Source organism: Hirundo rustica, chromosome 15 (genome assembly GCF_015227805.2).
Source record: "Hirundo rustica isolate bHirRus1 chromosome 15, bHirRus1.pri.v3, whole genome shotgun sequence".
Lineage (NCBI taxonomy): Eukaryota > Metazoa > Chordata > Aves > Passeriformes > Hirundinidae > Hirundo > Hirundo rustica.
This window is the reverse complement of record NC_053464.1, coordinates 12,250,463-12,384,629: the sequence shown is the minus strand read 5'-3', so window position 1 is coordinate 12,384,629 and position 134,167 is coordinate 12,250,463. Positions and strand designations below refer to the sequence as shown.

Genomic DNA, 134,167 nt, shown 5'->3' with positions numbered 1-134,167 from the left:
CCGATGGTTTTCTAAGCAGCTCTCAGCCTTCATGACAGCCTGCTGTCGATGTGTTAAATCTCTTAAGACCCAAACCACAGTCTTGTTCAAACACTTGACTTTTCCCCTGGGAAGCTTGCATGGCCAGAAATGGATTGCTGACCATTCCTGAAGGAAATGTCCTGTCTTGTTCATTAAGTGGATGATGCTAAAAAACCTTGAATCACTTATTAGCGAGCACTTAAACAGAGAGGGAGCAAATACACTCCATGCACGCTTTCATTCCTCGTGCTCAGAAAAATACAACAACCTGAGGCACAAGGCAGGCATGACCCGCTCAGGAGAAAGGCAGGCCCTAACAACAGGGAGGTAATTAGCCAAAGGCTGGTGGTGTATTTCAAGAAAGAATTCTTTTGTTGTGGATAAATTTTCAGGATTAGTGTGAGTAGATGTTAAATTCCTCAGCTGTATTGGTGTAGAGAGAGATCTCAATAGATCCATGATAGGATAGAGAATTTAGTTTGTTTCATGGTGGAAGGATAGGAATTGGATACAGTATTTGCAAGGGGAATATATCATTCCCTAAATCCTGATATAAAATGGTAGTTCCCTCTTTCTGTCAATACCGTGAAGATTATTGCTTCTTTGTCTCACTGAAAGTCCAATTTAGGAGTCACTGGGGTTTCTTAAAATTTACAGGTTTCACTCACTGGAATTTTAAGCCTACAGCTTTATAAGCAGTTTTTCATATTTTGGTGAGCCAAAAGAGGATAAATGTATAATTTCATATCTTTTCAGAAATAGACAATATAGTTTCTTTCTTCTCTCCAAAACTTTTTAGACTCTTAAATAAGTCTAAAGCACTATGCAGTGCTGTAAATTTTAGACAGTATTTTTCAGTTTTATATGAAAGGATTGTGCCCATCTCTCTGTCCTTTCCTTTATACAAAATATAATGTAGGCATATTTCTATAAATGAATGGGGGTCAGTAAACTCAGCAGTGGTCTGGTATTCTTTACACAAGAATCAGTGATTAACACATCAAACCAGGTAATTAGTGCAATGTCTCATAAAATCAGGCTTCAGTTTTATTAGATATCATTATCTATGAATGTAATAAATTTAAGAAGTTATTAAAATCGTGGCAATTTAGATCTATAGATAAAAACCTAGACCTATGTGTGCTTGAATTGATTTCGTTTCCATTACTTATTTTGAGATGGGTTATCTGCATTCTGTTACATCAGGTGCATCAGAAGTAACTCCACGAATGATGAGTGAATTAATGTTTGTTACAGATTTCATAGCCTGTAATGAGTGTGGGTATGTGGGCATTGGAATGAAGTGAAAGTCCTATCAGTGTAAAGGTGTTAAATATTCTAACACAGAGTTGTCATGCAGTGAGAAAGCACAGCTTGCAGAAAACTACACTATTGTTTCAAAGAGAAATATTAAAAATTCCAACCCAGATATTCATTTATGGATCAATAAATAGCAGTCATATAGTTTTATGGCTATGTTTAATCTCACACATGTAAAATGTGCAGTGAGATATGACCACTGTTTATATGCATCCTACAGGAACGCTCAGAGCCCTTCCCTTGGGAACTACACAGTTAAAAAGAAAATTAACACAAGAGCTTGGGAGAGCCAATACATACAAAGATGAAAAAATGAATTATAAGGAGCAAGTCATGGAGAATTTCCACCTACTGATCAAGTGGGACATGAAGATTTCTGTCAGCTCAGTCACAGGGGTCAGTTCAGTCTCACAGGCTGTTAAAAACCTCTCAAGGGCTCTCCACTACCTGCTGCTTCTGCCCTCTTTCCCTTGCTTGGAAAACATTTCATGTTCCTAGCCTGCCTCAGAATTCTCTGCTCTCAGAAATGATTATTGCTGTTTTGGCAGAATAACTCTGAATGTGATGCTGGCTAAAGCTTGTTCTATTTAAGGGAAACAATAAGGAGAAATAAGGCATAACATGGTAATATCTCAGTCTGACCTCTGGGATCTGATAACTTTTCCATCAAATTACTAACTTAGCCCAAGTTGCTTTTGGCAAATTCCTGTTTCATAAGCTTATCTCTGTTCTCCTCTGTAATGAACCAGCTCCTGTTCCTGCAGTGGAGCTGCACTTATGTAAGGGTGGCTTCAGCTTCCAGCTTTGAAAACATGCAGTTGCTGTTGTCTGGCAGAGATGGATCTTTGGTGTGACTCAGTACAGGAATTCTTGCTTTTCTAAGGTGTACTGATGATATGCTCACGTGGAGTTTCATGCTCTGGTTTTGACACATTTCTGTAACAGTTTCAAGTTCAAAGGTGCCCCGGTTCTCTTTACAGAGGAGAGAGGAGCACCGGTGGATTCTGTGAATCATGGAAGATGCAGAAGACCTGTAATGAAAGGTAGAACTCCTCAACTTCCAGGTCTGTGTCACATTCCCTGGATATTTAAACTGTGGAAAGTGTCCCCTTGCCATTCAAATGATGTGGATTAATATATAACTCTTGGTTTAGAAATTACATCGTCCATATTATTAATTAACCCTAACACTGCTATTTCTCTGTGGTATCTTTGTGCTCTCAGCACAAGTTTTCCTCCTCCTGACCTTTTGAAGAATCTGTGTAGATTCAAATAGATAAAATGTTGAAGAATGTGAGCCATTAAAACTGAGCAGTTGTTTTCAATTTGTCTCTATTAAAATATGCATACTTTTAATTGGAATAAATGCTGACCTATAAAGAAGACAAGAAACATTTCCAATTTGAAACAAACAATCAAAAAGAAGTAATTCACCTCTTCTGGCATCTACTAAATTTCAAGTTTGATAGATTATCCTTCAGATTCCAGATATGTTAAATCCTTCAGTAGAATATTCAGAATAGATATTGACAGTGCTACTATCACGTAAATGGGGAAAGATGATTTTGTGTTTTAAGCAAAAGGTGAGATATGAGACTGATTAATTTATTTAAAAAAATAATAGAAGTTGTTGAACTAAAATAAAATTTTCCCATATTTTTCTGGTGACAATGATCTGAATTCTATCAATGCTATTTTTTTTCAATAACAGTCATTGGATTTCTTCCTGTCTCTCTTTATTTTAAGAAAAAAATATATTGTTTTAGAAGTGTCTGCCTTGATCTCTTAACTCTTTCCAGTTGTTGTGGTGGTGTTTTTTATTTTTTAAATAGACCAAAATATTGAACTATTTTTACCACTTATAATGGAGAGGAAATATTCCTCTTTTTTACCTCTCCAATACTTTGTCTCATCATCCATTGGGGATAGAGATGAATATATAACTCATTGGTTGCTGTGAAACTAATCATTGGGAAGATTTAAAGATCCTTGGATTTTAATCCCTATGGATGTGTAATTAAGAACGTACGGAAGAGCATAAGCACCTGAACTATGGCTCATGCCCAATTTTGATGAATCATGTAAGATTAAGGGAAAGAGAATAGCTGGAATAACAACTAAATTATCTCTGACTCTTCTGGAGAGAGCATCACAGCGTCTGGAGCTTCCCTCCCTTTGGCAGAACTGGTCATGGAATCGCAGAACTGTAGAAACCCAGACTGCTTGGGGTTGGGAAGACCTTAAAGCCCATCTTGTTCCACGCCCTGCCGTGGGCAGAGGCACCTCCCACTATCTCAGGTTGCTCCAAGCCCCACCCAACATGGTCTGGAACAATTCTAGGGATGGGGCAGCCACAGCTTCTCTGGACAACCTGTACCAGGGCCTCCCTCACAGAGAGGGATTTCTTCCCAATATCCCATCTAAATCTACCTCCTTTCAGCTTAAAGCTATTCCCATTTTTCCTATCAAAAACCCAGGTCTGTGTTCTTTGCTTCAGTGGAGGACTGGTCTTTTGTGCCATGGATTGTGAACCCAGATCCCAGAATGGATTTGAACCCTATTTTTCCACAATGGGTGAACGTGCTAACAGGTGACTGGGATAAATCCCATAATACTGTCAAACTTGACAGAGACTGTACATTTTGTGCAAAACCACGTAAGCCCCACCACTGTCAAATGAAAGAGGGAATTTTATGCTCTCTGTTCCCCTCTGATATATGTTTGGCTGTCATCTTATTTCATAGTTGAGGCAATTGAAACACTGTTTAAATGTGTATCATAAACCTATAGATGAGAACATTTCCCTGCTGGATTTAAACCATTACCTCCAAAGGTGTTAAAGGAACCACGCTGTGTGTCACTTTTTAAGATCAAGGGGCATTTTTGATGTTAATGCCTAGAAAAGGCAGATGAACACTAACAGCTGCTTATGCACAGGCTGGTGAATTGAATAGGGAAATACTTCTGTTCTGGAAGTCAGATCTCCAGAGAAAAATGATAAATTGTGAGCATCCTTAAGTAAGAGTGATAGTCTCTAAGGATAGTTGAGCAAGGCTGATAATATAAAATATGTAAAACGGGGAAAATATTTAATACTTCTGTTTCTCTGCTCTAAGGAGTTGGAAGGGTTGTGTTAACAATATATACGGTGCTGCTGTGCTCAGGCATGCAGGAGAAATGCAATATATTAGTTCTCAAATCAGTAGTTTGTGAAATGCGTTTCTGGTATCCAGGGATTTTCAGGACTGTTACACTGATAAGGAGTCAAGGGCAGTCTCCTCATGGGCTGGGATGGCTCTCTTGAGAGAAGAAGGGAACAGAAGAAAAAGAGTAGCAGATTAAGGGCTGGACATTTTAGTGTTTCTTTAGTTCCAAATGCTGATTTTTTTTAAACTCTTCAATTTGCAGATATTTAAAGCTCTGCAGCAGCTTCAATTCTGACTTAGAGCTGATGAATCACCTCTCTAAAAAGGGCTTTTGTAGGAAGTTGTGGTTTACAAGGAGAACCTTATACCGAGGGATGTTTACACCCATAGGAATTATATGTGATTCCTGTGGGACAGGCAAAAGGAGAAAGGAGAGAAACTTTCCCTGTAGACCCCAATAACGATTTTCTGATATGAAAGTCACCTATGGGCAAAATGCGTAGGAGGCCAGCAAAAATGAGGAGGAATAATTAAAATTCCAAATCTTCTCCACTGGCTGGTAATAGAATAACCTTGAAATTTTGCCGGCTTGTTTATGCAAGGAACCCAGAGTAAAAGCCTGGAGGAAAGGAAGGCACAGCACCACCAAAGGATTTAAAATGCAGCCTCATTCAGGTTGAACCACCAGGGCTCAGATCCTGCAGAATTAGACCAGTTGGAAGGAACTAAATATACCTTTTTTTTTTTTTTTCTGAAGTCTTTGGGAAAGAGGGAGACAGTAAACATTCCAGGTGTGTCTTACCAGGGGACTCTTCAGGTGAAAGGAGTTTCTTTGAAAGCAGAGGTGCAATGTATTGTTTCCTGCACCAAGTTTAATGAAAGAAATCTGAGAAGCCGTAACCAACATCAATAACAAAAAACTCCATATTGTTTATTGTTACCCCTCAACTGAACAGCTTATTAAACTGAAAGGTCCAGTGGAATTTTTTAAATTATCATTATTAAAAAGAAGAAACAGAGGAGAGACACAGGTATCTTTTTGAGACAATTCAGTTTTCTCACCCCAAAAAAATAAAAATAAGAAAGGAATATTTCTTGCTTAGAACTCTACCAGCCAGGCTGCTAGACCCTGCATTTGGGCCAGGAAAGCCCCTGGTTCAAACTCTGCAGCTTTTTACTGTATTTTAGGTGATGCATCTGAAATTTTTTCATGTTTTCTCATTGCCTAATAAAACATAATTATTTTCTACATTTACATTGTGTGAAACACATAACTTCAGTCTGCCAGCCTCAAGGGACTGCAGCCTCACCATAACACATTTTTTATAGCTTGAGGGAATTTTTTACACCTGAAAACTGGGATTTAGATTGTAAATTCTTTTAAAAGAGAGTTGATACTCAGTTACATGTGGCTTTGTGATTGATGACTGTATCCTGCTCAGCTAATCTCGGTTTGCCAGTAAACCCTTTATGACTATAAGAATTTTAGGTTCTTTGATTTCTGCAATAGATTCCTTAAAGCTGCTCAGACTTTTCTAGGTAGTTGCTTCATCTTTAGGGCATCACTTTAAACCCAGGGAAATGTGGCATCTTCTTTAAAACAGTTATTGAAGTTTTTGCTCTGTTTGTTATCTACAGCATTAAAGAAAACAAAAGCAGGAACGGGAACAAATGATACCTAACCCCTTGCTCAGCTCTGTAGGGCAGTTTCAGACTGTGCTGGCTGATACCCTGCTTGCTGATGAAATCAAGGACAGAAGGAGAAAGCTGTAATGAGACTTGGTGAGTTTTGATTTGAATTTTTAGCATGTTTTTCCTTTCAGGTTAGGAACCGTGTGTGGAAGATCTGTGATTTTAAAATTGAAGTGAAGCCGCAAAGCCTCCTGCCAGCAGAGTTAGTTTCTCTGGTTGTGCTTAAAATGGTTCCTCAGTTGCATGCACAAATCAGCTTCCTCTGTGAAAGCAGCAGAAAGCTCAACTCAAAAGTGACTTTGTATTGGTTTTGATGGAAGAATTGTAGGGCAAGATTCTTTTCCCTCGCAGTTTCACTGACTTTCCCCTGGTCAGAAACTGCAGAACTTCACCTGTGCAGTTGTCGCATGGAGAGAATTTTGGCTGCTCAAAGCAGGAGGTTTTCTTGCACCTTGTTACATCCAGCTCCAAGTTTGTTCAGCAGTGAATTTTGGTAAAGTTACACAAGAAAATAAGCACCAGCTCACTGGAAAAAGAAATGGTAAAAAAACTGGGGCGTAGCAAGTCCTGCTATTGCTCAGTGGGAGACAGAAATTCCTGCCTTCCCTAATCTTTGAGCTCTTGATGGAGAGAAATGGAATTGCTTCCAGAATGCCTTTCAGAATAATCCTTATAGATAAACTTAGACCCTCACCAATCCAGATACAGTTACAAACATGTAAAATTAGAGAAAATATGAGGGAGGATTGGAGCAGAGCTGCCCACCACATTTTGCTGCCTGGAATGTGTTCTGCACCCTTGCAATTTCTGCAGGCTTCAGATTTTTGGTTTGGTAAGAGCACTTGATGTGTTGTTGTAGCAAGACTTTGAGCCACATGTTTTCTCTATTTTCTTTACATTGCTTCTTTTCAGTGTATCACCTCACTTCCTCTATTCTGCTCTTTGATGCCACTCTATCCTTTGATAGTTTTTCCACTGTTCTTTTGTACTTACTTTCCATTTGTTGTGTTTTGCTTTATTCTCTATCAAATACTTTTTCCTTTCTTATTCTCTCCCTCTGCTAGTGTCATCATGCTTCCCCCCCCCATTCCTCAGTTATCTATCTTAGGTCTCTTATGCTTATTTTTCTAGTGTTTCTGATTATATTTCTGATATTTTCTCTCAGGAAATAAGCACATGCCCATGCCCATATTTACAGAGTTGTTTTTTTTCTAGCCACCCTCAAAGAAAAACTCAACCTTGCAAAAATCAGGAGGGAGCAGGAGGTATTCCAGGCAGCAAAACCTGTGCGTGACTCTGCTCAAATTCCCCTTTAACTGTTCCTGTAATTTGATGTGTTTGCACTTGTAGCTGGACTGGTGACCTTTGCAGTCACCTTTACACACTGGCATCCCTATTACACTCATTCTTTCTTTAAGGGTTCTGCTCTCAGTTCCTCACACATCCAGGACCTGACTCCAGTGAGGCTTCACCTGTTCCCAACTGCCCAGTGTAGAGGTAAAACCTCGGAGAGGCTGTGAGTCGAGCTATACCTGTGCCTTGTACAAGAACCAGCACACCACGCCGGGGGTTCAGGCTCAGGATCCCTCAGCAGGGTGGCAGCAGCACTCAAGGAGGTTTCTAGACGTGATGGGTCCTGCAGGACCCAGAGAGCAGCAAGGGCAGGGACTGAGGACTTTGCTCTGGTGGGTTTGGCTGTAGGGAGGCTCCTGGTTGCAGCCTAGAGGTAAATGTCCTCTGTGAGATCCACCAGGGGCTGGGTTTGCATGTTGGCCTTGGAATCCAGCATTGAACGAAAGGAGATACTGCAGCTTCTTTGCATCAGTAAAGACTCCCTTTGGAAAACATTGTTTAAAGCATCCTTCAACTGTAAAATAATCTGATGCATAAAGCAAACCTTGTTGACTACCTTTTTAGCAAAAGAAGCTATTAATAAAATGGATGCTTTCATGAAAAACCTTTGAAACCTTGGGAAAACCCAGAACTCCTTCTGCCTGGAACTACTGTTCTTAAAACTCTGTTCTCTTCAGTTCCTTCATTCTTTTTTCTCTCCCAGCTGCTTTCTACCAGCAAGTGCCCAGCAGTGAGACACCAGGGCTGCTGCCCTGTGCTGGAGAGGCACAGCACGAGCCAGGCTGGCATTAAGCACTTCCCCTTGTGCCCGAGGGAAACATGCCCTGGAAGTGTGTGGAGCTGGAAGTGAGGCAGTGGAGACAGGCTGCTTTTTGTGCTGCCTCCACCTCTGCCCTTCCTCCTGGGGAAGGGGCAGCGGTGCCTCCTGATTTGCCTGCCTGGTGCGACAGGGCTCTGCTGTCACCTGCCTGCAGAGTCATTTGCAAACAGGCCCCGTCGCTGGGGAGCAGAAATGTGTTTTTTTCAACCCGAAGCAGATTTATAGTCTGGTTTCCTGTCAGATCTTTGCATTTTCCTTCTCTGCCCCTCCCAGTCTCTGACACACTTTTTCTTACTTTCTGTGTAGCACTTTGCTCGTTCTGCTACCAGTGCCCCAGCCTCCTTCCTTCTTGATTCTCCCGAAACTTTTGCACCTTAGGCGCCAGGGGATGTTTTACTCCTTGTGTTTCCTTTACTTTTCAACAGCTGCAAAGCACAAATAACCTCTCCAAGACTCCTGGAGAGACACTGACAAGTGCATGGAAGCGACGTAGAGAGCGCAGCCTGCAGCCGCTGCAGCGAGACAGCCGGTCACTCATGAGCACCCAAGGTAAGGACAGCAGCTGCCAGAGCAGCTCCACCTCCCTGCTGGCTACCACAGCACTTGGCTCTGATCACTGGAAGTTCCACTTTCACCTTTTTTTTTGCGTTGATATTCAAAAGTTTCTTTGAAAATTGTTCCGTTCGTGCTTTCCTTGCCCTCGACAGGTCTGGTACTTTGCACGCATCGATCCTTGGAGCCCAGGGTTGAGGGAGGCAGAGGCTGTAGCTCAGAGTGCAAATGTGCACTGGGAAAGAGAGTTGATGTGGAGGTCTAGAGAGGGGAGATGAAGGGCTGATCATCAGCACTGGTCTCCAGGGAATTTCCGGTTCTACCCATAGTGTATTGTGCTCTAGCCTTTTCTTTAAATCTCTTTACTGAGATTTGTGCTTTCTGTTAACAAGTAAAATCTTTCTTATTTGGTTTTCTTCCTCTTTTTATTTGTTCTTCTCACTTCCTTTTTTCTATTCTCAACCTTCTCTATTTCTTATCTTTTTCACCATCTTTTTATGCCTTTTTATGCCATCAAGATTATTTTCTGTGTGACAAATATTTCCCTTCTTCATTCCTTTCCTTTCACTCTGCCTTCTTTTGTGCTTGTGCAATAGACTGTACATCCTCCCTCAAGTTCTTAATCTCTCCCTCCTTCCCCTCTGTCAGTTCCTTCTTGCTCTTGTGTTCCCCTTTCCCGTTGTTCCTCCAAGCTTCACACATGCACTCCTACTTCCTGCTCCATCCCCTCTCTCCTGTGTTTGCTGCCCTGGCAAGATCCTTTTGTGAGAGCTGTTGTCTCTGCATTGGGCTGTCTTTGCACACACACACACGTCCCTTTCCTGTCATTCCCTTCCATGGACATGTCCAGGATTTGCGTGTTTACAGTTTTTGGGAAGCATCCCAAAATAGGAGACTTTTACACTTGCGTAGCTTCCTTCCAGTGCACAGACTCATATTTAGTCATTCACAGCGAATAACCACTGTCATTCTGCTTCTCTGTTTTTTTCTGTCTCACAAACAGCATTTTCTAACACCTGTAACCCCCTTTGTCTTCCTCTCCACTCTCAAATAGAGCCTGCCCTGACCCTGTGCATTCTATCCCTTCTCTTTCTGCCGTCCCACTCCTTCCTACCTCCTTACCACAACACTCCACCAGGTTTCTCTATCTGTTTTTATCTTTGTGTTGCATTCAAACTGGGAGGAACTGCTGATGCAGCTGGGCTTGGGCTGCTGTTTTACAATCCCTGCTGCCAGCCTGCGGGGGAACCAGAGGAAGTATTGCAGTCTCTCAGCTCCTTTTTCCTCTGCAGAATATGCAGCCTGAGCAGAGAGAAAGAGCTTAGTGGTGGGACTGAAGGTAGATGAAATAATGGGAGAGCACAAAGCAAAATGCCTTTGGAAAACTGTAAAAGATACTTCTAGCTGTTCATCTTTTTATCTTTTTATTAAACTTAATAAACTACTGGAATTCCTGCCCCACAGCAGAATTTCTGATCTGACACTGGCATAGTTTTTTGTCCTTTTGATTCCTATGGGATTCCAAGTCCCAGAGGCAGAAGTTCTCAGCTCCAATGCTGTAGTGGCAGTAACTTTGCTCACAGGATCTGGAAACAGCTCATGTCTTTTACACCAGACATATTGGTGAGTCACCAAGATCAGACATGGCTAAAAACTGCATCCAAGGACAATATATGGTATTATTCCTTGCTTAAATTTGTATGCTTTGAATCTGATATGACAAATAAGTGCATTTCTTTGATGAAGCTTGTTAGCCTCACCTTCTTGAGCAGGACTATTGAGACTGAAGATTTATTTCTATGGATGTTCTGGTGTGGTCTTTTGGGAACTGAATAAAGCTCACTTATTAAACTCAGCTGAATTAATAAGAGAATTATTATGTGGGAGAATTCTCTTAGCAATCTGTCTGGCTCTCTCAAATTGTCCATCTCCTTATGAGTGAAAGGAGCTTAAATTTTTATGTTTGCAATTATAAGGTATCTTTTCTGATTCAGAACTAGAAGACTGTGGCCTTTGAGCTGTGAGCATTCTCTTCTGAATACAGAAGCAGGTACATTAAAATATCTTTGCCTTTTGGAACTTGCAAGAAGTCCACCAGCCTGGAACAATAAAATAAGAGATGCTCATTTTATACATTCAGGTCTAATATGACTCTTTCTTACTCTGTTGCAACTCATCTTGTGATGGGAACAGCATTTGTATTCCTTTGAGTCATTCTACAAAACTTTTGGATTTTGTGCCTTGTTTTGTCAGTAATTTTTTGCCCCTATTATTGGTTCTTTTTGTAAAGGCTCCCATAAATAAATTGGCTGAGACAATGTCTCTTCTCTCTCTCTCTCTCACTCCTTTTTCTTCTGCATCACATAGTTGGCTTGTGTTGAGTTAAAAATGGACATTGTCAAAGGTGTGTTGTGGCATTTGCAAGGGGACCTGGAGGCAGGAATTTTATTTTTGTGCGTGTCTGTGTCCAATTTCTTGAATCGTGTCTGGCAGAGGAGAAATTTCATCAGGAAAGAGCCTGGAAACTTTCTATCCTCCCCAGCAAACAGAGAGCCAACCCCAGAACAGAAATTCAGAATCATGTGTTCAACTCCCTGTTCTTATGCAAATAGGTACTTCCAATTAGATGTAACTCTTAATTAAGAGTTAAATAAACTTTAATAATCAACTTTCTTAATAAACTTTCAATGTGGGGGAAAAGGAAGAACCATCTGACTGCATGTATCTGTTACAATTAAAGACAACTTGGACATTCTCTAGAAGGATGAATCCCAAAGAACTGAAGCCCATAGGCTGAAGATACCAGAATGCCATATACCAGTTGACCTTCGTTTCTATGCGGTTGCTTGGTGAAAGTTTTCAGAGAGATATATGGAATGATTGCTCACAGAGGATGAAATTTATAGAGATCCTTAGTTACCTACTTGTTAGCAGATGGCTCAACTCTCTCTTTGATATTGAAATACATCTCTCATGAAATACGAATCTTTCACTTAGATATGGTCATTAAGTTCGGTAACTGATGGTGGAGTTTGACCCATGGCAGCTTTCTTTGGCAGTAGCCTCCATAGCAATCTAAACTTAAAAAGAAATATGGAAGTATGCTTTGTGATTTTCTAACTGAAGGGTAAAACCATAAACCCCACCAAGTCTGGTCAAGTTTCACCACTGATGTATGTGAAAGGAAAATTCTTTGTCTCTTGTCTGTTTTGCCACTGCTGTCTGTAGGATTTGCATTTGCAGAACTCTGTCTGCTTTGCTGCGAATCCAGCATCTGCAGTGAATCGGCAATTCCTTTTTCAGAACAAGTGATGGGGTTTTATGGGTAATAAGATTCTTCATCTCTACCCTTCCCCCAAATTTTCTCTTAAGTGCTGCCTTCACCCTCTAGTCTGGGTCACTTATTTAATGGCAATGAACATTTTCAGGAAGGTAACCTTTCTGCTTGTGATTTGTTCAAGGACTCTGGAATTATAATGGTTGCTGTCAAATGTATATAATTGGTGTCTGTGGCACACATCCAATGAGTGATAAAAGCTTCGTTGTCTCTGCTGCTTTAGTCTGTGTTCTCTCCTTATATCACCCTCCCACTTCTGCTCCTCCCAGGCAAGAGAAGAATTCAGTGCCAGGCTCCTTAAAGTGCAGTTAGACAAAACAGCAGCTCTGCCAGGCTCCCTGTCATGGAGTGTCCCAGCTCTGGGCAGTGGATTCCCCTGGCTGAGGTTTGCACACTGACTTGAGTTAAGCACGAAGGTCTCCTCTGAGCTTTGATTTCAAACATCTTCCTTCATAACCTTCTGCCAAATATTTGGGCTCTAGGAAGGGCGATAGTTTGTGAGTACTATGAACTCACAAGCTTAATGATCTACATGTAACATTTTACCAGTGGGTAAGACCTTTGTGCTTTCATATACAAAAAACAAACACACTTTACTAATAGCACCCAAAACCGGCAACATGTTGTTCACTGACTGCTCTCAGTGCTGAACATGTGGTGAGGAGAATACTCCTGGCATGTTAGTCCTGCAAAACCTATTTTATCTTCAGGGCTGGATGGGGCATTACTTTCTAATGCTGTCTACTTCAGTGAATCTGTTTAGCAGCTCAAAAGCAGAGAGAAATTTGTCAAATCCCACTGGAAATCTATCAGAAATGTCAAATGAAATGCTGTAGCATTCTGGTTTTGTCAAAAGGATAAATGTATATATAGCTGTGTGTGTGATATTATTTGTAGTAATTGTTTCCTCAGTGAATTTCTCTGTGTGAAGTAACTTGGTGTTGTATTAAGGGTTGTGTTTGTTCTTGTCCCTGAGGCCAGCTTGGCCTTACACAAAGGTACTTGGTATTTGCCCAAGTCAGCCCTGATTTTAGAGTTCAGGGGAGGAATCAGCTTCAGTGTAGCCAAGGAAAGGATTCCTGCTGGCCCTCTGAGCACTGGGTATTTGCTGGAAAATTTTCCTCAGGTTGTAACTGAGATGCTGAAGACCAAATGTAGCATAAGGTTTCTGTTTAAATTGGGGTAAGGATTTTCTTTTCCATCTGCATGCAGAAGAAGCTGTATGGTAGCAGTACATGTATGGTTGTCATTAGCAGCTGAAGAACTGTTTCCACTTCATTTTTATAGCTCCAAATGTGTAAAAGCATCTCCAATCTGGCTGTGCCCATACTTGAAATCAGTCTGAATGTACTTAATAGCTTTTTACATACATTTAATATATTCGAGCACAAAAATAAGTTCCTCCAAGATTTGAAACACTAATAGACAGCTATCAAATATTTCCCTCTGGGGATTCTGAATCCTGATGTAACTGGGAAAACAACCAAAGGGTGTTTCAAGTCTTTTTACACCAAGTACATTTCCAAACTACATTGAAAACGGTGATTGAAACTTTTCTCTTTGATCATGAACTGAAAAATTACCACATTTGTAAAATCATTTGAAGGCTTTCAGCTTTTAACAACTCAGCTCAAATACCAGGGACCTACACTACTCACTGACCAAACTGGTCCATTGCATGGAGTCTGTGTTTAAAAGAACATTTCCTCCCTGGTTGCAGTTTTGTGTGGATCCTCTCCAAAGTCTACTGGTGCATCCCAGTTTTTTTACAAGAACAAGTCACAGTGTCTATCCAGCATCTGCTTCCTGCATCTCATTGCTTGGCTTTTTCTGAATCACAGAATTATTTAGGTTGGAAAAGACCTTTAAGGTCATTGAGTCCAACTGTTAAACAAGCACTGCCAAGTCCAGCACTAAATCATGTCTCTGAGCACCATGTGAAGGTAGTTTACATTCCATATGGTTTTTGTAGTTTATAATGAGGTAGTTAGTGAGATCATCAAACTCTTTTCACTAATGATTTGCAGTGACTGAAAGTAGAAAATTCCATCAATTTTTCCCCACCTTCTTTACTATTGCTGAGCTGAATTTTTCCTGAGGGGAAACACCCAAGCTTAAGGTAAGATTCTTCCCTGCTCCTACACTGCTAGCACTGCTAGTCTTCCTTCACAGTTCCTGCCAAAGCAAGTCAGAATAAGTCTCAAAATATGATTGTTTAAGAATCCTTTGTGTGTGCTTCATCTTTGCAGTAACATATTCCTGTATTTCCAGTTATATATTTTTCAGAAAGACCCAAGACTAACATGTTTTATTTTAGAAGGTTTAATTTCTTTCTATCTTTTATTCTCTCTATTCTTTTTTTTTTTTTTTTTTTAAATTTATGCCATGAAATATACCCAATGTAGTATGAAACAAAATATGTTTTAACTTTTGTGTTAGGATTGAAAAGATTGTGTTTTCCTTTTGCTTGAGTCACTCAAAAAATTGAAGGAGTTTTACATTTCCCAGAAAGGCTGAATGTGTTGGGTTTTTTTAATCCGCAAGTCTATGGCCTGAAGGAAAAGTGATACTTGAATATTTTCATATGGAGTGTTACACTGCAGAATGGTGTTTCTGTGACTCATCTGTATCCATTCCGAGAGCAGCATCCAGGCAGTTTGGCTGGATGAAACACAATTGACAGCAGCACCTTCACTGAATCACTGCCCAGCAAAGCTGCACACCTGCGAGAGCGGGGCTGGCTCTATGCTGGCCTCAGGAGGCACGTGAGAATACAATATTCCACCTGTAAGGCACAGCTTGCAGGAGAATGTTTGGTCTGAGGCAGAAATGATCAGAATTTGAAAGCCCCTTTGAAGGCTGTGAATTCAGTGACAAGCTCCTGATGCTTTGTAGTATGTGCTGCAATGCAGAAAAATGTAAACTCATTGCAACTGCATCATTGCAACATGATAATAGTGCAGAAATCGAAAGCTGCTTGAGCAGAATAGTATTAGAAATCTTGAATGCATTTAGAAATTTTGGGTATTAAATAGCCAATGCCATCAGCACTTCGAGAAGAATCTCTGCACAAAGGGACTGAATAGTAGAAATGATCTGAACATTCAAATATTGTGAGGAAAGAACATGAGAAAAGGCAGAGGGTGGTTTGTTACTGCTCCTTTGGTCCCCACAGAACAGCCCAAGTCCTCCCTCCCTTCAGCCTGACCAGTTTGTCTGATTCCCCACACTTGTCTTATTTAATATCTCATTTCCTCCTCCTCTCTGATTCTGATTCCCTGCCCACACACGGGAGTCGCATCAAGTGAGAGAAGGCATCTGGCAAACTCCTCTCTGTCCAGCAGACTTTAGAGCTGAAAGCATCACTCACCTCCAGTTTGTGACACAGGGAGGTGAGGCTATGCACAAAGCACAGCAAATGAAAACAGAAATCTCTGAAAACAGAGATAGGCCATGGAGCTTTAGCAAACTCTAAAGTCTCTAAACAAAGGCAGATTTTCATTTGGGATATTTTTCCAGTTCTTTTCTCTTTGTGGAGAACGCTTCACACGTGCAGTTGGCTGTAGTAATCCAGGCTGTTGGGTTTGCTGTGCTGGGTTTCAGTTCAGAGCCTCAGCTTCTGTGGGCTGGGCAATGCCACATCCTGGCGTTCTGTGTCATGTTGTCTGTGTCTAGAAGTGGTTCCTGCCCACCTCTCCTCTCCCCTCACATTGAGGCAGTGAACTCTGTAACCTCAGACCAGGAATTTGGCTCTACCTTGAATTTGGCCTTACGCAAGCCCAAGAGAAACTGAACAGCTTCTGCTGCCCAAACCGGCAATCCTTATTTCCTCCAGAGAAAAACCAGCGAGTGGTTGAATGTGGATTTTGAGCCACCAGCTGGAGCATTCTGTCCTGAAAAGGAACAGCAACATTTTTGGCTAGGTGCTAAAAGTTTGCATGTAAGAATCCAAACGGAACATATGGCCATTGCTTAAAACTTGCCTCGTTCTTTAGAAATATGCTTTACCAGAATTATCCATTTCAGACCCTCTAACTGTGGAGTGAGAAAGTTTAATTCCCTCTTTTTTTCCTTGCTATAATAAGTGGCCTCATAAATACTAGAAAGAAACAGAGCTATTTCAGGGATTTGAACAGGGATAGATCTCATTTACAGAAACTTCTGAAGATACCAGGGGCTGTGCATCAGTTGTTTGAAGAAAACTGTTGGTCCTTGCTCAGTTCACCTCATGTCCACCATTCACCTCCAGCACCAGCACTGCTGATGAAATGGACAGTGCTACCCCAATCTGTCTTGGTGATAACATGTCTGGGTGTGTCTCTTTGCTACTGCCAGTGACTGATCACGTAACAGTGATATGAAACTCTCCTGATGTATATAAATGATCAGGACCCCCACTAATAAACTGCTTTTTACCCCAGAGAATGTTGGCATTGAGAGCACCCGAGGGGCTTGCTCACTCACAGAGTTACTGCTAAAGCTCTTCTAGCAATCCAGGAATTATTAATGATTAGTTGCTCTCAGGAAAGGTTCTGTAAACACTTCCTCCCACACTGATTGCTGTGAACTATTTCAGTGTGACTGGGGAGAAAGCACACAGAGCTTTGTGGTTACTGCACTTCCCCAGCCCCTGCAGAGCTGTCCCACAGCATTTGCCCACATGGCACCGAGTCCCCACTCCTGTGATGTTCTGTGTTCTGTGTTCACCTGTCCCTGCCTTCAGCTCGGGTGCCTGTGCTGCTGTGCAGGGAAAAGCTCTCGTGGAATTCCCTCCTGCCCCCTTGGGAGGGTGAAGCCAGAGCAAGAGCTCCCGACCCCTCAGGGGCTCAGGGAGAAGGTGGCAGAGGACGCTCCCAGCTGACAGAATTCCACCCAGTAATTCTGACCTCAGTGCTGATGTTAGCCTGGGACACAGCTTCTAAAATTGTTAATAATGAAAAGGTTGGACACATTCCTGTTTGAAGAGGCTTTTTAAATTCTCCATATGCTTAGCTTAAAAAAATTTCCTTTAATCTTTCTGATGTTTGCAGTACCCTGGAGAATAATGAGAGTTCTTTGCTCGTTTGATGAGTCTATTGCTTCTACAGGATTTGAAACACTTGCTGACCTGAGTAGCTTATGACAAAACAGGATTTTGAATTCAGATCCAACTTGCTCTGCCTTGCTTCTTTTTCTAATCCAGAGTGAACCTTATCTGTTGTTATTTTGTATTTTGCGTGATGGGGTGTCGTGGTGGAATAATTCCTGCCACAGAGAGGATACAAGGGTCTTGCTCTCAGAGGAGGAAACCTGTGAAAGCAGCCCATCGTTCTTTAAAAATCTGAAACATGAGTGGAGAAAAGCAGGAGTTAAACTGGCTCCTGCATAACAGTTGCTTTGTCTTACGCTTGATGTTCCATCCCTGTGCCTAATTCCTCAGTCTTGTCTTCCATGGTGACTTCGTTAGCAATGAGATGCTAATTAAATTTCATATTTACGATTAGAAAATAAAATCATTGGACCTTTTTTAAATAGATTTTTATGAGTTTTGGCTCAGTTAGCTGAGTCAGCAGCAAGGATTCTGCAAGGCTGAACTCACCGGCTTTGAAAAAAAAAGATAAATAGAACAACTAATGATGAAAGGAGAGTCTAATCTAAAACCTCATGCAGTTTCTACACTGTATTAGCTTTTGAACGTAAGAAAAATAAATTTGTTTTGGTTCCTTGTAGAAAGTCATGTAGAAAATACCCTTCTTTTATCATGTCTCAGATGGTTCAAAGCTTAAAATTTCATTTAATTCTTAAAATCTCAGTTGTGGCTCGAGACAATGTGCTGAAAAGAGATTGATGCATCAGCAGTGTTTGTCATCACCAGTTAGCTAGCAAAATATTTATTTCACAGCTTAGAATTAACACAGGTAAGCATTGGCACACAGCATCTGCCCTCTTCCCCATGGAATGTGCACTGCTGCAGAGTTTATACAACACTAGAGAACCAGAACTTCTTAAATACCGCTGCCAGCCAGATTTATAGGTGCTATAGAGAGCTGTTCTCTAGTCATGAAAAAATTAGCACCTCACAAAGCTTTAAAGGCCCGCTTTTCCAATACCTAGAATTTGAAGAATGTTCCAGTTGTGAGAAGATTTTTGAAAGCGCTCAACTTCAATTTAGGTGCGTACAGAGCCCTGATTTTAACAAGTGCTTAACGCTCAGCAGCCCTGTGATTCATAACACCACCTTGTCCCACATTCCGGGGCGAGGCTGGCAAAAATCTGGCCATTTATTTCCATGCTAAATACCACCTGTGCTCTTAGAAAATCTGACCCTAATTATGAGCTGTGCCCTGGAGCAGGACTGAGAAATAAGGGAAATCAATCCTCGCGCGTGGGAGCCGTTTGCTTGCGCTCATCTCGTGTGTAACCTCACCTCAGCCACAAATGCAACACTGCATTTAAAACAAAGGCTTTTTCTGCACATTCTGCAAACGATTTTGTTGTCAGCCTGTGCTAAGGGATTGTTGTGCTTCAAGGCATAAGTTAGAAGAATAAAACAAACTTCCCCTGATTTTGGGTTGGTTGCCACCTTTTATACTGTTAAACATACGAAAATCAGGGTTTAGGTGCAAATAGTCTGGCAAATCTTGCTTTTGTAGTAGTTTCTGTAGATGTTGTTTTGACAGCAGCTGCCCATCCTTAAAGACTGGGGTGCTCACAAATGGAATGTAATTCAGGCATCACTTTACAGTTGATATTTTCACAAATATTTATTTCCACAGTCAGCAGAGAATTCAATACAATTCTCATACTTCTTCTTACTTTGTCTCATGGTCAAGAACCGCACGAAGGGATGACAAATAATCAGATTTATTGCTATTTTAATACTTTGCTTCTTTGGTCTTTAAAACAAAAAATACACGTTAACCATGACTGAACCATCCAGAGTTTCCTGATGAGACCAGAGTTTAGTCTCTTCCCATGGTTAGTCAGTTCTTTGGGGATAAATTTTCCACATGAAAGCTTTACAGTATTTTATTCCCTATCATCAGAGCAATGGGCTTAGTTATGGAGAGAGCATCAGAAGATGCTTAATTCCTCCTTGCAATGCTTTGAACATACAAAATATAGAATTGCCAAGTATTTGGCATTATGTCTTCCCCAAGACAGCAAAACAAGGTCATGGAGACATTACCACTGCAGAAATAATGGACAGACAATGTACAAACAGACCATTTTTCCTTTAGATGGCTACAGAAGTGACTCACAGGAGCCCTTCTGCAAGACAGAGAGAGAATTGTCTGTTTTCCAGACATTGCTTTCCTGCTCTTAATTGCAGGCCTTTAGTGACGGGAGGTGGCTAAGGAAACGCAGCTGGGTTCTCTGCAGGAAAAAGGACCTGTTTGAGGTTGTCCTCAGGCCCTTGCTGCTCCATGCAGAGCCCCCAGCTCCCCGTGGCTGTGAGAGCACTTCCTCTAAGGCTTCCCTCGGCAGCGGTGTCACATTTGAAAGTTACCCACGAGCTCTGTTCAGAAGAAAAGGGAAGTAAGGCAGCCCCCAGCACCTTTCTGCCTGCTATATATAGACTGTGAGTCTGAGAGGGAGGGTGGTGGGTGGAGGTTTCCGGAGCTGCGTGTCACAACACCGGCGAAAAAAGAGAGGGCGCAGAGCAAGAAGAGGTGGTGACCAGAAAGCACAAGCAGGGAAGATCTGTTCGTAAAACAAGCACAACCACCGCCACATACAAGGAGTAAAATATCAAGCTCCTGATTCCTGGTGAGGGTTTGCCCTTCCTAGACCAGGCTGCTTGTAGGATTTCTTGTAGGCTCTTTCTCATTGAATGGCATCCAGTTGTCCTCTGTGCGTGTTGCGTGCTGCTGGCTGAGATGTTCCTGCAGCTCTGAGCAAGGGGCAAGGAACTGGCCAATGAGCAGAGCACCCAGGACTGTGGCAGACCGTGGCCAGGACTGGAGCTCACCTCTTCCAGTGAGGTGTTGGCTGTGTAAGGTATGTATGACATTGTTCCAGCTGCAGTGGAGCTACAGGAGAGCAGCCTGCTCTTTAAAATTGGAGTTGGTTTCAAAGTAATTGTTACAAAGAGGTCACAAAAAGTAATAAGGTATAGATACCTGTTCTATCTACATAATCTATGCGTTTGCATGAAATGAGCAAAATGTATGTGTGAACCATGGGAGTCATCACCTTTAGGAGACTGGCCAGTGTTTAATCCGACAGGATATGTTGCTGGAAATTAAAAGCGAAATACAAATAGGTAAGTTTTCACAGAGCTAGGTGGGAGCTATTATACCTTTGCAGAGCATATAAGATATTGAACTGAATCACATTTTCATCACAGTCGGTGCATGCTGCTCTTGTAACACAGTAAACATTTTGCATGGGGGTGGTTTTTTGTGTGTTTGGAGCAGTTTGTTAAGGATGATCTTAAAAAGAGGGTTATAAGAGTTGGCTCCTTATTTATCCTTTCTTTGTATTTTGTGTGGTTTTAGTAGCTGTGGGATTCTTTAACTGCTGGAGCTGTGGCAGGGGAGGTCTAGGCTGGAGATCAGGAAAAGATTCTTCGCCCAGATGTTGGTCAGGCACTGCCTAGGCTCCCCAGGGAATGATCCTGGCCCCGAGGCTGCCAGAGCTCCAGGAGTGTTTGGACAAAGCTCCCAGGGGTGCACAGGGTGGGATTGTCTGTGCAGGAACAGGGGCTGGACTGACTGATCCCTGTGGGTCCCTTCCAACTCAGAAGATTCCATGATTTTATGATTCTCCGTATAGGTTTATGTCTTATTTTCCTACCAAGTTATAAAGCCTGCCATATGAAATACTATTTTCAAACTTCTCTGGGCCATGGTGAATTACAGCAAGATTATCTGACAGTATTCAAGATGGGAGTGTGACCTTTTCTGTTTTAAGAATGGCCTACACATTTACTGTCAGTTGTTTCCGAATTTGGAGATTGTTTGAGCGCAGTCCTCTCCTCGAATGCATTTTGTGTTATCCTGTGACTGCCTGGAGATGAGAGTATCACCTACAGAGGGTCATTATCTGACTAGATGGAAAGTGTTCTTCTCTATTTTTTATTTTTTTAACGTCTGTAATGTAAGTGTTTGTAGAAAGTGACAATTTTTTCAAGAAACAGACTAAGTAGGAGTTTTGTTTGGCAGAGCTACAATTCTTTCTCTTTTCCTGATGTGATTCGTATTAATAGAAGTGAAATATTAACAACACTGATAAGCATCAGTGTGTCTGTGCCAGGGTTGTGTGGGTTTCGTATGTACTAGTTAATGAACCTCTGTCTACCAAGTTCTCATGTAGTTCAGTCTGTGGAGATTCCTCACAAGCACTGGCTCTCTGTACCAAAGAATGTGCTGGCTTTTGTAATTCGAGCACACATTTACTGGGAGATAACTTACTGTCATCAAACCATTTGCATCTTTGAACCACTTGAATTTTTAATTCAAGACTCCTCCTAAACACACAGGACTTGTCCCCAGCTGCGCCTCCACCTCCTCCTGAGCTGGCAAGAATCTCATTCTCAATTGTAAAAACAAAGTGAGTCAGTCTAAAGAAAAAATTAACCTGGGACCCAGTAATGACTTCAGAGGCATTTGTTGGACCAGCATTCTCATGAGCCTCGGCAGCCCGAGGAGGACAGCTTCTTTCTTAGATCTTGGCTTTTAGCACACATTAGTTGAAAGGAAATGCTTGTGTCAGGAGCTGATGCTCCAGATCAGAAGGGCAGCTATATAAACATATTTGTACTACGTTAGCACAGCGATTTCTGCTGCCCTCCTCATCACCATGTGGAACAGGACAGAGCACGTGTAGATTAAAGCATTTATTAAATGTCAGGCGCTCAACCCTCCACTGCTACTTTGCAAATCCTTTAAAATAGGTGCACTGAAGGCCTGTGGTAAATTATTTATTTTAATTACTGTGCCATTATCTTGATTTGCATGCTCAGAAATAACGATGATTCTAATGTTTCGCGATCTGTGGCAGGTCCTTCCCTATTTATTCCCACATTCCTTGCCTTTGCCTTTAGTAAGGCCTTTCTTATTCTCATCTCTGTCTCACTTTTGTTCCTCACTTTCATTATGTTGAGTTCTTCTTTCTTTTTATTTTCCTGCTCCCTATTTAATATTTCCTTTTCCCCTAACCTCACCAATTTTCAGCCTTGAATATCATCTTTCACTCCCATCTTCACTTTTTTTTCCCTGCATCTCTCATTGTTCATATCTCTCATTTCTCATTTACTTTTACACATATTAGCATTCAATAATTGCAGTATGACAGTCTCTGAAACCTGGGCATCAGATTCTCAAACAGTATATGGAAACAGAATAATACCCATCCAATCACCAATGTAGATACTGGCATCAGGAGGACAAATCTCTCTCCATGGACCCCAGAGGGAACCCCAGTGATTTGGGGTGACTGGAAACGAATCTTTGGAGAGCATTCCAAGGTGGAATGAAGAGTTCTGAACAGAGCATTTTCCATTCGCTAGAGAGGAACTGGATGCTAAATTCATGCCTAATTCAAAATGGTGGGATGAGTCCACCCCCCAAATTTGCACCTCTCTCAGTGGTGCTCAAACTGTTTGTTACAGCCGGAGCTGGAAGCAGCTTAATTGTTTGTAGGAAATAGTGACACACAGAGAAATGACAGTTGTCAAAACATCGTTTCAGCTATTTGCAGAGGAGGATTTTTCCATTGTCTTTGTTTATTATCAATAATGTGTGTCACTGCTAAAGCTGATTGGATGCTGCCTGATGCATCTTGGAGGCAGCACAACCTGCTCTCAGTTGGCCATTGAGCAAAATGAGTCATTTCCTTCCTGTGAGATCAGGTGATGGGAGCTCAGAGCCTCTAAAGCTGCCAGACTTGAGGAAGAGGTAGACACTGCCAGCAGGTGAGCTGTGGATGGGAAAGCGCCAATCTCAGCCTTTTCTGAAATCATTGCAGGATCCTAAGGAGTATTGCTGTGCTCATTGGGGTCTTTGCAACAGTATTGCACTAGGCAAAACAATGTTCTTAACGTGGAAATGGTGTTTACCTCCAGAAAGCAATAGCAATTGTATAGGATTTCATTTGCAATTTCAAAACACACAAAATCTCAATTCAGCGAGTGTGGAGTTCATTCATTGTTCAGCTCTTAGGCAATACTATCCTGCAGCACTGAAATCTTGTCTGTTCTTTGTTGCACACGGTGTTTTCTGGTTTAGGTGGTTCTAAGCAAACTGTTGGGTGTCCTGACTGACAACACCAATAATTGATCTGTGCTTTATGTGTGAGTTACCCTTCTTTTCTCAGAGATTGGGTTTTATATGGATCTGTTCTTAAGAAAGCAAATAAAGACAAAGAAAGTGATAATTAAACAGAGTTCCAAGGGTATTAATTCTTCTGCCCCCCTTCTGTTAGGACAGGAATAGTGATTAGACATAAATCTCTGAATTATTCAATTGCTTGGTTTGTTTTATTTGGTTTCTTTCAGAAGGGAGAAGTACTGAATTACAGTACTGAAGTACAGAAGGGAGAGTAACATGATAGAATTCTTCATTTCTTTTTGTCTCACTTGGGTTTTGAGCTTACAGTTACAGAAATGAAGGGAATTTTCTTCCTCTCTTCTGAAACCAGATGAAGATGCCTCCAGAGCTTTCTGAACCAGTTAGGGAGTTTGGTTTGCTTCCTTCTTGCTCTCTGCTGTTCAGAAAATGGGAGTACTGCTCATGTTAGCCACTGAAAATCTGGCTTGACCTCCCTGCAGCCTTGCAGGTCTGCTGGTGTTTGGGGTTTCTTTGCAGGCTGTGTGAAACAGAAAGATTGACTCAATTGAATTGAATAAGGCATTTTTGTGCAAAAATAATCCTATTTTGTGTTTAAAGCTTCTTGCTCTTCTATTACTTTGATATCTCTTATTCTGTTTTTTTTCTTTTATATTTTGTTGAAATAAGTAAGCTGGTTGAATCTCTTGTATAAAGAAGGGGTTCTGAGATACACAGAATGGCTCTTTTCATGTGCATCACTATGACCCAAAACAGAAATACTACCCAGCCCAGTCAGCAGAGCTGCTGCCTTCAGAAACTGTTCTGAGGTCTGCAGAGTCTGAAGTAATAAAACTGCACTAATAATAAATATTTTTTTCTGAGGGCTTTCCATCTCAGTGGTTCCATGTGCTTTGCAGTCACTAATTAACAAGTCCTGCCTTGTCACAAACATGCCCATTGCCAGCCTTCTCTTCAGGTGGGGACACTGAGGGAGAAAGAAAGGATATAAAGTGCAAATTCTTAAAGGCAGATGAAGACACTGTCTCATCTCCTTTGGGAGTCTGGATTTAGACATCTGTATCGAAAGAAATTGCAAGGAAAGGTAAGCAAATGTAGTCATCTTTATCAATGTTTAAACCTTTTAAAAGTGGTTTTCAGTACCACAGAGCATCCAGAGAGCAGCCAACATAATTGGAAACTGCTGGTATTCAGCATTTCAGAAAGCCTGGAGGGCACACAGAGCTCTCCTGTCCTTAAGCAAAGGAATATAATTTCCTTATCACACTTTAAACTGTGACTTTCCTCTAAAAGTAAAAATAGCTCTAAATCCCTTTGTGGTTTTGTGGTTCTCTGATATTGCACATCTGCACATATCCACACAAGCAGCTTTTGAGAAAATCACCCAGTTGTTACACTTTGTCATGTGAGGTGCTGTACAAACTATGGGGAGAAAAGACATTGCCCCACAGACTCTGGAGATGTGCAGAGAACGAGGATGTAGAACAACACCCTCAAAATGCTGAGGATAGTTAGATACATAGTTTAATAGTGTTGTTTTCATCTTTATTTTTGGTTTAAAGTATGATGATTTATATGTAATTCTTTCATACTCAGCATTTAACATATTAACTTATAAGATGCAAAACGTTTTGTGTGCTGTGGCTTCTTTTTAAATGCTGCCAGTCTGCGAACATCTGTGACAAATGCGGAAATCCGAAACATAACAATAGATTACCTCTTCCAAAATAAACTTTCTTCTGCTTCTCAGTACAAAGAGAAAACCCTTTTTTCATATTTCACAAAGGGAATATCAGGAAATCAGAAATCTGAGCTGAAAGCCGCATTTGCAGTCAGCTGTTCCTGAATACTGACAGGCTGGCAGGAATTGAGAGCACAGGGATGCAAATAATTAAACAGCTGAAGGGTTAATTCCTGCACCATCATCAAACAAAGCACAAAAAACAAAAATGAAGCTTTAGATGTGACCTGATGATGAGCACTTTATAGAACCCCTGGGTCTGAAGCCTGCAGGCTTTATTCCCTTGATCAGTGGAGAGTGTCACTGACATATGAGAGTGCGGAGTCTGAGTGAGAACAGAGAGCAGCTCGAACTGCAAGGTGATTTGTTCAGCTGAAAAATACACCAGGAGAAAACCAGCAAACATCCAGAACGATTCATTTGTGTGTAACAGCCAGCAGAAGGATAGTCCCTGAGAGAGAAAAGGCGACAAGGGGAGCAGAGTGTTCCTTTTAATGTAGAAAGGGATTCTCTCTTTTATTTGTCTGCATCTACAGAGACCTTTGAAATAGATGGAACTGGCTGAGATTATTACTGGATTAAGCTCTCCTGCAGTTAAAAGCTATTTTGTATACTAACTACTGAAAGGAGCTGCAGGAGAGCAATTTTTTAACTGCTGTGATGATTTCTGATTTCTTTTTGCTTAATATCTGTTGAAGTCAGTCCAAGTCTGCGACTTCACACCTGTGATTTGTAACGGATGCCACAGTATTTCAATGACATATCACAACTCTTGGATGTGTTAGTTTACAGTTCAAGAGGTGTTGGAATCACAAATTAGATAATGGTAATAAAGATCAGATTAAATAAGTGATTACACATTTGAAAACATTTTAAATCTGCCATTTTTAATTTTATAAGTGAAAACTTTTCTGCAATATCATCATAAGAAGGAAGGACAGAAAGAAGCAGGGAGCAAGGACTATTAAATGCCTAGAAAGTGCATGTACTGCTAAAACCTTCTAAAATTAAAGCCAGTAATACAAGAAGACCTTTATTGGTTTCCCACTGAGTTTCAGTTGTTACATCTGGGTTTTTGACCAGCACACCAAAATTTCCACCAATGGCAAGCATTTTGTTTCCTATTCAACACTATATTAAATACTAAATCAAAGAATTATTTGCTCAGTAGGAGAAGTTCTGCATTAATATCAGCTCTTCATTGCTATTTTCTCTGGAACAGCTCCACAGGACACTGCAGCTCCATGAGCAGCCTGGCCAAAGACTCACAACAAAGTGCTTGAAGCTCCAGGAGGGGAGGAGTGGTACCTGCTCCACATCCCTGGGAGCTGATGGGCAGCACAGAGCCAGGACACAGCTTAGCTGTGATTCTGGCAGGGCATTTCCAAGGAGAATCCCAAAGAAGGAAGCAAAAGGGAGAGTCTGGCATTCCTGCATGGCAGTGAAGGACCACTCCAGTAAATGTCATTTTCTCAGGGCTTGCTCCTTATAATAGACTGCGTTTAGCAGGAGTCTGCTACAGAAATCTTTTAAAATTCTCAGTCACTCATCCAACATACTTTTTGCTTTCCCATCAAACGCTATATCCCCAAAATAACAGTAGGAATGTATTAGGCCCATACACAAGGGACTATTTGATAAAGATTTTTTTTTAATGTCAGGTAAAAAAAAAAAAAGCATATTCATGTTGAGAATTACGCTGATGAGTGAACTCTTCTTTGAATCATTTAGTGGAGAAATCCCTTACTAATGTCCTGAGGGAACTGCTGACAGTGTGCAATAATTTCTGGTTCAGCGCAGCAGATTACAAGATATCTTGCATTTTATGAAATTCAGGCAAGTGCTTCTTTTGCACTCTGAGGTCCATCTGTGAGCTCCCTGGTACGCTCCCAGAAATTAAAGGGCCTGTGACTCCTTTTTTCAGCTGCAGTGGATGCCTGTGGCTGTGAGCTGGCTGAGGTACTGTGTGACCTTCTGCTTCACTGCCTTCTACTCCCCAAAGTCAGGCTTCTCCAATTATGTAGCATTTGTTAAATTCACCTTTGAAGTGAAATGCAGTTACTTCCAGAATAATGGTGGAGAGTAAGGTTCACGAGAATGTGTGAGGACTTCAGATGAAGCTCTCACCTTTAGCATTCCTCCCACTGCAACCTGCTTTGTAAAGATTTTCTCTTTTGTTTTACCTTTATTTTGCTCATTGCTTCAGTGTCATTTTTACCACACATAAATACTGGCATTCAGTGAGAATTTCACCCATCCAGTGTGGAGTTCATAAGATCAGGGAGGGTTTTCCCCTAACTACAGCCTTGCCCCATGATTCTACATGCCTTTGAACTGCTCTGGTTTTCTTGGCCCTCTGGGGACTGCTGTCTCTCCCAGAATATGAAATAGCAGTCACTGGAGTAATGAATCCCCATGCAAGCATCAAAGCAAATGTGGAATAAGTGGCTCCTAGGATGTGAAACTGCAAAGAAAAGAACTCTGCTGGAGTACAGGAGAAGAATAAAGCCCCTGCCAATACTCCCTTAACTTGGCCATACTGTGAAAAACCATCCAATTTTTTCTCACAGAGATATTGAAACCCAGACTAGAATTTTTGACAAATTGGGAAAGCTTTTAAAAGCATCAAGCAGAGAGCATGCATTGTTTTTGTAGGAATATTCTGTATTTCATTATTTGAGAATGCTGACAAACACATTATTTAGCAGATTAGCACTTTTGGCTTTAGTTTTCAAAATGAGGAATTAATAGCCCTTGGCTATGCACTTAGCTGGGTTTGCTCAGGGATGCTCAGTGTAACACAGGCTGCTCCCCAGCTCCTAAAGCTGGAAGCTGAGAAAAACAACATGGTGCTTTGGAGGTCTTTAGTTACTGATTATCAGCAAAGCCTCATAAAGCAGAGCTCTGGTCTCATATGATCCAAGAACTGCATATTCTTCTTCCACCAGGGTCTCTGAACTTGAAATAGAAGCTTATGTTCCACGTGCAGCCTGGATCACAAGGTCCTGCGAAAGCTAGAATGCAAAAATAGTACTAGTTGAAAGATTAGCATTTATTTAAAAAGAAAAAAGGAAAGAATTATATATATATATATATATATATATATATATATATATATATATATATTTTTTTTTTTTTTTTTTTTAATAACAAAGTTGCTTTAGTTTTAACTTCAGTAGAAGTTCTCTTGCCTGCCGTGTAACCTTCTCTAATGAGGTGGGTACAAATTAGGACCTGGCAGGAAATTGCTTCGCAAGCACTCAGAAACCGTGTGACAACATTTGCATGAGTCAAGAACATTTTCAGACTGCAGTGACACAGTGCTGTTACCTGCCCTCCCTAGGGGAAAGGCAAGGTCTGAGCTCCCAGGTACCTGCACTCCCAGCCCTCAGTGCACCCAGAGCCAGCTGCAGACACAGACCTGCCCCAGCTGTTCTTGTGTGCAGCCACTTACACTCACATCTGTGTGGGTTCACATCAGTACAGCTCCGAGGAGCAAAGGAGGGGAGGATGAAAGCCTTCATTGCCTGCAGCCAGAATTTGTCTTTGCTCTGAGCTCTGCAGGTTCATTCCCTTCTTGCCTTGCACTCTGCCCTTTGCCATTGCCTCTCTCAGAGGTGTCCTCTGACTTGTAGAGAGCTTGGTGGAGTTGGCTGAGTGCAGATTCGTCACTGGAGAGGGATGAGCCGTAGTTCATAGACAGCACTTCTGAGAACTGTCATTTCCCGGGTGAGCTGTGCACAGGCTGCACTACAAACAGCTTCAGTACTGGGCAAGCCCAGCATTAGTCAGAAGTGGTTCCGAGCTCATCCCATATGACATGGAAACACAGAAAAAGTACCAGGATTGTCCTGCTTGGTGCTCATTTGCCAGTTGTGTCCCTTGTTCAGCAGCAGAGCCAGAGATGGATGACTGCCTGGAGGCCCTGAAAGACGAGGAGGAGGCTTTGTGGGAGAATGTGGAGTGCAATCGGCACATGCTGAGCCGCTACATCAACCCAGCCAAACTGACCCCCTACTTACGGCAGTGCAAAGTCATCGATGAGCAGGATGAGGATGAGGTGCTCAACTCACTCATGCTGCCCTCCAAAATTAACAGAGCAGGTAATTATCTGGTCACTGGCTCCATCTGCATCTCTGTCTGAATAGCTTTGCTCTACTAAGTCTGGAGAGAGCCTGAATCAAGTTACAGATTGGCAGATGGAAACTTTTATCTTATTTACAGGAGGTTTAAAGTACAGGGAGATTCTGCTGCTATTTTGATAACAAAGACTCTTTCCAGTGCTGTGCAGACTGGAGCTCGTGGGGTTCAAACTCCCATCAAAGCCTTGGCAAATATTTCAGTTAACACAAGCAGCAGTCAGTGACATTCCAGGAGTCGCTTTTCAGCTGTCTTGCAGCACTTTGTGATTTGTCACTGGATGATCTGTCATCCCTGCCTGGTAAAGGCTGCGCTGAATTACTTGTCCTTTGAAATTTCTGTTCCAGAGACCAATTTGCCCACACTCCCTCAGAATAACGATCAGCACATATAGAATTGGTGGCACTACTTTATGGGTTCAGCTGAACTCAGTTAATCAGACGGATTTTGCACAGCTCGTTGCCATGGCAGAGATGAACCTTAGGAGCGTCAGGGGTGTGGTATTTGCTCGTGCTGCTCGTGGGGCTGATGTGTCACCTCTCTGCTCTCTGTGCCCAGGCCGACTGCTGGACATCCTCCACACCAAGGGCCAGAGGGGCTACGTGGTGTTCCTAGAGAGCCTGGAGTTTTACTACCCTGAACTCTACAAACTGGTGACAGGGAAAGAACCTACACGGAGATTTTCCACTATTGTTGGTGAGTAGAACCAATCACAAAGGAGCCTGTTGAAATAAGGACTCTCTGGAAGACTGGCTTGTTTTTTTTCAGGCAAAAAATGGAAATGAAAGCTAATCTTGGTGTAGAATGCTTTTCAGTCCCCTTCAAAGCAAAATGTAGTAGATAACATATAAAGCGAAGGGACAACTGACAACCATGAAGCTGAAGAGCTTCAAATGGAATGATAGGCATTGCCAGAATTCTCAAGAGAAGCTGTGTTGGAACAGTGGACTAAATTACACTGATGACCTACACATGTGCAGCACATTTGAAGCGTTAATTGTACTTGCACAGATTCATTGTGCCAATGTTGTGCTATTTCCACAGGCTCAGCTGAAACAAGACAAATGTAAAGGCCTTATCTTCTATCCAGACAAGCTGTACGTGTGTATATTGTGTATATTTGCACTGTTCCCAGTTAGACATACAGATGTGTATGAATTTGTGTAAATTCTGCACCTCTGTACATATTCTGGGCCATTTGTTTCTTACATAGTTCTGCTGATCTGATTTATTACCTCATTAATAAAGTCACTTAATTACATTGCCAAACATTGATAAGCTGCTCAAACATTTTCAGTGGAGGAGGGACATGAAGGCCTTACCCATTTCCTAATGAATGAGATCATCAAGCTCCAGCAGCAAGTGAAGACAAAAGACGTGCAGCGCTGTGAGCTCCTGGCCAAGTCCCGCCAGCTGGAGGATGAACGAAAGCAGCTAAAGCTGAACAAGATAGAGCTGCTGACTTTCCAGGAGAGATACAACAAGATGAAGGAGGAGAGGAATAACTACAACGATGAGCTGGTCAAGGTGAAAGATGAGAACTACAATCTGGCCATGAGATATGCCCAGCTGAGTGACGAGAAGAGCATGGCTGTGATGAGGAGCCGGGACCTGCAGCTGGAGGTGAGATGAATGCTCTGGGCAGTGATAGAGAGTGCCAGTGGCATCTGGGAAAATGAAAGCTCCTCTGACAGCAGAAAGATGTGGAGCTCTCATCTGCTTTGCTTCTCCAGATGATTGAAGGCATCACTGTACAGAAATGCCAAGAGCAGTGAAGTGTATTAATGGCAGATAATTAATTAACAGAATAGAATGCAAGTAAAAATAAAATTTAAAATATAACTGCTTGCTGAAAACATAATTTTAGCTTTTTTAGGCTCAGTAATATCTTGGTACAGTTATCCAGCAGCACTACTGCTGCTGGGGATTTATTCAGGAAGATATCCTGAATTCTCCTGTTCTTCTGATCCAAATAGTCCATGTGCAGAAAGCACAGTGTGCAGCAGCCTCTTGATTGTTCATTCTGTTTCATATCTCTTTATTTATTTTTTGGTGGGTTGAGAATGTCCCACTTTATTTTAGTCCAGCTATTCTAAAATTTCACCACCAGCCCATGAGTTGTAACTGGTGAGTAGCAGGTTTGTACTTGAGTCTTCTCCAGTTCTATTGTGGACATTCAGCACCTAATTATCAACTTCTCGTTAGCATTCACAGTTTGAGCTGTTTTCCCTCGTGTGTTTTCCACCTGGAAGTGAGAGTTTTTCAGAGCAGTAAATGTCAGAGCTAGGGAGGATTCCCCTCCTCTCCTCTTTCTCCTTTTCGCTGCTCCCTGGCTGCTCTAGATTGACCAGCTGAAGCATCGCTTGAACAAGGTGGAAGAGGAGTGCAAGCTGGAGAGGAACCAGTCTTTGAAGCTGAAAAATGATATTGAAAACCGACCCAAAAAGGAGCAAGTTCTGGAGCTGGAGCGGGAAAATGAGATGATGAAGACAAAAATCCAGGAGTTACAGTCCATCATTCAGGTATAAAAGCAGCTTGCTGCCTTTAAAATCCAAACTCACACTTACTCCAGTTACAGTGCAGGAAGTGTGGGCTGAAACCTCTGCCTGCAAAGCTGCAACCAACACAAGTGCAAAGTTTGGACAAACAGAAGGCTGCTTGTACAGCTCCCAGCTGCCTGGAGTGCTCCCTGTGCAGACACATGCACGAGGAGGAGTTCTACAAAAATAGCCCTCTAAAAAAATTAAGTGTTCATGAGAAATTGGCTCTTCCAAGAGTGCAGTGTTTAATTGCTGAACATTGTACCAGCCTGTCACTACAAATGTGTGTGAAACAGCCAGCACAGACATTTCTGACAGTGGCTCTGTGTGCCCCATGTTAGGCTGTTCTCATATCTTTGCCAAAAGGTTTTAATGAAGCAGGGGATGATAAAGGTTCCTGTACTTGAGTGGTCACTAAGCACCAGGGTGCCCTGCAGAACCCTGCTGTAACCTGCGCAGGAAGCTTCACCAACCTGTGCTTGGGCAGGTAGGGAAAACAGTAGGTGTGCAGCACATTTAGGACTCCTCTGTGAAGTACGTAACCAAATATTGGGATATATGTGAGTTTAGTTAGCACTTTGTTAGAAAAGGCTTGTGGCATTTTAAAATGACACTTGAAAATTATCAGTAGAAATGGCTGTAGCCTCTAGCAGTGCCTAACGATTCTTAGTTCTAACACAAATCCAATTCAAAGGTTGAAAAAGAGTGTAGGGTAGAAGATCCTGGGAGTTCTGGACAACGTAGGTCTCTTATATTAATTGAAATTGTCTTATAACACTTAAAGAAACAGAGAAATAGCTAAAAAAAGGATTTAAATTCTCCTAAGTGAAAGTAGAAATAAACTCGAACCAGTTTGGTTTAGAAATGCTTAGGTATGCTTAGAAATACTGGATAACCAAAATGTCCCTGAAATCTCCAACTCAGACTAGGTATTTCAAAAATAAACTGAAATACCTAGAAAAATAAATATGCATATTCCATGCTAGCATTTTATGCTTTTTTCATCTTCCATTTATGGTTAATTTTGGATGGCAATTATGTTGGAACCCACTTTGGTAATCTTGTTCATTTTAAATCTGAAAGAAATTATATTCCTGGATGGTGTAGAAAATGAAGCAGTGGTACAAGGTACTCCAGGCATTTAATATTCTCTGAGCAGAGCCCTGAAAAGCCTGTGCATGCCTTAAAAATTCTCCTGAATATTTTCTTAGGCTCTGCTCTTTGGAAAAGGGTGATTTTTGTGCTCAGTTAGAGCTGATTAATAGAAAAGAGTTTCGAATGCAGGGCTTGGAGTGAAGAATTGTCATTGCATCCAAACCAGATCAAATTATAGCCAGTACAATAGACCAGTAAAACAGTTCCTTCATCAGACTATTCTGACAGCAAGATAGATTTTATTCATCTTTTCTGACTCTGCTTTAAAATACGAACAAATGTCCATCTCTTCTCCTGCTTTCCCATTGCAGTACCTTGTTCATTTGCTATTCCTCTTGCTTGTTACTGTCTCTGATACTTCTCTCCCTGCAAAACTATTTTCTGTTTCCCTGGCCTGGCTCTAAAACCTGTCTTTCCTCAGGCTGACAAGAGGGGTTTGCCAGATTCAGACAAAGCCATTTTGGATATTCTGGAACACGACCGTAAGGAGGCACTGGAAGATCGTCACGAGTTGGTCAACAAGATCTTTAATCTCCAAGAGGAGATCCGTCATGTGGAGGACTTGAGAGACAAGGTGAGGAATGGAAAGGTAGAGAGATGGAATTCCTCAGGCTGGTGCCCAGAATGCCGCTGAGAGCAGTGGTTAACAGTGTGTTGTTTCCAGTATCTCGAGGAGAAAGAAGATTTGGAGTTAAAGTGCTCAACACTAGGAAAAGACTGTGAGATGTACAAGCACCGCATGAACACTGTGATGATACAGCTGGAGGAGGTGGAAAAGGAGCGGGACCAGGTATCTCACAGTTAAAGCAGGGGAAAATCAATAGCAAAAGCCTCTGTCTGTTCTGTGTCACTTTGGGGAATTGTAGGTAATTGGGCCCAAAATACCATTATAAAATAAGCAGTTAAAAGAATTACTTGTTGGGATTTGCATTATGGTAATTAAGCACAGGGTAATATTGAGTTGTTTCCACAGTGTAGCATCTGGCAGGCAGGACCAGGATCCTATCAGCAGCTCCTGCAAGGCTTTTTGTCAGTGTCAAGTCACCCCATTTTCACTCTGGGACATTTTCCTACCAACCCAGAGGGAGCTGTAAATGAACCACCCTCATCACCATAATTTTAAATGTTGCTACTGTGGCCCATCCTGGTCCTGACTGCTGTGTTAATGGGTGACTGGGCACCACTTCTGAAGGCCCCGTTGCCAACACCTTACAAACAAAAGCAGCAGGTGGAGGGTCTGGTGCCCGGGTGCCAAAGAGGTTTCCTGCCCCGCTGCAGGCGTTCCGCTCGCGCGACGAGGCTCAGACACAGTACTCCCACTGTCTGATTGAGAAGGATAAATACAGGAAGCAGATCCGGGAGCTGGAGGAGAGGAACGACGAGCTCCGAATCGAGGTGGTGCGGAAGGAAGCGTGCATCGTCAACCTGGAGTGCAAACTGCGGCGCCTCTCCAAGGACAGCAACTTCCTCGACCAGGTACGGCTCAGCAAGACAGACATCTTCTCTCTTGCTTCTGCAAATGTTTTGGTCTGGAAGGGAGAGGGGATTTTCTAATTCCCTCCATGAAATAACCTAAAAAAAATTTCTCCTCCTACTAAATGTCAGTATTGTGAATTCTTTGCTATAGTGTTTTTCAAGTTGTCTGTCATGCACATGGCTGCCCAAAGGCTGCTGTTCCACAGCTTGACTTTAAATGGAAGGGGAAAAAAAATGCAGAAAAACAATTATTTTCTACACTGGGGTAGAAACTTAAAATATTTTTTAGGAATGAGTGTGAAAAAGAATTCAGTCTGTGAACAGAAATCCCCACAAATCTCAGCCCAAATTACTGATAGGGTCTGGAGCCACATTCCACGTGAGCTTCTGAAGCACTGCAGTTGCAATAGGTTCAGCCAGATTATTCTAAAGGAAGGTCATGACTTGTACCAAACTGGACTCAGAAATAAAGTGTTCCCTTGTGATCTTTAGAGTTTGCCACGGAATCTTCCCATCACCGTTATCTCCCAGGCTTTTGGGACTTCTGGCCCAAAAGCCAATGGTCAGGAAGCCGATGACTCCTCCACTTCTGAGGATTCTCCAGAAGACAACAAGTTCTTCTTGCCTGATCAAGTTCGTCTCAAGAGAAGAGTGAATCTAAAGGGGATCCAGGTGTGTGTGAATCTGAGGGTGGAATGACACAGAGCAGGGACTTCTAGAACTATCAGACATAACACATTTTGTGGCTGTGCCTCTGAAACTGCTGTAAAGAACAGATCTATGTATGATAGTGAGCTGTCAGTTTTTGCCCTGTGGTGATTTGCATCTTGAGGAGCAGATCTAATCAGGCTTCATAGGCTGTTTTCTGTCCCTTCTCCCCATTTTCTGTTTTCTTCTTGCTTCTGCTGTTCATTCACATTCTTGGAGCGTTGTCAATAAATTGATTCTTTGCCTCCTTAACATTAGTGGGAAAAAAAAAATGACATAATGCCTGAGGTCCAACACACACTGAAGGTGAAAAACGAAGCATTGGTGGAAAAGCTTTCAGCAGCTGGAAGGAAAAATAGGAAGAAATGGACACAATCTAGAGCAAAATTAACTATCTAATTTAGAATTAAATTATGGCAATTTTCCTCACCCCGAACAGGAAGGGGTAGCATGAGTTAAGTTCATGCTTTCCCCAGCTAGCTGCATTCACATGGCTATTATCTGATGCTGGATTCATGAACTATAAAAAAAAACCACAAAAAAATCTAACACTTGGACTTTTGAGGTTCTCTTTCCTTTCATCTGTGTTTGAATTCTCCCTGCCCTTCATAACCTTTCTGAGCTCTGACTGTCATTATTACTTATGGCGATGGAGCTGCATTTTTCACATAGCACACTCCAAAAGGATGTCTGTTGTATTAACAGCTGCCTGAAACCAGTCCCAAGGCACCCACTTCACCTTTTGTCTCTTTGTTTCCTCAGCAGAATCTGGAAATTGCAATGCATTTGGGCCAGACATTCAAAAGTAGTGAAGTAGCTCACCCTCCATCACTGCTGCTGGATTTAGATACCTAAATAGCTTCTAAATTTTGTGTCCTGTTGTTTAAAAGAGAAAGAGTACATTACAACATAACAGTGGAAAAAGGTGGTGAAAGTATCTGGTTTACAGTGTGTAGTAAATATTCTGCATTTGTGCTGATTTTTGTCCCCTTTCTTTTAGATAAGTCCAAGAGCTAAATCCCCTGTCAGCATGAACAAAACATCAGAGTTTCAAGGTCAGAAAGACACCCATGTCCTTATTCCTTTTCCATTGCTTTGTCTCTTGCACTTAATCTCTTTAAGTTATTTTAACAAATATGCCAACCAGGGGAATTCTTAACTAAGTCCAGGTCAATAAAAACCCAGTTTCTCTTACAGTTACAAATTTAATGATTTAAAGTAGTCAAGTGTTCTACTTCTCTGTCCTCTCCATCCAAAGATACCTCCCCAGGCACAGGATGTGCATCCCAAAGCTTACCTAAACTTTCTGTTTACTCAGTTTTCCATTGTGTTTACAAAAGTTGTAAAGTCGTTTGTGTAACATCTGTATGAAAAATCATTATACCATTCTCTTTTTGCAGTTGGAAAAATCATTCAAGCTGAAAAGGCCCTAATCTAGTGATTGTCTGATGAGTTCTTTTGTCCTTCAGCAAAAGGGAATTAATTTTAAATCTAAAGCATTGCAGAGGGAGAGGGGGATTGACCCATGCCCCAGCCAGCTGCCAGGTTACCAAATTTGTTGCTGTACACTCATGTTTGAGCCACTCCTAATTCCTCTTGTTTCTTTAACACTACCCCTGAAACACCAGACACAGTCAGAGGCAGCTCTTCCTTCAGTAGCTGTGTGTGCCCCTGTTGGACAAAATATCCTGGGAAACACGGCTCCTGCCCCGAGGTATTCCATGTTAAACAGCAGCTTTGCTGCCAGGCAGGGTGGAACCTGCAGGTACCCATGCACATTCCCTGTGTTACTGGGGGCTGCTGAGGGATCTCAGGCTTCTTGGTCCTTGTTGTAAATTCTTTGTGGTAACAAAGCGTAATCCAATGAGCCAAACCTTGCAGATGTCCAGATTCAGGTGGGGAAATTAAAACAAATTCATTAAACAATCATTCTTTAATATGTCAAATAGCATCCAGAGATCTGTCAAAAACATCCAGGACGGAGCTGAGAGACAAAGTGGGCAGGAGTCTGTGCAGAGGGGTGGAGATTTCTGCGCTTTGTTGGGAACTGCTGGGGAAGGAACGGGAGCCAGGGCTGCAGAGCAGCAGCATGTCCGGGGCTCTGTCCATACAAGACTGGCCAAAATGGAAAGAGAACATAAGTGCAGTGGCACGTGTGTGCAAGGCTCTGTGTTGGAAGTGCTCTGACATGCTTCTCTCTGGTGTGTTTTCTCTGTGTGTTTCCCTTGTCCCCGGGAGCGCAGCAGTCAGAGCACAGGATGAGGATGGGGCCGAGGGCAGCACCGGCCGCACGGACACGAGCTCCTCTGTGTCCATCAGCAACTCCATCAGCAGCTGTGAAGTCACCAAGATCGTAAGGATGCTCCTTGCCTGTCTGCAGCCATCTCTCCTAATGTAGTTCAGAGCTTTCACAACTCAATATTAGCACTTCCCCAGCATCCCAGCTGGGATCCCATTCAAGGCCCTTGTCAGAAGCTCCCTTAATCCTTTCATCAGCATTTTGTTAGAACTATGTTATTAGCCTTTCCCAAAATCACAGAATTGGTTTATGTTTATTTAAAGATATTTCAGAGTATTTATGATATCTTGCTGTCTCCTTATGCCATTTAACATTTACTTTTAGAAGAAAGAGATTTGCTTTAAAAGCTGCTTTGTAACTTATCTGAGAAAATTTTAAGGGTTTTTTGAGTTCTGTAATGCTTTTCCTGTCTGTAACAGTGAGTGAGGAAAGGGGTGCAGATCACAGTTGGAAATTTCTGCATACCATAGTCAAGCCATTTCTTCCCTGCTTGCTGTATCCCCATAATCTTCCAAGGTAGATATTCCATTATACATATGTGAGCACTGACACAGCAGGACAGGCAGATAGAGAGAGTGCTCTTGCAGAGTGTTAATAACAAAGAACAAAACATCTTTCTAGAACACCGTGAAAAATGCTGCCCCCAGGAAATTATACTCAAGAATAGCCAGGAAAGAACTTGCTGCCGCTCGTAATAAGCTTAGCTGGGTTAGGAATATTTTTTGGAATATCTGTTGGATGTTTAGATGACTTATACTGTTTTCCCTCTAGTGCAATTCAGGGTTTAGTTTCCAGTGTACTGGAAGATTAATTATTTAATATATGGAGATCAGTATTTTTTCTTCCTCATTCCAACTATATATATTTAGATAAGTACACATACTGCTTTTCATCCCCCTCCTCCTGTCAGTTGTGCCACACACAAAACTAAAGTTACAACGGTTCAGTAAATCAGGCAGTTATGTGGTCACAGGAGGTGCAGTGGCAGCACACAAGCTGTGCCTTGTGCTAAAAACTGGGATATTTGAGTGCTCCTGGATTCTGCACAGCTAGAATCAGCTTCTCTTCTTTTTCTGTGTGTGCTTCTCAGTCAGCACAGCCAGCGCAGAGCACCATTGCTAATGCTGCTGTGAGTTAGAAGTGAGAGCACATTTCAGCCAGACAAACCTTCTGACATCTTTTGGTTTCTCGTTGAAAGCAAACCCTGCGGAATCGCAACGACAGCATCATGTCGACCACCCCTGAGCCTCCCGGGAACGATTCCATCGTGCGGCGCTGCAAAGAGGACACCCCTCACTGCAGGTGGGTCACACGTGGGGAAACCCGGCACAAGGACACGGGGAGAGGGGCTGGAGAGCTCCTCGTCTCTGCCTCTTGTTGAAGAGTCTCTGTAAGGCGCAGGATTCACTCAAACTTCTCAAGGCTCAGCCCTTCATCACGCGTTTTGTCCAAAGCACTCCGGAGTGTCTGGGATGAGTGACACCGGGATCACCCTGCAGCACTGACTGGAACACAAACAGCACTGGAATGACTCGGCACTGATGCTGTTGGAGAAAGTGCTCTCTCTGCCTTCATGCATTGATCCTACTTCAGTTTTTGCCCCTCAGCTCCATGCTGCCCTCATGTCCCTGTTCTTTCCCCTCTCTCAAAGCTCCCCCTTTGCTCTGTAAGCTGCCAAAGTAGAGCAGAGCTGCTTGCACGTCTGTGAGGAATGGAGGAGGGAGGTGGTTTTTGTGAGTCTCAGGGTCTGTTTCTCAGCAGAGAAGGGAGGGGAGAGAAAGGCTTTGCCCTTGGCTTCACCTTCTGCTGCAGCTTCCACTTCTGCCAGGTCAGGGCCCCGTGGGCTTCCCCTGGCAGTGAAATCACATCAGCTGGTGAGTGGGAAGTTGGCACCAGGAAGGAGAGAGACCTCTCCAGCCTCACAGTTCCCTAGAGGTCACTGACCCCTTTTCTAAAAGGACTTTTGCAATGTGATACTCAGACAGGCTCTGTTGGTGTGGTGTCAATGGCATCAGTGTCTGCATCAGAAATACCCAGAGACACAAATACATTCCCTAAAGGTTTCAAGCAGAAGGGGAAAAGAAAAAAACAGGGCAGAACAATTTAGAAGAAAGCAATATATGTGAAGGGTTTAGATCTTTATTAGATCTGTTTTTAGTATCTAATCTTTATTAGAACTTTATTCAGATTTTTATGGTTTTCAAAACAATCTTATCTTGGGCAGACTGCCACTTCTGCCTCTCCTCTCTGGACAGCTTTGCAAGACAGCTTTCCACTGAGGGCATCCTCAGCTGGTTCTCCCACATAATTTTCTAGGCTGCTGAGGATTTAAGCAGTGTTTATTTTAGTCTCCCTTAGCTCCTCCTTCATTGTCCTCCAAGTCCCTTTTTAAAGTGTGTTGTATCAATTGAAGATGGAGAAAAGGGGGTTTTTATTAATGATTTGAATGTTTTGTGCTTCAGGTGCTTGAGAAGCCTTTGGCATGCTGAACTTTTCAATATTTGCAGTGTATTACAGAACACAGTAGAGATTACATGGAGATTATTCATCTTGTGGATTTATTTCACTGTAACTCTGACTGTATTCTGTTCTGTGTGTTAAGGCATTGGAAGACTGAGTTGTACTGAAATCTGAATTTTTCCCTCATATTAGATATTCTTCATGTGGAAAGAAAAGATACCCCGGAACAAGATCCAAATGTGGGCTTACTTTGTTGAGCTGATAATCACTAAAGTCAAGTATCTCAAGAGCCTGCCCAAAAGTTCACTGTAGTTTATAACTTTAGCTTGATAAATTTTTGGAACTTATTTGTGAACATAATCCAGAATAATTGCTGTTTACAAGCCAAGTTGCAGGTTTCACAGTTCATCTCTTCTTAATTTGTGTGGGAAAAAAAAAAAAAAAGAAAAAGGTGAGATCATCATTTAATATAGGAAAAGGTACATTATTTCCCTGCTTATGCATGGTGTAAAAATAGCTGATTCTCTACAGCCTGGCTGCAAAAATTCACCCTTCAGCTGAAGCCAAATATGAGGAATATCAGCTCCACAGGAGACCTACAAATCATTTTGAATGGGAAAAACAACAAGCTGTTATTTAAACAGCTTTGCAACCAAAGGACATGCTTTAATGAAGCCCTTCTAGTGAAGCTGACAGATCACTCACTTGGCTGGAGAGCCCAATACCCCTGTAAGAGCAAAATTTTAGTGAATTTAGAGTGGTTTTAAGGCCAGCCAACCTAGTCACCTTTGCAGGAAAGGCTGTGTCACTGGGAGCTGGGCTGGGACCGGAGCTGTGGCAGTTCCTGTGCAAAAGCCTGGAGCACTTTGCCACTCTGTTCTGCAGGTACCTGAGTAGCCATGCAAGGTACCCTGAAGCTGCTATAAAATGCTTCAAGTACTTTAAATCAAGCAGATGAATTACTTCTCTTCTGCTGCACCTCAGTAACTTCCCTTGCATTCACTCTGTCCATCAGTGAACTTCTGGCTTTTCCCTCTGTTGTGGAAACCCCCATGGTGCAGTGCATGCACAGCAGGCATGGTGCAGCCCTGTATCTCGAGTGTGGTGTGAGTCACACACCAGACCATCAGTCAGCTGCTTCCTTGTCCTCAGCAAAATCTTCATTTCCTCACTGCTGTTGGCAGTTCTTGCTTCTGAACCTTCCTGCTGCTTCACATGCTTCCCATGCTGGCTGACACGTGTTGCCTCCTGCCCTTTTCTGTGTCTTCCCTGGACCCTCAAGGATGTTACTTGCTTATTTTTTTGCAGCCGCACCATTGCCTGATGCAACACCTCCAATGTCTTCCTTTTTCACAGAAGTTCCTCCTTCAGGATTTAATGAAATCTACTGAAGCTGGAAATCTGCTGAAAGCTTCAAAGTGTTCAGCTTTCTTTCTCTTCTATTATCTCACGGTTTGTTTTCAATTCCAGCCTGGTCGAAGAGGACAATGACAGCTTCGGATGTGATGCTTTGGAGCTGGATGGTAAGCAAGAGGATATCACGTGTAATTGAAATATGAGCTAACGTGATCAGCTCCCCAGCTACAGAGACTGTCAGATAACCAGCTCTGCTCCAATTAAATGGGACACTCAGCCTGTGAGTAAATGAAGAAAACAAAGGGTCAGCCAGTAGTGAGAAGAAGAAAGCAGTCATTCCAGAAGAACCAAGTGGGAAAAGGGTTCGTTTTGTTACCATTAGGGTGGTTAAACACTGGAACAGGGTTGTCCAGAGAGTTTTATTCAAACTCTTCATCCTTGGAGATATCAAAACCCAGCTGGACAAAGTCCTGAGCAATCTTTTTGAGCTGACCCTGCACTGACTTTTGACTAGACAGGCTCCAGAGGTCCCTTCCCACTTTCTCCTCTATGAGAGTGGTATTCCTTGTGCCACGTCTTGTGGCTATGAATCGTACCTCTGCATGAAGAATTTCCTCCTTCATCGTTGGCTGGGATCAATTAAAATTCATTTTCCCCTTTTCTACCTTTGCCACTTTATCTAGGACGTATTATCATTCTTGTTACTCTCTCCAGATGACAGTCACGACAGGCATTCACATGGAGCTCCTTCAGTGCACTCTTCCTCTTCTTCTCATCAGTCAGAAGGCCTGGATGCCTATGAGCTTGAGCATGTCAACTCCATATTTAGAAAGTTCTCTCTGGAAAGGTATTTGAGATGCTAGTTTACCTGCCTTAGAGACTGAGTGGAAAGGGTGCTGTGGTAGAAGTTCTCTATTTATTTACTAGTTGCTGAAGTTATAACAGCAGGAGTGATTATGGTGGCAGCAGTATAACATTACCTTGGAGCCCTTTCATGTCCTGTAAACCCATGAAGGTCATCCTAAAAATTCAAAAACTTTAAGGCAGACAAAAAGTTCTGAAGGCTTCAATTTCCTCTTGTGATCTTGCTATGTTGCTGCAAGAGCTTGCTGAGTGGAGAACTGTTATACACTGAGTTTTCAGAGATGCACTGGGACCAAACCAGGTGCTCTTCTCCAGAAGTTGTGCAGTAACAAGGAAGGTTTCTTTCAGAGTCCTTAGATCCTAGTGCTTGATAGTGCTAGAATTTTATTTGTCTATCTCCCATTTCTCATGCATACATTTAACTCAGAGTGAGATAAGCAGTTGTCCCTTTCTCTCATGAACACAGACCCTTCCGTCCCTCTGTCACGTCCGTGGGCCGCGTCAGGAGCTCGTGTCACACGATCCAGCGTGTGACGCTCAACGGGGACAGCCTCAACTCAGAGATCACCCTGCTTGGGGGCAATGACAAAGGCAGCTTCGTCAGCTCTGTCAAGACTGGCTCCCCTGCAGAGAAGGCTGGCCTTCGGGAGGGACACCAGATCCTGCTGGTGAGCGCGAAATCGTCACCAAACAGCGCTGGGTGTCTGCCCACCCACCTATCCCTGCCATCCCATGAGCACAAGTTCAACAGTGCTTCTGCCAAGTTTCTCTTTACTTACTTTTCCCTCTGTTGCCAATGTTCCCAAACCATTGTCCTGTTAAAATGCCTCCAAGGGGGAAAAAGCATTCCCCCCCCCACCAATTTATATTCCTGCACTTCTTACTCCCAGGGAAGGCTGGGACTGCCCAAGTGCTGCAGTTCTGTTGGCTGCTAGCATTCCTAATTTAAGAGAAAAATAATTATATAATTGGGACATAATCTACATCCTGATAACAAAGTGTCTGTGTTATTTAATAAGAAGAAGATCATGGCACTTTAAAAAAAATGGTTTAATTGACTCAGAGATTGAACCTACACTGGAGAGTAATATTTCTTTCATATCTAGTTGGAGGGCTGCATTAAAGGGGAAAATCAAAGTGTTCCTTTGGATACTTGCACAAAGGAAGAAGTTCACTGGACAATTCAGAGGTGCAGTGGTCCAGTAACACTCCAGTACAAATCAAATCATGAAGGTAAGACCAAAAGTATTTCTTATCTCAAGTAGTCTCAGGGTTTTTATAGCAACTTGTCTGGAGGAGAGTGACAGGACCATCATATCCTTTGTATTGGGATAAATCTGGAGCATGCCACTGGTATTAATTACAGCTCCTCTGTGGAACTGCTTCAGCATTTAGCCTGGTGTCTGAGAAAAAAACAAATGTGCTTTTCAGCAGGATTCTGAAAAATTTACATGGTGGCCAATAGCAACATGACTCATGAAACACTCTCAAGCTTATTTTTATGTACAGTTTTCTGCAATACAATGTCTTGAGCTGAATGATCTTTATCCAGCTGGTCGATTTAGCATTTACCTGATGGAGTTGCCCTGTTTATTATCTTTGTGGCTTTATCTTATCTTTAACAGCTGGAGTTCATGTGTGGTGAACAGAATTTGATTTTAGTGTTCGGGTTCTATAATGGTAATTTCAGGTTGTGTATCAAAAATTATATTTAAAAATCCATTCTTTACCGGTGTGTATAAATGGACATTCATGTTTTTATGCTGGTTAGAGAATTTCAGCTGCATAGATCACGCAGGAAGTGATACCTTTGATTTTCTTTGATGTTTTCAGTGGTAGGAAAGACTATTGCAATTTTTTGAGCATCATTTAACTGCAGATAAAGCATGTTATAGATTCTGGGAATGGCAATTAGAGCTAATAATAAGAGGAATAACTTGTCATTAAAATTGGCGGCAGAACTCACACGGTACTTAGAGGGCAGAGCTGTGTCTGTGTCTTTTGCTGAGTTCTCTGTTGCACAGGTCATGTGGGGAGTGCTGAGAACAGAGTTACCTAAAAGTAGCATTATAATGAGAATTTTCCCACAGAACCTACAGCAGCAGCAGCATGGGCTGTCCCTGAGTCAGTGCCCCATCTCTGAGGTGCAGGCCCAGGATCTCGCTGGAACTACTGCAGGCAGCGCTCTGGAAGTACAGACCTCTCTGAGAGGAAGCTCAGGAGTTGGTGCTGTGGCTTCTCCCAGAGGGAATGCAGCAAGAGCAGCATGTGAGATCCTGCCTCACCCCTTCCCTCCCCGCTGCAGGGTACCGCAAGCTGCTGTCGGAGCTGGAGGAAGGGCTCATCACCTCGGGGGACTCGTTTCACATCCGCCTGAACCTGAACATCTCCAGCCAGCTGGACTGCTGCTCCCTGTCAGTGAAATGTGACGAGATCGTCCACATCCTCGACACCATGTACCAGGGCAGGTGTGAGTGGCTGTGTGCCAGGGTGGATCCCTTCACTGACAGGGACCTGGAGATGGGCACCATTCCCAGCTACAGCAGGTGAGAGTGGCTGAGTGACTGAGAGCAGGGATCTAGAAACAGGGAACTTAATTACTGCTGCAAGGGAAGACATGTCTGTGTCTTAAATTTGGAGATAAGATCTGATGTTAAACTGTGGTATGAGCTATAAAACTTTAGAATGGAGATTCCAGATGTTACCTGAAAAAATAAAGTGAGTCACTCAAAAAGTATCATAAGCAAATATTCCGCGGATATTCTTTAATCCTTAACTGCACTGCAGTTCTTCGTATTGTTTTGTTCCTGCCTTTACTGCATGCTTCAGTCAGTTCTCACTGCTATTTCTATTTAATCTTCTCTGTAGGCACAGACCCATTGCAATCCAGCTTCCTTGTGAATGGTTTCAAAAATAATCTGTGTGATTTCATCCTTTCTTTCAGAGCCCAGCAACTCCTTTTGGTGAAGCTGCAGCGGTTGATGCACAGAGGAAGCAAAGATGAGACAGAAAACTCCTACAACACCCTTCGGGCACTGAGGGTAAGTATCTACAAAGTCTTTTTACATACTCCCCTGCTACTGTTTTTTCATTTTTCATTTCTCGTCATCATTTTACAGAAATTCCTGTTTACACTCTCTGTAGGTTTTGATTGTATCAGGCAATGGGCACATTCTGTTTGCTCTAAATAATATTGTCCCTCACTATTAACCCTTCCAGCTAGGAGGGACTGCACTTTCAAAGTCCAAACTCTGTCCTGTGTTTTAGTTACCCTTCTCATGCTTCTCTGTTAGTAAACATTGAATACATCTTCATGTGCATATGAGGAAAAAGCTGTGTCCTTGCAGTTAATAATCAGAATTATTTCTCTCCTATTGTGAATAAGCCTCTAAACCACAGGGTCCGTTTTCCTGCTTTAGAAACACCTGTCTCTTCCAGCCTGGATGCTGTGGAGAGAATTGGGATTATCAGGCCTTCACACACAACAGCCATTTTGATTTCTCCTTTTCCATTACTAAAAGCAATTTGATTTTTCTTTCTTTAGACCCCAAAATTCCATTTCTACATAATTAAAACTGCCTTCCTGGTGTATTAGTTACCATAAGTTATTTTTAGAGTCTGGGAGATATTCATGCTTCTAAGTTTTGCAGAGACAGGTAGACAGTGCTTGTGCTTGATTTCAGTCAAGGTTAAGTGTCACACATTCCTTCTGTGCTCGCAGCCCCACTGATCAAAGGGACAGAGATCACTGGCAGAGGTGCTCGTGAAAGTAAAAGCTGTGCATGCTCTTTCTTGGTGCAGAAATTCTCCCTTTCTTCGGTGTGGAGAACAGTCTGTGAACAAAGGGATGTAAAGAGCAGTGAAAATCAGTGTTTGTCAGCACAGGCTGTGCTATGTCCACTGTTTGTTTAGAACATTGTATTTGGGATAGGTGTCAACCACTCTCCCTTTTATGGGAAATACAAAATAGCTGGCTTGGCTTCTTTTGTTTCTCAAATGTTATGATTAAGTAAAAATACAAAAAAGAGCAGGGGGAAGAAGAACTCTTGTGTTATTTTTCACTAGAATGCATTGCAGCCAGAGGAGCCTGCCCTGCAGAACGACCCAAAAACCAGCCCTCGCCTACCCAGAGCAAGCTTTCTTTTGGGTCAGATTTTACAGGTAATAAAGTTCAACTCCCCAGTGCAATGTCTGAAACAGTGGATCTGAACAGTAGATATCCTAATTCGTCCAGAAATCCCATCTCAGGTCTAGAGGTTGTATCAGAATTTATTCCTATCAAAAAGAGATTTAATGCACGAAAGAGAAGGGTGGGTTGTGTTTTCTGTTGTGATGTGGGGTGTTTGTTTTTAAGAGCATGGCTTCCATTGCGGATGTGCCTTGAGGAATCCCACACATCTGCCACCAGAGGCTGAAATGTGCTTTGTTTGTACTGTAAGGACAAATCCAATGGGCTGGATCAAATCTCCAAGTCTCTGAGACAGGGTTCCATCAGAAAACAGTCCTTTAATTATAGACCAGTGACTCTGAGCATGACAGAGGCTGTGTGAAAGATAAAGCCTTGTGAAGGAAGGTGGTTGGGAAAGGTTAGCAAATACACAGGAGGAGGAGTTAATGTTTGGATAGAGGAATAGGTGGGTGGATGAGGAAGGAAAGCATGAAGCCTATTTCTCGTGTAAAATGACTGTAAAAAGATGCCATTTGGGAGTTTTTAAGTCTCTCAGGTAGAGAAAAGAAGAGGCAGTTTGGGTATAGCCTGTGATACATTTGTGCACATACTCTGGGTATGATGTACACATCAGCACTGGTGATAGCAGAGAGCTTTGTGAAGGGAAAACATGCCTCTTAAGAGCAGAGAACAAAACAACCAATCCCAAAGGGGATTAACACAGGCTCTGAAACAGATCTATGATATTTAAAGAGTCTTAGAGTTCAGTCCACAGATCCATGGAGTCCTGTCTTTGATAGACACAAGTGGTTCAGATCTCGTAGGTAACGAGTGTCGGCTGATGAACACATGGGAGGGTAAATAATGCAAGAAATGAGGCTCAAATTCTCTTTCTTTTGTTCACCTTTTTAGTTTGTCAGTAGGTCTGAGAACAAATACAAACGAATGAACAGCAACGAGCGGGTCCGCATTGTCACAGGCTGGCCCTCGGGCCTGGCTCTGAGCTCGTCTGAAGGGAAGAAGCAGCTGTCTGATAAACTGGAAGGTACAAATCTAAAACAGCCTTTACACACATAGCACTGACACAAAGGCCTACATAAACATCTACAGAACAGCCTGACTGCAAAATATATCACGGGTCTTGCGTTTGTGGTCCACTCTGCAAAAGTTCAACAGCAATTGTGACCAAAACTGATTTTGCTAAAAGTGCTTGGGACACTAATTCTTCACAGGGAGCTTTAGGACTCTGAAATGTCCTGTTTGATTGGCAGCTCTTCCTAGGTGCTTTCTTGCCCTTTGGTCCAAAACATTTAACTTGGAGTAAGTCAAGCTAACAAGCAGAGAGTCTCCAAGCAAATGTTGCGTTGAAGAGGTTAAGAAATAATCCCCGGAAAGCAAAAGGCAGCTGAATTATTTAGTATTAGGTTGGACATCAAAGTGCTGTGGAAATAGTGAAGAGAACCCCAACATAAGGGAAGGAGGACCAGTATGACTAACCATGTCATTTCTGGTTCACGGGGGCCTCCTTTTTTCCTCCAAATATTGATGGAGAGGAACCCAGAGGATAAATGTCTTGTTCTTTGCTCAGATTTGGATTCCGAGAGTGAAATCGATAAGAAGCTCAGTCTGATCCCTTATAGCTTGGTGAGACCCATCCACTGCGAGCGCAGGCGCCCCGTGCTGTTCACCCCCACCATGCTGGCCAAGCCCTTGGTGCAGAAGCTTCTCAACTCTGGAGGTGCCCTGGAATTCAACATATGCAAGCCAGGTAATGGGATAAGAGAGGGCCACGACTGTCAGCCCTCAGTGTCAGAAATGGGAACATATATATGCGTGCACACGTAGGGGAATGCACATGTGAGAGCTGCTTGAGGTACTTCAAGTCACATCAGAGTGATGTGTAGCTGTAAATCCTGCTTTTTGAGACTATCTGGGATATTTGAATGTTTTTGAGACAGCCAGTACACATGGTTATGAGATTCTGTGTCTATAAATATTATCCATGTGTATGCTGTGTGGTTGCTAGGCTGCCCCTCAGAGACTGAAATGCTGTGAGTGCTCTTTCTGTTTGCATACTGTTTGCATACTGCATATCTAGGCAATGTGAAATTTTGATTAATTTGTTTCTAGTATTTGCTATTATGAGGAATATCTTCCCTAGAGCAACTTTAGGTTTCTGTCTCATCCAAGCTGTGAAGATTGTGCATTTGATCTACTGGAAAGACTGATTTTCTTCCATGCTAAGTATTTACTATTAAAGCAGTACGCAGTGCCATGATGGCTGCAGGGCAGGATTGTATACAACCCAGCATTAAACAGAGCTGACGTTTCATTTTTACACTAATATTGAATACCCACAGCATAGTATGCAGCCTTACAGTCATCCAGACAGAGAAACTGAGAAGTTAAGTATTATAATAAATATCTCCTGTCTTGCAACATAAAACAAAAGCTTTGATGTAGAGCTGCAATTCACAAGGGGGCCGGTATCACACATTGCAAACCTAAGCCAAATTTTTTTGAAACTTTAAACACAAATGTTGGAACACTAAATCCTCATTTTAGGAGCCTGTGCTGAAGAGATCGCCTTTTTTTAGCAGCACCCTCCATCCCTGAACTGTTACTATATAACATTAGGTGCTGGAATTGTATTTACTGTTTTAATTTAATGCCTTCATAGTGTTGTAGTAATTGCCCAAGGACTCATTGGTGCAGGATATAGCTGAGATGCTCAGCTGTGATCAGATTAAGCTTTAATTGAATTCAATGGAAGAAATGAGGCAGCTGTTAAGACAATTCATTGCTCATCCTCCTTCCCTGAACCATCCTTACATCCCGTGTGAAGTACCACTGGATACTTTTCTACGTGTTCTGCTGCTGTAAATTTGATTCTCTCCCCATCCACATCTCTCCCTAGATATTGTAACAAAGGAAGAGTTCTTAAGGAAGCAAAGGACAGAGACTGTCATCTTCAGCAGAGAAAAGAATCTGAACACATACGAATGTATTGTACCTGCCAACATCGAGGCTGTTGCTCTCAAGGTGCTCATGGTGCTTTGTGTCCCTTCTCTGGGCTCTCTCTGAACCTCTCTTCAATGTCTTGGATAACAGACTGACCAATTTACAGTTGCACGTTCTCTCTCCCGCCCTCCTTCAATATCAGATTTTTATTTATTCCCCCAAATGGTTTTTATTTGCGCTCTTATGTTTCTTTTTCTTTCCCATCCTCAGCCATATCCTTTTATATTCTCCCTCATTCCCTGTGATGACCCACATAGATGCAGTTAAATATCCTTTCATTTTCTGTGCTCCATCCTTTATTCATTTCCTTTTCATATCATAAGTATATATGAATACACGAGAGAGTAAGAGATACAAGGACCTAGACAAAGGAAAGAGAAGCCTGAAACCCAGACACAGGGGTGTACAGAACAAAGATAACAATGCCCAAGACAGAGATCTGATGTCAAATAGAGTAGATTTGATGCACAGCATGGAAAAAAAAGGAGAATTAAAGTGATAGGTTTTTGTCTCACAAGTAGTTGCAGTAGATGTTCTTTCTGAACAAAAAGCAAGTCGGTGTGTTTGTGTCTATATGTAAAACTGGTATTTTATCATACTCTTCATCTTTAGAGCAATTCATTTCCATTTTAAACCTTTTCAGAAAGCTGTTAAGCTCAGCATCTTATTTGACTGACTAGTTTAAAACCAGTAGGAGGAGCTGGACTTCGAATGTATATTTGATTAAAAGGTTTTAAATCAGTACAATGGTAAATAGAGAGCTTTCCAAATGACCCCGTAAGGGATAGATATCATTATCTTGAGACTCCACAGCAGTGAATTTTCCTTTGTGACACTGTTATGACTTTGTTTTTAGAACAAGCATTGTCTCCTGGAAGCTGGAATAAGCTGCACGAAGGATTTAATCAAAGCCAAGATATATCCTATTGTTCTCTTTATAAGAGTCTCAGAGAAAAACATCAAGAGGTTCAGGTAACATGTCAAACCTTTTGCATATTTGATGTTCTGTCTTGTTCAGTGAATAATTCTTGAGTCCAATAATTTTCTCACTGAGAGAAATAAAGAACCTCATCCCTCTCCATCTGGTACTTCTCTGTGCACTATTACCTCCCATGACTCCTCCCTGAAATCTTACAACTGGAGAAAGCAGGAATTCCCCAAATCTGGCACTCTTTCACTGTCACTGGTGGCAATGAGCATTGTGGGAGGATGAGACTGAAGAAAATGTGGTTTTCTCCGTGCTCAGCACTCCCACAGCATTTCTTAAGGTAATGCAAGCTGGAAGAGGAGAGCTCATAAACACTTGCACTCTCCCTCCATTCAATCCTCTTAAATTGTTTCCCCATAGCAAATATTTCTCCTTGGGGGGCAGCATGGAGGTAAGGGGATGGTAGACCTGGGGTAGCTGCATTCTTCATTGTTTTTACTGCTTGTAAGTAGTTAGGAGAAAATAAATTCTTGATGAAACAGCTGGGACTACAGGATTAACTTAAAATGCAAGACATTTATTTTTGGTCTGCTCATTTGAAACAGGAAGCTGCTGCCGAAGCCGGAGACTGAGGATGAGTTTTTACGGATGTGCCGCCTGAAGGAGAAAGAGCTGGAAGCGCTGCCTTGCCTTTATGCCTCTGTGGAGGCAGAGGCATGGAGCAGCATCGAGGATCTTATCCGGACAATAAAAGACAGGATCGGGGAAGAGCAGCGGAAAACCGTCTGGATAGATGAAGATCAGCTATAAAAAGCCCCAAGTCACACGGAGCTCTTTGGTGGGAAAAGGACACATCCAGGTGGAGCAGGGGCTCACAGAATTCTCTGGTTAGGTGCCCAGAGCTGGCCTCTGTTTCACCCTTGCTGGCTGGGCACTTCCTGCTGGCAGGATGCAGGTCTGGAATGGGACTGGAGCAGTGTTGAAGAGCCAGTCTCAGATGCTGGGATCCAGGCTGTGGGGCCACCACCACGATTTCTGATCCACTGGCATTTCTTAAGGGACAGCACCTGTTTAACATATCAGGACAAAGATTTTGAGAGGGAGCTTGGGGTAATTTATTATGTTCAAAATATGGATCTCTTTTGTCTCACTGAAAACTTCTGATGAGACCAAATAAGTGGAAAGCGAAAGGGATAGTCATGGGAATTGCACTCCAGGATGTGGAATTGAGATGTGCCCCACACCCCCTGAGGTGAGATTCTGAACATACCCAGCTGAGGAAGCTGAAGGCTGGTTGGGAGCAGCAGCAACACAACTGCTGATGGCCAGAGCCCCTCTGTAGCACTGTTTCTCCACAGCCATTTCAATCAAAAGTGAAGAAAATAGCTATTCCTCCTGGCATTAAATGAAAATTTTCTCTTACTTTTGAAACCCCAGTTTTATTTAACAGTTTTGCAGGTTTCCTTTGTAGCCTTGGAGCTTGTACTTCACTGTCCCAGTGGCACATCAGATCTTTCCAGATCTGCCAACATTTCATTTAGTTTATCCCTGCATCACATTCATGTGTACATCTCTCAGGTTTAACATTTTTTACTCACGGAAAATACCATGGTGCCTTCTTCGGACAACAGGTTTCTCTGTTTCTTCACTGAAAAATTTCTCTACAATATCACTGCCTGCCAACATGCCTGCTCTCGACAGGAAGAACTATTCTGAGAAGAAGAAAAGGAGAATTTCATAAGCCAGTAATTGCTGTGAACCACTCAGTCCTTGACCTGAGTGCCGTGACTGACAGCGAGGAGACCGACGGGCGCCACGCTGTGCTGTGGCCAAGTGGAAAATGCTTCCAGAAGTGTGTGTAGAGGTGAGGAGACCATGTCCCATTTTCAAAAGCACTTAAGTCCTCAGAGAGTTTAAGTTCCGCTGCTCATGAGTGTGACTTAGAGTCCTAAATCTCTTCAGTCTTTGAAATCTTTCCTCTCGACATTAGACGCTGCACTGAGATTGCCAAATTGATCCAATAAAACTGACCCGATAATAATGACTCGCGCAATTGCTGAGCTGAATTGCAATAAAAATTGACCTACAGATGAAGAGTGGTCCATGCCATTGTCCTTAGATCCTTCATCCCTTGCCATATCCCTCCCTTTTAAGATGCATTTAATAACAGATTTCCTTTCCTTCTGCATTCATCCCCAGTCCCCCATCTCGGTGCTGATGTACAGCAGCAGGCGATAAAAAACCAATCGGAATCTAACCAGAACATCTGGCCTGGGTTCCATCACTAAATTAGCTGCTCCCTTGTCTTTGCAACAGACTTCTGCTGTGGGTGTCTCTCAGGCAGACTGGGTCAGCTCATGTTGGCTTGTGGGATTGCGCTTTTCTTTTATGCTCTTTTTTCTTTTATACTCTTTTATGCCCATCACTTTTTAACTAATGGAATCTTCGAGAAGTAATTTATGTCACTTTACATCTAATTGCTGCTGCTGTGTTTCTCAAGTTATTAATGTTTGAAAGAATGTTCGTAGCTAGCACTTCTCAGAGAATAGCTCTTTACCTGCCCAGTGCCATCTGCTTGGACTGTGCAGGCAGGGGGATACTTCCATGTGCAATCTCTTTACAGAAAGGACAGGCTGCACACACAATTTGCAACTCCCTCCAGGGCAAAGAATAACAACCAGTTGGGGTATATATAGAACAAATTGGATGATTCTTCAGAGATCCTCTGTAGCTCAAGCAGAAATAAGAAAGCATCAGTTGGAAGAATTAAGCCTTCCAGGAGCATTTTGCATTCATTCCTAATGTCCTGATAATGCAACCTTGTGTAACAGCTGCCCGTGGTTTGTTCCTGCCCCAGTTGTGAAAGCTTTTGAGTCCACAGCCGAGCAATGGGAGGAACTGCAGGAACATTTCTCATCTGCTTCAGCAAAAAGTTCAGCCAGGTCAGCGTCAGATGCCTCCAGGAGCCAGCAGCTGACTGCTCAGCGGCCAGAGCGCGGAGGATGTCCGTGTGCCACTGGCTGTGCCACAGGGATCCCTACCATCTGCTGGAATGGCTGCAACAGATGGCAGGTGGGGCAGAGGAGATGGCCTGTCTCAGAATGCCGTGGTTGTTTCTGCAGTGATCTCCTCTCCCCACAGCTTTATGTCTCTGTGCATGGACAAAGCTGAAGATGTGATTTGTTTTCGGCACAGGAAAGGCATATGCCAAACTCTGGAGGAGGTTCCTTTGCAGTGAGCAGAGGTACACCTCCAAAGAGCTGTTTCTTTGACTTACTGGAGATGGCTGTCTAAGGGTGAGATGAATTGCCCTCTGAACTGTCTGGGGTTTTCAGAGACTACAGCAAGAAATGAGAGAATTAGCCTGGCCTTTAGCATTTAGCTCTTTGATCTGTAATTTAGGATAGCTAAACCACCTTCTGGGAAAAGTGGAAATAGAGATTGAGGCAGAGAACAAGAGATCTAATTATTTCTGTGAAACAAGAGAGGAATGGATACATGGAACAGACCTTTCTTCTCATATCCAAGTGTGTGTGTAAATTCCCAGCTCTGCAGACACTATAAGGCCTTGTGGATTTCTGCTCATGTGATGCAAAACAACCAAACCCTGCCCAGGGCAGTTCATGGCCCAGCTGTACCCTGCAGGAGCCTCATCTCTCTGTGACACAGTGCAGGAGGACTGAAAACTCTGTTCCCTCTTGACTTTTGGGTGTCCAAGAGCAAATCTGTGGCTGGAGTGGAGCTTCAAAACAGCCACAGAGCTAAAGAGGCCACTGTCATTTACACTGGCTGGGAGGTGCCTCTGCTCTGGAGACAAGAGCTGGAGGAAATGAACCTTTTGAAATACATTCAAATTCTGAAAAGAGGCCATGATTTTCCATGAATGTCAGAGTCCTTGAATCAGTGTGGTTTCTACTGAACCAGAAGATTTGAAGTGCAGACTTGGAATTTGGGCTGTAGATCACTGTGGTATTTTCCATTCTGCCAAATCCCCCTCGTGAGGTGTCACCTTAGGCCACATCCCTCCTCACATGCACATCCCAATTACACAAACCTGGGCTCAGCACATGCACAAAAGCCCAGCAGGCAGAGCCAGCTTCAGTAGGGGTTGGTCGAAAAACTGGGAACAACAATTAAGAAAACAACATGGGAATTGGAAATGTTCTAAATGTTCCCTGTAAATAACGTCACAATGGAATCTCAAGCAGGTTCTCCATCTGATCTCATCAAAGGGTTAGAGTGGGACAAGTTTCCTGTTGATTTATTCTTTGGTTGTTTCTTTATTTTAGACAGCACTTGATATGAGATTTGGGGTGAATAACTGGACTTGCAGGTACCACCAAAATTCAGCAGCATTTCCTAAATCAGTCTAGAGAGGGAAATTCAAGCTTCAGACCTGAGCTGGAAGCTGTGCTTGGACACCAGAGCTCAGGCTCAGCTGCCATGTGTGGATCCCAGGTGTGGATCCCTACCTAAGGCAAGCAACATTCCCAGCACAACCCATTTTAAAATCACTCATGGATTTTAACTGGAGTCTGGGAACATTTCTCAGCAATTTGTGTTTTAAGTTAGAAAGGAGGTAACAGAAAGCCTGGAAATTGCCCTATGTTTGGTCTGCTGCTTCTACTGTAAGAGGTGTAAAACATAGAATAATAACTGCCTTTCAAAATTGATTATTTGAAAACTACTTCTTGCTTTTAAGAGCTCACAAGAGCTTGTTGGAAAATTTTTCACATGCAGATTGTTCTTCTGAAAATGTCATTGAAAAATTGCCCACTAGGAAATGCAATTGGAAATTTTTTCAATGGAATATTGTTCTGTTAGAAAATATGTTTTCATCTAAATCAAATGTCTATGGAAATTCTTCAATTCTAACATTTCATTTTTAAAAAATTTAAAGTATTTCAATAATACTGAAGCAGTCATTTTCAATATTTCACATACTTTCAATCTTTTATCTGAAAACATTTTTGGGGTTTATTTTTAATTTTTATAGGTGAAATATTTTTAAAAGTCTACATTTAAGCATTTGATTTGATTGAAACACTTGTATTTGATGTTTATATACTACAAAATAATGGTCGTAATGGCTTACAGCTCTCACATGTGGTATAATACCTGTGATCACGAGAGAAAAATCCAACTGAGTCTGGCTTTGCGTTTTGTTTAACTCTGCTGCTAAAATGATGTATTGTATAAGTCAGTATCATGCAGTTCAGCACATTGGGGAATTGTTGCAGGTAAAAATTTCATGCAAACTTTATTACACAGAATTGGATATTCCTTTGAATCAGAATTCTGGCTGGAGGCAAGGCTGTCAATCGGTCCGGCTGCAGCACAGACAGCTCTGGCAGCACAATTTGCAGGGGGGTAAGAACACACACAAAGCAGACTTGTGCCTACAAACTTGAAGTGGAGATAGATGCCAAAGCTGGAAAAATGCCTGTAAACCTGTTAGAGGTTTCTGTATTTTTCTGCCAAGGTATTTTCATGGCCCAGGGTTCGAGAGCTTGGTACAAGGCTGCAGTCGGGCACGGCTGAGCCCTGGAGCTGCTCACAGCTTCTTCAGCCCTGCCTGGGCTGGGCTGTCTGAGCAGCAGTTGTTAAACTGTTCCCTGGAGACTGGAAAAGCAAGACACAGGAGTTTAGAGCTTCTGGGAGAGCAACATTCTAGGATTTTGCGGTTATTTTTATTGTGTATTCCAAGTCAATCGGCCTTAATCAGCTTAGACCGTGACTATGTATTCCCCTTTGGTGCAGTTTCCATCTCCTTTGCTCTTGTTCAGCTCTGAGAACTGAACAGTAGCACACAAAGAGACACAATATCAAACAGCAGATTGTGATTTATTGTAAGTCACTTTGTGTGCCCCCTTTCTGCTGCTGGCTCAGTTTCCAGGGTTGCTTGCTGTCCACCCTGTGTGCCATAAGGGCTGGTGGGGAGTGTGCAGCCCTGAGGTGCCTCACCAGAGCGCCACAAGATCCAGGAACGGGGTTCAATTGGAACTGTAATCCCAGGAAAACCTTCTGCTTTTCCAGACTCATCTGTAGAAGAAAAAAGAGGCTCTCCTATGGATCAAGGCCAGGTGCCTTTTAGTTTTGGAGATCAAATCCAGAGTGAATTTTGGTCCAGGCACAGTGAAGAGGGGCTCTTGAGCACTGGCAGTGCGGGTGGCACCCTCCTGACAGTGACCCTGCTGTGCCAGTCCTGCACACACAGGACCTGCAGCAACTGACCATTGTGCCCAGCTCTTTCCTGGGAAGAAAACCTAATCCAGCCGAGGCTGAAAGACTGTGGCATGAGATTTCATCCATATATTTCAGGCACTGCAGAATTCTGCCGTGCTCCCAGAAATCACACTTGATACCTCTGTAAAACTCTGTCTAACCCTCAGGGACAATCCCAGAACCAAACACTGAAGAATCTGTGCTGTTCTTACTGACTTTTCATCGATTCCTTGTAAATTTTGAGGCTGCAGAAGCAAACAGAAGACCTGGCATCCCTGCAAATTACACCTGTAGAACAGATGCTCCTTTAAGAAGGTGCTGTCACTGTCTCTGTAGGGATGCAGGTAGTGACAGAGAGCTGAGGGCACCTGTGCACACAGGCTGTGGCACAGCCTGGCTCCCCCTGGGCTGCCCTGCTCTGTCTCGAGGCTCTGGATGGGGGGGTGATGCCATCTGGCCGCTGGATCAAGGCTTTGAGTGGGGCTTGCCTTAAGTGGTGAGATTTCTAGTTTGATTTGAGAACCTTACCAGTAAGCCAAGTTAGAACAACAGGAAGCTCATCCACCCTCCCTCCCCCAGCTCCTTTTTTCTGTTCCTCTGCTGTAGAAACTGTCTGATGTTCATATCAGAGGCTCTCTGGGGTTAAATGCACCATTAGTCACTGGAAAAAAGGGGAAAAAAGACCTTTTAAAAGCAGATGGTAGATGATAGAGAACCTGTTTGAGAGTAACTATCTACAACAGCATGTCTGCTTCATCAGATATTAGCATCAAAAGCTGTCTGACAATTTAGCAACAAACAGCAATATCGATTTTCTTCTGAAGTACAGATGCCGAAAGACAAAGATGGAGAGGTGGCTTTTTCAGAGGATCCCCGTTATGCCTGGGCAAAGATGAGGCAGGAAAGGACCTGCAGCCCCCAGTCCCTTCAGCGGGGCAGGAGCAGCCTGCAGATGAGAGGTTCTGGAGAGAAACATGGGAGAGATCCACTGCAGCCTTGTCAGGAGCCTGCGCAGAATGGAGGGGCATCATCCCAGGGATGGGAAACTGAGGCTGGGGCCAGGCTGCTCCCACCAGGGAAAATGGGAGTGAAGCTGGGATGGAATGTGGAACAGACATGGGATGTAGCTTGCTTCCCGTACTGTTTTCAGAGGATATGAGATTTAATTGCTGGAAAGCAATCTGACCACTCCTTCTGTCTCTCCCTCAGATATAGCAGCCATCCTGACTTTTCAGGGCACTGCCAAAATAGCCATTTTAACACCTTAGCATCTGGAAAAATTCTACTTTAGAACTAAGATTTCTCCTTTATCCCTTGTTCCATTAAATTCTTTTTCACACATTGGTTGAAAAGCCTCCTTGTGGTCAGCAGTTGGCTCTTGGAATATGGTGATGAGTGTCGGGTATATCCAGTTCTTTGGACAAAAACTCCCTACTTCTGATTTAAATTCCCTGCAACCAGTGGGCTCACATCAATTATGTACGCTGCTCCTCGTCTCTGTGTCTGAAATGTCAGTGAATCTGATAATTTTTGCTCACAGAGGTGGGGAGCTAACAAGGATCTCTGGCACTGCCTGCAGTGATTGCATCTACCGAGGCATTAGCAAAACAGCAAGGAGACAGAAACGGGCACTGACACTTGCTGAAGTTCAACCCCCTGCTCAAAGAGCAGCACTCAGAGAACTCCTGACAGAGTGCTCAGGGAGGCACCAGGGCACATCAGGACACTGCTCAGGAAGGGCTGCACCAGGCAATCTCCAACCATGGTCATGGGAACATTTGGAAAGAGCAGGAAAGAAATAAACACAGTAAGAAATAAAGAATAACTCATAATTAAACTGATTTATTCCTGGCAGAAACAGACACAGTTCCATTAACTTTCAGTTCCATCTAAATACACACCAGAAAGAAACTAAGCTGGATATCGACTCTGACCTAGTTGGAGTTCTTTATACTAACATTAATGTATTGTTAAAATACTGTTTTTAAGAGCCAATTTTGGGCTCTTGCCTTCATTTTTGCACCCTAGAGAAAGCCAGTGGGGTAAACTTCTATTAAATGAATGTGAAAAATTGATGCCTGGTTCTAAGTGCACGCTTATAAATATAACATCAAATCCAGTGGCTTACTGCAGCTCCTCTCCCAAGGAGCTCTGGCCTCTGAGCCTGCCCTGTGGTGGTTGTGGTGTGTCTGACCCAGCCTCCTGGACCAGCCCAGCACCTTCCAAACACACTGGGAACATTCAGCTTTGTCATTGTAGCCTGCCTGCAGCGTCTGCTTCCCCATGTCCTGGTGCTGAGGTGATTTGCTCATTATCAGATTGCTGTTTATTAATCAAAGCGGTAACAATGGGACGGAGGAGCCGGGATACAGCACAGACAGTGCTTCATTTGTTCCAATTGATTTTCCTATCACATTTTATTACTACTATTTACTTTGTATGCCTCGGGAAGATTGAACTGCGCTGTGCAGTAGGGGTAGGGATTTGAATTTCTCTTCTCTTCAGCTCTTTCTATTTCTGTGGTGATAGTCAGAACAGTGGGTTCTTCCAGCAACTAAGCCATGACCTTCTCTGCTATAAAACAGCATACAGAGATTCTGTGATAATGAGACTCCACCGGCGTGTGAAGTCCTGCAGGTGGAGTCCGAGGAAAATCCATGAGAATCATGGATACTGAGCACAAATTATCTCTCCAAGATGACACCTTACAAATGCTCAGTACTGGTCAGAACCACTGCTGGAGCTGGAGCAGCTGGAATGTAGAGACCTGCAGAACAGGCACCTGTACTTAGGCTGGGACAAGCAGGCTGTATCAGGGGGAGGTTTTGTCCTGCAGTAAAATTAATGGAGCTGATGATGACGATTTTTTTTCCCCGCTCCTTCCTCTCTTCTCTGATGTCTTAGGTCACTGTTCACAAGCTGGATCTTGCAGTGTCCAGCCAGCACATCTGAGCCATGAGGGCAGAGCAGATGATTCCTGTCAGGAGGTCCGTGGTGCTTTATGGAAGCTGACACGTGGGTCAGCAGGAAGATACAGGGTGGCACACGTTGTAAAATCACATTAATCATCCCCTTGCCAGTAACAGGGCTCACTGAGAACCAAAAGCAACTTTAAACTGACTGAAAACTATCAAAATCTGTGGCAAAGCTCCTATTTTCAGCACAGCAGGGATTTCACTCTAGAGATTTATAAGTATTTGAACTATATTTACTCTGAAATTGCCCCATTCACTGCGTACCACAGGAAATTCATGGCTGGCTGCAACTGTAGGTGTCAGATGCAATTGCGTGGGGAGGTGATGAGAATATATGTTTAACAAAAGCTTTGTTTTCTACACTAATTTTAGAATTAGCCTAGCTGAGGGGTGAGGAGGCAGCTCTCAGGTGGTAGCACGTGTCATTAATAAAGTTCAGAACACAAACCACAGACAGTCAGCTGAGCTGAAACTTTCCATGGGCTCTTCACTGTTACGGAAATGTGAGAGTCCTTCAGACAGGAATTTCTTCCTTATCACGAGTTACATCTTGCTGAGATGCTGTTTTGTAACTTGGGCAGAGTGGGTGAGTGTGTGCATGTGCAAACACACGCCTGTGTCACCACCCAGCAGAATGACAGACATGCAACCTCATCCCTTTTGGGAACATGCCACATGACATTGGGGAGAATTGGTCTTTTTTATTATTATTCTTTTTTTCCTAGCAGAGCTGCTTCTTTTGTTCCACCAGCAGAAGCTCTGGGTTTTTAGAGGTGGGTTGTGTGCCCTGGCCCCTCTCTGAAATGCATCCATGCACTTGTCACTGGGCCAACAGTGCCTGAGTGACTTGGACCTTGCCTGATGGCTCCCTGTCCTCCTGCTGTCAACGACCTTGAGCTGCACCAAATAATTATTTTCTTCCTGTTACTTTTTTTTTTCAGCAGCAGTGGGGGTAATTGAATGACTGTGAAAGAGGCCACTGGGCTGGTAAGGGTTAAGTGAAAATGAAAATAATGCCACTGACAGGAACATTTTTTGGTTACACTTAAGGTCACAGTGAGATAAAAGGGTGAGGAAATATCAGCCTGAGAATTTAACATCACCAATGGCTTCTGCAAACACAGCCTGAGAGTGAGGGGAGGGGGCGAGGAAGGAGGGAGGGGATTGTACAGACACTGGTGGTGGATTTCAGCAGGACTGAGTTCAGTCACCTGGAGCAGACTCGCTTGAGCAGTATTGATCAGAGTGGAAACATTAAGTATCTCTGTTAATCTGGCGCTGTTTCATTCGTGCTGCGTTATTATTGTTATTAGAACCTGTGATTTACCGTGTCCAGCCTGGATCAAATTCAGCAGCTGTATTTCTCCAGATTATTTTGCACTCTCCCTTACTGAAGTGCAGTCTGGCAGCAGAAGTTTTACAGCTCTTGGAAGGAATAAGGTCTCCCTCCAGTGGTGGTAGGAAACAGCTTTGACTCCCTAAATCAATGAGGGCATGTGAGGCTGGGTAAAGGAGTGTGCACCTCAATAGACTTCAATGGGAAATAATGTTTTGAAGGATTTTTGAAGACCCTTCGCTATTAGCCACCTCTTCTTATAACATTGTTCCCAGCAGAACCCCCCGCTGCCTTTGAAAATCTCCACTTGTCTGGAAAATCTCCTTTTAACAAAATAATTTAAACTGAATTCCCACTCAACGTGCCCGTTTCACAATTGCAGTAGTAATAGCTCCTTTTGCTGATTGTCAAGTTGCACATGAAATACTGGGTTGGATCCCATCACCCCATGGTATGAGGTAATACAGTGCTTTAGACATTTTGCAGAAAAAAACCCCTTTGGATTAAGCTGTTTTCAGTTCAGAAGAGACATGTCCGAGCCCTGGTCACCATGTAACAGAAAGCCATATGACACAAGTGCACTGGGGTGAAGACATATTGATTTACCTTCTGTAAAATGAACGTAAAGTCAAAAGTCTGAGCATTTTTCGGCACCTCTCCATACTCTGCCTGATTGGTGTGACCCTGGCTGCAAGCCCCATGTCTCAGACCTTCCACTACACGTCCCACACCTTCCTAATCATCCTCCAATTGCAGATTCATATTTTGAGTTGCAAAACTTGTGTGGTCTGTGTTGCAAACCGCAGCTGCTCCCTTATTCATCCATTTTGTGCTCTCCACTGAAGTTCTCTGCTTTTCCTCTCTCTCTCTTCACATTTCCATATCTGAGGCAAACTTCATAAACCACTTTTCTTAACCTCCCTAGGCCTTACTGTAGCACCAGCAGAAAAGGTGCAATATTAAAAAAGGTATTAAAATAGCAGAGCGATACCTCCAGAGTGATGGGAAGCGGTGAGAAAGAGAATTCTATTGAAACCAGTATTTAATGTTAATTATGTTTTTTCCTTCCAGTAGTGAATAACCACTCAGTGCTGAAATTGGAAGACTTGCTCAGAAGGGGTTCCATGGGATTATTTGATTGGAATATGTCAGTGGAATATGTCAGTGGTGCTTATGGTTACCATTCTCCTGATTTCATGCCAACAGAATGGGCAATGATGGCTTGAGAATCAGCTCAACAGTTCCCCTTCTTCTGAGCATCGTAAACGGTTTGGAGAAAACCTGTCTGAGCACTTTCTTTCCAAGCTCTTTCATCATCAAAACTGTGATATAGAATAGCTTTATTCAGTCCTCACTGTATCACAAATGTTTCCTTAAATATGAATTTATTTTTGAAGATAAAATTTTACCTTTCTCTTCAATGCAGGAGAATGCATTGTCCATCCGTATATTTTGGGTTTCTGTTTGTACTTTTGCCCTGTCCCCCCCAAATATTCAGTGTATGTTTCTTTCTTCTTCTAGCCAAGGGTATAAATTCAAATTCAATTTCATTAAAGTTGTAAGTAATCACTCTCTGGCTCTCATTAGCAATGATTCGGTGCAGGGGGATCCCGGCTGCTCCCACAACTGTAATTCAATTGGACTCACGAGCTGTTGTTCACAAATCGCTTGAGCTGCACTTTCTTCCCAAATTTATGGCATCAGCACTGTCCAGAGGTTGAATTACAGCTGCAGGTTTGATCAGGGACTGCATTATTCTGCATCTAATCCCTGCATTCTGACAGCAGTGGGGGGAGCACTGTTGTTTTACAGGAACTCTGCATTGTTCCTCTGCTTTATGTCGGGGGCTGAATTGCCTTTGGAATCAGGGAACTGTCAGCCCAAAGCTACAAGCAAACAACCAGCTCCAGATGACATGGTGTATAAATAACAAACATGGAGACACTCAAAAGCCAGCACTCCTTCTTCTGCACTCTCCTAAATTACCGGGAGGCTGATTGACCACAGCCTGTGCTCCTGCATCAGCCGATGCAATCTGAATATATCGATGCTTTCTGAATATATTGTTGGAATGTGACTCCCAGCTTTTACCCAAAATGAGGAATGTTGATATTCACTGGTGGCACAAAGTCACTTCCACACTGATTAAATATTTCAGCCAGAAGCCATGTTCATGCATTCATTCACATCCAAGGCTTTCCTCTTGAGCAGTGACCTGCAGCCCACGGCATTCCTGGCAAAAAAAGCTCTGGAATGGCACGGAGCAGGCCCTGTGCCATTTTCCACAGAGGTGAGTGTCACCCCTCAGCTGACAGCCAGGACTTTGCCTCCTGCAAACGTGTCCCCAAACGCCCTGGTACCCAGGGTTTAATCCCAGCAGGATACAGAAGCCTTTACCCCTCCTAGAAACGTTGTCCTAGCCGACAGAAAGGGACTGGCAGCCTTCATTTGGAAGTGATCCTCCTTAGGAGCAGAGGAAATGCCCCAGGCACATCTAACCTTGGATCAGGCCAGGGGGAAATGGTGCATTGCCTTTGGAAGCTTCTCCTGATTTAGCATATTTGTGTCCATGTGCTCCAACAGCACGGAGCAGAGCCACAGCCGGCGGGTATCAGTATCTACCACTCATTTAATTGACCTTTGCTGTTAAATCATTAATGGAAATCACTGAACACAGGGCAATAAGGTGGTTTCACCACTGTTCTGCTGCTGTGGCTTCTGCTAATTTTCTGGTGTAGTTTTGCTTGTTCTAATAGCAGAATCTGTCATCTTCTAGTTTCGCAGAAATCCTGGGAGGCAAATTAGAAGAGATGTGGAGCAAATTCCTGTTGACTTCAACGAGGGTTGTGGTTTTTAAAAACTACGTTAAGAAGAAAACAAAGGTTCTTTTATTTCTTTATGCAACCTTGGCTTTTTTAATGCACTTTGTGGTCGGAAAGACTCTGACATGAGACAGGCCATGGGAAATGTCTGCTTTCATATAACAACTCAGAGCAGCAGCATTTGGCTGCTGGACTGCAGCCTTCAGAGAGCTGTCAGCATCACCTGTTGTGTCAGTCCCCTGTGGCTGCAGATCCCCGGGCAGGATTCACAGTCAGCCTCCCAGGTGGGCTCCAACATGTTTTCAATGTATTTTAATTCCTTCGTTTGTCCATGTTTTTTATTCCTTTCCAAACTGAAATATATTTTTTCCATTCCTAATTAACTCCCTGCCACCCTACTTGTGGTAAAACCTGATTTATTTCTCCTTCTCTGCACTGAGAGGACAGGATACTTAATCTCCTCTGGGTGGACGCTGAAACACTGTCTGAATAAAATGCTGATCACTCATCTGGTTAGCTCCTGCCAGCTCTTCTCTGCATTCCTGCCACCTGGGTTTTGCATCATTTGCTGTCGTTTCTTTAAGTGACAGAGCCCATTCCTTCTCCATTTTGGGGGGAGCAATAATTCCTAAATTAGCTGGTTGTCTCATTTAGGTGCGGTGTGAGTGTTTATCTTCCATATGAATTGTAAGGCCATGAATATTCACAAGCTAAAAAGGATAGTTTGAATAAACACTTAGAAAGGGTATTAAACCAATGGCTACAATTTACTGCATTTGTGTTCTTTTAGGATATATTTTTGTGGATAGGAATCAGCTTTTTATACCAATGTCCACTTGGTAGTTTCAGAGGAATAAAGAAGGCTTGGGATCCTTCATTCAGGGAGCAATGAATAAATATGTTGTAGAAACAAACAAATATTAGCATTTTGAAAGACTCTGTGTTTCACACGCATCTGCAAAGTAAAATATGAATTTCAGATATACGTGCATGCATGCATCCATGTTTGCAGGGGCAAACTCTTCCAGGTGCCAACATTTTTTGCCCATCTTGGAAATATTTGTGTGAAAATGGGAAGAGCAAAAATTGCCCATCTGCAGTGTGAGTGAGGAATGCTGTGGGCAGCGTGCACGTGTGCTCGGTGAAGGGAGCCGGGCGAGGGAGGTGAAGAATCAACGCTTCCCTTCTCCCTGCCGAAGCCTTGAGAGGCCCATTCAGTGACATGTCTAATGACACCTTCCAGACACCATCCATCCCTTCTGCCTCGCCTCTGAAACCAGCCCAGGCTGAGGAACCTCTCTGTGGATTCAGCCAAGGCTGCCCAGCCACCCTGTCAGTGATCTCAGGCAGATACTGGGATCTCTGTTCCATTTATCCATCCTCAAGCGGAGGTGTTAAGAAATATGAGGCTGCTAAGTGGGTGACAGGCATCTGCAAGTGTCACCTCAGCAATTCAGGTTCACAGAGAGCCTTGGAGTAGGATTGCAAAAATTGCATCATTTGTAACCTTTTCAGCACCAGCCTGTCTAAAAACAAACTGGAACCAACAGCTTTCCTTCGGACATGAAGAGAATAACTAAAGAGAACATCTGTTTTCCCTTTAGATGTGGAGCTGCAATAGCAAGCCATGCATAAATTTTATTAAGGCTTGCTAATTTCTGACGAGTTTGGGGAGATACATGCTACCCGTGGAGATATTTGGCTCTGCATCACCACATGAAAAGTCATTTAAAAAAAAATGCAGAAAAAAAATGGACATATCTTGGCAGCAAATGTGTGAGGTTCTGCTCCAAGGGCTTTGGCTTTGTTTGTGCAATTTATAGATCTGTGCCCTTTTCTTCCCCCTCTTAATGTCACTCATCTTGTTTCCTGATGACTTTTTATGACATACATGACTAAACAAAAATGCACCTAAACTGACATAGTTACTTATTGCTGGAGCCTTTTGTACTCAAACTCAGAGGTCCAAATGCTTTCAGGACCTAGGTCTGCTTTTAAGTTGTCTCTGCAATGCCAAGTTTTTCTGTACCCCAAAAGCACTCGAGCCAGCCCAAGCCTGTTCTGCCCTTTTGCTGCAGGATCGTGTCCCCAGATTTCAAACTCAGAACTAGAGAGAGCCCCACTCTCACTCAGCCTCAGGTTCTGTGCCCTCTGAGGAAACACCTTGGAGCAGAACCTCAATTTCTAATCTTCCTTCATTCTCACAACCAAGGTTCATCCTCCTCGGGGGTAATCACAGTAACTTCACAGAATCCCAGAATGGTTTGGGTTGGAAGGGACCTTAAAGACCATCGGGTTCCAACCCCCTGCCATGGGCAAGGACACCTTCCGCTATCCCAGGTTGCTCCAAGCCCCATCCAGCCTGGTCTTGGACACTACCAGGGACAGGCAGCCACAGCTTCTCTGGGAAACCTGTGCCAAGGCCTCACAGGAAAGGATTTTTTCCTAATATCCAGTCTTCACTAAGAACTGCAGGATGCTTGGCAGGACCTGCCTGGGATTACACAGATCATGCCTCATTTCATGAAATAAGGGGGAAAGTCACAGCCTGGGTTCAAAGTATGCTTGTCTTCTCCCAATAATTAATTGTTTGTGGATTAATATGAGGTTTTGTGTTTTGAAAGTAAACTAATCCACTTGCTGGCTGGTGTTTAATGAAGAAGAACAGGCTGCTGTCAAGCAGTCTGAAAATAGTGAAAATTAACTCCATGATGTGTCACGACTCACATGTTTTATGTATACGAATAATGTGTCTTCTGTGGGACAGAAGATGAAAATACCGCATGGAAAAGAAAAAATAGTGGCTGCCAATTCAATAAGGGAAGCAGGAGTAATTGCTTTGACATAATTTGGCGTTTTGACTGCTTGGTGGCAGCTGGGCTGGGCCACTGCAAGAGAATCCACTGCAAGAGAATCCACTGCAACAGAATTCACTGCAAGAGGACTCACAAACAACATGAACCAAAGGTTCTGCAGCCTCTCTATTCACAAAGCTATCAAAGGAGAAAGAAAATATAATTAAAAATCAGAATACACTGAAATCATATAGTTCCTCCCCAGGCTGGAAGGATCTCAAGGATCATCCAGTCCAGCCTTTCTTGGCAAAGGACTGGTCTAGACAAGATGTCCCAGCACCCTGTCCAGCTGAACCTTAAAAGTGTCCAATATTGGGGAATCCACCACTTCTCTGGGGAGATTATTCCAATGACTGTTCTCATTGTGAAAAGTTCTCCTCTTGTGTCCAGTTAGAATCTCCCCAGGAATTACTTGTACCCATTCCCCCTGTCCTCTCCATGAGGCTCCTGCTAAAGAGGAAGTCTCCATCTTCTTCATAGCTGCCCTTTAAATACTGGAATGTGTTGATAAAGTCTCCCCTCAACCTTTTCTCAAGGCTGAACAAACCTCATTCTCTCAGCCTTTCCAGTGTCATTATTTTAAAAGGGACAAGGCAAATATTGAGATACAAAGTCACTACTGCGTAGATTTTTTTCTTGAGATGCCAAACTATTTCAGTTTTCTTTGTCTTCACAAGTGTTAAGATTGCAGGCACTTCAAAAAATTGGGATCTCTCAGAAAGAGAATAGAATAGGGTTCATAAAGTCTAGCAGATAACAACCAGCCAAGGGTTCAATACCTACAGCAAAAAAAGCCTAATACTTTAGTACCAGAAGGTTCCCATATACTTAATGATGTTGCTAGAAAATGGTTGATCTGTTGAACTGCTCCTGTTCATTCTTGTGCAGGAGAATGTTATTCCCTCTGCCTCTCTGCACTTTTTCATTCTGCCATGGGGAGTGTGCAGAGAGAAGGCCATTGAAAAAGCCATATAAAACCTCGAGAATGCAATAAGCAGAACATGGCACTTTTAACACGACAAAACTACCAGCTTAGGTAAGGCTTGAAGTGCACATAAACTCCAGCACCTCCTCAGGCAAAGAGAGTCACAGTCTCAACAGAGAAGCAGCAAAAGGAGTTTAGGTCATAAATGCTCTTCAGAACTACAGGCTCTGCTGCCTGAATGCACAATGAGCAATTCAAGGGCCCAGACATCTTCAAATCACCCAGGCTAAGCCAGGAGTGCGCCTGCCCTGTGGGAGCAGCAGTTCAATATTCTGGCTCAGTTTGCTCACCCAGCACGGGGTGGGTGATTTGCCACTTTGGGTGGTTCCATCACTGCACACCTTTCCTTGCTGTCATGTTAAAATCTTCAGTTTTGTGCCTAAACTCTGGAGTCTTGATTGCATTTGCAGTACATCTGGCACTGCTGCAAGGTGCTGTTACTGCAGCAGGGGCAAATCCTCCTTGTGGCTTATTTGCTTCCCAGTTTGACCAAGCAAAATGCTCTTCGTGGCAGTGCTGGTGTCTGGTGGCACTCAGGGAAACAGCAGCCATGTCCCAGGTGTGAGCAAAGAGCCGGTTTTTAATACAGGATCCATCAGCTGCACCCTCAGCTCCAGAGGCAGGAGTTCCTTCCTGCTGTCACTCCCAGCTGCAGTCAGGTCTTCACGCACAAGCAGCTCACTGCCTTCTCCAGCTGCCAGACACCTTTCCAGCTTTCATCTGAAGATGTTCCCAGGGCCAGAGCCCCCAAAACTTATTCTCCTTTCCCCTGAGAGCCCCCATCTTTCTGCTCATAAAGTTGCTTTGTAGCAAAAGGGGGAAATGGAAATCATGTTTCCCTGATCAGCCCTTTCTTTCCATCCTCCAGTTCTCTGCTCTCTTCCACCTTGTAGACTTTTTCCTCTCTCTACGGGAGATTAAAGAAGAAGGAATAGAAGCAACTGCACAATCTGCAGAAAGGGAACAGGAGTTAAAGGAAGAAACAGAGATGGGAAAGAGCAAAAAAGAGTAGAAATCAAATGAAAAAGGAAAAAAGGGGAAACTGAGAAGGTAAAAGAACAGGAAAATTAAGTAATTGATACTGCTTTATTTAATTTTGTACCAATATAAGTTGTTTTCAGTCTAAGCCCAAAGAAGGAAGATGAACCGGAAATCCCGAAGCGTGGAGCTGGACAGACAATAAGGAAAAGGGGAAAGGGAATTCTCTGAGGCTGAGAACAAACCTGTCTCTCATCGGGGACACTTTCACCTCCTGCTTACGCCCACGACAATGCCTCTGCAGGGCCGTCAATAGGAATCGTCACTTGTGTCTGTGAGCCCGGCCCGGCCCTGGGCACAGCACCAGGATTCTGCTTTGTGCTGCCCCGGGAGCAGCTTCCCAGCGCTTCCATGGGGAACCACAGCGCTCCGGGGGATGAGGGAGGGAGGGCTGGACCTTTTCCCTTTGACAATTAGATGGGAGCTGTTGAAAGCTGCTTTCATGGATGAATGCATGGAGAACTAAGGACGTCTGGCAACTGATTTATTTGATTCGTTTATTGTATACCACAATTTCCCCCTCCCAGATGAAGCGGGTCTGTCACTGGAGTGGGACTTCACAGTTACTGAAATCTCTGCCAACACCTCTCAGCACCTCAGAAGTCTGCAGAGGACCTCAAATAGGGCACAGACAAAGCCAGTGGGGCAGGAGAAACCGAGCTAATCAGAAAACCATCTGGGCACTCCACACTTGCACAGGGCCTGATTTCCAGGCAGTTCAGCATCTGCGGATTCCAGCGCGAGTCCCGAGCGCCCAGCTGCTGCCAAAATCCGAGAACGGGGCTTCGGGCTCGGGCGCTTTTCTCCATCCCGCCGGTGTGGCTGGGTTCTGGCGGGGCAATCGTGACATCCAGTGGGAATCTCCTGAACTACAGCAGCTCATGGACGGAACGAGCCGCTCCTGGGTCTCAAACTACATCCAAAGGGTGAAAACCATGGAAGGGAGACTGGGCAAGAAAGCTTCTGTAATAAATGGCTCAGGACCAAGTGTTTTGTGCTGGTCTCCTGAAATCTCCAATATCTAAATGTGTTTTGAAATGTCTCTTCTTGCTAGGGAAAAAAACAAACAAAACAAAACAAACCCCCACAAACAAAAAACCACCCCCACACACACACAAAAAAACCAACCCACTTGCCCTTTGGGGAAGAGCTGACAACAGCATTTCAGTGGGATTAATCCTCACAGAGGATTCTCACTTCCATGAAAGGTTTTCTTTTCTTTCTTTCTTTTTTTTTTTTTTTTTTTTTTTTTTTTTGTGTGTGTGTGTGTGTGTGTGTGTGTGTTTGTGTGTGTGTGTGTTTTCTTTTTTGTTTTAAATCTGTGAGTCCTTGACCTTTTAAGATATCTCAATGCCTACCAGGAGGCTGGAGAAGAACATTTGACAGTGACAGGGCAGTGACAGGACAAGGGGGAAAGGCCTTGAGCTGAAGAGAGGTGGATTTAAATTGGATATTGGGAAGGAATTGTTCCCTGTGAGGGTGGGGAGGCCCTGGCACAGAGAAGCTGTCGCTGCCCAATCCCTGGAAGTGTCTGAGGTCACATTAGAGGAGGCTTGGAGCAACCTGGCATAGTGGAAAGTGTCCCTGCCCATGGCAGGCAGTGAAAGGAGATGAGTTTTTTTAACCCAAACCATTCTATAATTCTTAGCATCCTTAAGATTCTATGAATCCCAGTCATTCTAGTGGCTTCCTTCAGCTCTCTCTACTTGTGTCACTGGCTCCATGTTCGGAACAGGCCTGAGGAGGATGAATAATCTGAAATTTAAACTGGAATAGATGCTTATGGTATAAATAATTGGAAGAACAGACAGAAGTAATGCAGAAAGGACAAATAATCTAACAGAACTGAGGACATGTGCTTGTCTTTTATGATTTCACTCTGCAGCCAGAAGTTCTGGGATCCCAGCCACTGCTCAGTGATCACGCACCAGCTGCTTCCCAAAATGTTTTTTTCCCACCAGTACCTAATCACGAGACCGAGGGGGATTTTCTTTCAAACGTGTACTTTGATACTTTAATCCCCACCTCGCCACCAGCCCAGCCCTGGATTGCTCCAGCGTGTTTGCAAGGAATGACACCCGATGTCACCAGGGACTGCAGCGTCCCACAGCAGCACTGTCACCCTGGGCGCTGGAGTTGGGGTGTCACGGGAGAGGCCGGCTCTGTGGAGACAAATCCCTGCGCACTTTAATCTGCCTGAGTAAGGATCTACGGATGCTGCAGTGCGTTCTCTGATGTGTGCTCTCTGATGACGTCAGCGATGACAGGTTCTTTACGTCACTGCATGAGCTGGCCGCTGGATGGCTCTGCTGAGAACAAACCCCGCTGGGGTCACAAACACCGCCCCGGTACCGGCGGCTCGGGACGCCAAGGGCCTGCCCAGGCCCCGCCGCCGCGGCTCCCACGACGTCATCCACGCCACGCCGTGACGTCACGCCGCGCCCCGTGTTGTTGGCGTGACGTCACGTCCCGCGGCGCGCCCGCCTTCTCATTTCGCCTCTCAGGCCCCGCGGCCCCGCCCCCTCTCTGCTGATTGGTGCTCGCGCCCCTGTCCCCGCCCCACTCCCGGCGCTGCCCGCCCCGCCTTGCCCTCGGCCGCGTCGCCCGCTTGGCCCCGCCCCGCACGCCGGCTCCTCCAATTGGAGAACGGCAGCGCCTTTGGGGCGTTGAGCGACGGCGCTGCGGCCCAATGAGGGAGGCCGGGCTCCTCCCCGCGCGGGCGGCGGCGCTCGCTGTGCGAGGGGCCGGGGCCGCGTGTCCCCCGCCCCGCCGCGGCACCGCCGCGACCCCGCGCCGAGGGCTCCGGGCGCCTCCCGCCGCCCCCGGCCCCCGCGCAGCCCCCTCGGAGCGGCCGCGCCTCCTCCCCGGGCAGGGCCCGCGGGCCGCGCCCCGCCGCCCCCACCCCTCCCCCGGCCGGCCGCTCCCTCCCTCCGCCGAGCCGGAGCGAGGAATGGGCGGTCCCGGCCCGTAGCCCCCGGCTGCGGCTGCTCCTCCTCCCGGTCGCAGCGTCTCGGCGGCCTCCGCCCGATGCTGGCCGAGCTCGGGGTCTCGGCGGCGGCGTTGTGAGCGCTCCGGCCGGGCCGCCGCCGCCATGTCCGGCGTGGTGCGCACCCTGAGCCGCTGCCTGCTGCCGGCCGAGGCCGCGGGCCGCGCCGGGGAGCAGCCGCGGAGGGACGGCAAGGAGCGGAGCCGCGATGCCGAGCGGGAGGCGCGGCGGCGCAGCCGGGAGATCGACGCGATGCTGGCCCGGGAGCGGCGCGCCGTGCGCCGCCTCGTCAAGATCCTGCTGCTGGGCGCCGGCGAGAGCGGCAAGTCCACCTTCCTCAAGCAGATGCGGATCATCCACGGCCGCGAGTTCGACCAGAAGGCGCTGCTGGAGTTCCGGGCCACCATCTACGAGAACATCCTCAAGGTGAGGGCCGGCGGAGGGGGGATGGAGGCCGGCGCCGGCACATCCCGCAGCGCCGGGAGCTGGGGCCGTGCCCGGAGCCGCCGTCGGAAAAGGATGTGAGCGCTCGGCCGGGGCGGCGGCTGCGCCCCCGGCTTGCCCCGCCGGGCTCTCGGTGCTCCCTCCTCCCGCGAAGGGGTCTCGGTGCAGGTGTTCGGGAGGGCGGGGACCTTTGTGCTGCGGGGCACCCGCGGAATGTGGGCTCCGGCGTCACCCGGCTCGAGGCTCCCGTGAAAAAGGCTCGAAGGAAATTTCCCTGCAAAGGGGATTGAGAAAAGCTTTGTGGAAACGCGGAGGAAAGAGGATATAGGTGTGGCCTGCCTTCTGGAAAAAAACATTGTGAGAGCATCCTCGAAGTCGGAATTGGAGAAACTTCAGGAGTTGAAGAAATGAGGAGGAATTTCTCTGCTTTTGCAGAGTGTGCCCCGTCTGTGCACCTCGAGATGGGACAAGCAAGGGCTCCTCGTACTGATGTTACGGGCGCAAGTGGTTGTTACTTGGTGCATCTTTAGAAATGGGGAGTGTGGCCCCGCAGAGTTGGGCAGCGTGGGGTGTTACCAAACCTGCAGCTGAAATGGAAATAACTTTGGTTTGATGCCTTTGCAGGCAAGTTTTAGTTCAGTGTGCGTGCAGGTTTTATAGAGCTGGCAGCGTGTTTCTTTCTTGACTGGAGACTATAAAAGCTGCTGGTAGAGCCTTTGGTTTCCAGACCAATATTTCCCTTACTAAGGAAAACCAACCTTGACAAACACTGTTCCTTTCAGAGATACAAGCACTGCTGCCCTGCGCAGGTTGAAGTGATCACATTTCAGAAAATACCTGAAGATACATAAAAAGCTCACTCAGGAGTGGTTCTCTCTTCTTCATAATCTTTCCCTAAAAGAAATGCTGCTTTCCTGCCAATATTTTTCTGTAGGAGCGTCTCCATTCTTTTGTGGGCATGGATTTGTGAGGCTCTGTGAGATTTCATAGAAAGTTAAGGGAAAGGGAACTGTGCAAGTTAAAGATAACGAGGTACTTTTGAGTTTCCAGATTTGTGTTTAAATAGAAGCTTTATGTGCACTTAATAAGTGCACGCATACAATGACTCTTGTTTTTAAGAATGCTGCTATTCTATAAAGGGCTTTCACTTCTGTTAATGAACAGGAAAATTGTTGTCTAATTTTCTTTCCCTTTTTTTTGTCCATTTTCAGGCTGGAGCCCATTAACTGCAAGAAAGTTGAAATTCAGAAGCTTCTCTCTGATAGTAGTTGTGTGAGCAAAAAGAGTGTTATGATTTTTTTAAATCTATATGCATAGAAATAAGGAGTCTTATTTTAGCTCTTAATGCTTACTGTGGTCCTCTCAGTGATTTAATTTTTTGCTGCTACTAGTTTCGAGTAGTAACAGAAGCTTTTAGGGAAGCAGTTTGTGAGAATGGAAAAATCTGATACTCCTTCCTCTTTAAGTTGTCTAAGCAGTTATGGTAAAATGATGTAATATTTCACGTATGCAGAAGGTGTAGAGCTTTCAGCAGTAGAACTCGGTGTGCTTTGGAAGGGAAAGCGTCTGTGTCTTGTAGCAGGGGAGGCAGAGTCACACACTTGAAACGCTTGTTTGCTGGATGGCTCTGGGTGGATTTGCAGAATTCAAAGTAGAGTCCTGGTCCCCAAGACAGCAGTCAGGTGTTCTGACAGTTAACAGCACTTCTTGGACTGTGTCAGTTGAAATTTTAAACTCTTCTAGTCCTCAAAATAAAATTTGGAAGTAGCTTTAAATTGGGTTAATATGGTTCAGCAGACTGATTGCCCTTTTGGCCTTGCAGGTGGTGATTTGGGCGTGTTAAGGTTAGGTTAGGGTTCTCCTTTAGGTACGTGTCAGACTCTTCCTTCCCTTGCTTCTCCAGATAACACAGGTGGCTCTTGCATGCAAGAATGCAGTTTATACTCCCCCATAAGTTTTTGGGGAATGGCTTGGGAATTGTCACTATGGAAAAAGTAGGCAGAAGGAGGAGGAGCAAACAAAGAGAACTAGAAGAGTTTTCTGGTGGAAAGGCAGGAGATGTTTTGTTTGCATTTTTTCCTCATCAGAGAGAAAGCTGATAACACCTTGATATTCTGCCATAATCATCAGGAAGAAATCAAATATCAACACAGAATAACAGCTTTCAAAACAGAGTGATTGTCAGTGCTTTTATTTTAGGTTAATTGTGTAATACTCTCTTGCATTAAACTTTGTTCTGTGGATAAACATCCAGTGCTTAGAGTAAACTTATTTAGCTTCTTTGACAATGTAAATTGTCAAGTGCATGTGACTGCTGCTCTTTCTCTAGCAGAGTGTTTAGACTAGAGGTTCTTTTCACTTTCTCAGGAAGTTCAGTGATCACCCACTAAGACTTAATGAAGCCAAGATCGCCATGTGTTTAACGACAATGAAAGATCTCAGATGATTTTTTAGTACTATGTGTGGACAATGTGGAGTGGAATTGATACTATCAAATAGCATTTAAATCTGTGTGACATTGTCAAGTACAGCTGCAGCAACCTTAGCCCATTTTTCCACGCAGCCCTCAGCGTGGTCAGACAACGGTCCTGCTAAGCTTCTGCAACACTGAGATCTGAGTTAGAAATGCAGTGTAAATCTCTGGGATTAAATGGTCAATTTTCATTTTCCAGCCATGACTAAACTTCTCTCTGAAGGAGGAGCATTCTTACTCTCCTGACAGTGCTGGATATTTCTGAAATGCTTATTGCAGGAGTGTTTAGGCAACTGTACGGCTTATGGAGAATGAAGAAAGTGCTTCAGAGAACACAATGTGAAACCTCTTTGAAAATAACAGTGCTAAACATGAATTGATATTAATGTCAGCTTCCACTTTGAGTTTTCACTTCCTTGCTTTTCTGATACCTTCTTAATGCTGAGTTCTTTGCTTACCCTGTTCTCTCTGGTTCTCATCTCCCATTTTGGGGAAACCCTAGTCAGAAACAAAATGCTGAAGCAAAATAAACCTATGATACAGAATTTACTTTTCCATTTAGTACAGGTGATGGTTCAGGGCCTTGCTCGCTTTTTTTGGCATTTGCGGGATGGTATTCAAATACAGGAGTTTTGCTTTGGTTTAAGGTAAATAGTCATCGGTTAACTCGGGTTTTGCTTGTTAATCGAGGCTAAGTTTCAAAGTAACTTTTTGGACCTTTTTGCTGATTGAAGTGAAAAGCAGTAGTGTTAATGTTCTGGTATGAGTACACAGGCTTCAGGACTTCAGCACACCCACCTGGAGAGGGAGAGGGCACAGCACTGGGCTGTCTGGCTGCTGAGGCCTGGGTTTTAAGGTGACTCCTGGCTGTGCAGAGAAACTTGGAAAACTTTCACGTACATTAGGTTTCAAATCTAAGCTGTGTGTGGTGATATTACAGAGTATTTTGATGCTTTTCAACTGTAGCTACAGGAATCTTCTGATACCTTCCATCCAAAACAGATGGGTTGGCCTTGCTGCTCTATTTGCTTCTTTTGATAAAAGTTAAAGAGCTCAGACACTCAACGAGTCACAACTCTGATGTTCCTTGTCTAAATGTTTTTTTGTTTCAAGTATGTAAATATCATGCTGCTTAAAAAAACCCCGTTTAGTTGCATAAGAAAATAATTACAGCAATCTGCAAGCACCAGAGTGGTACTTGCACCAGCTTGTTTGGGAGATTTCGATCTGAAGAGAGAAAAATTCAGCTTTTAAAAGCCTGAAGTATAATCTGTTGAGCTCTTTTAGTAATGTTGCTTTTCCTGTTGAGAATGGAAAGACCAGCTCAAGGTTTCAGTACATCCATGAGTGTTTTCTTGTTGTTTGTGGCCTGAAGTATGATTGACTAAGGAATTGAAAAGCCTGGAATCGCAGAGGGAAGGACCACACAGGAAATTATATGTCATTTCATTTGTGAGCTCTGAGTGGGGAAGAAGCCAGGAAAGATTCTGAACACGTAAAATCTTTGAGGAGCAGTCCTTTGGGACTTTTGAGTGCGGCTGCAATGCACGAGGGGATACCTGAGAGCATTTCTCCTTGATGGCAGGAATATGAGTGGCAGCAAAGCAAAATGAGTGGCTTGTGCTGAAGGCAGCTTTAAGAACTTCAGACTTCTGCAATTAATGCAAAACCTGGACTGTTGCTGGGACTCTGTGTACCCTGAATGTACCTAAATTAATGGTGGCTGAAGTAAGTTGGTTGTACCTCCTGTCATCGACAAACAAACCAAGAAAACTCTTTTGCAACTTTCAAGTTTCAGCCAGGTACATGTACAAACTCTGGGATGTGGAAACAGATTATTCCTCAGTTTGTTTGGGAATTACGCTTGCAAGTGACCAAGTTACTACTCATTTATAATTTAAGCATATTTCTTCCAGTAGCCTCCAAACTCAGCGGGAATATATCAGGTAAACCCCAGTTACTCTTTAAATTGTCTTGACTCCACAATTCCCTAGGTTTACATGCAAATGAGTTTGGAAACCCATTAGGAGGTGATGATGGTCACACTCCATCTGTTGCTTCAGAGCTGGGATCCAGCTGTTCGAGTAGTTGGTCTCAGGGTGGTGTCAATCTCCTTTCTGCTGGAACAGCTTCTTTTCAGAGGAGTGACAAGGAGAATATAGGAACTGTGGTTAATTACAATCTTTTCCTTTGAATTTAATATAGAAATGCTGAAGTTCTGTACTAGAACAGTTTTTTAATTCGGATTATCTTTGCTCTGAGCTTATTTTATGAAGAAAAATAATATTCACTAGTTTATGGAGAAAAGACAAAAAACCCCTGATGAGTCTTGTCGATCTTGTTGCTCCAGGTTCATTTCATCAATGGATCTCTTACTGACTTCCAGCTGATGTATTTTCTATGTATTAAATGTAAATTCCATCAACTCTGCTGATCCCTTTGCATTTGGGGTGTCTCTTGGTTGGGCTGGGAGACAGCAATCTCTCTTCATCATGGCAGATGCTGGAAGAGGAGTAATGGTCAGTGGTAAATGATAAATATTCATAGTTGTTCCGAAGTGGAGCTCATAATGCTCTTGTGATGTAGTCATTAGTATTGCAGAACATGACTTAGTCCCTGGAGACTGCAGGCACATACTTTGATGTCTTCCAGACAAAAGTTTAGTCACTGGAGTCACTAAATTTGGGAGCTTACATTTTATGCACTTGGTTAACTACACATGTAGTTTTATAATCAGCTTGGATACAGTATTGGCAAAAAAAATTAGCAAATTGTCCTGTTAAAGATGTTTACAGGAAAACCTCGGAGCAAGCTCTAGTTTACATTGTCTAAACAGTAAGTTCAATGCAAATTCAACAAGGAAAAAGCTGAAAGGAATTGGAGGCTGCAGAGTTCCCAAATGAGTTTCCACCACTTGCCTGAGATTTTTTCAGCCTGGTGAAGGTCAGGAGCTGGTCCCATCCTGGCACTGAACACCCTGTCTGCACCTGTGAGGGCAGCACGGCAGGGATACGCTTGGAGCTGCAGATGCTGCAACTCCTGTATTGGGAGCATGAGCTGATATTGGTGGGGTGGTCTCAGGCCAAGGAGAAAGCTGCTAATACGAGGCTGAAAGCATTAACTGGGAACTTTTTGTGAGGTCCTGCGCCACTCGTCATCTCTGAGGTCATCATCTCTCTACCCTGTGCCGAGTTACAAGTAAAGTTTGCAGTGAGTATTTTCCTTCTGCTGCATTTATCGTCATTTTGCCGGGTTCAGTCTGAGACAAGGACTCTTTTCAGAGTTTCCAGACAAGCAGACATCACTGCTGCTCCCAATCCAGAGACTCGGTGGCTAATCCAAATGTTTTTTAATATTTGTGTTCCTGTGGACTAGGTAAATGACACTTCCCCTTTGTTCTCATTTTTTTATTTGTGTGCTGGGCTGGAAGGTAGGTCATCTTTGCTGTTTACCCTGCTCTCACCTGGGTGGTACTGGAATATGTGAGTGGTGAGAGGACATGCAGAACTGGGGAGCCTTTTTGTTGTCTAACTGGGCCAACTGGTGCTGTTCCCACTCCTACCCTCGTGTGTGTCTCGCCTCGCAGCAAGCTAATATAGCCAGTGGAAATCACTTGTTATATGAATGGCCAGGTTTTTGGTGATGTTTGCTCGCTGGGTTGTGGGCTCAGGCAAATGACAAACCTATCCAGCACCAGGAAGGATGCCCCTTTGGATGGTACCTCGTTGTTTGGCTGTTCTGTAACGTGAAACCTTATCCTGAATGACATTGGGTTCTCTCCTGCTGCTTGGCTGTAGTGCTCCGAGGGCATAGATCAAAGAAAAACCCTGTTAATGCTTTTGTGATAGTGAGCTGTAAAAATCTGATTGTCTTGCCATCACTCTGTTTGTTTTAGGTCACCTTCTCTGCGGTGTTCAGACAGCAATTTACAAACAGTGCATATGATGATGTTTGCTAACACTGGCAACTTTATTTTTAAAAACTGTGCAGCTGGACCCGTGTTCCTACGGCTGCATCACCCTGCAGTGTTCCTTTGGCTCCAGGGAATATCTGAGGTGGGAGCAGAGCTGTTGGCAGTAGCTCTGATGTAGCTTGGTCTCTGTGAGATGAGATCTCCAGACTTCTGCCAGTTCCTTGTCAACAACAGTGAGGAAAAACACGCAGTAGGAAGCACGTTTGGATCTCCCCGTGCCTGCGGTGTTCCTGTTGGTTTGCAGCCCTAGGAGAAGGCAGCAGTGCTCTTAGCTGTGACCTGGAGCCCCCAGGGAGCGCTCAGCAGTGATCAGCACTTCTCTCAGCACAATAAGGTCCATAACTGATATGTAGATGCTGGAGATTTCCAGCGTTGCTGTGAGGTGAAACAGTGTATTAATGGTAAAAGTGTAAAAAGTAGCTGCTGTAGCATTTAATGTAGTGTTTAACAGTTACTCTGTAGTCTGTGATCTCTTACCCAGTAGTAGTTCCCTAAAATTATTTTCAGAAAATGCACTCTAGGAGACTATTCTATCTGTATACAAACTCTGAGCAGGTTTGAAAGTTCTCTGGACACCGAATCAGGTTTTTTGATCACTTGACTGCTGGTGTGTGCATGGAAGAACCTGCCCTTGCCTATGAGCAAGTGCTCCCCAAACCTGTTGTGCCAATTTTATGTTTGGTGCTTCACTGAGGGCTGTTCACTTGGCCTCTCAGTTAGTCCATCTGGTGAAAGGTGTGAGGATAATGAATCCTTCAAGTACTGGAGCATATGAATAATTTAAAAAGCGAATGTTGTGTTTTATGTAGCAGCGTAACTACAGTGCTTAAATCACGCTGCTCTTTAAATACTGCAGCGCTTCTTGTCCTGTATTGGCAAACATCTCTGCCTTCAAGTGACATTAGCTCATGATAACCTTTCTAATAATTCCCACAAATTCATTTTGTTATTATTTAAAAATACAAGAGAATCTGGGATTTTTTTTTGAAAGCTAGGACGCTTTCGAAAATAACTGAGGAAAAAAAATGTATTTGAGCCAGTCCTAGTAATGAGCATTTGTGTAAATGCTCGTAAAACCTTCCTGCTGGTGAGTAGCAAACGTGCTCCAAACAGCTGTGCTGTGTCAGGCTGAGGAACTCGGCCTTTGTCTGTGACATGAAAAAACAACCCTCAACCAAAATCGGGTACGAGCACAAGGCAATGTGATCCTTTGGTGAGCTCTTCCAGTTACTGGCAGCCTTTGGTTTCGGAAACTTCTTGAGCCAGGATTTGCATCTGGAATGTAATCGAATAGTCCTCTCTGGACTTTGCTTCCATCTATTCTTCTTCATGGCTTTTAGAGGCCGTTTATGCTCTTGGCCAACATCCTGTGTAAATGCATTTGGCTGCCGGGGCTGTGTAGGTTTTGAGTTTGAACTGTTTGATAACTCATATTTGTCTAGCAAGGGGAAGGACAAAAATAGTCTTTGTCTATCCCCTTTCTGCAAGTGGTTTGTAATTTCTGTAGATTTTTTTTGTGTTATGCCTTAGTTGTCCCTTTTTCAGATTTATGGATTTCTAGACTTAGTGTTTTCTTCTGTATAAAATATGGTGCTTCATGAGGTAGATCTCATCACGCTCTTGTTGCACTTTTTGATTCTTATACTCTCATTCCATTCAGGTTTTGTGCATGCCAGGGATTTATGCAGTGACTTGAATATATTAAAAATTATTAAGAAAGGGAATTCTCTGGTCCATTCCTATTTTTTCCTCCCTAGCTGGTGCTTCCACTATGCTGCTGGTTTTCTATTTTCTAATGTCTGACAGTATCCTTATCTGTGAATTTTAATTCTTTCCATCTCTGCTTATTCTGGGTCCTGCTTTAACTGCAGTGCAAAGGCTTTAAATCAGTTGAAGCGTTCAGAAGTTCATTTCCCATCCAAAGTTGCTCCTTCATTTCTTTCCATAGTCCAAATTGAAAACAGAATGGTAATTGATGGTGTTCAGCCTCATGAATGAAGGAGTGAATTGACATTTTCTATAGTAGCAGAAAATCAGAAAAACTGTCAGGAAAGGGGTAGGAAAAGTGTCTTGTTTGTATTTCCAGTAAGAGGGAACTTTTCCTATGGTAACTTGCTCTGCAGATTAATGAGGCAAGGATTATCAAATGCTCAGTGAAGTTGCAAAATACAGAGTTACCAGTAAGTCTGAGATGCGAGAATAGCAGTACATAGGATCTAAATTTAGTGATTTCTCTGTTTCTCCTCATCTTTCTGACATCTGTTTGTAGCATTTATGGAACTGTTTTGTGGAGATGGAGAAATATTGAGTTTAGTTTCACATAACTGGGGGTTCTGCTGAGTCACACTCTAACTGCTAAGAGTTGGGAGAAAGAAACATTGACTGTTTTGCTCTTTATGCGAAGCTTTTGTTCCTGGTGTGTTTTAGAGGCACATCTTGAAGCAGATACGCTCCAGAAGTTTTGAGAGGTGCTGTTTCTGTGGGTGTGCTTGGGACAGCATTCCTGCTAGCCTCTATGCTATTTTATTCTCTTCATGCAGTGCGTGTCTGTCAGTGCTGAATCACTTTGTCCTGGATCAGGCTCTACGTGTGACTTGGTGGCAGCATCTCTGTCTCTGGAACAGTCAGAGGAAGGTGCTGATGCCACCTGTTCCCCATGGGTGACCTTCCAATAGTTCATGCACTCCCACAGCGTCTGTGGGACCTGAGTTTAGTTCCCTCTCCTGCCTCAGGGAGGGTCAAACCTGCATTTCCAATGAGCAGCAGCCAGCAGATAAGTGACTATTCTGGGACTGGAACAGTCTCTAGGCCCTCGATTGAAGCGGTTCTGTGGTTTTCTCCACACAAATAATGAAACTTTCTCTAACAACAAACAGTCTCTTGAGAACCTCCGTGTCTGCAGTAGGAGCAGGGAAAGTCAGGACAGCAGTGTGGGGAAATGCACTCAGACTGAGCTCCCAGGGCTCTTTTATCCAAGCAGGAGTTGTGCAGACCTGCAGCCATTCCCTTGAGATGCTCTGCAGTGGCGGTGAGGTGGAGAAGGGTTAAAGCAGCCCCAGAGCTGGAGCTGAGCAGCCAGGGGAGATCCTGCAGGGCCCAGGCAGGAGAAAGGTCCGAGCTGCGTGGGCTGGGAGCTGTGTGCGGGGCCCGGGGCAGCGAGGGGACGTGGTGACCCACGGGGACGTGGTGCTCACTGTCCACGCACAGTGCTGATTAACCATTTCATACACAGCGATTCTCACCGAGCGGAGACCAACCTGGCACGGAACACCTGGAAATAACCGTGTCCTGCTGGTCTCAGTCACCACAATCCTCTGGGAGAATCTCCCGAGTTCCTGACTGGGCATAGTGGGGAGCTGACCCTGCCTTTCAGTTGTAGCCAAGATGGGGATGGTTTGCAAAAGCGTCTGAAGCTGTGAGATGTCATGGAGGCATCTGCAATTCAGAGACAGAGCCTTGTAAGTGGGTTTTTCATGCTTCTGTTTGTTAGTGCTGTTCAAATAACCATTGAAAGACTTCTGTTAATAAAGGGATAAACTCTGCAACTAGGAATGAGAGTTGGCTTTTGGTCTGTATGACAGTTACTGAAGAGTTATGTCTGGAATTTAAAGCAGCGGTTGGTAAATATATTTGATTTTAGTCTTTTCATGGTATTGTGGAGATACAGTCACTACTTTATGAGAAGAAGTAACAATCAGTAGAGAATCATAAATATTTACATTTTGGGGAAGCTGCTCTTCAGGAGCACTGTTGGATAGTGACAACCACGACACTCTGCTTTGAGTTCCTATTCCGTGACACTCCACTAAATTGCCTCTCACTTCCCTCTGTAATCTTGGTTGCTGTTGGGAAGTTGTTGTTGTTGTTGTGTGGTGCTGCTAAAGGACTGGAGAGCAGAAAGGTTCAAGTGTTAATAAAACATACACGCAGTCTTGATAGCTTAAAGTATGCAAAAAATGAGATGAGTCCAGTAGTGTGGAGGCTTATGTCAGTAGCTGTGGAAACAGAATACTTTTGGACACTTCTTAATTTATTTATTTTCGTATCTCTAGAACCAAAGATCAACATAATGAGAAAAGTAATCCGGTATAACCCGCAGATTTTCCTTGTGGATTCGATGGTGCTTGAGATGCTGAGTCACCATTAGCAGATCTGTCCATTACTGAAATGGGGCTCACTGTTGAGGAATAAATATTGGCCACTGGAAGTTACTTACTGCAGGTGAAGTTAGAGCCAAGACTGACGTTTCAGATTTCTTTAACCTCATGTGTGTTTGGCTTGTTGCCGTGAATATGAAATTAGTGAAATGTAAAAAGAACTGGCTCAGTAATGCTGAACTGAATTTGAGAACTAGATCAGTTTGCTTCTAGATTTCTTTCCCACTATTAAGAGTAGCAAAACCTACCTGTCCCACATTGCTTAGCAGATGTGTGGCAAGTTCAGAAAGTCAGCTGATTCTGAGGGAAAACTGGATCTGCTTTCCTGAGCCTGGTATCTTGGAATCTATACAATGTCTTCAGTCCTGTAATGATCTTCTGATCTCCCTAATGCTTGAGGAAGCTGGGATGTCCTTTTTGGTGTCAGAAACCCAAACGCAAAGAAAAACATGGAAGAATGTGGTTTCAGGCATGGTGTTAATTTTAAAAGTACAGCTATGATGATCACACATTAGTTCCCAGACACTTTTCTTAATTCCCAGACACTTTTCATACTCTCACTGATGTTTACTTTCATTATCTGTTGGTAGCACTGCTTGTTGCCATTAGCTGTTGCCGCTAATACTTTTTCCACCTGGGGAAATATTTTGTGGCTAAGTTGCTTACAGAAGCAGGCTCTATCTTATTTCTCTTGGAGATGCTGCAATAAACAATGTTTATGATTCTCTCCCGAGTTCAGTCTCACCAGAAGAACAGTGTCAAAAAAATAATCTTCAAGCACCTTCAAGTCCTTGTTCTTTCACGCTTTAATCTTTTTATCGCTGACTTTCTTATCTGAATCATTCTCTAGGGCTGCAGGGTTCTGGTGGACGCCCGGGACAAACTGGGGATCCCTTGGCAGTACACGGAGAACGAGAAGCATGGAATGTTCCTGATGGCCTTTGAGAACAAAGCTGGGATGCCCATCGAGCCTGCCACCTTCCAGCTCTACGTCCCTGCCCTGGGCGCGCTCTGGAGGGATTCGGGAATCAAGGAAGCCTTCAGCCGGCGGAGCGAGTATCAGCTGGTGAGTACGGCCGTCTCCTCGTGGGAGGAGAGAAGTGCTGCTGTGTAAATCTCTCTTCAGCGGGGAGACAGCTTGCTACGTGCAAGATGGAGCCACCCTGTTAGCTGTTTGTGGGAGTGCTGTAAATCTGGGCGCTTCGGCAGCTGAAACGAGCGGTAATTGGAGCCAAACTTGAAAAACTACATGGCAGTAGGAGGGAGTGGAAAAGTGCACATGACTGGATAAACTGGAAGAGCAAGAGGAACCAAAAAAGGCAGGAATTGGTTGAACTAAAAATATTTTAGCAGCTCAGTAGGTCTGTTCATAGTAGGTCACTGATGAAGGCACACTTAATTTGTAACTTTCCAGTCCTGCCAGCTTGCACTGTATTGATGCTGGCAAACTCTTCCTGCATGCAGCTCTTTTGAAGTGCATGCAACACCCATTCCGGCTGCTGCTCCCTGACTGTTTCTTTTCATCCTGACGTCTGCAAGTGAAACTTGGATAAGCAACTGAAAGATGACAGTGAGCGTAAAAATGTGCTCTCTTCCCTGCTTTCTTGTTGTTAGGTCTTTGTGCTCTTGTGCCAAAATAGCTGCACTTCTGGTATGGGATGTGTTTCTGACAGCTGTTCATAATCCACTCCTTTTTCTTCTATCTACAAGGTGGAGAGGATTTTTTTTTTCTTCTCCTTTTCTTCCCTGTTCTGTGGCACAAGGTACTGATCCAGACAACCTGGTACCACAATTGCTGTGTTATCATTGTTTAATTAGAGGGGTTAAAGGACAACATGGCTTTGTCTAGTCTCCTTTAGATTCTTTTGCAAAAGAAGTTGATACAACTGAAGGAGGACTAGAGAAATTGAATAGTGAAATTCTGATTGTTCCCTCATGCTGCCTCTCTGTGTGGGTTCTCTCGTGTCTGATGCTGTAGTTAAACTCATGCTGCAGCCCTTAGGTACTCATCTGTCTCCACTAATGAGATGCCTGTTTGAGTCTTGTTGCATGTCTTTGAAATCTGTCTCTGAAGTATCATGAGACTGCCAAATAGGTAAAGAATAAATGAAATGGCGAAGTAAAGCTGTCACAGGATGATTGGATAAACCTCACTTCCTTAGGCTAAAAATGAAACAATTTCCATGTTACAGCACTGGGGGTGGGGGGGAAGGATGTGCAGGGGGAGAGAGGATGGATTAATTGTTCTATTATTCCTAGCATCTGTAGACACAGGCTTTGCTGTTCTAAGCACTGTTCAAATGTGGAGTAAAAAGATGGTTTGTGCCACGGGGAACTTGAATTTGCCGTGAAACAACTGCTAAGAGAATCCAGTATAGTAAGCGATGGTTGCATCAGCAGCAGTTAAGACTGTTTGTTTGGTTTTTTCCCCTGGGAAATGCTATGGTCAGGCATGGATTTTGTTTGTAGAGGGAAATTCAGATGGGGATCATGTGGGAGGTTCATTCCTGTTCTGGTTAGCAATAAAGTAGTATTAAACTGGGGTGGGGGGGAAAGTCCCGTTTGTTGAATAAATAGCGTTCCAAAAGTAGTAGGCCTACCTCTGCATTCCCTGGCTTAGAGGATTAAACAGGAAATACCAAAAAAATAAAAAAGCCCCACAGAAACAAAGCAGAGAGGCATGCAAGTGATCATTTGCTATGCTGTCATCTTCAGCATCGTGCTGCAGTTGCACGGTGCATCCTTTTGGGTGCCTTTGGTGTAACCTGTGTGATGTTACTGGAGCTGCTGCAGGCACCAGGGCTGTTACCCTGTCAACACTGCAGCCACGTGTGTCACAAAACTCTGAACTCCGTCCCAGTCCTGCCCCTGTGGCACTGACAGCATGGAAATCGGGGTGCTGGTATTTTATTGTGCAGGCTGCTTCAGCAGGGGATTAGAAAGTGCCTCACTTGTCACTAAAGAAAAAAAAAGAACTTGGCTGCATGAAAGGTTTTTTAATGTAGCATATTGGTCTCAAGGATACAAATGCTGCTTCTGGATTAAACAAATTATTAATACCCTCATACTTTGAACAAGTTTTCATATGTTGCTTCTAAGTTCAGCAGAAGTCTGATTCCCTGAGTATATGGGAATAAGCAACTGTACAATTCCCTAAAAAAAAAAAAATTTAACACTACATAATGTTTTAAAGAAAGAGGTGGTTTAAGGAGATGCCTAATCTGTAATTGCATAAGATATGTATAAACCCATACCTTCATTTAGTTTAAACCCTTGCTGGATATAGACTTGTGTAAATAAACAGAAGCCAGATATAGTGGACTCTGAGAAAATAAATCTTTTCTGAACTGATTTTAACTCAGGCTAAAGAAAACCTCTGCATCAGCACTCTCTTTCTTCCCTAGTATAAGCGAGCCATTAAATGGAATATGCTTGGTTTAAACTGAATTTATTATCTTTAAAATAGTTCTTAAATCATCACCAAAATTTTGCATCTTTGCATTACTGTGATCTTTCTCAACGTGCCTTGACGCTGTTTGAAAAAGCAGCCCCACTCAGCGCTGGCATTTTCTTCACCCTCATCTTGCAGTCAACTGAACACCAGCTTTTTTTTTTTAATCATTGTTGTTATTTTGGCTTCAAAGCTGTAGGATTGTCGGTCCGCTCTTGAAGGCTCTGTTCCTCCAGGAAGTTGTGTGACTGTTAAAAAGTAAAACACATTGGTTGGGTGACTGGAGCTGAAAATTGCAGTGTGCAGGTGCCTTCCTATGGTCTGCAATGCCCAGCTCAGTGGCTGACTCAGCAGTAACAAACTTGTTGAAAGAAAACGGCTCTGACCATAACCCTGTGCAATCTGAAAGCTGCTGCTCTGGCACCGCAGCAGCTGCCTCTGGGCATTTGAGTGTTTTCTGCTTCATACTCAGTGCCTACAAGTGCTGGTTGTAAATCCCTGTCTGGGTCTTTGAGCGTTTCAGAAGTGAGTGGGTGGATTCTACAATAGCAGGCTGGGTTTTTTTTTTTTTTTTTTTTGCTTTTGTCTTCCCAGCCTTTCTTAAAGCAGACGAACCAATTTTGTTTTCTCTTCACAAACATCAGCCTCTCTCTCTTCCCCTGCTCTAGCCAGTCCCCACCGACCCAAGTTCCTCTGTTCCTTGTATGGGAGCCAAGTCGTTTGGGGACAAAAGCTTCATTGTATGTTTGCTTCCATTGTCACGTCTGTCCTCGTTTTTTAACTACTGGAATAGGAATTCCTTTGTAATCAAATGGGATTCTTCTCCCTTCTCCCCTGCCCCTCGTTATCCCCTCACCCCGTTTTCTGTCTGTGTTGGGAAGGAAATACATCGGGCACCAGTCTCCAAATGCCCTGGAACGTTTGTTCCTCGGAGGGTGCCCGTGGTAGTTTGGGCAAGGGGCTGCACATCCCCCAGAGCCAGCGGGGGAGACAAATCCCACTGGGAATGGATCCTGGAGAAATGGGAATTGGGATTTCCAGCAGGATTTACCTGCAGGGGTGGGAGCTTCTTCAGTCTGAGCTTAGTGACAGGTGCTCTCGTGTCTTTGGGAGTTCGGGTGCGTGTATCTGCAGGCTCCTTTTTACCCATAAATTGCATTTCCCTTTATGCTGTAAACCACGGAGACCAAGGCCAAGATAGGAATTGCTTTGGTTTCCATTTTGTTTTGGTTTGGGGTTTTTTTGTGTTTTTCCATCCTCTCAGGTCCCTACTGTGAGAATGTGAGAAACCATTCACTTCTTCTTTAATGTGTCCAGAACAAAAAGTCTGACACAGGGTTAGATACTCTCTTGACTTCTTCCAGCTTGGCGTGCTTGATGTCATTTTGGGTAAATATGGGACAAATAGGGATTGTCAGGGAAAAAAATTGTATTTTTGTCACAGGCAGAACAGATGGATAGTGATGAGAAGACCTGCCAAGGCCATCATGTGGCTTTATCAGTTCTTAGAGCAAAATTAACGTTGTTGATATAGAGAATATGTTCATGCTCCATCACCAGAATATCAATTGAAATTGTTGTTATTGATGTATTAATATTGTTATTGATGTTCCCTGCACTGTTAAAAGACTTTCTGGTGTTTTTATAGCTCTTTTTGAAAGAAAAAATAAATGTCAGCATTAATGGGAAGTTGTGGTTCCTGTGAGGGAAGTAAGACTCTTGCAAATATAGACAAAAACCTTAGTACTGTGTCCATAGCTATTTTTAGATGTGTGCACAGGGAATTGTATGGAACGCTTCCATTAATACTTCAAATACTGAGAGCCTCTGAAGCTTTGGATGTGGGAATACTCTGGAAAATGTTTTAAAGACCCTTTCTTTTATATCCATTCACCATTTTCTGGGTGAGAGGTGAGGGGGATATTTGCACTAGCACATAGGTGACTTCCCTGAGAATTAACTATGGGGTTTGCTGTTTTTGCTTTAAGCAGAGCCTGGAATTGGTTAAATTCTGCCTGCCAGGGTGTGCTGGGACACTGCAGAGGGAACAGCCTGCTCCTTGGGGCAGGAGAGTTTGTTGCTGCGTTCTCCCCGTGCCAGGAGCTGATGGTTTCAAAGCCTCCCAGGCAGTCAGCTGTGTGCTCTGCCCGTGTGCAGGGGAGGCGCCGGCTACTCACGCTGCCTCTTGGTTCACAGTGGGCAAACTGGGGCTTAAATGTCTTTATTTTTGTACAGAAATGCTCGGTACAGCAGTGATGGGATCAGGAGTTGGGCTGTACAGTGGCCCCTGAGGCTCTGGGAGATTTTGTGGCAGCATTTGGCCGAAGCCAAGTGAAGTAGGAGATGGGGCAGTAGAAAACTGACTTAATGTGGGAAGTAGGTGACTTTTGAAGTGAAATATTCAATGAAATGTACAGCATGGGCTGTATTTTGCGAGAACTCTTCAGTGCACCTTAACAGAGATTTCCTGAATCCTGAAGTGAGGAGTTTCTAACTCATTATTTCTCTTCAAGATGCAATGGCAGAGTAGAGCCAGCCCTAAAAGCATGTTTCTAAGCAATTTACTCTTTCAGCACATACAGAGTCCTGAAATGCAGGGATACTCGTGCCTGGCATGGCTGTAAAACACTTTGCACTTGAGGACATACAGAGTGTCAAATCCAGCCCAGCTTATACAATTGGCTGTAACACAAAAATGAGCTCTTCTCTCTGCAAACTACTGTTTGAATATGAGCTTACACAAGAGACTCTCAATGTTGCCTGTTCTGCAAGGATGATTTTTTTTTTTTCTTTCCCAGAGCTGTGAAACTCTCATATTTCATCAGTGAAATCCATTGAGGCTTGACCAGTGCTGGTGAGATGTACAAAGGCAATAACCACACTGTTCAAAGTGCCAGCCTGGGAAATCTTGTTACATTTAATGCATGTAATTGGGACTAGGCAGCAACTCTGCCAAATTACTTGTGAGCTCTGCATGGGTATTTCCTAGCTTGCAGAACTCCTGTGAAAATAAATTATTTCTGGGAAGTTACGTGGTTTTTTGTTTTCTTTGCTAGATCTGGATGGGACATACCACTCTAACCCACAAAACTTTTTACAAAACAAGGGATTGAAAGTAGAGCTACAAAGCAGAAACTCATGTTTGCTGTTGCTGGGCCTTAATTTTTTGTATTTGCACACTATTAGTGCTGGAAGTTAAGTACATCTGTATCTAACAATATTATTTCTTCCTTTTTGAAGCTAATTGTGAAGCTGTGCATGGTAAATTGGCTTGTCTGAATCATAGCTAGTACATGTAAGGAATGATAATGCTGTACTTTATAACGCAATAGTAGTCAAATACAATCTAGTTTTGTTATGTTAGAATTCTGGAAGAGTGGCCTTACCTGACACGAGATGTCATATTCACCCAAAAGATCACTGACTTGCAGACTTTACCAAAAGATCACTGCCTTGCTCGGGACTCAGATGGAAGGGAGAGTTCTGAAGATGTTTCTTAGTTAAATATCTGAGCACGGTTTTGGGCCAGTGTCGTGGCAATCAAGTGCCAGAGATGCAGATTTAAGTTCTTAGTTCTAGTTCTGTTTCCAGCCCCGAGACCTCTGAAGTTTATGGTCAGGTTATGGACTCTGACTCAGCTTTGTCCAGCAGAAGTTAATTGCTTGTTTAAGTGTAATACTGCAGAGCGTGGTGGCTGCTCTGCTGCAGGAGGGATTAGCAGCTGGAGTCCCTGGCTTCTAATCCTGTCTCTATGACCAAATAGGAAAATTTTTTTTTCGGAGCAAGGTTTCAAGTAAGAACCCTCAAGCAGAAGTGGCATTTTGTTAAAGGAGGTGGAAGTTAGTGAGCTGTAGTTCAGGTTTTATTAAAAATTGAGAAGATAGCAAAGCCAAATGCAGCTGGAAACCTTCCCACAAAATTCTGTGGGTACTGGCTGAGGCCGGTTTGTCAATTTGCATCTGCAGAAGTTCAGTCCTCAGTCTTGTATTTGCAATATTCTAAAAATAAAAGTTTAAATGAGATATGTTAATGGGCCTGCTGCCACCACAGAGCTGCTGGAGCAGTGTGGGGTTTGGCTGTGCCAGTTTGTCTTGACAGTCAGGGATGCAGCCTGGGGACTGAGCTGGAGCAGGGGGCAGAGTTGGAGATGTTGGCTGTCACCCACAGCAAGGAATGCTGCACTTGGGATTCTCAGTTTTGCTCTAAGTGCCACTGGACAAGAGGTGAGAAGAACTTGCATTTAAAGTAGGCTGGATTCGCAACCATTTAGGGAATCACTGCAAATCATTTTGGATTCTAGCAAAATCTGCTCTTGGAAAGTCTTTTCTCAAGTGACAAGAGCTGTTTTCTGAGGCAGAACCAACCTAAGAAAGCAGTGATGGGTAAAACAGTTATTAGCCATTCTTAAATACTTTCTACTATTGGAGAGAAATAAGAAGAACCAGAAAGGTCATGAATTATGACTTTTTTAAAACAGTGCAAATGGAAAAGTCTTGGAGAACAGCAGTTAGTGACTGTACCTACCTACCAAACACTGAGTGCTAAATGCTCTGTGGAAAAATGGAAGGATTCTTGCCATGAATTTCTCCTGACCTTAGGTTGTGACAAAGTGCAACAGCTGGGTGAAATGTAGCCTGTATGGAATTGGGATAAGTTGGAAAGTAATGAGCAGATCATACATAATAAATAAGTGAATAACAAGAAATTGATATGCCCACCATATGGGAGCTGAGATGGATCTGAATAAAAAGAGCTGTGCTACCGGCTGGCCTGCTGTTCTGGATAATGAATTCCCAGCACTCAACAATTTTCTTTAATTTTTACCTTATTTAAAGATCAAAAAACTTGGGGTAAAATCACCTCCAGAGTCTGTAAGATGTGCAGTTGATGCACTTGATCAATGCTCTGCTTTCTATGGGTACGAAAAGGCTGAAATTCAGACTTAGTGTGGAGCTGCCTTTAACTTACAGATTCTTGAAGGCAGATTAAAAAGTCTGGCACTGTGTAAGGCTCCCTGAACGAGCTTTTTGCTACTGGCCCTTGGAAGCCAATACATCTTGACTGTGTTTTTGGTGTGGTTATATAAATGAGAGAAACAACTTCATATTTACAGCTCCCAGGGTGAAAATTCATTGCAAGCGTTTGCCTCTTGCCTAATGATTGCCATTTTTCTGGTTGAAAGATTTCTTTTTCCTTATGTGTATTTTACTAAGTACAGACATTTTTTTGTCTTTACCTCTTAGTAATTGAGCCCCTTAGAGAACTGGGAGTCCCAAAAGGTTTTTTCACTCACCCTTACCTCTCTGTGCCTGTATGGAAGTGGTTATTGTTTGCTGTCTTACCTTCAGCAACAGCACTGAAACACTAAATCTAATGTTCTTAGGCTGGAAAAGTCCTTTTAGCTCCCAGCTCTTGAGAATAAATGCCACCTTGGTTCTGGAAAGAAGCTTTCATTTTATTTTGCATAAAATAATTAGAAAAAATACTCGGTATGTTTGTCTTTGCAGAATTGTTGTCCTAAGCCCTAATTAGTGCTACTCTAAATCTTGCAGGGCTGTATTGAATATGAGGATTTGTTCAGAGCAAGTACAGCTGTAATTAATCTTTGCATTCCCATCAAGAAATGCTGGCACATGCTGTGAGAAACAAGGAAGGAAACTTTCAGTTTAGGCTGTCTGAGCCAGTACCCAACTGCAGCTACAAACCACTGGAGTAATCTCTTTATCCTTCTCTAGTGTGCAGGAAAGGTCTGGGCAGAGACAAATCCAGCCCAGTGAGCAGCCTTCAGCTTTGATTGTTTAATTTCATACTCAGAAAGTTTCTAATGGACCTCAGTCATTCAGGAGACTTTAAAATTGGCAACTGTTATCACCTTAAGAGATTCCCAGTAGTGAAAATGTATTCCAGAAATCTGAGAAGTTAGGCACATTTAAGGGTGCACCCTTTGAGTGACAAAGGGAGTCTAATGAAGAGTACCTCCTGAAATTTGGTGGAAGTGGAGAGAGCTCCAATATTCAGCAATGAGCATCTGCACAGGTTAAAGCCATGCTAGCACCAGGACAACTTTTATTTGAGTTGCTACAAAAATACTTCATTATGCAGAGACATGTATGTTAATGTTTATCTGCCTAAAAACAAAGAATATTGTTTCTGGTGGAGGAGCTGCACTTGTCAGACTGGTTTCATCCATTCAGTCTCAAAGATACAATTGAAAATGAGACTTTTATTTGTGTTCCCATGACATGGAAGTTCAAAGTTTTTCGTGTATGAAAGCTACGTGCACTCCTCGAAGATCCAGCAAGGACTGGCTTCGCTGTGTGAAGGAAAAGAGAGAGCTCCTGCTACTTGCTGTGTGCCGTATTAGCAGTTTTCTGACCCTGTGGTTGGTTTCAGGAAGCTGGGGGGAAAAACAGGCACTGCCCAAGAAGAGGTGAGTGGTTTTGTTAAGCCTGTCTCCCTGACATGGCTCTCTCTGCTCAGGGCAGCAGTGCTGACAGTGCACTTCAGAAAGTTCCAGTTTTACAACTCAGCCTTTTGTACCTCATTTATATGTTCTTTGTAGTGATTCAGCTTTCTTTTGGTACCCGTTCAGCTTTTTATTTGTACCAAACCTCGCGCTTTTCACCTACAACTGGGACAGCGAGCAAGGGTGTTTTCAGTGCCTTTAAAAATGTTCTAAAAGGTTCCCTTGAGAAAAAAAAAAACTGTAAGAGGTTAAGGCTTGGATTTTTCAAAGGGGCCACTGAATTTAATAGGATAATGGGTAATGAATGCTTTCAGGCTTTCCTGAATATCCTAATTTATTGTAAGCTATGTAGGATCAAGAACAAGTAACACTAACAGATGAACAAGTAAGCAAAAGATTAAAAACTAGGTCTGTTTTTATGAGAAAGCCTTATTGGCATATCTTATGTGTTTTTTTACTTAGCAGCTATTTGTAGTTGTTCTTTAAAAGATGGGACCTGACAGAAATCTGAAAAGGAAAATGCAGCTAGGTTGGTTAGGCAGCAGTAAGCTGCTCAGGCGGTGTTGTTGTACCCTTGCTACCTATCCAAATGCTGGTCTTTTTGCAGTGACTTCTCAAGAAGATTGTAGTGTCTTTAACCTCCTTTTCTTCTGTTTGTTCCCATGTTCCTGCTGTCTCCCAGACAAGCCTGGCTTGCCTTAAAACATGGAGAGTTTCTCTGAATGCAAACTGCTCTTGGCCTCAGCTTGCTCAGCTGTGGCTCTGGACAGAGTAATCCCAGAGAGCAATAGGAAATGGTGGTTTGGGGAGTTCTGCTTTGCATTGTGCTCTTACGTTGGGTGGATTTTTTAGAAGCTGCTCTTAGAGAAGGGGCAGATACAGCCTGGGGGTGACTGAGCACATCTGAGGGGGTGACACCTGTGCTGCTGGGGAAGGAACCAGCAATGGGCATCGCAAGTGGGCACAAATTGCCTTAACCTGCTGCTTGCTGAGGAGTGACGACAGAGTTTTTATCTCACTGACCCTTCTCCCGCGCAGTGGTTCCTTTCCTGGTGCCAAAATAAGATGTCTGTACCTCAAAGAGGAGTTTTTTCAGTGTTTGTGTTCCGAGTTGCTGGAGTGTCTGAAGTGTTCACAGACTGTTCAAATGCAGGCTCTGTTTCACAGCTATTGACTGTGGAGGAGGAGGAGGAGGAGGTGAAGAGAGGAAGGGAAGAAACAGTGACTTTTGACTTCTGGGTTTATGTGCAGTGGTAGCTGTGCAGCAGGGGAGGGTTTCATAGATCAGGTGGCTTATCCACCTGAAAGTGATGCTGTTCCAGGAAATATCTCAGTGCTCCAAAGTGCCACAAACCAAGCAGCTGATAAGCAAACACTAGTGGAGGGAGCAGAGCTCTTGAGTGCCCTTCCCAAAGGGGAGGAGTAAGTTAGCTGAGTGTTTTCACTTCTTTCTCAGCTGCACTGCTGGAGAAGCTTCTGTCACAAAGGCAGAAGGCAGCGTGGTCCCACCTTCTCAGGATTTGCAGCTACGCCTAGAGCAGCTCTGAGGAGTAAACCTGTTTCGCTCTATTATTGACTTAGGATTTGGGGGAGGGCAGGAAAACTTCTTGGAAACATCGTGCAAGATTTTCTGTTTGAGAAAGTGGAAAACATGTTGCTCTGAGAGGTAATTTATTGACACCTTTCGAATGTCTCCTCTGTATACAACACAGATTCCTGCAGTCAGACTGTGGCAGACTTGTGCTTCACTTGGCTTTCCTCCTGAACAAACTGTTGCTGTTTGTCCTTAGAAGGTCTGCTCTCCACCCCACCCCCAAAGCTCTTAATTTGACTTGCTTTCCTTGTTACTCGCTTAATTCTACTTCGGAAACTCGGTAGAATCTCAAAGTGAAAAAGCGCTGGTTTATTGCTGGAGCTCTTTCCCATTTAATTCCACCTCTTGGGTTCAAGACAGTGAATCAGTAAAGGGTGTTAGATGTGGGCAGGAGACAAAGGTGCCACCTAATATATCCTCATTTTCTGTCTTCTTTCCTCCAGCCCAGCACATGCGTTCCTGGTTGCAGGGAGTTCAGCTGGCCATCCACGTGGCTGGACTGCTGCCCTCTCTCCAGTTCAGTAGGATGTGACCGAGGCTTTAATTAGGATTTTTTTTTTATAGCCTAGTCTGCTCAACAGCTTGGAAAAGTTTGTTAAACTCACTTCATTTTCCACTGTGGCTTGATTAATTTCTATGTGTAGCTGAGGCCTTAAGGATAGAAGCTGTCGCCTATTTCTGATCACAGATTTCATCTTTAGATTTGTTTTCAGACCTGAAAGAGAACAAATTCTGAAATTAAATTAAAAGTAGTTTAGGTTGCATGAAATCTTCTTACTGAAGTATCAGTAGGGTGAAGGTTTAAGTGCAGGTTTGGAGAATCCCTCCTCCTCATACCAAAACAGGCATCAGAAAGGCAGAGAATATTTAGAATAGCTGATAGTGTTTTTATACGAATGGATAAAAAACCTAGCAAGATAATGCCTATAAATATGGTCACAGAGAAAACTTGTCTTGATTGTGAATGGAAACTGAAGTTTATTTCAGGTCACCAAAGGTCCTTGGGGGTTCATTCATCTGCTGGAGCCAAGACAGGGCTGTCAGTGGCACTGGAGCCGGAGAGATGAGGTTGTGGAGAGGGCAGTCACTGCCTGGGTGAAACCCTCTCACAGACCCAAAATACAGCTGAGAGCTAAGGAAGTGCCTGTTCTTGGCATGTGACATGAGCCAGCTTGATCTGGGGGATTTACAGGGGTTTGTGAAGGTCAGACTTGGTAGATACAAGTCTTGATGTAAGTGGGGGACACAAGGTGCTGAGGAGCTTCTCAGAGCAGAGAGCAGGATGAGAATTTCCTGGGAAAGGCACTGGGAAAGCAGGCAGGGTAACAACAGGCAGAAACTGCGCCTCAGAGTTCAGAGCTGGTCAATTCTAAATCTCTTAGAATTAACAAATACCAAACCATTATTGAAGAAGGAGGTTTTTGTTTCTGGGGCAAATGATTTTTGAGAATCAGATGTGAAGCTGCCTTGAGGAGTCCCTCAGACCTGCAAGCCTTGTGTTCCCTGTGGTTGAGCCTGCCAAGCACTGAGGTAATGGGCATGGGCCACAACTTCAGAGTCATGTAAGCAAGGTGGAATTTAATTTCTTTCTCTTGATTTTATAAGAATCAACATCTGAGTGCACCTATAACTTAGTTTGTATTTTAGCCGAGTTTTACCTAAAAATCTTAATTTCAGATACTGGGCAGCTTTCTGAGTTTTGCAAGACCATCATTTTAGTCTGCCCATCTAAAAATGTCTCAGTTGTATACCTACAGACAAAATGAGAAAATCTTATTTAGAGCAAAATTTTAAAGAAATATGAGGGATGAATGACACTTTGCAAGCCTTACAGTCACCATTTAACAACAGACAAATTTCAGCATGACATGTCTGAGCTGATACATCCCCAGAAAGTGGAGCATTAGGACGCTGCAGCAAATCTTCGGTGTGTGAAGTGGAGCAGGAAGCATCGTTCTGCAAGATACTCAAGGTTATGCCTCTTGTAAGCGCATCCAAGCTGCTGAGCTTTCCAGCTGGCCACCTGCCATGGAAAAGTCCAAGCTCAACATTCTCTCATGGCTGGTGTTAGCTGCTTTTTCAGCCCACGAGATCTAAGATATTTATTTCCCATCCCTTGATCTGATAAGATTTGAAAGGGAAACTCGCTGGTAAACTTGTGATTTAGTCTTGATCAGATAGTCAGTACTGCTGACTAGATTGATTTAGAAGGTACTTTTTTTTTTTGTCACTGTCTGTTCTAGTTCTGCAGATGTCTCCTGTAAACAAAGCAAGTTTCAGGTTTGCACTTTGACCTGCTGGGAACAAAGCATAGGCTTGGGGTCACAGAATAACGGGGCAGTGCATCATTCCAGGGGATGGAAGAACATCCAGTTGTTTCTAGGTTCTGCCGTGTTAGTTGGAAATGCCCATTTTTCTGTGGTAGCCGCCCACTGAGAATAAATGGGATAATCTACTGGTGGTGGGCCAGAATCTTGGATCCATCCTTGCTTCTACAGCTCAGGACTTTGTTCTAACTGTGGTGTTTCAGTTGCCTTTGGGGTGTTGAGCTGTCTGTGCCTGGAATGAGAGGCTGAGCCTGGCGTGCGCTCACTCGGCTCCACGGAGAGCCTCCGGTGTGGGAGATGAAAGGGCTCTGGCAGCACTTGCAGACAATGAATTCCCTTGGACAGCTGGCAGGGAAACAGGAAGGAATCCTTCCATGGGATGCTTAGGAGTAGGTCTGGCATCCACTCGTGCCAGGACTGAGCCGGGCTCGCTGCTGATGTTGGATGCAGTCGTACTTTTTTTGTTGTTTAAACATAACTGTGATTCTTCCACATGGATTTGGTCTATATCCCCTTGCATCCACTCCTTGACTCTTGCTAGCTGCTGGTCAGTGAAGGGCATGCTGAATCTCTGTGGCTGATGTGTAAGTCTGTCTGGTTAAGATTTTTCTAGATTTATTTTTTTTAAAGCTGGCATTTAGCGTGTTTGTGTTACATTTGGCATTTTGTTTGTGGCCGGTACTGTTTTCCCTGCTGTTTGCACCTGTTTTTCTTCCAGCCACTGCTAATCTGTGAAGCAGGAACAGCAGTAATTAATGCAGCAAGTATGAGTAAAATCAAAATTACAGAGGTTTTTTGTTAATATTTCTTGAAGCTTGTAGTGTAGGATGGAGCCTGCCTTAGCCTATTAACAGAAAATTCCTTTCTTCCTGGAGGCACTGCTGCTGGTGTGCATATTTGAGACAAATGGACAGAATTGTTAACCTAGTCCAAAAGCAATTTATCTCATCTACATCCTGTTGATGTAGAAATACCTAGAATTTCAGGCAAAAATGTAACTTTGGTTTTCCCTTGCAGCACTTGGGAGGAAGAATTGCCGTATCTGATTGCTGGAAAAAGCTAACACAATTTAAGAGTTGCCCTTCAGCACAAGAACCCTGTTCCTGTATGAGTGTTTCTGGAATTTCACTCACAGGATTCCACAAATCTTAGTACTGATGTGGAAGCTCTGATTAGGCTAAAGTTTTTCTGGAGAATTAAATAAATACCACCTATTATTATCCATATGCTGCAAAGCATAAGGATTAAAAAAAAAAAAAAAATGTGTACAAACAAATTTTTCCATTGCCTGTTCGGACTGAGCTGACAAATAATGATTTTTTTAAAATATCTTCAGACCTTAACATCTGATACCTACTGTGTGTGAGTAGGCAAGAGAAAGGAGAGGTAATTTTTAGAAGTTTGGAACCATATGGTCCTTTTTCTTTTTTTGTAGTTGGTATGTTTGTAGGGTCCAGATAGCAGCAACTTGGATAAGCACTGGAGTTGCTGGATGGGGGCCAGGAGCTCAGTCTGTTGTTAAGGAGGAAGTTAAATAACACTGGGGAGATTTGATAGCTGGAATTCTGTGCAGCTGAAATAAGGAGAAGTGGTTGGTCTCTGCATTGGAGCTGGTGATGGAATGAAAAATTAATGCTTGTGTCAATAAATTTCGATGCCCAGACAGGATGTCGAGTATCTGTAGAACAGAATTGCAGTGTCCAATGGGCATCAGCATTTCAGGGCAATTTAGGTTACTTCAGCATCCTCTGGGGGAATTCTTAACAAGCACAGACTTGCTCACCTCCTTGGAAAATAATACTGAATTCATCAGCTGTCAGAGAGGAGAGAATACGTTTCTGGCTGCAGTAAACCCGTGCCCTGTTAGCAGTGAGGCTGAATAGAATGCAAGATTTAGAAGTAATCTCTTGAAGGAGCCTGCGGGCTCGGGAGGGGGAGTTGTTTATTTGTAGTTGTCCCTCAGGAGAGTTTTTTAGCCCTTGGACAGAAGCAGGGTGCAGAGCCTGAGCTCTTCTCTCCCGAAGGATTTGTGCTGTGCCCGGTGCCTCTCACTAAGGAAAGCATTTTCTGTGTCACTTTTTGATGGTGAGGTTTTGGTTCTAATTTCAGTACCCAAAACCTTGGTTGATCTAATCCTGATCTTCAAATACTGGTGCCCTGGTTATTTTGTAACCTTGCTCTTCCCTTGGGCCTCTTGCTTTTATAAGAGGTTGGAAGTGGTGACATTCAGACCCCTTAGTCAAGAGGTGATTGACATCCCAGGAAACTTGGAAAAGAGGAGATCTTGGGGTTTGCAAACAAAGATTTTGCTTTCAAGTTTGCTTTTTGTCTGTACTTGTCTCAAGCAGCCCTCATGGGATGGTTCCTTAAATAAAGGCTGGCTTGGGATGAAATTGTGTCAATGCTTTAAATCCGTCCCATTTATGTATCCAAGATCTCAGAGCTGGGAGATTCCCAAACACCTTTCTAGGGTCTCCTGGATTTCCTCTGTTTCCCAGCCCTGGTGCTGAATGTTTTACAGCTCCTGAGCAGAAGGTGGGTGACCAACACCGCTGTTTTATCTGGATCACTGTCCTCCCACCCTGCAGGTTCAGCTGCAGTTTGTCGCAGTTATTTGCAGTTTCTGTTTCTCTGGGTGTTTCGCCCTAGTGTGGGAATTCTGTTAGATTTGTATTTTGTGTTTCTGTTAGATCTCTATTAGATGCTTCCTTGAAGTACAACATTTCCTTCCTCTGTGGTTTAATCCATCATCTTGAAACAAGCTAAGACTGACAGGTCTACCTTAAACTGTGCACTCTAAATTTAGCAGCCAGAGACAGAATGATCAGGAAGGGCTAAATTAATATTATGTCAAAAAGGCCTTGGGACAAGGAAAGGAAAAAAGGCAGTTTAGAACAGAGAGTCCCCTCTGAAGTCTCTTAGTTCAGAGCAGAATTTAGAAGAACTGCTTTTCAGCAGGAAAAGTTTGAAATGAGCCAGGATTTTAGGGAACTGGACAATGGGATGTTTCACTGTCCTTTATGATCTGACCAAGGCTCACTCTGAATAACTGAGAGTTACAGTCACGGCTTGATAAATTCTGGCCTTCCAGACAATGTCTACTGAGTTTCTGGAGGTATTTTAAAGCAATCTGCATATGATTGCTGTGCATTTATTTTCATGCAATAAATACTGCTTGGGAACTGTGCCCAAAATGAAGCTATCAGTGGCAAAGGAAGGGATGCCAGATCAGTTAGAATATTTCTGTGTGGAGATTTCCTGTGTGCTCTGAACGTAGCCTGAAGGGACAGGGATGTTGAATTCAATCAATTACTTTCATGGTGACTTATTTGGAGCTCATGTTAAGATGGCATTCACAAAGTATGAGGTACGTAGATTAAAAATTCCTTTATTTCATGGCTTTCGCCCCTTGAGAATGCTGTGGTCAAAATAATCTAGCATATAAAAAGAGTTTTAGAGGGCTATTTCAGGAAGCAGGAGTATATGTTTACATTTCAACTTTCCTCCCTTTCTCCTCCACCAGTCAGTTTTTAAACAAATTGTACTATTTTCTCTGGCTTCACCAAACTTTATACTGCAGATAGGCCAGTTTAAAAGAATAACAATTAAAAAAAAAAAAAAAAATAATAATCCAAGAGCAATACTGAACCGTGGGCTCATCTGAGGCCTTCTGTTTGTGTTTCTTGATTCCCCCAGTTCCCAGATGTGCCGTGACTCATCCTCCTGAACAATGGGAACAGCATCTCTTACTCCTTCTCTTGGTCCCACTTGGCAGAGCTCTTACTCAGAGGCTCTGGATTGCAGAGGAGGGAGAGATCAGCAGTGACACCATGAGTCACCCGAGCTTTGTGGTCACTCTTGTGTGGGGAGCAAGGAGTGGGACACCGATGGCCACTGCTCTGCTCTGAGGCTCTGAAAAAGCATCATCTGAGCTACAGAAAATTCATAACTCAGAGGTCACCGTTCCCTCCCCCAGAGCTGTCCTGTAAAACACGGGGTGTGGGTGCAGGAGACACCACTGAAACATCTTGATTTGTTATCAAGGAGGATGAAAATCCATAAAAATAGAGAGCTGGGTTGTAACTTTGCAATGTGAAATGTACTGATAGGGCACGAGTTAAAAATAAATAAGAAATGTCAGTGTGCAAATGCTCCGCTGGCAGACTCTGCTGGGACTGTGACAGAACGGGACTTCCTATCTCAGTATTGTGCTGACTGAAATTGAAATGTCTTTCATATTTTAAAAGCATCATTTATGAATATTGTTATAATATTTTTAAAGGAAATGGTGTACTATTAGGACGGTGCAAGATGTGAGTCTTTTTTGATCTGAAAGGCAGAAGCTCAACAACTTTCTATGAATGTCATTGATCTGAGGAAGTTGCTGGAGCTGCCGCAGTTTTTCTTACAGCATCAGCCTGTAAAAGATCTAATCTGGATCTTTTTGGGGTTTTTTTCTAAATGAGCTCACCACGATGTGATTATATTTAGGTAGTTAACGTAATATAAATACACATAGAGGATATAAATATACATATATTATAAATAACTTCAGCTTTCATTTCTACTTTGCAAGCATAGCTTAAAATAGATTGTGATGTTAAAATAACCTCTTTTTTTTCCAGTAGAACCATTAAAATACCGAAATTGAAGTCATTAATCTGCATGAAGATACTTTTAGTTTCTGATGAATCAATTGCAAATATTTGCTGACACTTTTGTAGGAAGTCATGGTCATGGACCTGAAATAACTGGCTGAGATCTGGAGGAGGAGAGCACTTGAAGTGCTAAGCCAGCTTTGAATGGAGCTGAAGGGCCAGATGGATACTGGAGAAACACTAAATATTTGCACTGAAAAAGCCAAAACAGCTTCTTTATGGCCAGTGTCTTGAAGAGAAAAAAAAAATAATTCAGGACAAAAGGGGTGGCTGACACTTTATTTTGATAATTACTTGCTTTGAATGGAAAATCTGCTTTGATTCAGAAACTGTGTGTATGTTTTTAGATACATATGTTTATATACATAACCATTTGTTTGTATGTGTGTATAATACCCAAAGCATGAGACAGCTTTGCATAAATAATAACTTATTAGTGGAATTCAGAAATCCAATGAAATGCAGCTTGGTATAAAACTCAATAAACTTGGTTTCTAGGTCTAATTAATAGTGCTATTTTCTCTGAATGACTAGGAAAAATGAGTCTAGAAAGGAATGTTCAGTTAGCATAATTGTTCTAATTAAAAACACTAATATCAAGCTGTTGTGAAACCTGGAGTTTCCACGTTTTCCTCATTTAATGCGTTACGTGTTACTCATCAAGTTGGTTAATGCCCAGTGCATGTGTGTGCTGCTGGCTGGGGGAAGTGAATGTGCTTCCCAGAACATCCCAGTTTGCTGTAAATCTGACTAAGATGTAGAGCAGGGTTATTCCAGAAGCCTTTGGAGTCCACACGTCCATAGAAATTAATACAGAAATCATTAATCGGGGAATCATTAAAGCAGGAGGTTTTGAGTGTGTGTGCGCCCCTGGGTTTGGGGTTATTATTCTGGGAGGTTTTTGGTGGGTGTTTTTCCTCCCTTCATGTTTGTGTGCTTTAATGTTTTGAGGGTTTTTAAACTTCAAACCCTCTGGTGCTTGTTGAGGATTTGTTGTTTGGGCTGGAAACAGGTATTTTGACTGAAGTACTGGATGGCTTTGGATTCTGTGCTAGAAGAGAATATTCAGATTTTTCAGATCTGTCAGAACATGCATATGGTGCTCACACCTGTTCCAGCCACCTGACCCGGTTACCCAGCTCTCCCAGTGCTTTGCCATTGCTGCTTCCAAATTTCCCTGAACAAATTACGTGCCTTAATTGCGACGTTAATAAGAGCCGGGTAAGAATCTAGAGAAGTCTGTTTTCCCTAAATCGCTGCAGAAATGAACGTGTAATTTTTTTTCCATCCATCAGTTTATTTTCTTACCTCCCCGTGAGCGTGCAGAACGTCAGAGTGATGGATGTGTGGGGTGGGAATTAGGGGAGGCAGAAGCTGTAAATTGGGTGATCCTGCCTGTGTGTCCCTGCATTTCACAGGCACACGGCTGTTCCCTGCTCTGGTGGGAGGGTGCACTGACAGGCAGGGACTCTTACAGCAGCTGGGTAGAAAATTGGAAGAATCTCCATCAGAGATGGCCCCTTTGCAGTATTTTTGCACGTCTGAAGGCGCTGTGTGGGAAGGAGCACAACAGATAGAGAAGGGGTTTTTTGTAGCTTCAGTGATCTTTTCTTTCTGGGCTCTCCCATCTCCTGGACATGACTAATGCTGTACAGGAAGCCCTTTTCTCTTATTCATGCAGTCTGTGATATCTCTTCTGATCCACAGAGTGCCAAAAAATACAGGAAATTACTTTCACCTTATGAAAATTCATGATTGTAAGGAAGCTCTTAGAGCAATTGTTCTTTGGAAACTTCCCCTCTCCCCCACCCCACCCCCCAGAAAAATAGGTGGGTTTTTTCTGCTAGCAATCCATTGTAAATCTTTTGTTGATACATGGTGTCTTTTGCAAATCCATGTGTTCTCTCTCCTTTATGAAAAGACACTTCCAGTTTTGAACGTTAGGAAATAATGAGCTCCAGGTCCTTTTGTGTGTGCCTGATGCTGGAGCGTGTACTTGTCCAACACTGAATCCTCTGATCTCCAGTCTGATTCCTCACAATGAGCTGTTGTATTCATCTGTTTAGAGTTGTGCTGGGGGCAATAATTCTGTTCTGCTGTCTCATGCCTGTAGTGTAGAGGAGGATGTGAGGTTTGATAATTTATATTGCAGCTGGAGTCCAGGGTAGTACTAGGAGAAAGTTCCATTTTGAGTTAGTGACTTGGTGACGGCACCTCCTGTCCTTTGGTCAGGACTGACAGCCCTGCTCTGTGATAAAGAATGGTTTTTCCTGCCTAAAATCTCAAAAAGACAACGGATTTTCCACTTTATCATTCTCATGACATGGCTGCAACTACAAGACACATCCTGAACAATAAAGAAGATTTACTGAATTACTTTTTCATGAAGGGAAGTATTTTTGGGAGAGTTTCACTCCAGAGTAGCCTGCATCTGTATGGAAACAGTTTTGTTACTTCTTTTAAAGTCTGTGCAGGGCTTCTTGTCCCCACTTAATGCAAAGGGAGCCTTGATTTGAGTGGGACACACAGGCGAGCTGGTTTGATAAAAGACATCCTCCTAACACAGGAGTAAATTTCATACAAGAATGAATTTTTCCTGTAAACATTCGTCTATTTTCTTCTCAATGTAACTGCTAAAGGATTTTGTACAAGATGAGCAAATCTATTATTAAAAGCCCAGAAGGTACCCAGAAGGGAAGCTATCTATAGAAGACCAAGTCCTTGAAAATGTTCCTTTGTTCATTTGTTTGTGACAAGCGAGTCTAGCTTAAATCATCATAAATGGTGGGGGAATTCAATCTTGCACTTTTCTAAAGAAATGCCAGCCAGTCTAGGATATGCTTTTGTTCACTGTTATGAATTTTAAACAAAATACACTGGTTTCTTATAAATGTGTTTCATTTTTCACTCCCACTCAATGTCAATTAACTGCACTTATCTTACAAGGGGGAAAAAAAGCCAAGTTCTTTAAGTCGAAGAACTGACATTAATAACACTCTTATTGTGGAGATTTACTGGATAGTTCTGAGCATTTGTTCAAATCTCTTCTCAACTTAGATTTTTCCAGACCTGGTGATGTTGCTCAGTTAGACCTCAGTGCATGTTGGGAAGAAGGACTTGGGTTCTGTAGGATTTGCTGTCCTAGAAACAAGCTCAGTTCCCATGTCTTTGCTTTTCCCCAGGGTGAATCGGTGAAATACTTCCTGGATAACCTGGATCGGATCGGTCAGCTGGTAAGAAACCTTCTCCTTCTGAACCAGAGAGCTCCAAGAGACAAGGAGAGCCTGAGTGTGCTGTGATTCATGGGGTTTGGTTGGTTTATTAAATAATTTCAGTGTTCTTTCTCTAGAAACAGTAAACTCCAGCTTTCTGAAACTGAAATTTAGCATTTGTTTAATGTTTCTTGACAGACAACAAATGGAAGTTGTATTTGTGCACATATTTTATCAGCCCTTCTATGCAGTCTCTGGATCTTTTCCTGATGTTCTGATGGCTGGTGCTACTTAAGGTAGCAGAATGGAAACCTTAGCAAAATCAAAACCATTCCTAGCACCTGTAGGATTCAAAATCTGTAATGAAAACATCTGTCAGGAGACTTGGAGGAGAAAGAAGGAAGATGATTTTCCTAAAATGCAACAGTGATAAGATTCTAAAGAACAAGTTTCTCTCCAGTGGTAAATTGAGCCACAGCTTGTGGCAGAATCTGTTGCTGTACTTGCTGGTCATAGCGTGTGAACCTGGAAGAATTTCCACTAAAGCTCTCAAGATGGTCCTTGTAAGAGTGATGAACTGTGGAAAAGCTAGATTTAAGAAAACCCAAACTTGTCGGTGATGATTTGATCTGCTTTGTTGAACACTCCCTAAGTGGCAGTAACATTGCAGCTAAGAATTTCATAATGAAAAAATACACTTCAACCTTAAACGAGGATGATCGTGTGAAGGAGTGAATTAGTCCTTTATTTTTGTTCTCATGTGTCTCAGGATCTTCTGTACCTGTTTACCAGTGTTGAGCTAAACGGTCGACAGGCCTGTTGGGTATTCATTCTTCTAGTAATTTTTAAATTTAAAAGCAGCTCCTGGTGATTTTACCCATCCCTTCAGTATTCAGGCATTAGCCAAATTTTTGAAGGACCTTTTTTGACACTTCTCTCCTCTCTTTTACAGAACTATTTCCCCAGCAAACAAGATATTTTGCTGGCCAGAAAAGCCACGAAGGGGATAGTAGAGCATGATTTCATCATTAAAAAAATTCCTTTCAAGATGGTGGATGTAGGGGGACAGAGATCTCAGCGTCAAAAATGGTTCCAGTGCTTTGATGGAATAACTTCAATTTTGTTCATGGTCTCCTCCAGCGAATACGACCAGGTCCTCATGGAAGACAGGCGCACAAACAGACTCGTGGAGTCCATGAACATCTTTGAGACAATAGTCAATAACAAGCTTTTCTTTAACGTTTCCATTATCCTATTCCTCAACAAGATGGATCTTCTGGTGGAGAAGGTAAAGACTGTCAGCATTAAGAAGTATTTCTCGGACTTCAAGGGCGACCCTCACCGTCTGGAGGACGTGCAGCGTTACCTGGTGCAGTGCTTCGACAGGAAGAGGCGGAACCGCAGCAAGCCCCTCTTCCACCACTTCACCACGGCCATCGACACGGAGAACATCCGCTTCGTGTTCCACGCCGTCAAGGACACCATCCTGCAGGAGAACCTCAAGGACATCATGCTGCAGTGAAGGAGAGCAGCCCCCTGCTCCGTTGAAGTTTCGCCCCGAGGGTTTCGATCGAAGTTTTTATCCTTTCTTTATGGCCCTTGCATGCGGCGTAGGACCCATGCGAATTCCTTGGCTCAGGAATGCTGTTCACTAGCCAGTCCAAACAGAGGAGCTATAGGCCGGAGGAGTCATGTTGATGTTAGCTACTGAATCATTTGGACTAAAACACTACTGAAACCTGGCCATGGTAGGTTCTGTACCGAGTTTGGAACGCTGAATGACACAGCCACCGTCTGCCTTCTTCGAGAACAGAAATCTCTGGCAAACCATGGATGGAAGACACGTTTCAAATGAATGCTCATTTTTCAGAGACACTAATTGTACAAACTGCCTTTTTTTGTAGTTTGGAGGTGCTGAATCGATCAAACTAATCTAAACGTGATGAGATTGGCAGCTGTATTGGAGAATGTTAATGGAAGCTCCATTCTTAACCCTTAGGAATATAACCAGGTCTTGTGTGTGTGTTCAGCTTTGCCGAGGGTCTGGAATCCACCTCCCGAGGTGGATGCACAGCTCTTGCCTGAAGGTTTTGCGTGAGTCTCCCGAGGCAGAAGTCTAAAACTGTGTAAGGAAACTCGCGTTGGAGTAAATGGGATGGGGACTCAAGGCCTCGCTGATACGGAGAAGGGTTTATTTTGCACTATGCGTGGAGAGTGTTACATCATGGGAAAACCGATTTCCTTGGTGCAGCAGCCTGTGCTGGAGCGCCCAGCCATGTACCTGCACAGTGGGTGCTCGAGAGAGGTGTGCTCCATGGGCAGCCAGCACCGGCCTCACACCCACACTGGGCAGCCTTTGTGAAGGTTCAGCATCTCACGTGGCAGGGCTTCGGCTGTACTCAAAAGCTTGGAAGCTGATTCAGCTCTTTAGGCAAAGGTTTTGGTAGCACAGCAGCTGCTTGGTTGGTTCCCAACAGCTGACCTAGGAAAGCTGAACGCCCTGGAGATCCCAGCTGCACTGATGTACTTGGACAGCAAGACCTTGCTGTAAAATTAGCCTTTAATCTGTGTCTTAATGGGATCTTTAGCCTACAGTGATGCACGTGGAGCTCAGAGCACAGTCAGGTTTGGAGGTGCCCCTTTTGGGCAGTGGCTTGGGTGTAAAATGCCAAGAGGCTGCGAATAATTTGGATGTGAACTCCGAATTTCCTTGTGCTCTCAGTCTCTGCCGGGTGCCTTTTCTGTGTACAGACATTGAATCTTCTCTACTGCAGTGGGGTACGTGGACAAACTGAAGATATTGTAGTGCTATCCTTTAGGTAACTCAAACATAGTTTACTGTGCAATTTTTGTCATAGTTTTTATCCAAGAATAAAACCTGAAGGGCTGTTTGTACCCGTAAAAAGTCAGCAGATTCCCTGGAGTTCTTATCCCCTTTGAGCCTGTAATGGCATGTCAAAACAAGCAAAGTTTTACTTCAGCTGGTAATCCCATGGGAAATGTGGTCAAAGAAAAGTCCTGTTCCGTTGTCCTTTCATGTTAATTTGGATAAAATCTGGAATCTTTCTTCCCCTCTGAAGCTTGCAGATGTTCATATCAGTATTTTTGTGTAGTTTCCTGATGTCACAGCCTCCTGGCTTTCTTTGTGCAGGCTCCAGAGTGGAAAAGCTGTGGCTGTTTCAGAATCGAGGTAAGAAGTGACTGAGAAGTTGCAGATGGGAAAATCTGACTTAAATTTCAGCAAACTTAAACAGGAATTAGCTTCCTTGTAACAAGTCTTATTTTGCCAGGACCAACTCTGTCTTTTAAATATTTATTAGTTTTTAGCCTTGAAGGGGAAGAAGGTTATGTGACTAATACTCAGACGAGGGAAAAATCTCAAGATTATTACATTTGAAAAGGAGAATGTTTCACCACGGAGTGATGCAAACAAGCTTGCTCATCACATAAGGTTGGTTTCTCTGAGCCCTTTTGTTTGGCTGAAGACTGAGGCTGCTTTCAAAGCTTTCAGATGTTTTCTGAGTTCTTGGTAGTGGTTTTCACTTCACACAAGACACTGGGAAAGAGGAGGCAGTTGTGGGCTCACCTGACTTCTAGGTTGACTTGACTTTAGTTCTTAGTTTGCTGTGAGCTTTATTCTTTCACTGAATTTTCCAGATGAGTTAATATTATGCTTGTTTTCTCAAATTAGTTAAACATTCCCTTTCAACTGTATTTTCTTCTCAAAAATTACCTCAGTTTGGTGTCTGAATCTACTGTAGTTTTACCTGGGAGGCATAGCATGGAATTTCCTGTTCTGTTTTTCTCCTGACACTCATCCATGGTTTTGTATCCTTAGTCACCTTATGGATTTACCCTCAACAGAGCTGATGATGCAACTTATATTTTAACTAACTTAAAATCTGCACCTGGAAAAGAAACAGCGTGAGAGATCTCACACAGAGCTCTCAGGCTGCTTTTTGGTTTTTTTGTATGATATGCCAGTTTTGCACACTAAGTCAGTTTTAGGGAGCCAGTTTGCCCACCTTGGGTCCAATTATTGCCTTTCTCGTTGTAATTGATGAAACGGGGCTGCAGCTGCAGGTGAAAAGCGGTGGTTTGGCTCTGTGGGTCAGAGTTCTGTCAGGTTTGGATGGTGATGGATCACACCAGGAGCCCTCCTTGAGAAAGTCAAGCACTACCCAAGTTTGCAGAGGAGCTGGCCTGTGGGTAAGAAGGAGGTGGGGGTCTTTTTTAAGTGTCAGTTTCCTCTGCAAATTACTCTTCTTGCCACAGCTTGAAGGGGGGGGGCTTGGGGTTTTTTATTCAAGGTAAGTTGGAGTATAATAAGGCCAGAAAATCATGTTATGGTAAATCAGTGAATTACTAAAGCAGGGCTTAGGTAGGTGAGGGTGCTCACACATCTTGGGACAGGCCTGGTTGGTTGCTTAGTCCTTTCACCAGAAACAAATAGAAAACTTTATTTTAAGTGACATCCTGGAGAACTTTGCAGGTAAACACAGCTGGAGAGAACATCTCTTTTTTGTTGTTAGTTTTATAGGCTTATTGTTCATTTGGCTGGTCAGGAAATGGGTCACAGGCAGGATGATCATCAGATGGAGACCTTGAACAAGTACTTTAAAAAAAAAAAAAAAAGAGAAAAAAGCAGCTTTTTGCTGTCCCTCCTCTGACACCCGGGGTCAGTGACAGAATGTTGCAGAGGGGTTGTCTCTCCCGAGGACAAAGAGAGGAAACTCTTGCAGCCTGTGCTTGGGGCAGAGACTTACGTAATCCTGGAGCCTAAGCAGAAAGACTAAATGGGAGTCATTTATCCAACACTACTTGGTGTTTGCTGTCCTCAAAACAAGTGTTGAGCTGATAGAGAGTGTCGGGACCACTGCAGATTGCAGTCCTGAGATGCACTGCAAGGTGACTTGGTGGAGTTAAAAAGGAGGAGTGCTTTTCTGCAAGTGACATATTCAATGGGCACTTGTCACTTTGAAGGAATGAAATAGTTCTTAATGTTGAAAATAACTAATGGTGGTTAAGGAGCTGAAATTACTGGCCACTGGGTCTTTACAACTCAAAGATGCTTTCAGTTTCATGCAAGGAATGAATCTTATTTAATATGGCAGCCTAGATTATTTGACTGATTAACTTGATAACATATTTAGTTTTTTTAATTGCTGCTGTGTAAAACCTAGAACTAGGCATGTTACAAGAATGAAGCTCCTGAGGATGACCATTCCCAGGCCTTCTGAGGCAGGCAAGGCTGAACTGCGGGCAGGGGAGAGAAGGTAATGGCAAATAAACCCTAGGGAAATGGACTAGGAGGAGCTCACTGGTACATGGCACTGGAGACAGAAATATAATTCCCCTAGGACAGTGAAGTGGCATTTGGTGTGAAAAGTGGCGCATTTGGAGCGTGTCCCATCCTGTCTGTGCGTTGCCCCCATCCCCATGGCCTCATTCCCTCTGGGAATTCACCCGTCCTGGTCACTGTGATCTGCAGAGAAATGTGGAATGAAAGCAGTTAAAAGAACGGACGTGGTACCACTGAAGAAACCAGCAGCTTTCTTTAGTGACAGACAGCTGCCTTCTACAGAACAGCATTTTGGAAAAAAAGGTCCTCTGCTGCCTTTAGATGGTTGTCTTTGTATTAAGTATGTTTTAACTTATATTAACTTATGTTTTAGAGTCTTTTCTATGTGTGTACTTCTTTATTTCTGGGGGGGGGAAAAATCCTTCTGTGCATGGACCTAGAAGATTTCTCTAAAAAGCCCCTCTGATTTCCAAGCAGTGAGTTTTGGCACCTGCCTTAGCTTGGCTTCTGTCATCAGATTTTCAGGAGTACCTTGCTGGATTGATGGGTGATTTGATGCACGCCAGCTTGAGAGACAAACGTGATATGCAACACCTCCACAGAGCGCAGCTTGTCATGTAAACCAAACACTGATCTCATGATGGGAGCTGTGAAGTTTAGCAGTAGCCTCTTTTCTATATTCTCTTTCTAGTACAAAATCACGTGGCGTAGTCAGGGGTTTAATAGAGCACTGCCAACTCTTTACCTCATGCTCTGTAATTCTGTAACACAAAGTGGTGGGTGGGGTGTTTCAGTAGCAACTATTAAACATCTGTGCCTACTCTTGTAAATGAGCTTTTAACGGCTTTTTTAGGGAGCATCCATTATGGATCAGGAAGACCTGGCCTGAGTTAATGCTGACTCCACACAGTTCTAGCTGAGGACTGTCTAGCCTAGTGAGGAATAATTGGTAATGCAAGACCTAGTGCTTTTTAATAATACCTGTTTTGTAATTAGCTGGGGTGATCTCTGCTTTGTGCTGTGACGTGGGCACTTCTTTCTTTTAACACTAATCTTTTTTTACATAGATGGAAATGAGTAAAGCCAGGAGATTTGGAGCTGAAACTGCCTCTCTGCTAGCCAGGTGACGCTGCCTCTTTGCTCATCTCGGTGCTTGGGCGGTTCAGCTCGATCCTTGACGTTTTTATCTTTCTAATGGCATTTGGAAAGCGGTGTTGAAGTTTGTCTGTGTGTTGATATGCTTGTGTTCTTACTGGGTGGGGAGTGTGGAGGTTCTAGATTGTCAGTGCTGGTGGTTCTGTGCCTGGCCTGAGGAGCTGTCCCAGCCCAGCTCTTGGCCTGTGACCGAAGGTCGGATCTTCTGTCTGGTGTGAGAGTAGTCAGAGGGTGGGAAAGGAGCAGCACTGACCTCCAGGGTGGGTATTCTGGTAAAAAAAAAAAAAAAAAAGAAAAAAAAAGATAAAGAGCCAAAGTATGTTGGAGGGGAGCAGGAGAGGGGAGCTAGTTTCTAAACAGATCCCAAAAGCTGATGGTGCTTGAGGGCTGTTGAAGTGAAATGCCATCTGCACTGACCCAAAAGCTTTGAGTGACTCCAGAGAGCCTTTGGCTGTGAATTAAGAGCAGCAGGCTGGCAAGGCTGGCCCTGCCATTGTAAAACCTCTCTTCATCTGTTCATCACTGGGTGCTAAAACTCAATTCTGACAAAATCCAGTATGCAGATCTCTGGCCAGACAGTGCGTCCTACTCCTTCCTGACAGCTGCTTAAACTTTCTTCAAGATACCAGAGCATGAGAAGGTAAGAGGCTGTTTCCATTCTTTGAATAAAAACTGCAGCTGGTGGAGAGCAACATTTTTTATTAAGTAGGACCTGAGAGAGCATCTTTTGAGGGACGTGACAGGTTTTGAGTAGCACAACTTCTCTGCTGTTGCCATTGATCTCTTGTGCAGAAGGAGATCTCTGGGTACAAAGGTTGGGCACGAAGGCTGAGAGGAGATCGCAGGGAGCGGGGGGGATGTGGAGGAGAAAGGATCTGTTGGGAAGGTGATTGGTGGGCTTAGGTTTGGAGAGGTGTGTTCAGAGTCCTGTTTGCATTGAGGCCATTAACCCTCTGTAGGATAGGGAGTGTTCCTCCAGGCTGTGTTGTCTGAGATGTGGCATGGCCTTGAATTGATGATAACAGATTGAAAAGTGTTTCTGGAGACTCCACTGAACAGCAGTGCTGGTGTTTCTTGCTCTAGTGAGGAGTTGTTTTGTTTGTGGAATCAAAATGTACAAAAGCAAACTGACAAAACACCAGGTTATCTGTGACACAACCAACATAGCTTAGGAAGCCAAGTGATGTAATCTTTTATTCTGCAATGTACTTGCTCTCTGGTGCCTATGCATTAACACACATACTATGCAATATCAGTCTTTTTTTAAATCAATTCACTACATTGGGCAAGAAAGCCCTGAGTTTAGCCTTAATTTTCTTAACAATTCACAGGAAAGTACTTTAAAAACAGTGACAAGACTCAAAAAAGGTGGAAAATGCATAAAGTAAAAGCACAGTCCCAGACTGCTCACATAAGTGTCTTTCTAGCACCAAAACAGCATCCGTGATAGAAGCAGCTACTTGCTGTAATAGTTCCAACTTATGAAAACTGTGTACTAGATAAAATTATATTGTGATGTGTAAAAAGTGTATTTTATAGCTTTGGTGACTTAGTTTACTGTTTTGTATATATGAATTTTATAAATCTATTAAAACTTGACTTGTTATACTGTTCTTTATGGCTTTCATCTTTTCAGCGAGTGTCCGAATTGATGTTTTTCTTGATTAAGCCCTTTTTCTGTGGACTGCATGGACTGTATGGAAGTGCAGCTGTCATGCCATGAAATCTCAGTCTGTATCCTTTAGGTATCTCCCACTCCTCCAGTCCTGGTTGGAATAATTCTTCCTGAGTGTGTGCAGGAGCTCAGGCTGGTGACACATTAACCTGTGTGAAACCTGGAACTCGTTCCCCTGTGGCATTCCCGGGGCTGCCTGGGGCTGTAGCACTGATGGAAGTGGGAGGGGAGGCACAGCTGGAGTTTGTTTGTGTATTTTGAGCTCAGCAGGGGAAGACAATCGGGCCTGTTGAGATGGGAGCACCTGTTGGAGATTCCTCAGTGCTGTGTAGGGTCTGATAATAAAAAGCCACGGGGTCTGTGCCTTCTGCTTTCGTAGGGCCAGGTGCCTGTTTGGGAGCACAGCAGAACCTTTGGATGGTCACTGTCACACAGCAGAGCCTTTGGATGGTCCCAGTGTCCCTGTCACACAGCAGAACCTGTGGATGGTCACAGTGTCCCTGTCACACAGCAGAACCTGTGGATGGTCCCAGTGCCCCTGTCACACAGCAGAACCTGTGGATGGTCCCAGTGTCTCTGTCACACAGCAGAACCTGTGGATGGTCACAGTGTCCCTGTCACACAGCAGAACCTGTGGATGGTCACAGTGTCCCTGTCACACAGCAGAACCTGTGGATGGTCCCAGTGTCCCTGTCACACAGCAGAACCTGTGGATGGTCCCAGTGTCCCTGTCACACAGCAGAACCTGTGGATGGTCCCAGTGCCCCTGTCACACAGCAGAACCTGTGGATGGTCCCAGTGTTCCTGTCACACAGCAGAACCTGTGGATGGTCCCAGTGTCCCTGTCACACAGCAGAACCTGTGGATGGTCCCAGTGTTCCTGTCACATCCTGTGACAACCTGTGGATGGTCCCAGTGTCCCTGTCACACAGCAGAACCTGTGGATGGTCCCAGTGTCCCTGTCACACAGCAGAACCTGTGGATGGTCCCAGTGTCCCTGTCACATCCTGTGACAACCTGTGGATGGTCCCAGTGTCCCTGTCACACAGCAGAGCCTTTGGATGGTCACAGTGTCCCTGTCACATCCTGTGACAACCTGTGCTGCCAGCACTCAGGCTCCAGCCCTTGGGAATGCCATTAACCTTTCCTCAATTCCCTCACTTTGAAAGCTCACATCTGGCAGATTTTTGTGGCAAGTCTTGATTGTTTCTTGTGTAAACTGTCAGTGCCGAGTCAATTCCACTGGCAGTGCACAACTTGAAGCATTTCATGGAGCATTTTTGGTCCTTTCTGCTAACAATTGAAACTGCTGCACTTGAGCTGCTTTAGGTCTTTGGGAATGGCTGAATTTGTCCCTGGAGTTGCTGGGCTCTTTCAGGTGAGATGTATTGCCAGTGTTCAGCATCTCTGCTGAACAGCAGTTACAAATTCACTATGCCCTAGTAGAAGGTGCCCAGGGGTGATCACTTTAATCTGAAAAGCTCTCAGCAGCAGCTCCAGGGGCTCTCTTTGGTGAGCTCTGAGGAGCGAAGTGGCCCTTTTGGGGCCCAGGTGTTCTGTGGTGTGCCCCTCTCCTAACTCAGCTGCACAGATGTTGCTCCCTAAGAGCAGAGCTGCAGCAGTTGGTTCTGCAGGTGTGTTTGTCTGTTCAGTGCCAGTGAGGGCTTGTGCCCCAGGGAGGGCTTAAACTCCATATATTAGCTTGGAATTACCTTCCCAGGAGCAGCACAACTCCCTCTTCAGAACCAGAGTGTATCTTCTGCAGTTTCAGTAATCCGGCTCTGAAGATAAAAGGGAAAACATGTCTGTTTCCCCAGGGACAGGCTGCTCCAAAATGCAAAGTATAGCTTGTATTTTTGCTCAGGTGTACAAGGTGTGAGGTTTGGGGTGGTTATAGTGATATTAAAGGATTCATTTGAACTCTTTGAGGAGAGCAATTAAATAAATCCTTGTGGCTTCTAGCTCCAGCCTGGTATCTCATTATCCTTACAGACCTGGGAGGAAGTTTACTCAGTTACTAATCCCAGGTTTCTTGCCACTCTTCCCAGGACTGACTGGCATCTTGGGAAGCTGCGTGGTGTTAAGGCAGGAAGGGTTAATTAGGACAAGTGTTCAGGGATTTTTACCAAAAGTAGCTTTCCCTTAAAGCCTCGATTTTGCACAGCAGAAGCAGACTTCAGTGAGAAATACCATTTCTAGGGGAGAGAGGCATTCACAGCCATTGTGTTAAATCACAGAGTGCTGCATCAGGCTAATGAAGTGCCTGAGGAAGGTGCTGCTTTTTCCTCTCCCACCCTTGTCAGCTGTTGTGGACAATCATACTCCAAACTAGTAAAGGAAATCGAAATTTTTGTTGTTTTGTTCTTTTTTTTCCTCTGGGCAGTTGCTTTTTCTCCCTTTTCCTTCAGCTACAGCAAGTCCTTGTTTTCAGAGCAGGAGTGGAATGTTCTGCCTGCTTATTCTTGGGAGAAGGTATTTGTCTTTATGAGCTCGTAAAGCTATTAAAAGACTGGTTTTTACTATGTTCAGGATTAGACTTTAGAAGTTGCTTCAAAACAAGTGTCCTTGAGCTTGGGGCAGGCAGGGTGTGAGTGAGCTGCTTTGGTGGTGCAGGGTGCTCCAGGTAGCCACAGGATGGTGTGGTTTGGGAGATGCTCTGAGCCAGAGGAGTCAAACCTGGATCTGCTTTGTGCTTTAGGGGTTCTTACCTGGAAGCCAACAGCAGCTGCAGGAGGGAGGTGCTGGTTCTGCTGGGGGATCTCCTGAAGGTGGGTCACGTGCAGGATTCATCGTCTGCCTGTCACCATGAGGCAGAGGAACACGGGCAGTGCCCTCCAGGATGGAGCCCTGCTGTGCCCAGGGAGCCTGGGCAGGCTGCTGGCACTGCGTCCCTTCCCCTGAGTGCCCCCTTCCCTCCCCTGCCCGTCTCCTGCCAAAGGCTCTCCAGGCTGTGGCTGAGGTGCTGCACTGGGGGCACCCAGGTGTCCTGCCACACACAGGAACTGTTCCTGACCCTCTGTAACCAAACCCAACCTTGGCTGCTGCATTGCAAGTGACTTCTGCGTGTTGGATTTATATAGAGAGCACCCTCCTCCTCCTCCTCCTCCTCCTCCTTGCTGGTGGTTGATCCACAGCTTGACCTTCTCAAGTGACTCCTAATTATCTCATCTGTATTTCTGTTTCACAGCTTACTCAGCAGCTTATTAGCTGCAAGTTATGTTCCCACACCTTTCCAAGTAGAAGGATCACCCCAGGAACCTGCTGCTTAAAATGCAGGTAATCTTATTTAGGGGCTTACTTTCAATTTGGCCTACTACTTATTCCTGTGTCAGCTGTGCTCTGGCCCCCTGCAACTCTGGAACACGCAGAGAGGAGAAGGAACTATGCCTCTGTGCTTTAGTTGTGGTTATAACCTTCATTTTCGGTGTCACCTTGGCCAGTGCTCTTGTTCCTCTGTGCCCAGGCTGCCTGCAGTCCTGTCAGTGGTGTGGGCTGTGCAGGCTGGGGAGGAGTGCAGCTCACAGACCCTGTGCTTGACGCGCTGCTGCAGCGCTGGAAACCTTTGCTGGCGAGAGGAGGAGCCCCTCCACAGGAATGTCTTCCCATGAGCACAGCCTGCAGTGGAATATGGCAGTGGAATATGGCAGGGACCCTCTCCTCCAGCTGCTGAAGGGATCCCAAGTGTTTGCAGCCACTTGCTGCCGAGCTGCCTCCTGCCTGCTGAGCTGCCCAGCTGAAGCTCTGAGCTGCCATCTCTTTCCTGCCTGACCCGGAGCACTCGTGGACAAGCTGAGCAGGTAAGTGGTGCTGTCAAAAATACCCAGTGTGAGGTCACAGGAGCTCTCCAGCAGAAACTGCTGCTCTCGCAGCCAGCAGCACTGACGTTAACTGAGTGTCACCTGGAGTCTCCCACCTGTGACTTCTGCCAGCCCTCTGCGCCACCCCACTCCTCTGGTGTCTCTGGGATTTTCTGATGGAAAGCTGCCCCTGTTCCCGTAGGCAGGATTGTCATCCTGAGCCTCTCCCGGAAAGTTTCTAAAGTCCAGTTTATTAACCCGGTACGGAATCAAGGAAGAGCAAACAAGGCTGGACAGAGAGTAATCTCCAGCTTAAAATAGTGAACGCGTTCAGGCAACGACGGAGCGGGTTCGCGGGCAGGGCTCGGGTTTGTAATTCAAGCAGGGTTTGTTTGGAAGGTTTCTGCTGCTGGAGGAATGTCCTGGCTGCGGAACCTCCGCGGGTCACCCTTGTGGCTGCCGGGAGAGGGCGGCAGCCGCGGCTCTGCTGCCCCGCTCCAGGCGCTCAGCCTGGAAAAACTTTTCCAGGAATTGCCGTCATCAGTGCCGAAGCCAAACTCCCCTTCCCTCCCGGTATGAATCATGCGGATGTGAAATGCTTGTGTTTCCAGAATCCAGCTGAATTTACTGCAAGACCATCTTTGCTACTCACCTGCGTGCGTAAATCTCCGGCGTTTTTCCGGTGTCTTCCAGTTGTCCTCTCGCATCCTGCTCCAGAACCGCACTGATGGGGCGGGGGCCTCAAAGCGCACAGGGCAGGAGATCCGGAGCAGCCTCCTCGGAGGGAAACATCCTCTCCCTTCTCTCCCAGCTGCGCTGAATCTGATCCTACCTGCTGGTATTTTTAGGCTGGAGAAATCTGGAGCTCAGCCACGTTGCCGTGAGCTGCGGGAGCAGGGGATGGAGAGAGGACAGCCTTCCCCTGGCAGGAGCAAAGAGCCCATCGGCCTCTCGAGCTGTGGCTATAAATATCCAGGAGGAGCAGAGCGGAGCAGCGTGCCCTGGCCATGGGAATGGAGGCTCCGCTGCTCCGGGTGCGGGCACAGCGCCCGCTCCAGCTCAGCGGGTGCCTTAGGGAGCAGGGAAGAGGGCCAGGGTGGGGACTTCCCAAGGCAGAAGGAGGAATGCACGTGAGGTTGCCCCTTTTACATTCATAATCAATGAGTCTGTCAGTGTTTCCAAAGGTTTCCTCTCCTGTGCCAACCTAGAGAGGATGTGAGTAGTTCCAGCTCACGCTCCAAGCCTGGCTTTGTTTGAACTGAGGCAGCTCTGGAGATCCTCTTGAGGGGCTGCCAAGAGATGATTGTCAGACTAACACTGCTTTTCGGGGCAGCTGAGGGATCTTTGCTTTACTCTGTGCCCGTCTCCATCTCCCCCACCTCATAATGAGAGTCCATCAGCCTGGATTGTGCTCCTGTGCTCAGCACAACAGCAGCTGCTGGGGCAGCGAGTGGAGCACTCTGAGTGTTTGTGAGAGGAGAGGAGAGGAGAGGAGAGGAGAGGAGAGGAGAGGAGAGTGAGAAATCTCATCTGTGCCTGGGACTGTCGTGCTAAGCAGAGAAGAGCTCCCTGTGTGGGGGAGCTGCCCTGGTTTAATTTGCTTCTCTTTGTTCAGATGGCCCAAGCTCCTGTGTGAGCATGTTCAGCCTTTAGTGGGGACCTGGCTGACCTCTTCCTGACCACCTTCGGACCAAGAAAATAAAAGCACCTACGTGGGACCTGAGGTGAGTGTGGAGTGGTGGTGTCATTTAGACCAGCACAGGAAAAACCCTTAGAGAAGGACTAATCACATCAAAACTGTGTTAGCGATCTCAGAAAACAAAACACCTTTTATTCCTGGGGGGAGCTGCTGTTCCTCTGAGACAACAACAGCTTGGGGTGAGGACGGCTGGAAGCCGGGCAGTGACAAGGCAGCCCCAGCTAATTGTCCTCCCACCGCCAGCGATGAGGGGATGATTCCCCTTTGGACAGTTTTCTGGAACTCAGCTTCCTCCGCAAGGAGGAAAATTTGTCTCCGAGAACTTTGCGTAGCCCGGTGCTGTCCCTAGCAAAGGGCAGGTCCTTCCTCACGGCGGGCAGCTGGCCCGTAAACATTTCCCACTTAGCCAGGGCGTCCACGCTCCTGTCCACCTGCGCCAGTTCCTCCTCAGACACGTTCCTCTCCAGGGCAGCGATGCACGTCTCCAGCCACAGCTCGTAATCCCTGATGGTGTCGGTGGCCTTGGTGTGCCCGGGGAGGCGGGGCTGGCTCTGTGCCCCGGGCAGCGAGCTGGGCTGCTCGTCCTGCTCCAGCTCCGGCCCCAGGGACGGGCCCTGGCTGCAGGTGTCGGGGCTCAGCGGCTCGGACAGCGAGGTCACGGCCTCCGAGTCGTTCTCGCAGCACATCCCCGAGTCGGAGCTGAACGGGAGGATGTCCTCTGAGGCTGACAGCTCCGCTGACTCCTGCCTTGGCCACGTGGACAGCACGGTCTGTGTCCAAGCGTAGAGCTTCTGTGGTGAGAGGAGAAAGGTTTCCTTGTGGAGGATGAGACACGCCAGTTAGACCTTGCCCAGGTAAACCTGTTTATCTTGGGTGGCTCAGCTGCAGCTGCCACCGTCCTCTCTGCCGGACAATGGCTTCAGACAGCTCCTGGTGACCCTGCAAAGCTGGGGCTTTCTCTTGTCCCGCTCTCTTGGACTGTGGCAGAGCTGCCTTCAGTCAGATGTGGGCTTTATCTGCCCTGTTACTGAAGGTGCTAGGAGAAAACTGCACCAGATCACTCCCTGCTGTGTGAATGTGGTCTCCAGGAGAGGCAAACCAACGCCTCTCCAGAGGAAACTGTGTCATTATGAAAACACCTGAGATGGAGGTGAAGAATTGTGTTTCATCATCCTGCTAATGCCTGTGGCAGCGCGTGATTTATTCCCAAGAATAGCTCTTCCCCTCCCTGAACTGAACAAGTGGGAAGGCTGGCTCTAGGAAAGAATTAAAGAAAGGAAAATGTCTGAGACAATTTCCCTTTTAAATATTAAATGCCACAATGAGGCATATAGCAGGTTGCTCCTGGCACATTTGTTCCTTATGCTTTAGGGAGTGAACTGCAGTACTCCAGTCATCCCTGGGTGGAAGGTGATCTCGTCTGCCTTGTTTCCAGTGTTGGGGTTTTTTGTGTGTTTCTGAGTTTTTCACACTCCTGCGGCCTGTTTCTTCACCTTTTCTTTCTGATCCATTTGCAAAGCCCCCAGCTGCTCAACTGTGACAGGATTAGCCTGGGCTGTCCCCATGGTGTGCCAGGCACAGAGCTCAGCTCAGGGGGAGCGGCAGTGTTTGAGGAGCAGGCAGGAGATTCCCAGCCCTGTGGAGCTCCCTTCTCTCACAGCCCCCCGCTGCTGCCTCCCCCTTCCCTCCTCTATTGCTCTCTCTTCAGGCAAGTGACAGAAAGGATAAAGAGCTCAAATTGAGTGGGTGGGAGAAATCGGCCCCGCTTCTCCTTTCAGTCTGAGCGTGGAGCCTCGGGGAAGAACCTCGTACAGGAATAAAATGGACTCTTTCAGCTTAGCTAATCCACCCTGCCCCCTCCCTCTGGGGCAAGAGAAACTGCAAAGGGACAACTTTTCTCCTGCCTCGTCCCACCTCCAGTGGCCCTTCCCTCCCTCTGGGTTCATCCAGCAAAGGCGGTGCAGGAGCTGCAGTGGGAGCTGGGCTGGTGAAGGGACAGCAAAGCTGCTGCAAAGCCGCAGGCAGCCCATGATTTTGTAATGGCTCTAAATTCCCAAGAACAGTGAATCTGGGAAGGAATGCCAATTGCTACTTAGCCCAGTTCCCAAGAAGAAAGCAGGCTCTGGAGATGTGGATTTTCCAACTGTGCATTTGGGTTACTCGGGGCAAAAAAAGGGGATGCTCGACTCAGGATCACTACCTGAATCTCTTCAGTCTCTCTCATCCTTTGGGTGGCTTGTTCATTTGAACTTTGGGTGGGTTTGAAGGGCTGCAGCCTCTCCTGCTGTTTAACCAGGAAGGGATGAGCTCTGTGTGGGTTTTGTTTACCTGCAGGCAAGAGCAGCTGAAGTGGATGTGCACCCCAGTGATGTCACTGAGACCTGCTGTCTGTGTGTGTGTGTGGCCGCTGCAAACTCATCCAGCCACCACACGAGGCCAGCCTGGGATGCTGCACAAGCAGCAGGTGGAAATGTGGAAATGTTGATTGTGGTGGGGAAACACCAGGACAATTAACTCGCTTTCCGTTTGCAAGATGACTCATGCTGGAATAAGCAGATGGGATAGAAAATGCAGTGTGGCTCTGAGTGCGGCTCAGATGGGTTACTTGAGGGGCTCTTTCTGCTGCACAGGGACTGGTTTCCTGCCCCACGTGCTCCTCTGCCCCAAGCCATGTCTCAGATCTGAGCGGTGTTACCTGTGGCTGCCGAGGCACAGCTGGGTGCTGGCATTGCCTGTGGTTATTATGAGTGTCTGAAGCTGTTTTGTGGCAGGTGGGGATCTGTGATAGTTTTCCAAGAGGAAATGGGACTTCAGACTTAACGTGCTTGGCAAGTTAACTTTGCTCTCTGTTATTGTCTCGAAATGCTTTCTGCTCTCTTCTGTCAGGTTCCTTAACTATTTAATTCATCTCTGGCATTTATGTCTCCTCTCAACAGCATGGCAAAGCCTCTTAGAGAGATTATCACAGCTCTCCTACACCAGCTTGTACTGAATGTAGTAGAGCTTTGCCTTCTGGAGGAAGCAGATGTGACATTTGGCAAGTGCATCCTTCCTTCAGGTTTGTGTTCCCTGTCAGCAGAGGATGCTGAGCCAGTCACAGTATTTGCTGCAGGTGTAAAGGCAAAAATGCTTCTAGAGAAGATTAGTGCAGGTGGCAGTTCTCTTTTAGAAAGCACTGGCTGGACTGGATGCTGACAGGCTGGAGGGTTTAAATAAAGCAGAATTTATCCTTCTGGTGGTTTGGGCAATTTAGACACCTCTTACACAGAAGTAGGAACCAAGAGAGCCAGAGAGTCAGAGAAGGGTCTGGCAGCACCACAAAAAAATGTGTTTCCTCGCACTCTTTGCCATGCTTCTGTGGATCTGATTCCACGCTGGTTCCACGCTGAATGAAACCAGAGGCATCTCCTTTCTCATTCTGCTCGTATCTTGTTACAAATACAACCCACAGACTTTAAAATAGGCAGCCCTGGAAAATCCTGCCTCTGAACATGATGTGTGTCAGACAGGAATCACAGCCAGGGAGAAGATGGGTGCTGAGTGAGAATGGGGACATTATTTCTGTCCCAACAACCACTTGGCTACTGAATCCTCCTTTTTAGACAGCAGATGTAGAAAACCCTTTCAAGAGCTAATGGTGTGTTAGCACTGTTCCTGATCTGTCTAAATGCTGTGTTCGCAGTGGTCTGGGTGGGAGACAAGAGAAAAAAATTAGTCTGGGACCCTCCACTTATTGGGGGTAATAATTTGGGGTCCTTTCTCATAAATTTAAACGGAGGAGCTGCAGCGAGGTACACACATCATGTTTCCTTCCTGTTCCCGAGGCAGAATTCCAGGGTGGCACAGGAAAGGGCGAAGCTGTGGGAACCCCTGCACTCACCGCCGCTCCTGCTCGCGATCTGCCTTCCCCACCTCGTGTTTGGGAGTAGAAAAGTGCGGCTGGACTGCGGCAGCGTCCCTTGGGAAGAGCCACAAGCCCTGGAGCTTGTGCAAAGTGCTTTGTTGGTCAGAGCCTGTGCAGAACCCCGCCCCGTGTTGAGGTGTGAGCTGCTGCCTCAGCCCCTCGCACTGACGGCTCCTGAAATCTCCTAAAATCTGCTCCCACCACGCTGCCGCAGCACCTTCAGAGCTGGGGCTGATCCACGCCCCGTCCCTGCTGCAGGAGGGGCCGGGGGATTGCGGCTCACCCTGTAGCGCTCGATGAGTTTGAAGCCCACGACGTGCTGCAGCTTCCGCAGGCAGATGGGGCAGGGCTCCAGGGGCCGCAGCAGCGCCTCGTCCAGGCTCAGCGCTCCCTGCATGATGCACTGCAGCCAGCGGCACGTCCCCAGCCCCATCAGCTGGCAGATCTCGTGGCAGGTCACCTTTCAGGGAAGCAAAGATCACAGCGGTGCGCGGTCATTCCCCTCCTCTTCCTCCTCTGCTGCTGCACCTGCCCTGCTCAGCCCTGCACTCCTCCAGCCCAGGCTTTCCCGGGGGATAGGAGAGCCTGGCTGCCTCTTCCCAGCTCCCTGTTCAGCCCTGCACTCCTCCAGCCCAGGCTTTCCCGAGGCGATAGGAGAGCCTGGCTGCCTCTTCCCTGCTCAGCCCTGCACTCCTCCAGCCCAGGCTTTCCCAAGGGGAGAGGAGAGCCTGGCTGCCTCTTCCCAGCTCCCTGCTCAGCCCTGCACTCCTCCAGCCCAGGCTTTCCCGAGGGGATAGGAGAGCCTGGCTGCCTCTTCCCTGCTCCCTGCTCAGCCCTGCACTCCTCCAGCCCAGGCTTTCCCAAGGCGATAGGAGAGCCTGGCTGCCTCCTCCCAGCTCCCTGCTCAGCCCTGCACTCCTCCAGCCCAGGCTTTCCCAAGGGGATAGGAGAGCCTGGCTGCCTCTTCCCAGCTCCCTGTTTGAGTTGTGGAGAGGGAGGGGTGGGTGTGGGTGAGGCAGATGTGGGGAGCCCTGCAGGCAGCGTGTTGGGGGCTCTTCCCCAGGGACAGTGTGGTGTTTGGAGGTTTTGTTGTTGTTTTAGGGTGTTTTTAAGGAGGAAGAAGCGGTCCCACTGGGGCCTGAAAAGAGCAGCACAGCCTGTGTGAGAAATGTGCGAGAAGCTGTTGGCAATTACAGATCTGGGTCCTTCCAGAACAGACTCCGCTGGCGCTTGTGCCAAAGCAAAAACGCTGAGCTGGAGTCAGCTGGCCAGGCATGACTGCCTTGGGAACTGGCGACTGTGGAAAGGCTGAGGATGGAGGATTCCTCTCCTCCTCTTGTTGTAACTTAATATCATTTAAAATTATTACAGGAAGAGACCTCAAACTAGGAAATCTTGGGCAAGTACCACGGGAGCAAAGGGAAATGGCTTCGAAGGTGCTGGTGAGGCTGCTCTGTGTGTGCCAGCTTTGGGAGGAGCGCTGGAAGCAGAGCTGGAATATGGCAGATGTTGGGATGAGGGAGGACAGCCCTCATGAAGAGGATGTGAGGGGGTTTGAGGGCATCTGCATATCAATACGCACAATAAATGTGCAAACGTGGCGGAGGTGTTGTCCCTGTCAATCCATGGAACAGGTGTGGCACAGGGACCCCTCCCCTTAGGGATACCTGTGTCTGAGGAGGACAGAGTCACCCTTTGCAGCCTGTTAGTTACACACAGCTCCACCAGGGGTTCTGATTAACCCCCACACGCTGTATCAGCCCTGCTGATCTGTGCCTGACAAGAAAAATACTCAGGATTACCTAAGCATGAGCCTGGGAGCTGGGCAGGGTTGTTCCAGTGCCACTCCATGGCACAGCCTGGTTTAGTGGAAGGTGTCCCTGCCCATGGTCGGGGTTTGGGACAAGGTGGTCTTTAAGGTCCCTTCCAACCCAAGCCATTCTGTGATTCTGAGGCAGGTCCTGTAGCATCCCCATAGCTGATGTTGTCATTTGCTGCAGTGGTGAGGGGAGCAGGAGTTGTCCATGCAGCGCTCTAAAATGCAAACTCCTTTTGTCTGAATTCAGTGTGCGCTTAGCTGTGATTGCCTGTGCTTCTGGGAGCAATCTCATGGCTGCTCCACTGGGCTGAGGCAGGGATGAGGCCCTGGCCTGAAATATTTAACCCTACACAGGAAGAAAGGGGTGCATGAGGCTGCGGTTCCTACCTTACAGCACTGCACCATCTCCTGGGCACTGAGCTGCAAGGTGCGGTCTCTGCCCTCCTTGCTGCCTTCACACGGCTCCTCCTTCTGCGTGGGTGGGTTCAAGCTGCTACAGCCAGCCTGGGGGAAATCCCCAGAAAACCTGGCAAAGCTGCAGACTCCCACTTCTGTGAAGAGACGGGAGCACAAGTCAGGCATCTCACCTTAGGCAGTGTGAAAATACAGCTGTGGAGCACGGTCCAGCTGAGCACACAGGGTGTGATGAGACCCACTCCACAAAAGGTTTGTACCACCTCAGTTACCTCTGGATCAGGAGCTCTGATCCCCCTAATTTCACACTGGGAAAACCTAGCTCCTCTTGCCATGTTAAGGATAAGGTTTGGCTGTTCCAGTCTCACAGGGAAGGGCTTTTTGGTACAGTACTGCCTTACTCACACACTGTGCTAAATCACCATGGGACACCAATCCCACCTTGTCCTGGCAGGAATTTGCTGAATGTGAAGCTCCAGGTCTCACATGGGTAAAGGTCCAGCAGGGTAAGTCCAAGGACACACAGGGCATCCATGGGCTTGTTGTTCTTCAGGAAATTCAGGATCCCATCTGGACAAATACAAGAGAGATGCTCATTTAAATGAAGAATCCCTGGATTTCTGCCGCTGATGGGGAGGAGGATGTAATCCAAGCCCACAGGAAGGCAGAGCTGCTGGATTCAGCATCTCAGGTTGGGAGCCATGGCTGTAGCCCGTCCCTCAAATCAGAGAAGACTTGACTCTGGAAGTAGAGCACAGAGGTAAAGCAAAGGAGAGATGCTGGTGAATTCAGTACTAACCCATGGAAATGAGCACCTGGGAGCAGGATTTCCCTGCAGGCATTTCAGAACTGAGCTGGAACAGCCCCAGGGCTGCAGTGCTGGCTCTGTGCTGAGCCTGTGCTGCCTGTGGTACCTGCAAACATCTCATTCCAGGTGGATGTTTGTGCAGTGCGAGTTTGGCAGCTGGCAAACCCAGTCTCTTGGGGAACTGTGTGACACTTGAACCCTAATTTCCTATCATGAAAGGCCTGTGAGTTTCCCCCCTGCACCACCCAGGCCAATAATTTACTTTGGCTCTGGACAGGGGATGGGAGAGTTTGGACTGCACCAAATCAACAGAGCCTTCCCGCAGAGCTGATCTGATCACTTTGCTGGACCTAAACGTAACAGCACTGAAAAATACAAACAGCAGAGGAAAATATGATGGAAGTCGCTTTGTTTTTTATTCCTGTTTCCAGCCTCAAAGCTCTGGGCTTTCCATGGGAACAGGATTTCTCCCTTTTCACTCCCTTCCTCATCCCCTCCCAGCTCAGGCCATGAAGGGCTGTGTCAGGCATTTCCTGAGGGAGAACTCGTGCCATGTGCCAGGCTGCTGTCCCTGTGGGCTCCCTGCTGCCGGGCCCCTCCTCACCTGCGTGGAGCTGCACCCTGTCCGAGTCGCGGCTGTGGCGGAAGCAGCAGTGGATGGAGGAGACGGGGATGGAGGGAAGGCACTTCACACGCAGACCCAGGAAGAAAGACTCCACACAGCTCTGGAGGGAATCCAGCAGCGAGAGCCCGGCGGGCCCTTCAATCAAATCTGAGGAGAGAGGCTCTGTTAGCAGTCCCTTAAAGCCAGGGTGAACATTGGGGTCTGAGGGGGTTTTGTGGCACTGGCTGCAGCAGCTGGGGAGGGGGCAGGATGCATCATCCTGGAGTTAGTTGTTTACTCTGGGATGCGCTGGACACCTCTGGATGGTTGTGGGTAGAGAGGAGAGGAGGGAGCTCTTCCTGAGAGGTTTAGTGTGCTCTCATTAGCAGAGCAGATGTGCTGGAAGGTCGGCTCCTGTTTAAGCTGCGCAGGATGATTAACGTGGGAACGGGTGGCTGTGTTTAATGAACCATCAGAGACAGACCTCCAGAAGTGCTGGTTTTTCCAGCATTGTTTCATCCTTTGATATACATATGCACATAAATTCATAGCGAGCCTCACCCAGGGGCACACATACCATTTATATGGCAGGTCTACCGCCACGGCTCGTGACTCTGGACTGGGGGCACATCAGAGCCTTGCTGTTACTCTTGTCTTTGCTATGGCCATTGCATTTGGAGGAGAGTCCTTAGAGGAGGGCGTTGGCAGCACCCGACACCACCCAGGCAGCCCAGGGACGATCCCCCCCGTTACCTATCGGCTGCAGGTAAATGTGCTTTCGACAGAAGTTCTGCTTCCTCCTCAGCATGGCGTGGTAGAAGGTCTCGAAGTCCTCGGGGGCATCGGGGTGGCTGAGCAGCCAGTCGAAGGCCGTGCGGATGAGCAGCGTGCAGAACAGCGTGCGCTGGGGGTTGTAGGCCTCGGACAGGAACAGCTTCTCCGCCCTGGAGAAGGCCTTGGCGTAGAGCTCCTGCAGCGCGGGGTCGGTGGAGATGAGCGCGTCCTTCAGCGCGCGGGGCCCGAAGCTGAACTCCTGCGCGTGTCTGCACTGCAGCATGGCGGGGCGCCGCCTGCGGAGGGGACACAGCCGTCACTCCCGGCCCAGCCCGCGACAGGACACCCCCTCACGCTCGGCCCTCCCAGCGGTATGTTGTTGGAAACTCGGATTTTGAGATTTTTTTTTTTTTTCCCGTGCCAAATTTAACTGTACGAGAAAAGATCAGTGTTTGGTCAAGGATGTTTCTCCCCACCACTCTAAGGAGTGGCAATGCGCAATGACAAGTGGCTCAAGCAAGAGGGGGAGGTGTTGACATTCTGGAAACTTGGATTTTGAGACTTTGGTGTATATATATATGGAGCAATATGGAGGATTTGAGGGGTTGTCTAAATCCTTCCTCTTCACTTTCCTCCTTCTTCACGGGTTTGGGTGGTTTTCTGTAATTGGTTAATAAAGTCCGCATTTTGGACTTCAAGTGGTCAATTATTGGGTCAAAAGTATAAATAATATAGGTGTCATCTTGCTATTTGGTGATTAGCACTTAAAAAGACCTTGGAAAGAGCTAGAGGCATCCATTTCGCCATTTCTACCTCGTTAGCTAGAACTCACAACTTGTGAGACTGTACTTTAGGTAAGAATTAATAAACATCTGAGTCCGAACAAGAGAACAGCGTCCCGTGCATTAATCCCGGCTCTAACACAAAGAAAAGACAATAAGAATCCTCACAGTGAGCGCCAATATCTCGGCTGTAGGGCTTGGTGGGATCCTACAAACGCCGCACACCGTGCTGGCCCGCAGCCCCGGTCCCCTCCACGTGGGAGTGCCTGTGACAGGGTTCTCCACGTCCCCGTGAGTGTCACTGTGCCAGGAGATGGTGCTGGAGAATGCGCGGCCCCAAAATGCTGCCAGGTGTCTGGAGTAAGCCAGGTGGCTTGGCTGGTTTGGGGGTTTTTTGGTGCTCTACCCTGAAGCCCCAATAAGATGGGAAATACCTCTGAGTGTTGTGCAACTGTTTGCACTGGACCTTGTAGGATGTGGAAATGTGATTCTCCTGTCTGCCTGGGATAAACCACTCTCCTTGGAATAGCTCCATGTTAGGAACAAAGAGACTGATACTGGTCTCTATCTGTTGATCAGAAGCCTAAACTTCTGACCTACCCCACACCAGTGAAAGCAGCTGTTCTCTGGTGACAAATTCCTCTAGCACTTTTTAATCTTGGGTGTTATCCCAGGGTACTGCTGGCTCCCGGTCTGCAGGATCCGGGGAGCTTTGCCCAGCCAAGGTGGCCGTGCTGTGCCAGGCTGGTGCCCCTCTAGCAGGACACGCTCGGGCCCGTTGCCATCGCGTCCCTCCGTGAGCAGCTCCGTGTCACACTCTGTTAGCATCAGCAACGCTGGGGATGATGTCAAGCGGTAAATAAAGAGCAAATGAAAGCCTGCAGCACAAAGAAACTAATTTGGAGCATCCTGGAAATATCCTCTCCAAGGTCCTTTCCGAGTCAGGCACCTATTTCCCACTGCAGGTCATGCACTTGGGATGAACACCTTGGGAGAGCAAGAAAAAGGGGAGACAAAGCCCAGCCTCCGTGACTAACCTGTGTCTGGATTTTTCCTTGTGTATGGAGACCATGCCAAGCAGAACTGGAGCATTTTGGAGCAGTGCTTTGGGCTTTTTGCCTGCCACAGGTAAAGTGCTCCACCTGTTCATGGCAGAATGAGAAATTCAGGGGATTTATGCACAAAAGCCCAGGGCTTCTAGGAATAAGTGATACCTTCTTCTAGGCAATTTCATGGTGACTTAAAAGGAGCCAGAAAAGCTTTCTGGGTGGACACCAAATGCATCAGCTGCTGACCATCACGGCTCATTCAATCACAGAAAAAAAGAAGAAAAAAAAAAAAAATAGATATAGATATACTTTAAGGAGGAACAGGTTAAGTCTATAATTTAAGTAGGTCTGCAGCCTAGTTCTGCCAGGTAAGTGGCATTCAGTGCCCCCTGAGGACAGCAATATGATTAAGAAAATTCAGTATTTAAAAAAAGTAGTACCAAAATGAGGCAAAGCCTCTCCTCAGCTATGCAGAGGTGGTTTGCACTGTAAGAGGGAAAGTGGCAGCCCATTAAAATTAACACTGCATTCCTTCTCATCTAACCCTTGGGAAGAGCTGTGTATGTATTGGTAGTCCTTAAAAGGACTCATTTAGTGTGATCTTTTTTGTCTCTAAGGGTGTGTAGCTTGGAGAGGGAGTGGAAAAGCTTTCTTTCATTTTTGCAAGCTTTGTATTTCACTTGCATTAAAGGCTGACAGCAGGTGGCACGGGGGGATCTGAAGTGTACAAGGTACAAGGGCCCTAATCCAGTGGAAGTTTAGGGAAGGAAAAAAAAAAAACCAAACCTGTGATATTTTCTCAGCTCTTCTTACTGCTCAAAATTGTCCAGATTTCTTCAGCTGTTTTTTACAGGGAGCAGCAAGAGTTTGTGTGAGGTTTCTCTGCTCTTGGTGACCCAAATCTCTACACTTCTGACTTGCTTCCAGATTTGGGAGGACAAAGTGAGAGTCTGACCCCAGCAGGTCACCAGGAGTTTTGCCTTGGATTAGGGTGAAGACCGGCATTTTCCTAATGGACAAGATTTCACTTGTTCTGCACAACCTTTAACTACAAACATCCTTTTCCTGGTGATTGCAGAACTTTCACTGGGAAACTCTCAGCGATATTCAGCTCCCCGAGGATGTGATGCTGTCAGCTGCTGCCTGTCAAATGCAAGTCCAGAAAGAGACTTTGCACTTGGTCCAGGTTGAGGCTGATGTGGTTGAGACTGATCATGTTAAAGGAGTGGAATTTAAAAACTTCTGGAAGCATGAGCCGCCTTCATTAACGTTTTGGGCAATAGCTGGAGTGTCGGTCTGGGGAGGAGGAGCTGGTTAGAAAATGAATGGATTTTTCTCTGCTAAATGGGAAGCAGCAAAGGGTGGATGTATGTGACAGCAAATACAATGAGTGCACAGTCTTGTGGTAAGTGTTCCCCCCAGGGTCTCTCATGGAATATAGTGTAAGCCCAAAGCTCTGGGATAGACATTGTTTCCCTAGACTTCCTAAAAGGGGACATTCACCCAGCTCCAGACATTCCCTGCTGTGACCATGGGTGTTTTGTGATGTTCCCCGTGCCCAAGGGTGCCCATGACGACGCTTTAGTGGTTCAAAAGCTTGGGCACAGGAATGCATTTGCAGGAATTCAGTCTGGGATGACGTGTGCCTCCTTCTCCTGGAGGGTCTGGCTCAGCTTCCAATAGAACAGAAGCAACCCATTACACTCTCCAAATCCAAGACAATTACTTCTCTTTAGTAAACTTTGCTAAAATACTTCACTGGGGAAAATTAATTCTTCAGAAAAATGTTAGGGACCAACTTTAGTGGTTGGAAAAAAAAGAAGCTCTTCTACCCCATTAGCCGTAGTAGATGTTATTTGTCTTGGTCTAATATCTGGGTACAGTGTTTCATTAACTGGAGCAGAGCAACAGGGCTTTGTAATTTTTATCTCTTGTGCTGAGGGTGCCTGGTGTAACTCCCTGAGGCAGTACCTCGGGAGGGAATGACACTTTGCCTTGGATAGTTTCTTTCCCAACTCAGTTTGTAAGATGCCAAAGTGAGGATGAAGAAGTGGAAGCATCCTTCTGCCCTTCAGGTGTTTCAGAAGGAGAAGCCCTGCCTTTAAGGAAGCTGATTTGGCCCCTTGTTAAATGACAAGCTGTAGGACCTGACCAGCAAGTCCTGGGGAGGAGAAAGTAATTCCTTTTGTTTAAAAGGCCAATAATTTGTAGTTGCACTTAAGAAAATGCTTTAAGCAAAATGATAATGTAGAGATCTGCTGCAAGTGGAGACACTCCCTACATCCCTCCTGTGCCATTTTTTACTTCACCATTAGGAAAACATCCTGCCTCTAATACACATTCTGTCATTCCACCTCACAGCCATTTGCTAACACTGTAATTTTTCCTAAACCAGGAGCGCCTGTGTTGGGCCATGCAGGCTCCATGGAGGTTAGACCTGATGATCTTGGAGGCCTTTTCCAGGCCCAGTGATTCCAGGATACAAAGGAGCAATGTCCCTGTGTGCAGGATGGAATCTGTGCCTGTGCCCTGGCACCTGCAGGATCCAGGGGCAGGGATGGAGCCCGTGCTGGGAATCTCATCCTGTCCATGGAGATCCTCCTCTTTTTCTCTGTTATTTGCATATTTCATATCATCCACCATCACCTCCACACGGTGCAGAGGAGGCACAAAGAACCCAAATGTTTTGGCACTTGGCTCCTTGTCTGCTCCTGGAAAAACAGCCTTTTCCAGGGGCTATGTTGTAGGACCGCAGCTGTGGCCTTTCTGCTTGTGGTGCTCCACAGGGCAGGAGCTCCAACACGCTCCCTGAGTCTGGCTTTCAGCACCACTCAGAGGTTTTGGATCAGACTGGGCACATGACACAAATCTGTTTACTATGGAATCTGACAGATTTTATTTTCGTGGTGAGTGTTTTCACAAGAAACGCCCCAAAATCCGGGCTCAGCACGTGACTCCTGAGCAGTCTGTACACTCCCTTTCCCACAGTAACCTGTTAATGTGCTTCATGTGCAATTCAGGTTACTCATAAATAATTCTCTTTGCAAATCAGACACGTATAAATTATTCTCTGTAATTGAAAATTACCTATGAATTATTCTGTTTGTAATTCATAGATGTGTCATTTATTCTCTAATATATTGACATGGCTTTCTTGGATAGATATGCCTGGGGCTGACGGTAACAGGGTGATCCTCAGAGGTTGAGGCAATATCTTACATTGTGAGTTCATCTGAGATGGTCTTGTGTGCAGAGATTCCATGTCCAGGTCCAGAAAAGGCACTCAGTGCTTTATGGATTTATTTGGTATTGTATAGAATTTGACCCTACACATTGCAGAGATTATGGGGTTTTTTTTTAAGCTGGTCATTCTAAAGTTATTCATTTTATAAGCCCACTTGTAAGTAATTTCTAGCTCTGACTCTCCCACAGGCTCAGCAGATGCACAGAAGGAGATTCCCTCTGTTCCCTTCCCCTGCCAGCTCTTCTTGTGAAGTGTTTGGAGGCAAACTGACTTAACCCGGCTCTTTGGATGTCAGAGGGACATTAGCAGGGTCTCTCAACACTGATTAATTACCTTTGTTAGGTGCCGTACTGTAAACAAGCTGTGATAGTGCAGAAAATTCATCGCCAGTCAACAGAAATGAAAAGCCCAGAGCAAACATAACGAGTGATAACTAATTATCAACACATGCTCCAGTTGCTTAATAGCTCTTTGCTGAGATTTGTGCTTGGTGTCTGCTGCTGCTGCTCCAGGATCAGCCTCTCCTTCCCAGTGCTTCCCAGTACTGCACCGATGACAGCCTGAGTGCAATTTTCTCCATTTATTTGTTGACATGTATAAAAATAGATTTTTCTTGACAGAGAAGCTCTGCTCCAAATAAAATTCTCACTGGTCCAGCTCCTTCCTCGAGGAGCTCAACACAGCTCCTGCCCTGCTGAGCAGGCACAGCTCCTGGGCTCACACCAACCCTGTTTACAGATGTTCAGCAGTTTTCAGAATCAATCCCCTCTGCTCACAGGGAAAATCCACCCTGGAACTGCTCAGCCCTCTGCTTGCACCCCCATGGAGCTCTGGCATCCTCTGTCCACCTGGCATTAGGTGGCCACAAAGCATCGAGTCAGATCCGTGCCTGTTCCAGCCCATAAACTCAGATGAAGCTTTCTGGCCTCATGCAGGGCTCTGCCAGAGCCCAATAATATTTGTGTGTCATGTCTCTAGAATATGTCTGTGGCTCACAAACAGATGGTCTCGAGAAGAGTCATTCCTGGTGCTGTGGAAACCTTCAGGGATTCTCACGTGCATTTACCAGGAGGGGAATCTGCCTGTCCTATTGGAACTGTGATGGATGTGCTCCTGCTGCAGGACTCACTCCTGGAAGTTGGTCCTCCCAGGAATCTGCCCCTCATTAATTAACTTGGACTGCTGGACAAGTTAGATGGACAACTCAACAATACACAAGAAAGGTTTGCAAGGTGAAAGACAAGATTTGTAAAGGTCATTAAATACCTAAGATGGAGGCAGAGGCTTCCTTTTGTCCTTATTTAAATATTCTTATTTATGTTCTTTAGTATTTAAGAACACTACTACTTTGCCCCTGATTTAGTTTCATGTTAAAGCCTGCTCTCTCAATACGCTCTGCTTCATTTTAATACGTACTGAGGACAAACATTATTCCTCGTTTCAGCATTCTCCTCCACAGATTTTATTTATTCTACGCTCGTACAAAGCACTACCCTATTTTTCAGTGCCTGCTACTTGAGGCTCTCTAAGTGTCACACAAACATTCATGAACTTCTCCAGAAAGTAAGCTGGCAGTGCGTGCTTTTCCCCCTCCTCCCCCTCGTCACTCGTTTATTCACCATTTCCAGTGTTTTCTCTGTTCATTTTGGTCCGGTTCAACTGCCTGTGATGCTTCTCCCATGCACACATGTGGTGAAGGGCTGGCTGCGTTCTCCTTCCCTGGCCCTGACATGAAATAATCCTCCACAACCCACTGCCACTTGCTATAACCAGAGACCCAAAAGCAGCGAGCAGCATCTATCAGAGCTGTGCAACAAGCGCGGCACTGCAGAGATACCCGAGCTCTAATCACTCACGGCTCCAGGCACTCTGCTCTTCATCATACTTGTCTAGACAGACTAAATGGTCTCTGCGAGACAGCCCCGGTGTTAGCCCGGAAAGCGGCCGCGTTTTCCATACGGATGAACTCCCAGACAGGTACGGCTGAGGGTGGGTATTCCCCGGAGCACGGGCGGTGCAGAAGTGCCTCACTCATCCCGCGGTGAAAAGGCACGGCAACGCGGTGCCTCCTCCTCCTCCTCCCAACACATCGAGTGCTTTTTAAGTGGTGCCGCCAGGTCGGGGGTGTTCGTGGGCATTTCACAGCCGAGGGGAAGGAAGGGGCTCCAGGGGTTTACTACAGCCAGTGTGTCTGGGGGACGAGAGCGCCCAAATACACGATTTCGTAGGGGCCGGCTGTACCCTGATCAGCGGCCAGCGCTGACGGCCGGAGGGTTGCTGCGTACCAGGCATGTTCTGGAAGGGCTGCAGAAGCGGGTGATGCCCTGGGACACCTGGATACCCCCGGCCTCGCTGATGTGGAAAAGGGGTTGTGGATGGACGAGGTGTGCAGGGAGGGAACAAGTCCCCCAGCACTCTGGGACGATGCACCGAGCACGAACAAAACCCCCGGGAGGGCGCACCAAGAGTGCCCGGGCAGCACCCCGGGATCCCGTGGGGTGATGGCCGGAGCGCAGTCCCTGATGCCCGGCGGGAGATGCCCCGAGCGCGATCACCATCACCCGCAGAGCGATGCCGTCGCCGGGAAAGCGCTGCCCTTAACCCCAGGAGATGCCCCGAGCGCGGCTACCCTCACCCGCGGAGCGATGCCCGTCACCCCGCGGAGAGATGCCCGTCACCCCGGGGACGATGCCCATCACCCCGGGACATGCCCCAGCCCTCCGGGGGGATCCCCCCGCACGCCGGGGCAGCCCGGACCCCCCTTCTCTCCTGATCTTGCCCTCCCCCGATGAGGCGA

General features: G+C 44.9%; 3 protein-coding genes across 3 annotated transcripts; 2 read left to right on the top strand and 1 right to left on the bottom strand.

Moving 5' to 3' along the window:
- The first annotated feature begins 8,488 nt into the window (after positions 1 to 8,488).
- CARD11 (caspase recruitment domain family member 11) lies at positions 8,489 to 52,426 on the top strand. The gene is made up of 24 exons (XM_040078986.2): positions 8,489 to 8,901; positions 29,143 to 29,355; positions 29,951 to 30,088; positions 30,690 to 31,015; positions 31,735 to 31,914; positions 33,509 to 33,661; positions 33,752 to 33,877; positions 34,366 to 34,563; positions 35,056 to 35,235; positions 36,272 to 36,326; positions 37,515 to 37,624; positions 38,769 to 38,872; positions 41,501 to 41,553; positions 42,101 to 42,233; positions 42,717 to 42,918; positions 43,357 to 43,483; positions 44,556 to 44,796; positions 45,195 to 45,291; positions 46,316 to 46,411; positions 47,331 to 47,463; positions 48,007 to 48,186; positions 49,336 to 49,460; positions 50,296 to 50,411; positions 50,973 to 52,426. The coding sequence occupies exons 1-24, from the start codon at positions 8,889 to 8,891 to the stop codon at positions 51,175 to 51,177; spliced, it is 3,504 nt and encodes a 1,167-aa protein (XP_039934920.1). The 5' UTR covers positions 8,489 to 8,888; the 3' UTR covers positions 51,178 to 52,426.
- A 19,268-nt stretch (positions 52,427 to 71,694) lies between these two features.
- Positions 71,695 to 112,414, top strand: GNA12 (G protein subunit alpha 12). The gene is made up of 4 exons (XM_040078719.2): positions 71,695 to 72,015; positions 83,487 to 83,702; positions 104,315 to 104,365; positions 105,297 to 112,414. The coding sequence occupies exons 1-4, from the start codon at positions 71,695 to 71,697 to the stop codon at positions 105,864 to 105,866; spliced, it is 1,158 nt and encodes a 385-aa protein (XP_039934653.1). The 3' UTR covers positions 105,867 to 112,414.
- A 5,700-nt stretch (positions 112,415 to 118,114) lies between these two features.
- On the bottom strand, positions 118,115 to 126,578 carry AMZ1 (archaelysin family metallopeptidase 1). The gene is made up of 6 exons (XM_040079154.1): positions 126,275 to 126,578; positions 125,522 to 125,689; positions 124,551 to 124,679; positions 124,083 to 124,246; positions 122,160 to 122,336; positions 118,115 to 118,763 (listed from the first exon to the last, which is right to left on the bottom strand). Exons 1-6 carry the CDS (start codon positions 126,576 to 126,578, stop codon positions 118,194 to 118,196), a joined length of 1,512 nt encoding a protein of 503 aa, XP_039935088.1. The 3' UTR covers positions 118,115 to 118,193.
- Between the last annotated feature and the right edge of the window lie 7,589 nt (positions 126,579 to 134,167).

Excerpts from the sequence above, each read along its gene's own strand:
- AMZ1 (XM_040079154.1), bottom strand. The coding sequence starts at position 126,578 with ATGCTGCAGTGCAGACACGCGCAGGAGTTCAGCTTCGGGCCCCGCGCG. Across the intron at positions 124,680-125,521 it reads CAGGGTGCAGCTCCACGCAG|ATGGGATCCTGAATTTCCTG; the intron begins GTGAGGAGGGGC and ends GTATTTGTCCAG. Across the intron at positions 118,764-122,159 it reads AACTCATCGAGCGCTACAGG|AAGCTCTACGCTTGGACACA; the intron begins GTGAGCCGCAAT and ends CTCTCACCACAG.
- GNA12 (XM_040078719.2), top strand. The coding sequence starts at position 71,695 with ATGTCCGGCGTGGTGCGCACCCTGAGCCGCTGCCTGCTGCCGGCCGAG. Across the intron at positions 72,016-83,486 it reads TCTACGAGAACATCCTCAAG|GGCTGCAGGGTTCTGGTGGA; the intron begins GTGAGGGCCGGC and ends ATCATTCTCTAG. Across the intron at positions 83,703-104,314 it reads GGCGGAGCGAGTATCAGCTG|GGTGAATCGGTGAAATACTT; the intron begins GTGAGTACGGCC and ends GCTTTTCCCCAG.
- CARD11 (XM_040078986.2), top strand. Across the intron at positions 36,327-37,514 it reads CAAAACATCAGAGTTTCAAG|CAGTCAGAGCACAGGATGAG; the intron begins GTCAGAAAGACA and ends CCGGGAGCGCAG. Across the intron at positions 42,234-42,716 it reads AGAAAGTTCTCTCTGGAAAG|ACCCTTCCGTCCCTCTGTCA; the intron begins GTATTTGAGATG and ends TCATGAACACAG.